General features: G+C 38.7%; 4 protein-coding genes across 7 annotated transcripts in view; all 4 read right to left on the bottom strand.

The window, feature by feature from the left end:
• Positions 1-24,883: 24,883 nt before the first annotated feature.
• Positions 24,884-78,987, bottom strand: LOC113114314 (stonustoxin subunit beta-like). The gene is made up of 4 exons (XM_026281259.1): positions 78,931-78,987; positions 68,567-68,740; positions 65,164-65,210; positions 24,884-25,551 (listed from the first exon to the last, which is right to left on the bottom strand). The coding sequence occupies exons 2-4, from the start codon at positions 68,725-68,727 to the stop codon at positions 24,989-24,991; spliced, it is 771 nt and encodes a 256-aa protein (XP_026137044.1). The 5' UTR covers positions 68,728-68,740; positions 78,931-78,987; the 3' UTR covers positions 24,884-24,988.
• Positions 38,897-42,193, bottom strand: LOC113114244 (NLR family CARD domain-containing protein 3-like). Its single transcript, XM_026281150.1, has 4 exons — positions 42,115-42,193; positions 41,305-41,439; positions 41,063-41,089; positions 38,897-40,784 (listed from the first exon to the last, which is right to left on the bottom strand). Exons 2-4 carry the CDS (start codon positions 41,424-41,426, stop codon positions 38,897-38,899), a joined length of 2,037 nt encoding a protein of 678 aa, XP_026136935.1. The 5' UTR covers positions 41,427-41,439; positions 42,115-42,193.
• Positions 78,988-79,277: 290 nt separating the features above from the next.
• Positions 79,278-100,703, bottom strand: LOC113114182 (NLR family CARD domain-containing protein 3-like). Its single transcript, XM_026281021.1, has 4 exons — positions 100,232-100,703; positions 88,859-88,995; positions 85,895-86,044; positions 79,278-82,300 (listed from the first exon to the last, which is right to left on the bottom strand). Exons 2-4 carry the CDS (start codon positions 88,972-88,974, stop codon positions 80,449-80,451), a joined length of 2,118 nt encoding a protein of 705 aa, XP_026136806.1. The 5' UTR covers positions 88,975-88,995; positions 100,232-100,703; the 3' UTR covers positions 79,278-80,448.
• Positions 100,704-109,716: 9,013 nt separating this feature from the next.
• The window catches only part of LOC113113943 (protein NLRC3-like), a 21,999-nt gene continuing 15,779 nt past the window's right edge, over positions 109,717-115,936 (bottom strand). For all 4 annotated transcript variants that reach the window (XM_026280565.1, XM_026280654.1, XM_026280740.1 and 1 more), the window contains 2 exons: positions 112,485-112,531; positions 109,717-110,513 (listed from right to left, as the gene is read on the bottom strand). In XM_026280565.1, coding sequence (XP_026136350.1) covers positions 109,951-110,513; positions 112,485-112,531 — 610 coding nt within the window. In that variant the 3' untranslated portion in view covers positions 109,717-109,950. The remainder of the gene's footprint in view (positions 110,514-112,484; positions 112,532-115,936) is intronic.

Below are 115,936 nucleotides of genomic sequence, written 5' to 3'. Positions count from 1 at the left end.
CAATTCACCAATTAGAGCACACCAAGAGCTAAATTAAGATGTTTTTGAACTGTTTGTGTGAAAATGAAATATTCGCGGCCTGCCTATATGAAATCACTGCCTCCGATCAGCGCGCACAGTGTCACAAGTTCAAAACAAACGAATTTATTCTTGTTTAAGAGCTTTTCAAAATAAATTATTGCCATAAATGCACACAATACATCCATTATAACACTACACGAGCTAAATGCAGGTGTTTGTGACCTGTTTAAGTGTGCAAGACTATTTGAAAGCGCGACTGGCAGAATAACATTTCTCTCTCGAGCTGCAGGATTCTGCCTTTCGTCGTAAGAAACGAACACATCACGGACAAGATTATTTCAAAATACATAATAGCTTGGCGAATATAAACGAAAACAGCCACGTGAACATAAACTGTTGAGAAATATATCTGAAGTGGATCTACTGGATTTTAATATTAAGTGACCGCATATACCAGCTGCTTCTGTCTTCAATTTTAATCTATATAAAAAATTAAACTCATTCATCTTGGCTGCTTTTTTAATGTGTGTACGTATTTATTTATTATTTTGCTCTAACAAGACTTAATCTATATTTAATTAAATCAATTACATTTGATTTTACATTTGATTTGTCCATTTCTGCATCTAAACGCCTAAAAACCTAAAACATGCTCTATTATACTATTGTTAGCAATTTCTTTATCGTCCAATTTATCTGGTGTACACACTTTATTTTCATAATAAACTCGTTTGTTAGATTATACACAGTTATAGTGGTCTATAATAAATATTAACAGGTTTTATTCAAGCTGTTTAGAATGATTGCCATAGGCTAATTTTTAAAAATGTAAATCCCAAAAAAAAAAAAAAAAAATGTAAATAAATAAAAAACATTGGAAAAGAATAACTTGTACTTTTTTATACATTTTGTATAGTTTCATAGTTTATGCATTATAGTTATAAAAACAAACAAATTTAGCCACTCACATAGAAATCTTAGGCCTTATCCTTTTCTGACAGTTTTAGGGATTTTTAAAAATCCTAAAAAACCTTATTTGTGCTGCAAATAATAATTTCAAACTAATTTGATACTGACCTCTGACATCCTGTGACATGATATTTATTTGAACTTACATAATCTCATGGATGTAACAGTAAATCTGTTCAGCTCACAGATCAAGACTAAGCTGTAATGCAAGCAGAACTTTCACAAATGCTTTTAGGTCAATAAAATCATTACAAAACACTTACAAATCATTTAAGGGATTTGATAACACTGTAAAATAATGTCTAATTTGTTAACATTAGCAAATGCATTGATAACACTTTATAATAACTGCACTCATTAGTAAATAGTCAGTTCATGCTTCATAAAGCCTTGTCCCAATATTAATAGTCAGTAGTAAGCAGTTTATAAATACAGCTATAAATAGCTCATTTATTAAAAAGGAGAGTAAAGGGTCAGTTATCTTCCTATGAAAAATAAAAAAATAAAAATAAACAAACAACAACACAGATTGATACAGAACTCAGAAATGTTATTGTGGATTTATGATAAACTCAGCCTGTAAATGAATTCATTCTCCTCCAAGAAGACACAAGTAGTTCACACCGAACTTTTTTAACATGAAGCCATATACTGAAGATGTTAAATTGCGAATGGGTTTAGGATACCTTAAATGGTGTGGCCATAGCGATTTATTAAAGTAACATAAAAAAATACCATAGTTATTTTACTATATCTTTAAAATTTTTAATTCCAACTCTTCATAATTTTTTATATACCTAGAAGTCATCATTTGAAGGAAGCACAGTAAGTTTCATAGCTTTATCATTTTCAAGAGCCAGCATAAAATTAAAACTATCATAACATATAAATCAAGCTGGCAATTCTTAGTACCAATAATGGCCACCAGATGGAGATATAGGATCACTTTTAAATAATTATTGTAGAAACAAGTATGATTTAAATCATTTATAGAAATCTTTCAAAGAAAAATAATATGAATTTTATGTATTTTACTGATAAAATGACCCTCACTAAATTAGAACAACATGCTGAAGTATTGTGAACTGTATATTAAGAATAATTCTTTATAGGCTTTATGGACAGATAAGTTTTGAGTGACTCTTGAAGGTTCAGCACCACATCCTCTTTTACCACTGTTTAAAGAATGTATCTTACAGTACAGGTGCGGATGAATTTTGAATGGCTTGAATGGTTTTGTCGTGGTGATTTTTTGAAATAACAGTAAAAAAGTAACCAGTAAATGTCTTTTATTTTTTTAAGTGCAGCTTCTAAACACTTCAAAAAAATGTACACATAGAAGACAAGTCATTCTGAGGAAATATGCATAGTTTCATGACTATACAACACTATATGGATGATAGAAAATTAAAAAACTATCATACATCTGATGTCACTCTGTCCCTCTGTCACTGTGGGTAATGTGTGTGTGTGTGTATGTGGATGTGTGTGTGTGTGTGTGTGTGTTAAGTGAATTAGGTGTGAAACTATCAGGGAGCATTTAGTCTCCAGTGCCAACATTTTACAGAACTGCCACTTTCCTGGAGTCTCAGAATTACAATGTGTCAGGTTCTGAGAGATCTAAGATTCCAAAAAATGATTTAATTAGAATACCATGAAGTATTGTGAAATACTATATATAAAGACTTTATATATAGGCTTTATGAACAGATTAGAGTGACTCGTGAAGGACCAGCACCACCTCCTCTTGTCCGATGGTTTGAGGAATATTTTCCTGAATCCGGGATTAAGATTTAGGAGCTCATTTTTATTCCACCTCCTTTCCTGAAAGTCTGTCTTGCAGAATTGACTAAAAATTAATCTTCACATTAATTCCTAATTATTTTGCAATTATTTTTGTCAGTTCTTCTTGACCTGTTTTTTTCTTCTTCTTCTTTTCTGACCTCATGACCCAGTCAGCATTTTTGTACAATGGTCAAGTCTCAACTTATCCATTTCTGTATTGCATTTGTGTTTGATATTTCTCATGGGTATTTCATAATTTTCGACTTTGAGTTAAAACAGTTTGAGTTAAAACTCTTTTTTATAGCGCATTTCATCTGTAAAAGAAAACATGCCTAATGATTCTGCACACATGAATATAAGGAGTTTTTATCTTCCAGCTTTCCTGGACTATTGTATAGCACTCATAAATGATTAAATAAAAAATAATGGTAGTTATTAAGATTGATATGGTTTGGAATTGGTAAAATGTGCTTGGAAAAAAACCACAATAAAACAATGTTTTAATGTTTAAGTTTGGAATATTAACTGACATGAATGAATGCTATATAAATATTGTTCATGTTAACATAATGTTTATAATTGAAATCTTATTGTAAAGTGTTACTAAATATATATATATATATATATATATATATATATATATATATATATATATATATATATATATATATATATATATATATTGTTCTGTGAATGTGATTTTAAAGTCTAGATGATTTGGATTAACCCTTTAACCGCCATATCCTTTAAAACCTCACTGCCAGAGGGATATTGTGAATGCATGTGCCCGCTGGACACAGTTTACCTGATGCCACCGGGGTGGTGATGGCATTGGTGGCTTGAGCCCGCCATCGCTGCTTGCAGCTATATTTAGGGCCCGAGCACCGATGGTGTGAGGACCCTCTTGGAATTGCTCCGTTTATTATTATTATTATTATTATTATTATTATTATTATTATTATTATTATTATTATTATTATTATTATTATTCTTCTCCAAAATGAATCGCATTTTTGAGGGCCTAAACATGCTCGAAAAGTCATGAAACTTTGCACACACCTCAGAACTGGCGAAAATTTACGTCTGATATGGGTTTCAGAAGTGGGTGTGGTAAAATGGCTCAACAGCGCCACCTATACACGTTCAACGGTGTGCGCCTCGAGCTACGTTTCATGTACATGTATGAAAATCGGTATACACATGTAACACACCAATACCTACAAAAAAGTCTCTTGGAGCAAAATCCGAAACCCAACAGGAAGTCGGTTATTACTAATATTATGAGCAAATTTTGTGTCATTTTTGTCATTTCCATGCGTTGTATTTTAACGAACTCCTCCTAGAGATTCATTCAGATCAACACCAAATTTGGTATGCCTAATCTGAAGGCCTTTGCGATGTTAAATTGCGAAGCTTTTGAGTTTTCGTTAATGGGCGTGTCCGTGGCGGCCTGGCGAATTTCGATGATTCGCCATGAAACAGGAAGTTGCTATAACTCAGACATACAATGACCAATCTGCCCCAAACTTCACATGTTTGATAAGACTCCTGACCTGAACAGATTGACATGCCCATATTCAGTTATAGTCATAGCGCCACCTATTGGCAACAGGAAGTGACATATTTTACACTGCGATGAACTACTCCTAGAAATTTTATGACATCAATGTATTTTTTGTGGTCAGTCTAATCTAAAGGCCTGTGCGATGTTAAGTTGTGAAGATCTTGAGTTTTCGTTAAAAGGCGTGTCCATGGCGCCGTCACGAAGTTCGATGTCTCGCCATGGGAATAAAATATGTTATAACTCAGGCATAAAATGTCCGATCTTCCCCAAACTGCACATGTGTGATAAGAGTCCTGGCCTGAACACATCTGAAGGCCAAAATTCCATCAGGTGTGGCAAAATGGCTCGATAGCGCCACCTATACACTTTCAACAGAGTGCGCCTCGAGCTATGTTTCACGTACATGTACAAAAATCGGTATACACATGTAACACAGCAATACCTACAAAAAAGTCTCTTGGTATGAAATCCGAATCCCAACAGGAAGTCGGTTATTTAGAATTTTCTCTGCAAAATTGGCGTTTTTTTGGCCATTTTCAGGGGTTGTACTTTAACGAACTCCTCCTAGAGATTTATTCAGATCAACACCAAACCTTGTCAGTGTAATCTTAAGCCCTTTGCGATGTTAAATTGCGAAGATCTTTAGATTTCGTTAAAGGGTGTGTCCATGGCGGCCTGACAAATTTCGATGTTTCGCCATGAAAAAGGAAGTTGCTGTAACTCAGACATACAATGTCCAATCTGCCCCAAACTTCACATGTTAGATAAAACTTCTGCCCTTAACAGATCTCCATGCCCACATTCAGTTATAGTCATAGCGCCACCTATTGGCAACAGGAAGTGACATGTTTTACGCTGCGACAAACTACTCATATAATTTTTTTGAGATTAACATATATTTTGTGGTCAGTCTAATCTAAAGGCCTGTGCAATGTTAACTTTTGGAGATGTTGAGTTTTTGTTAAAGGGCGTTTCCATGGCGCCATGACAAAATTTGATGTCTTGTCCACAGCAAGAGAAGTTGTTGTAACTCAAGCATAAAATGTTCAATCTTCCCCAAACTTCACATGTTTGATAAGAGTCCTGGCCTGAACACATCTGAAGGCCAATATTCCATTATAATGATAGCGCCACCTGCTGGCAACGGTAAGATTGGCACATATATGGGATATACTTTGATATATTCCACTTATATTTAGGACATTAAATGCATATTTCTCAACGTTCACCTTTTTACTAAAGCCACACGATGGCGGTGAGCCCGGGTGCGAGGGCCCGTTCATCGCTGCTTGCAGCTTTAATTAGGGCCCGAGCACCGAGGTGCGAGGACCCTCTTGTATCTGCTTTGTTTTTTATTATTATTATTATTATTCTTCTTCTTCTTCTCCCGAATGAATCGCATTTTTGAGGGCTTTAACATGCTCAAAAAGTCATGAAACTTTGCACACGCGTCAAACCTGGTGAAAATTTTCGTCTGATATAGGATTCAGAAGAGGGTGTGGCAAAATGGCTCGACAGCGCCACCTATACCAAGAAAATCAACAGCCTTCCAGCTATGTTTCACGTACATGCACGAAAATTGGCACACATATGTAACACACCAATACCTACAAAAAAGACTCTTGGAGCGAAATTCTAAACCCAACAGGAAGTCGGTTATTTTTAATATTATGAGCATATTTTGTGTAATTTTGGTCATTTCCATGTGTTGTATTTTAACGAACTCCTCCTAGAGAGTTCTTCAAATCAACACCAAATTTGGTATGCCTAATCTAAAGGCCTTTGCGATGTTAAATTGCGAAGATCTTGAGTTTTCGTTGAAGGGCGTGTCCGTGGCGGCCTGGCGAATTTCGATGATTCGCCATGAAAAATGAAGTTGCTATAACTCACACATACAATGTCCAATCTGCCCCAAACTTCACATGTTTGATGAGATTCCGAACCTGAACAGATTGACATGCCCATATTCAGTTATAGTCATAGCGCCACCTATTGGCAACAGGAAGTGACATATTTTACGCTGCGACGAACTACTCCTAGAAATTTTATGACATCAGTGTCTTTTTTGTGGTCAGTCTAATCTAAAGGCCTGTGCGATGTTCAGTCGTGAAGATTTTGAGTTTTCGTTAAAAGGCTTGTTCATGGCGCCGCGACGAAGTTCGATGTCTCGCCATGGGAATAAAAGATGTTATAACTCAGGCATAAAATGTCCGATCTTCCCCAAACTTCACATGTGTGATAAGAGTCCTGACCTGAACAGATCTGCAGGCCAATATTCCACCGGGTGTGGCAGAATGGCTCTATAGCGCCACCTATACACTTTCAACGGAGTGCGCCTCGAGCTATGTTTCACGTACATGTACAAAAATTGGTACACACATGTAACGCACCAATACCTACAAAAAAGTCTCTTGGTACGAAATCCGGATCCCAACAGGAAGTCGGTTATTTTGAATTTTCCCTTCAAAATTGGTATTGTTTTTGCCATTTTCAGGGGTTGTACTTTAACGAACTCCTCCTAGAGATTTATTCAGATCAACACCAAACTTGGTCAGTGTAATCTAAAGCCCTTTGCGATAATAAATTGCGAAGGACTTGAGGTTTCGTTAAAGGGCGGGTCCATGGCGGCCTGACAAATTTCGATGTTTCGCCATGAAAAAGGAAGTTGCTGTAACTCAGACATACAATGTCCAATCTGCCCCAAACTTCACATGTTGGATAAGACTCTTGACCTGAACAGATCTACATGCCAATATTCAGTTATAGTCATAGCGCCACCTATTGGCAACAGGAAGTTACATATTTTACGCTGCGACAAACTACTCCTATAATTTTTTTGAGATTAACATATATTTTGTGGTCAGTCTAATCTAAAGGCCTGTGCAATGTTAACTTTTGAAGATCTTGAGTTTTTGTTAAAGGGCGTTTTCATGGCGCCATGACAAAATTTGATGTCTTGCCACAGCAAGAGAAGTTGTTGTAACTCAAGCATAAAATGTTCAATCTTCCCCAAACTTCACTTGTTTGATAAGAGTCCTGGCCTGAACACATCTGAAGGCCAATATTCCATTATAATGATAGCGCCACCTGCTGGCAACGGTAAGATTGGCACATATATGGGATATACTTTGATATATTCCACTTATATTTAGGACATTAAATGCATATTTCTCAACGTTCACCTTTTTACTAAAGCCACACGATGGCGGTGAGCCCGGGTGCGAGGGCCCGTTCATCGCTGCTTGCAGCTTTAATTATTTATTTATAATTTATTATTATTATTGTTGTTAAGTTAGTGTTCATAAACGAGTTATGCATGGTCTTTTAAGAATTTCAAGTTAATAATAACAATTTACGAAAAATATTTTTAAAGCTTGTGTCATGTGGTGCCCCCCTAGTTGTCGTGAATGGTTGGTGCCCCTGGGCACTGGCCCAAGTGCCCTTATGGATAATCAGAACGCCGACCCCGGTCTCCTTCCTCTTTGATCCTCTGAACATTACTACAGATATAAACCCCTAAAGATAGAAACTTTATATCATCATTACACTATATATATATCATCATTTTACTCTAGTATATTTTACTCTAATATCTACTGGATTAAAAACACATGTTGGGACTCCTTTAAGATTCTGGCCTGTTATTCAGGAGAAAATTTCTCATTCAGGAACATTTATTTTAGAGGAGTCAGATTCATTATTAAATATGATCCTTTAGTTGATGATGAAACACTCACAGAGCTTTTCTGCAGTTGATCACAGCTGGTATCAGTCTTCTTCTCCCCTCAGCTGATGTGTTGTATTTCATGGTGTTCAGTTCATCCAGTGTCTCCTCTGAAATCTGAAGCATGTAGGAGATTGTTGAACACTGAGCAGCAGAGAGTATATCCACTGCTCAGCAGAGAGTGTTTGTCTGATTTCACAAACTCCTGAATCTCTCTGAACAGAGTCTGATCTTTCACTTCCAGCAGACAGAGGAACAGATTGATCGACTGATCAGCTGAGAGAGGATTACTTCTCTTGACCATCGTCCATCTAATGTTATCATCTTCATCATCTTTGATCTTCTGTTTAATGTACTGTGTGGTTCTGCTGATGGTCTCTGAGCTGTTCTCTGTGTGTGTCAGTAGATCCTGTAAGAGTCTCTGATTGGACTCCAGTGAGACGCCCAGCAGGAACCGCAGGAACAGATCCAGACGTCCATTCTCACTCTCAAGAGATTTATCTACTGCTGAAGTTAGTAGATCATACAGAGAGACTTCATCAGAGTATATCTTTAATCTGTAAAAACTGAATTCCTGCAGTGTTTTCTTGTTCTTTGTTAAATAGCAGTAAAGCAGATAGAAAGCAGCGAGAAACTCCTGAACGCTCAGATGAATGAAGCTGTAGACTTTCCTCTGATGAATCACAGATTCCTGCTTAAAGATCTCAGTGCAAATCCCAGAATACACCGAGGCGTCAGTGACGTCTATGCTGCTCTCAATCAGGTCCTCCTCATAGAACATCACATTGCCCTTCATCAGCTGTTTGAAAGCCACTTCAGCAAGTTTCACAATCACTTCTCTGTCGGACGGCAGGAGTTTCTCTGGATCTCTCTCTTCATACTTCTGCTTCCTCATGTTGATTTGAATCAGCAGGAAGTGGATGTACATTTCAGTCAGAGTTTGAGGGATTTCTGCTCTCAGATCTTCTTCCAGGAGCTTCTGAAGCACAGTGGATGAGATCCAGCAGAAGACGGGGATGTGGCACATGATGTGGAGGCTTCTTGCTCTTCTGATGTGTGAGATGATTCTGCTGGCTTGATGCTCATCACTGATTCTCTTCCTGAAATATTCCTCCTTCTGAGGCTCAGTGAATCCTTGAATTTCTGTCAGACGGTGGATGTATTTGGAGGGGATCTGATTGGCTGCTGCTGGTCTGGAGGTGATCCAGATGAGAGCAGAGGGAAGCAGCTCTCCTTTCATCAGCTTTGACATCAACACAGCCACTGATGAAGTCTCAGTCACATCACAAATTTTCTGAGCGTCTGAAAACATCAGTGTGATTCTGCTTTTATTTGAATTAATTGAATTTAGGACAATCACCCATGGACCAGTCACTCTTCAGAGACACACAGCTGTGATCTGGAGATGAAGATCTCTGACTCTCTCTGTTCTCCATAATAACTTCAGACCTGCTTATAGAAACACAAGAGACAAATGACACACAACACTGTGATTATTATTCCAGAGATAGCAGTGAAACACAGTTTAACACCGCACACACAATCAGATTCAAGAGAATGAGGATCTGCAGCAGAATCTCACCTCTGACCTTACGACCATCGACAGATTCTGACCTCTGACCTCACGACCATCGGCAGAATCTGACCTCTGACCTCACGACCATCGGCAGAATCTGACCTCTGACCATCGACAGAATCTGACCTCTGACCTCACGACCATCGACCATTACTTGTATATATATATATACACAGTACAGACCAAAAGTTTTTGGACACACCTTCTCTCTCATTCAAAGAGTTTTCTTTATTTTCATGACTAACTGGTCTCCGGTCCTGTGATTCAACCATAACAGATATTGATTTCAGATCAACATGTCTTTTACAGGATGACTTCTACCTTTTTCATTACAGAATGATCTACAAAAATCTCTTTCAGTCTTTCTGACCTCCACAGCTTGAGCCTCTTTACGATTGATTACAGTTTCTTTTCAGTTTCCTAAACGCTTTTCTTTTATTTCTTATAGCTTCATTGCGATCTTCATCCCAAAACGGAAACATTTTCTTCTTCCTGATTGTCTTCACATCATTTTAATCTGTCACAAAAACTCCCTAAAATCTCCGTTAAAGTGTGAAGAGTTTAACACGAGAGCGACATTCTACAATAATACATGATATTAGAAGCTGACAACTCAACTTACTGTAAGAGTTAAAATTAAACCATTTTATTTTTGTGTTAGAAATGCCCCATGTTAAAGTACCTGTTGTTATGAGGACTTTTATTCTGACGGGGCGGAAGGCGGAAAAGAGAGAGGAGTGAGGAGTTTGGTAAACCAGAGAATAAAGTGAGGAAAAAGAGCTCGTCAGTATTCGAGGGTTTTATTCCTATAAACATTCAATTAAAGCCCCGAAAACACCCACAAGCGCTGAAGCAAGCGTTACATTACCGTCAACTCTGAGATCAGAACAGAAGGAGTTTAACTCTTCAGAACACGTGTTTTCTCTCCAGTTTACTTTCGGTTTCAATACTCATTCATCTTCTTCTTCTTCTTCTTCTTTTAGAGTTTAACTGGCGGTTGGCAAACCAACTTAAGGTGCATTTACCGCCATCTACCAGACAGGAGTGTGGTCGTCGAGAATAGTCAGAGGGAATTTTTCACCTATGCGCATACTTATTATATAAATATGTACATATTAAATACGGTAGAACAACCCCGTATATTAATATTCTTCTTTCTTCTTCTTCTTCTTTTATAAGGTGCTGGTGCATACCGCCGCCTACTGTACTGGAGTATGTATAATCATGTAATTTTACAATTTCATATTCTATTCCACAACCCGAGTCTTTTAAAAATGTAAATAGTTCCTTCCTGGTGATTCTTGTTTCGTCTCTCTCTCATTCTAGTCCCAGTATCCCTACTAGATTCCACTCCTGCCCTGTCTCTTGAACCTTATCTTTAAACACCCGTCTTTCCACCTCATTCAATTTACAGTACAATATTACGTGTTCAACATTTTCTTTAACCCCACAGTTTTCACAGCTCTCTCTATTCCTTTTCCCCATTAAAAAATAGTTTGCCATTCAGCCCTTTGTGATCCACTCTTAATCATGTCATTACAATTTCCTCTCTCCTGGTCTTTTCCATGTAATTCTTTATACTGACAGTTTTTTTGTATTTTATAATATCTCCTACCTTTCCTGTCTTCCTCACACCATTTCTTATATATTTCAAGTCCTTTCTTCTTAACCAATGCTTTACCTTCACCTTTTCCTAGTGGAATTGTAATTATTATTTCCTATAGCAGCCCCTCTTTAGCCAGTTTATCTGCTTTCTCGTTCCCTTTAACCCCATCATGTGCTGGCACCCAGCAAAACTGTACTTCTATGCCACCCTGATGTATATACAGAAAATCGACCAGACAGTCTTTTGGAGAGATTTATTTTAAATTCTGGGATATGTATTCCAACTCCCACACAATCCTGTTTGTTCTTGGATCCGTCCGTGTAATTTTTTTTTTAATAATTATAATAACTGTTTTTTTATGTAAATGCTTGTTTTAATTCCCACTTCCTCCATTCTCCATTCTCTTTTCTCTTCCAATATATTAATATCAACCTTTACTTCTGGGAACAGCCATGGTGGAATGATACTCACTGAATTGACCATGGTGAAATCTAAGGTTTCCATTTCATATTCCCTCACTCTCATTTCCCTCGTCCATCCAAACCCAAGCCCCTGAAACTTGGAATACTCCCAACATTCCTGTATCGTTTCTTTTGCTGGGTTTTCTTTCCCACTTCCTTTTAATCAGATCCAATACACCATTGTCAGTTTCTCTCTTCTTAACTCCAGTGGCATCTCTCCTGCTTCTATGAGTATAGCATTAATGAGGGTTGTCTTAACAGCTTCGATGCATACACGTAATGCTCTATATTGTAATCTATAAATTTTTCCCAATATTGTTTTTGACGCTGCTCCATGAACTACACAACCATAGTCTATTGATGACCTCATGCAAGCCCTATAGATATTAATTAATGACTGCTTGTCTGCACCCCAGTCACATCCAGCCACAGCTCTCAGGAGGTTTAAAGCTTTTTTGCTTTTAGTTTCCAAGTGCTTTATATGTGTTTTCCATGGAGACCTACTATCAAACAATAGTTCCAAGTACTTAAATTCATTTACGTTCACCATTGGCTGCTCATATAATGTTAACCTTTCATCATGGCACTTGCGCTTCTTTGTAAACATCATATAACAAGATTTTCTTGTCGACATCTTGAATCCCCACTTATATGACCACATTTCTACTTCCCTAATTGCTTTCCTTATATTACCTAATACATATGACACATTCCTTCCATCATCGGCATATAGTGCTGATCTGATGCATCCATTTATCATTATGTTAAATAGTATCGGGCTAATTACACTCCCCTGGGGAATACCGTTGTCTACATCAAATTTTATAGACACCTCTGATCCAACCTTAACTTGATTTTTCCTACCTGTTAAGAAATCCATGATCCAATTATATAGCCTTCCTCCAATACCCATACTACTTAGTTTAATAAGCAGTCCTTCCCTCCACATGGTATCATATGCCTTTTCTATATCAAAATATACTATTGTCATTAGTTCTTTCATTCTCAGTGCCTTATCCACATCATTACTTACTCTAACTAGAGCATCTGTTGTGGAGCGTCCTTTTCGAAATCCACTTTGTATGTTGGTCAGTATTCCTCTCGGTTCCAATATATGTGATAATCTGCGAACTATTATCCTCTCCATCCATTTGCATAAGTGAGATGTCAAAGCTATGGGCCTATAGTTATCAGGATTAGCTGGATTCTTACCAGGCTTGTTAAATGGTAATATTACTGCACTTTTCCAACTTTACGGTACTATTCCATCCCTCCAGATTTTATTAAAGAGTCTTTATACTAACTCTAATGATTCTACTGGTAACTGTCAGAACATAATTGATCTTGCCCAGGTGCTGTATACCCAGTGCTTAGCAGAGCTATGTTGAGCTCTGACATTGTAAAATCCACATCTAGAGTTGACATACCATCCTCCCTTTTCAACTTCACTTCCTTTCTCTCTGAGCGCAAGTTCTTTCTGCTGCTTATGGATGTCACTAAGGTGTTCACAACTGTGTCTCTTCTTCTTTTTCTTCTTCTTCTTCTTCTTCTTCTTCTTCTTTCAAAGGCAGTTACAAACTCATTTAAAGGTGTATTTGCACCTCCTGCTGGACTGGAGTGTGGAGCGTGACGGATATTAATAAACAAACAAACAAACAAAATGATACAATTATTCTGTACACTTCATTACGTGATCTTAAATCCTATTTATTAAACCTATTGTTTTCCAATAACTTATAATAGTATAATATGCTTTATACTGTGCTGAGCATTCTTTAGTGTTGTCTTAACTGTTATATTTTCAATATTCAGAATACTTAATTCTTCTAATAATCTTATTCTTTCTCTTTCATGTGCTTCTCAGTTTAATAGTATATGTTCACAGTCTCTGGTAGACCACATTTATTGTAATTACCTCATTCATGTTTATCAATAATAAATAGTGATTGATTAAGAGCTGTGTGATCAATACAGAGTCTAGATATTATTGTGTCCTCCTTCCAAAGTTTCTCCTTCATCTAAACATGTGCCGGTACCCATAACATTATATACTTCATCTATATTGGTGAATTTGAAACATGCTCTGTATCATATAATATGTCTTGTCTAGATGTAGACTTGGCACTTAATAAACATATTAAGACAGAATATGAGTCTGAGCAAATAAGTGTCAATAATTCTTAATGGCTGTATTTCCTGGAGCCAGTTAAGAGCCGTCAGAACGGATCTCATTTCTGCTGAGTAAACTGATCAATCATTACTAGTCCTTTTACCAATTCTGGCCTTAAAATGAGGAATGCAGAGAAGCTGCTGTATTTCCTGAAACATCTTGTTACAAAGTGTTCATAGAGTAACACTGACTCAAGAGTTAAACATTTCATTATTACCTATCATTCATTATTCACACACTTTATATACACACAATACGCTCTGTTCTAATCATACATTATAAAACAATTCAAAACTCATTCTATAGGTCTGAAGAGACTCATGAAATCAGACGAAAGAGAAATCAGTCAGTTGAGTTTGTTGCTAAATATTTCACAATGCTTGAGTATTGTCTGTTATTGCATATTATAATTCATACTCAGAAAGCAGAACTGAGATGGCATTTATTTATTGCAAGATTTAAAATGTTTTTCATCAGTTAAGATTTCTTAAAATAGTGTCAAAATCTTGTTTCCTCAAATTCTTGCACTGTAAAAAGTTTAACTATTATTTACTCAATTTTTTTGGTGAAACATTTTTACACTCAAAAAAATTGAGTAAGTTTTAAAGCTGTGAAATCAATGGAATATACTATTTAAATTGAGTAATTGTCAGTAAAAAGTAGATATAATTGAAATATTGGGTGAAATTTAACCAAACAAATGTGCTATGTTTACTACATGTAAAAGTGAATTTAACTTGATATTGGACTATAAATTATCAAAATGTTGCATTCACTTTTTTATTACACTATTTACCCTTTATAATTAATATAATAAAACCAAATAAAGAAAGAAACACATTTTTTTATTGACAATTTATTTGTCAATTAAACATAAGACAAAGTCTAAAATCAACCTTTGAAACATTTTAACCATTTTAATATTCCAGTAGATTGCAAAAATTAAAAACTGTTAAGTAGCCATAAGGGACATGATTAAACCTTATGAAACATTTCATCCATCTTAGTATTCAAGTAGATTACATGTAAAATACGATAGCCGTAAGAGAAATGACATCTTACTTTGTTCCTGGTGCATACCAGCCATTTGCAGTCACACTCAACATTAAACCATAAAAAAAATAAAAGCAACACTTACATCAATATTAAAGGGATAGTTCACCCAAAAAGATGATGTTGTCATAATTTACTTGCGCTCAAGTTGTCCCAAATCTGTACGAGTTTCTTTCTTCTGTTGAACACAAAATATATTTTAATGAATGTTGGTTAACAGATAGTTGAAAGTTGCCATCGACTTCCATGGTAGGAAAAAAAAAGTATACTATGCAAAGTCAATGGCAACCTTTAACTGTGTTAACAAACACTCTTTAATACTTGGCTGAATGTCACGTCACTTCACTTAAAATATCTTTTGTGTTCAACAGAAGAAAGAAACTCGTACAGGTTTGGGACAAATTGAGGGAGAGTACATTATGACAACATCAACTTTTTGGGTGAACTATCCCTTCAACAGAATTAATCTGATAACAGAAACACTTCCATCAGGAATACCCATTCTGTGGGATGATCATGAACCACTACTATGCAAGAAGATAATTTTTTAACCTCTGAACATTGGAGTTTTGGAGGATCCAGCTCAAGAAACAGTTTTTGGAACAACTCAAGTGAGTACAGGTCCTTCTCAAAAAAATTAGCATATTGTGATGAAGTTCATTATTTTCCATAATGTAATGATACAAATTTAACTTTCATATATTTTAGATTCATTGCACACCAACTGAAATATTTCAGGTCTTTTATTGTTTTAATACTGATGATTTTGGCATACAGCTCATGAAAACCCCAAATTCCTATCTCAAAAAACTAGCATATCATGAAAAGGTTCTCTAAACGAGCTATTAACCCAATCATCTGAATCAACTAATTAACTCTAAACACCTGCAAAAGATTCCTGAGGCTTTTAAAAACTCCCAGCCTGGTTCATTATTCAAAACCGCAATCATGGGTAAGACTGCCGAACAGACTGCTGTACAGAAGGCCATCATTGACACCCTCAAGCGAGAGGGTAAGACACAGAAAGAAATTTCTGAACGAATAGGCTGTTCCCAGAGTGCTGTATCAAGGCACCTCAGTGGGAAGTCTGTGGGAAGGGAAAAGTGTGGCAAAAAACGCTGCACAACGAGAAGAGGTGACCGTACCCTGAGGAAGATTGTGGAGAAGGACCGATTCCAGACCTTGGGGGACCTGCGGAAGCAGTGGACTGAGTCTGGAGTAGAAACATCCAGAGCCACCGTGCACAGGCGTGTGCAGGAAATGGGCTACAGAGAAGCAGCACTGGACTGTTGCTCAGTGCTCCAAAGTACTTTTTTCGGATGAAAGCAAATGTTGCATGTCATTCGGAAATCAAGGTGCCAGAGTCTGGAGGAAGACTGGGGAGAAGGAAATGCCAAAATGCCCGAAGTCCAGTGTCAAGTACCCACAGTAAGTGATGGTCTGGGGTGCCATGTCAGCTGCTGGTGTTGGTCCACTGTGTTTTATCAAGGGCAGGGTCAATGCAGCTAGTTATCAGGAGATTTTGGAGCACTTCATGCTTCCATCTGCTGAAAAGCTTTATGGAGATGAAGATTTCGTTTTTCAGCATGACCTGGCACCTGCTCACAGTGCCAAAACCACTGGTAAATGGTTTACTGACCATGGTATTACTGTGCTCAATTGGCCTGCCAACTCTCCTGACCTGAACCCCATAGAGAATCTGTGGGATATTGTAAAGAGAAAGTTGAGAGACTCAAGACCCAACACTCTGGATGAGCTTAAGGCCATGCCACGCCGCATTGAAGCAGTCATTTCTGCAAAAGGATTCCCGACCAAGTATTGAGTGCATAACTGAATATAACTATTTGAAGGTTGACTTTTTTTTTTTTTTTGCATTAAAAACAGTTTTCTTTTATTGGTCTGATGAAATATGCTAAATTTTGAGATAGGATTTTTGGGTTTTCATGATCTGTATGCCAAAATCATCAGTATTAAAACAATAAAATACCTGAAATATTTCAGTTGGTGTGCAATTAATCTAAAATATATGAAAGTTTAATTTTTATCATTACATTATGGAAAATAATTAACTTTATCACAATATGCTAATTTTTTTAGAAGGACCTGTATATGAGTAAAAATACTTTAAAATCAATCCTAAATGTAACTGGGAGCCAGTGCAAGGACCTGAGGACTGGTGTGATATGCTCAGATTTTCTGGTTCTAGTCAGAATCCTGGCAGCAGTGTTCTGGATGAGCTGCAGCTGTCTAATGGTCTTTTTGGGAAGGCCGGTGAGGAGCCCATAACAATAGTCCACCCTGCTGGTGATGAAGGCATGAACTAGTTTCTCCAAGTCTTGACTGGAAACAAAACATCTAATTCTTGCAATGTTTTTTAAATGACAGTATGCTGATTTAGTTACTGCTTTGACATGACTACTGAAACTAAGGTCTGTCTCCAGAATCACACCAAGATTCCTGACTTGATTTTTAGTTGTTTGACCCCTAGAGTCAAGGTATGCATTCACCTTGAGAACTTCATATTTTTTTCCAAATGCAATGACTTCAGTTTTTTCCTTGTTTAACTGAAGAAATCTCTGGCACATCCAACTATTAATTTGTATCAATGCACTGGCAGAGGGAGTCAATGGGGCTGTAGTCATTTGGAGATAAGGCTAGGTAAATCTGGGTATCATCAGCATAGCTGTGATAGGCAATTTGGTTCTTTCTCATTATTTGACTTAGTGGAAGCATATACAGGCTAAACAAGAGCGGTGCAAGAATTGAGCCTTGTGGGACTCCAGAGCATTTCACTGGAAATTTTTCAGTCTCTCAACAGTGGCAAAAAGAGTACGAGTGTTATTTACGTTACTGTTTATAAGGTTTGAGAAGAAATTCTTTCTATCTGTGGCTAGTTTCGCATTAAAAGCATGAAGGCTGTCTAGATGCTATAGTGAATTTCAAGTTTCGTCTTCCGCCACATCCGCTCGGCTTTTCTGCATTGTCTTTTCACAGTCTGAACTTCTGTTGATCTTCTCCAAATTGATTTCTGTCTGTTTGTTTTCTTGCTGACTATTATTGGAGCGATATCATCAGTAACATTCTTAACTTTTGAGTTGAAGGAATCAAGGAGAATATCAACAGAGTCTGCAGAAATGCTTGGTGTTAAAGATATAGCCTGCATAAACAGTACACTTGTGTTCTCGTTAATGCATCTCCTTCTGACAGAGACCGATCTAGATTCAGTGGTAGCAGAGATCAATATATAAATAAATATAGAAAATACAGAAGTGATCAGATAGTGCTACGTCCTTAGTAACAATGGATGAAATATTTAGACCCCTACTGATGATTAAGTCTAGAGTCTGTCCACCTTTGTGTGTGGGTCCATGCACATGCTGAATCAGGTCAAAAGTGTTTAGAACCGTTATCATTTCTTTTGTAGTTTTGTTTTCTGCATTATCTATGTGAATATTAAAATCCCCTTCAATAGCAAAACAGTCAAACTCTGGGGAAATCATTGATAACATTTCTGTGACCTCTTCAACAACGGCTGGAGAGTATTTTGGAGGCCTGTAAATAATAATAAACAGAATGTGTGGAGCACCTTTCAGCACAATCCCTAGATATTCAAAAGACAGGTACTGACCAAATGACACTTGCTTGCATTGATAGACATCTTTAAATATAGCAGCTACACCGCCAAGGGGGACGTCTGGCTGACTTAGGTGAACAAACATGCAGTGGTGTATGGGAGCTGAACACGCAGCAACATCACTGTGTGGAGGTAAACTGCTAGCTGTCTAACATGACTAATTCAATTCACAGGTTAACAGCTAGAGAAGTAAATGCCAATGATGATTGGGAATGGAATTTGTTTAAGGGTTTAAGGCAGAAAGAAGAATACATTGGGTTAATTGCCATCTCAGCACTGGCCATGAATTTATTTTTGCTGTGTATGTGGCCTTGTGTAGTGGGAATGATTAGAGGAGCTGTAAATTCAATCATTAAATCTTTAGTAGTTTATCAGATGTTAATGTACAATGTCTTGTGTGAAAGTAAGAATAATGTGAGTACTTCTGATGAAAATGATGAAGACAATGAGATGCTAAAATCTGACATCTGCAGCAGCTCTGCAGAAGAAGAGTAGTCACTGTGGGACAGTGTTTTCTCTACTTCCTGCTGGCCTTCTGTAGCAAATCGTACCTCCGTGTAGCTGTTTTTATTTTTTATTTTTGCTCTAGAATCTCTATCTTACTATCACTCTCTGTTTTTTAAAGTGTATTTCACAAGTTCATCAAACAACCGCAGTAAGAATATTTCATCAAGCACGGTGAGTAATGGCTTCTCCTGCTATTGTTATTTGAACCTCTTGCCACATGTACAGTTTATCTATCTCTGTCGCTGATGAGGGATTCACATGTGATAAATGCAGGGAAATAGTTACGCTGACAGAGAAGATTTCAGAATTAGAGACACGCATCCAAACTTTAATTGAGGACAGTAAGAATGTTAGGGCTCTAAATACGGCTTTGGATGAGTCTAGCTCAGGGATTCCTGTACATTGTTCGGTTCCGCAAACAGAGCCCCTTCAGCAGGGCAACTGGGTGACGGTGAGGCAGCGTAGTCATGGGTCAAAACACCGCTCTTCTGTTCCGATCAAAACATTAAACAGGTTCTCCCCACTCAGTGATGCACCCACTGAGAAACCTGATGAAAGTACTCTAGTTATTGGTGATTCTATTGTACAGAACGTGTATATAGAGACACCAGCCATCATAGTCAAATGTTTACCGGGAGCCAGAGAGTCCGACATTTTGGCAAATTTACAAGTGCTGGCTAATGCTAAACATAAATACAGTAAGATTGTTACTCATGCCGGCGCTAATGATGCTAGACTTCGCCAGTCGGAGATCACTGAAGTCTGGAGTCTAAGGGTATTTTTGGGGCCTTGAGAAGTTTTGTCATGCCCTGACATTTGTGCTTTTTTCAGTTTCTTATAAATATCTAAATGGGTAAAGTCTAATCTCACTGTAACCAGCACAAACTGGGCTATAATAATATGTCAAATGCATGCATGTACATTATTGTATTTTTGAGAAAAAAAAATGTTATGCATGGTTAGTGAAAAACTAAAAATGTTAAATCACTTGAATAAGGCCATAAAACACATACATAAAATTGGTTGCCGGAAAAGTTGAGAACTGGAGCTTGTAGCCTAGAATTTTTCTTTCGGAATGATGTGAAAATCATCTTGTTTACTCACTCACAGAAAACAATATATTGATTTAAATTTTCTAAAACACTTTTTGTTGGTAAAAGTCATATGCGAGTAGGCGTCAACTATCATGAATATCATTGTGATTTACACCTGAGAAGACAAAGGCCTGCATAATGAGCTGCATAATGAGCCTCTCATTCAACTGTGCCACTGAGGGAAAACTTACAAGAAAGAATGTGAGAACAAAATAAAAGTATATAATTTTATGTTTGTAGTTTATTAAGAATATATTTAATTATCCCACAACATAATTTAATATCCACTTGGGGGAGCAGTTAAACAGTTTATTAGGAACAATCAAAGCTGACTTTCAAATTTTTTGGCATCCTTTCTCTAGTCACACAATCCTTCAGAAATCCTTTTAACAATCTTATTTTCTACCAAATAAACCCCATTTATTATCATCATCATTATTATTATTATTATTAATGTTGAAAAGAGCTGATAATATTTTTCAGGTTTTTTTAGGGGGAATAAATCGAAAGAATTGCATTGTTTTTACATTTGTTAGAGTTATCTCTATTTGTCACATTTATATTATATACATCAAGCTTTTGAATGGTATAGTATTGTATATTGTTATTGAAACTTCATAATGTTTCACTTGATTATACATTAAGTCAGGAATTATAGTTTGGAAAAAGTATTTGGAAAAAGTCTAACTAGTAAAATGTTTACACGTTATGTGAAAACTAGTACAAATAAATAAAAAGAGACTTACTCATGTTTATGATCTCTGCTGAATAAAGTGCTTCATTCTTTTTTCTGAGGAAATCCATTTCTCAAATCCTCAACCACATCACATCTTTTTGGGGCGAATTATGTCTTAGTCCTCTCATCGCGAAGCAAACAGTAAAATAAAATAAAAACTTGAAGAATAGTCTCGCTGCTTTTTCTTCTGTGTGGGCGTATTCAAGCCGCGCGCTTCAGTTTGAATCTGAATAGCGCGTTCAGCGCGGGGGCGTGGTCACATTAGATATAATGAGCGGAGATATGAAAAACATACATCGCGTTGTTTTCATGTGGATTACTTTATCTCAGAATATTTGTTTTCGGCAGCACTTGTTTAGTTTAAAAGTAGACATGTCAAGCTTTCTATAGATATCTCTCTCATGTCTCTTCGTTGAGTATTCACGGAGTTACAGTTCATTTTAATGAAATGTTTGTACATGACGATCAGCGGAGACAAAGACTGTAGACAGCGCACCTTGTTTGTTATCTTTATTTTATAAGTGCACAAAGGTTTTTTGTTATTATGTCTGTATCCAAAAAAAACTAGACCCTTTACAGATTCGATTGATGTATTGCTCTTATCTGTACGATTAAAACTGAGAGTGTAATTTAAGTTCTTTTCGGGGTTATCAGGTGAAAATGACTCAAAACGCATATATGCGTTAATCGACTCGAAAGGGTTAATACTGTCACATGGAATTGATGTTGATAGTCTTGAAATTATTCAGCCAAGTGATGATATCTCAGATCATTATTTAGTTCTGTGCAAACTTCATATAGCCAAAATTGTAAATTCTACTTCTTGTTACAAGTATGGAAGAACCATCACTTCTACCACAAAAGACTGCTTTTTAAGTTTTCTTCCTGATGTATCCAAATTCCTTAGCATATCCAAAACCTCAGAACAAGTTGATGATGTAACAGAAACTATGGACTCTCTCTTTTCTAGCACTTTAAATACAGTTGCTCCTTTACGCTTAAGGAAGGTTAAGGAAACCAGTATGACACCATGGTATAATGAGCATACTCGCACCCTAAAGAGAGCAGCCCCGAAAAATGGAGCGCAGCTGGAGGAAAACAAAACTAGAGGTATTTCGTATTGCTTGGCTGAAAAGTAACATATCCTAAAGAAAAGCATTAAAAACTGCTAGATCCGATTACTTTTCTTCTCTTTTAGAAGAAAACAAACATAACGCCAGGTATTTATTCAATACAGTGGCCAAATTAACGAAAAATAAAGCCTCAACAAGTGTTGACATTTCCCAACACCACAGCAGTAATGACTTTATGAACTACTTTACTTCTAAAATCGATACTATTAGAGATAAAATTGCAACCATTCAGCCATCAGCGACAGTATCACGTCAGACAGTGCACTATAGACCCCCTGAGGAACAGTTCCACTCATTCTCTACTATAGGAGAGGAAGAATTGTATAAACTTGTTAAATCATCTAAACCAACAACATGTATGTTAGACCCTATACCATATAAGCTCCTAAAAGAGGTGCTTCCAGAAGTCATAGATCCTCTTCTGACTATTATTAATTCCTCATTGTCATTAGGATATGTCCCCAAAACCTTCAAACTGGCTGTTATTATGCCTCTCATCAAAAAAACACAACTTGACCCCAAAGAACTAGTTAATTATAGACCAATCTCGAATCTCCCTTTTCTGTCCAAGATACTAGAAAAGGTGGTATCCTCACAATTATATTCCTTCTTAGAGAAAAATGGTATATGTGAGGATTTCCAGTCAGGATTTAGACCGTATCATAGTACTGAGACTGCTCTCCTTAGAGTTACAAATTATCTGCTCTTATCATCTGATTGTGGGTGTATCTCTCTATTGGTTTTATTGGATCTTAGTGCTGCGTTTGACACAATTGACCACAACATTCTTTTGCATAGACTTGAAAACTTTGTTGGCATCAGTGGAAGTGCATTAGCATGGTTTAAATCGTACTTCTATGCCATCAGTTCGTATCAGTGAATGAAGATGTATCATATCGATCACAAGTGCAGTATGGAGTACCTCAAGGCTCAGTACTAGGGCCGCTACTCTTCACGCTTTATATGTTACCCTTGGGAGGTATCATCAGGAAACATGGTGTTAGCTTTCACTGTTATGCTGATGATACTCAGCTCTATATTTCTTCGCGGCCCGGTGAAACACACCAATTTGAAAAACTAATGGAATGCATAGTCGATATAAAAAACTGGATGACGAGTAATTTCTTACTGCTAAATTCTGAAAAAAAACCAGACGTGTTAATTATAGGACCTAAAAACTCCACTTGTAATAACCTAGAACACTGTCTAAGACTTGATGGTTGCTCTGTCAATTCTTCGTCATCAGTTAGGAACCTAGGTGTGCTATTTGATCGCAATCTTTCCTTCTCAAAAATATATCTAATTACGGCCTATGCTCTCAATGTCAAATGACCTCAAGGTTAGATTATTGTAATGCTTTATTGGGTGGTTGTTCTGCATGCTTAGTAAACAAACTACAGCTAGTCCAAAATGCAGCAGCAAGAGTTCTTACTAGAACCAGGAAGTATGACCATATTAGCCCGGTCCTGTCAATGCTGCACTGGCTCCCTATCAAATATTGTATAGATTTTAAAATATTGCTCATTACTTATAAAGCCATGAATGGTTTAGCACCTCAGTATTTGATTGAGCTCCTTTTACATTATACTCCTCTACGTCCGCTACGTTCTCAAAACTCAGGCAATTTGATAATACCTAGAATATCAAAATCATCTGCGGGCGGCAGATCCTTTTCCTATTTGGCGCCTAAACTCTGGAATAACCTACCTAACATTGTTCGGGAGGCAGACACACTCTTGCAGTTTAAATCTTGATTAAAGACCCATCTCTTTAACCTGGCATAAACATAACATACTAATATGCTTTTAATATCCAAATCCGTTAAAGGATTTTTAGGCTGCATTAATTAGGTAAACCGGAACCGGAAACACTTCCCATAACACCGTACTTTCTACATCATTAGAAAAATGGCATCTACGATAATATTTGTTTGTTTCTCTCTTGTTCCGAGGTCACCATGGCCACCAGATCCAGTCTGTGTCCAGATCAGAGGGTCACTGCAGTCACCCGGATCCAGTACGTATCCAGACCAGATGGTGGATCAGCACCTAGAAAGGACCTCTATTGCCCTGAAAGACAGCGGAGACCAGGACAACTAGAGCCCAGATACAGATCCCCTGTAAAGACCTTGTCTCAGAGGAGCATCAGGACAAGACCACAGGAAACAGATGATTCTTCTGCACAATCTGACATTGCTGCAGCCTGGAATTGAACTACTGGTTTCGTCTGGTCAGAGGAGAACTGGCCCCCCAAGTGACCCTGGTTTCTCCCAAGGTTTTTTTCTCCATTCTGTCACCGATGGAGTTTCGGTTCCTTGCCGCTGTCGCCTCTGGCTTGCATAGTTGGGGTCACTTCATCTACAGCGATCTCATTGACTTGATTGCAAATAAATGCACAGACACTATTTAAACTGAACAGAGATGACATCACTGAATTCAGTGATGAACTGCCTTTAACTATCATTTTGCATTATTGACACACTGTTTTCCTAATGAATGTTGTTCAGTTGCTTTGACGCAATGTTTTTTTTTTTTTACGCTATATAAATAAAGGTGACTTTGACTTTGAGTAGTAGTGAGCATTACATGCTGTAGACTAAAGAGGGTCTGAAACAGGTCCTTGTCCGTGTTACGAGATGGTTTGGTTTTAAAGCAGGTCATTATCCGTGTTACGAGATGGTCTGTCTGGTTTGGTTCAGCAACAAAATCAGACATCAGAAGACTACAGAGAACTGTTTGGACTGCCAAGAGGATTATTGGTGCTCCCCTGCCCACCCCTTCAAGAACTGTATACATCCAGAGTGAGGAAAAGGGCTCAGAAAATCACTCTGTTTGGTTTTTCATTCTCAGTCTCTACAAATTGTTATTGAATAAGAATTTCCACAACAAACAGAAATGTAGTGATGTGAGATTTGATGAGTTTGTGTGCATGTGAACTTCAGAAAGAGTCTCTCTATCATCTAATATCACACAGAGACACTGAGCAACCAGGATAAACCCTAAATCCAGCACAGAGGGGTTCAGTGAATGTGGTGTTGAATGTGTGTAAGTGTGTGAGTGTGTGTGTGTGTAAGTGTGTGAGTGTGTGTGTTTGAGAGATGCTGTAGAAGGACAGAGAGCCGTCAGACACGTCCACATACACTCCTGCTCTCTTACAGGATGAAGGGACAGCAGATAGATCAGTTCTGTTATTATTGTGACAGACAGTGAATCTGTTAGCATAGCAGAACAGACTCCAGGATTTGTCATTGTATCCAAACAAACAGTCTCTCCCTCTTCCTTTCCTGCTGATTCCTTTATATGTCACTGATATTTCAGCACTATATCCGCTCCATTCAGTCTCCCAGTAACAGCGTCCAGTCAGACTCTCAACACTCAGAACCTGAAGATCATCATCAAATCTCTCTGGATGATCAGGATATGACTGATGATCTTTCACACCTGTGATCTTCTTGTTCTCATCAGACAGAACGAGTCGAGTATGTGCTGTGTTTGGATCCAGTGTGAGATCACAGGCATCTGAACACAAGAAGAGAGAAACATCAAGAACAACACAACACTGAAGATGTCTGTGTGTTTACAGCTTTGACTAGAGCTGTGTCTGAAAGCGCTCCCTATACACTATATAGTGCACTAGATCAGCTGTCACACATTCTGTAGTGATGTCTGAATTCTGAGTGAACGACCGTTATCTTATCTGAGCTCAAAACGCTGCTCACGAGAGGATCAAGATGTCTTTACTGTCACCTTTGATCTATTTCATTTGTTCTTAGTGAACAGTATTATTGTTATTATTATTATTATTATTAATATTATATTTTTAAAAAAAATCATTGTATTTTGAATGGTAATATATCATGGTTTCCAAAAAAAAAAAAAAGAAAAAAAAAAGAAAAATCGAAGCAGCACAACTGTTTTCTATATTGATAATAATAAATGTTTCTTGAGCAGTAAATCATCACACTCACAATAGTGATTTAAGAACAAAAACCAGACGAATCCCTTTAAATAAATCATCTGATCGACGTCTTGAGGTGTGGTAACTGTAGTATAAGTGGAATAAATGACTCCTCTCCACGTCGTGATCGTATCAAAGCTGTTAGCGACAGACTGAGAATTGTTTGAAGGATTTGTCTGAAGCCTCTTTTTTTAATCCAGGCAGCAAATGCTTTAAAAACTGCTTTAAAATTACTTGATTGCATTCCAGATGCTTTTAAAGTACTTTTCACTATAAAGTTTGAATGTAAAACATTGTCATGAATTTGTTGTATTCCCATTTGTAAAATACCCAACACATTAATTGTTGTAGACGATTAGATATTTATATTCAGAGATTGACTTGGTCATGTAAAAGAGTGATAAAGTGATAATTAATGTGATGACTGGTTCAGTGACAGAAACACGGGACACACACAGGTCTATAATAACTGCTGAAATGTCTGTGTGTCTCAGGTCTCAGGTCAGTCTGAGCGCTCATGATACACACAGTACAGCTGTACACCTGCAGGAGACACAGATCAACACTGGCTTTCTTTTTCAAGTTTGGATATTTGTCCTTCTGTAGCCTATACTTCATCTTTCAGTTTCTCAAGAGTAATCAGAGATGCGATCGCACAAGATCCTCTTCAGCTGTCACAAGCCGAGGGTGAATCTAAAGGTTTACATGATTAAACTGAATCCACACTCGAGGACATCGCTTCAAATCATCTGTCCAGTTCAGACACAAATGACTCAGTCCACCAGGTTTTTATTAGCGGCTTAGAAACAAAACAATGAATATTTGTTCACTTGCTAAAGCGGGAAAATAACCAAAAGAGAGTCCTCTCACGTCCTCTTGATTTGAGAACCATTCACGATTCGCGAGGATATGAGGCTTAAATAATTAATTTAGCCTAAAACATACTTATTCTAATCACTAAAATAATAAGATAACACAAAGATAATAGAAATAAACTGAGAAAACCCTGTGCACTCAGCAGTGGTTTCTCTCTAAGCAGCAAAGTGTCGAGCTGCTGTGAATAAGAGACTGATTGAGCAGCAGAGACAGATTTTCTGATTGTAACAGGAGTTTTCTCTCAGTCAGTGAGTTTGTGCTGCGACTGAAGTGAACTTAGATCAGCTTCATTCATTACAAACAAACACTTTCTGCTTTACACACACACACTGAGGAATGTTTCATGCTGTAAGAGTTTGCGTGTGTGTGTGTGTGTGTGTGTGTGTGTGTGAGAGAGAGATAGAGAGTGTGTTAGTGTGTTAGTGTGTGTGTGTGTGTGTGTGTGTGTTTGTGTCTGTGTCTCTGTCTGTGTGTGTGTGTTTGTGTGTGTGTGTGTGTCTATGTGTGTGTTTGTGTGTGTGTGTGTCTGTGTGTGTGTTTGTGTCTGTCTGTGTGTGTGTGTGTGTGTGTGTGTGTGTGTCTGTCTATGTGTGTGTGTCTGTGTGTGTGTGTGTGTGTGTGTGTGTGTGGACCTACACTTTCGTGGTCCTGCTCTCATCATCTTCTCTCCTCCATGATCCACACTATAAAACACACAAACACAGGTTCATAAGTTGACACTCATATAATCAGACTGAGTCAATAGTTGTTGACCACACCCACAAGCCACGCCCAGCACTCATTATTAAAATATATAAATAATTACAAATACAAAAAAGTTCTACATTTTAATAAATTATAAAATGTAATGTTATTCCTGTGATGCAAAGCATAATTTTCTTCATCATTACTCCAGTTTTCAGTGTCACATGATCTTTAAGAAACCATTACAATTTATTTGACTCTCAAGAAACATTTCTGATTATTATCAATGTTGAAAACAATTTTACTGCTTTAAAAGTGCATCATTATTACCACACAAAATATAATGAGCAGCATTTATTTGCATTTATCAAATGTATTTATTACATTTGTTAATGCTTTTATTAAATTAAAATCATTTTAAATATCTTAATTTCTATTCAATATCTATTCACTTTTTGTCACTTTCATGCATGATGAATAAAATCACAAATTTCTCTCTCTTTTTTCAATCTTAATGTTAGAGTGGTATCATTGTTTCCACAAAAAATATTAAGCAGAAAAACAGTTTCTAACATTGATAATAATGAGAAATGTTTATTGAGCAGCAATATTAGAATGATTTCTGAAGCATCGTGACACTGAAACTTCATTGTAAACAACAACAGATTTATAAACGTTTCTAATGACAAATGTTGTGTTCCCAAATGTTAAAGTGGAACATCCCATCCATGATGTTTCTTTTCACAGTTTATTTAGGGAACAGCTTGAGGTTATTTGCATGATTTCAATCATCATGCATTAAACAACCTAAATGTGGATTGAAGAACAGAATTGAGAGAGACTGAGAAAGCAGAGTTTGTGGAGGCAGTGTCACACATGGATCGACTCCTTGTGGTTGAGGAGGAACCGAGCGCCAACCTCCCGCTCTCTCTCGTGAAGACAACAAGGAATTGACTAAAACTGTAATTCATTGATGACCACTGTGAGGGGGGTAAATTGTTTTATAACTCATCCATTTAAATTATACAGTGACGCTCTGCCAAGATGGCGACGGCCCGCTCTGCAAACTTTAAGCTTCAAAAAACAGACTTCAGGAGTCTACAGGTGACGTCACGGACACTACGTCCATGTGTTTATACAGTCTATGGGAGGAACACAGAGAGAGGTGAAGAAGAGAATGGAGGAGGAGCATATGCTTGAGCCGCTGGTGGAGGCAGCCTCACGCCAGCATCTGTTACAGGAGCTGCAGGACACAGAAAGATGTAGAGAGAGATGGAGCAAAAGACTGAACAGAGGAGGGAGGAGAAAGAGGTTTTGCAGCGGTGGAATCTGGAGCACGGCTCAGACTCGCTGATGACTCTAATGACTGTTTTGGAGGGTTAGCTGACTGCAATGAGACGTACAAAGAGACGTACATAAGATCCTCCCAAATGTTGTTAATAAATAATTTAATGTAGATCAGCATCATTCACACACATGTTCAGTACGTCAGTATTAGTGTCTGACATACTTGAGTATCTCCAGTTTATAGTTTGGATCCTGCAGTTTGTGTTTGAGCAGCTTGACTCCTGATTCTCCTGGGTGATTGTAGCTCAGATCCAGCTCTCTCAGGTGTGAGTGGTTTGAACTCAGAGCTGAAGACAAATAACCACAGCCTTCCTCTGTCACCATACAGCCAGACAACCTACAGACACACACACACAGAGACAGATCAACTACAGACACACAGAAAGATCAACAACAGACACAGGTTCTTGTTCCTGTCAAAATTTCATTTGTTTACGGATTTCGTTTTTATTCCTTGAACCGGTTCAGAGCCCTGCTGTAATTGATCTCTTATATGTTCTTAATACCTCAGTATCTACAGACACACACACACACACACACACACACTGTGATCAGTTGACTGTAAATGATCTCTTATATGTTCTTAATACCTCAGTATCTGCAGACACACACACACACACTGTGATCAGTTGACTGTAAATGGTCTCTTATATGTTCTTAATACCTCAGTATCTGCAGACACACACACACACACACACACACACACAGTGATCAGTTGACTGTAAATTATCTCTTATATGTTCTTAATACCTCAGTATCTGCAGACACACACACACACACACACACACACAGTGATCAGTTGACTGTAAATTATCTCTTATATGTTCTTAATACCTCAGTATCTGCAGACACACACACACACACACACACACACACAGTGATCAGTTGACTGTAAATTATCTCTTATATGTTCTTAATACCTCAGTATCTGCAGACACACACACACACACACACACACAGTGATCAGTTGACTGTAAATTATCTCTTATATGTTCTTAATACCTCAGTATCTGCAGACACACACACACACACACACACACACACACACTGTGATCAGTTGACTGTAAATGATCTCTTATGTGTTCTTAATACCTCAGTATCTGCAGCTGACAGTTTGGACTCTTCAGTCCATCAGAAATAAACTTTACACCAGAGTCCTGCAGGTCATTGTTCCTCAGATCCAGCTCTCTCAGGACACAGTTTGAGGATTGTAGAGCTGAAGACAATCTCTCACAACACTGAGCAGTGAGATTACAGCCAGCAAGACTGAAAGAGACAAGAACACACACCAACAGTCAGATCATCTACAGACACACACACACATATCATCTACACACACACATTGTGATCAGTTGACTGTAAATCAGGGCTTGAAAATGAAAAGAAAATTCAATCGGTTCACTCTGAGCAGAACCAATATTTTAACGTTTCTGTTCCTCCGTTCCTCTGAATTATTTCCGTTCAGAAACCGGTTCGGCAGGAAAAATACCGGTTAATAACGTTATTTTGTAAAAACAATATTATGTGTCTATAATTTGCCTAATAATAATGTCACGCGCGTCGTTTCTATATGCACGCTTTACAGTTCTTACTCGTTGTCTTTGTTGGAAGGAGGACACCGACAGGGAGCTCAGCAGATCATAACACTTGATTTATTAAACATGAAGAGCTGAACATCAGTAATTAGCCAAATCTGATTACACAGTGTGCAACATCTCTCTCTCTCTCTCTCTCTCTCTTTCTCTCTCACTTCCGGTGTGACGTGTGACTGCTCAGTGTGAGAGGAGCGTTTGTGAGGGTATTGGAGATTGTGCTCGATTGTTTGTTGGGAGCGAGTGCGTTTTCTGTTTCATGCTTTACTTTTTTCTTATTTTTGTTCTTTATTTTTTATTTTTTTTCCTTCGGTATTTGTTTCTAATCTCTTAGGTAGAGGGAAAGGGTAGGGATAGGAAAGTTGCGGCTCTGAAGTCGCGTGCGTTTAGACGACGGTATGGCGTCTGTTCCCTGGTCAGCGCTGACACTCCGGCATGGTTGCAGGTGCGTGCCAGAGCCGGGAGTGACGGTAGAAGATCATCTGCTGGTTATTGGGGAGCAGATCGGGTTTGAGAATATAGCGTCGGCATCACAAAATCAGCAAACACTGACCACTATAATGGTGACACACAAATTGTGATTTTCTGGTTTGGTGATTCTGCTTGTTAACATCAGGTGTCTTCAATAATGGTCAATCATAACTCAGTTAACTTCTTAATTATCTCATTAACTTCAACTCTGCTTCAGTGTTACTTTTAACACTGCTTCAGAGTTTATATTAGTTCACACTCAGAGTGTTAAATTAACACTGGAGATTTTGCTGTGTATAAAAGTAAAAAGAGGCATCAGACAGGGGTGTCCTCTTTCAGGACAATTATACAGTATTGTAATTGAACCTTTGATGTGTAAACTGAGGAGAGGGCTAATGGGTCTACAGGTTAATACCCTACACTCCAATATTAAACTGCCTGCATACGCTGATGATGTCACAGTCATAATTCGGGAACAAAATGACATTCAGGTGCTAAAGGAGGCTTTACATTGTTATGGTAAAGCCTCTTCAGCTGTTGTTAACTGGGGTAAATGTGATGCTTTGTGATGTGGAAGAGATTTTAAAGGTCCAGTACTTCCTGGTGGTTTAAAGTGGGGATGAGTAGGTTTTAAATATTTAGGGGTATTTATAGGGACAGAAGAGTACCAAAGAAAAAACTGGGAGGGCCTTGTGGAGAAAGTGTGTGCTTGGTTGTCTAAATGGAAGTGGTTGCTACCCCAGTTATCCTACAGGGCGAGGGTTCTAGTTTGTAATAATTTGGTTGCTTCTTCTTTATGGCACAAAATGACAATAATTGAGCCTCCTGTTGACTGGGTGAGCGAGATCCAGCAGCGACTAGTGGATTTTTTCTGGTCAGGCCATCATTGGTTAAAGGCGGCGGTGTTGTATTTGCCTGTACTGGAAGGAGGCCAGGGGCTGATCGATGTAGCATCAAGAATAAAGGCCTTCAGAACCCAGACAACATGAAGATTGCTTTATGAGGAGGATGTAAGTTGGGCAGGAATTGCTTGTGCTCTACTGAGGAGAGCGGGAAACATGGGCCTAGATCTTCATCTCTTCCTTATGGATATTAACAAGCTGAACTGTTAGTTTAGTTTTGATTTAGTCCAAGTCACTCCACTCTACACGGCTTCTTCTAAAATTACGATTTCAAATGTGCCTCCATTCATAACTAATGAAGTATTGGAGCGCAAGTTAGTTTGTTTCGGGAAAATTGTTAGTCCGTTTAAAACGATCTCTCAGGGGATGTAAACACCCAGTCTAGATTTAGTAGTGCAGAGTGTGTGGTGGTGGAGAAACAGCAGCACACGGAGTTGACATGCAATAAAGAATGTAATGAGGGTGGCATGGATGAAACCCAGTCAGATGAGACTGTATCTATGCATGATTTTGATTCATGCTCACAGGGAGATTCACTGTGCAGTGGTGAGGCGAACTCACAAGAGTTTTCACGAGATGATTCCTCATTGTATACTTTAGAAGAGATCAATGCTTTTCTAGATGACACGTTTGGAAAGCAAGTCAATGTGATAGATTTTTTTTCATATATTGGGAAGTTCGAGAAGTCTGTTTCAATACATCAAAAGAATGTGGGATTTGATATCTTAAGTGAAAAGAAAACGTTTCGTTTAAAGAAACATATAACAGCAATTAGAAAGTATAGAAAGGTAGAAAAAAGGAGAACGTTAAAAGTTTTGACTTAGCTGACCAATTTCATGCATCACGGGGTGTCTCTTTTTGCAATGCTCTTTTTCTCTGTTTTTCATTTTTCCCTCTTAAAAGTGCACATGGAAGTTTTAAGAGTAGGTTCTCTTAACATAAATGGGGGGAGGGATATGCACAAACGTGCATTAGTATCTGAAATAATAGAACAGAGAAAATTGCATGTTATTTATCTTCAAGAAACACATAGTGATGTAGGAAATGAAATCGATTGGGGATTGTGGTGGAAAGGGCAGTATTTTTTAAGTCATAAAACTAATTTGAGCGCAGGAGTAGGAATTTTTTTTTCACCTGAATTAAGGGTCACTGGTTTGAGTACAGAAGAAACAATAAATGGTCGTCTCTTGGTAGTTAAAGCTGACATAGATGGGGACATTTATTATTTCATCAATGTGTATGCACCAAATGTAGGTTTTGAAAGATTATTGTTTTTTGGTGTGTTAAGTAGTGTGTTTAAAAAATGTTTTAATGATTGGAATGTTATAGTAGGAGGGGATTGGAACTGTACAGAAAATTTCACAGTTGATCGAAATACAGAAGAACCGCATATTCAGTCATCATCATGTTTATCCAAGTTAATAAGGGCAACTGATCTTTTGGACATATGGAGAATTAAACACCCTGATGTGAGGCAATATACATGGGTGAAGGTTAACAATAATAGGGTTACTGCTGCTCGTCTGGATAGAATCTATGTGTCTAAACAGATGAGTAGTCAAATTATTGATTGCTCTATTAATCCGATGGGTTTTACAGATCACAATCTGGTGTCGGTTGTAATAAGTAAGTCTTATAGTTCAAAAAAGTCCTCTTTTTGGCATTTTAACATTAGATTGCTTCAAGATAAAGAGTTTTGTAGATTTTTTGAAATTCAGAAACAGATGGTCTGCTTACGCCTTCCTGATGGGAAGTTGACGTATGATATGAGAGAAATGCGTCGTCATGCAGTGGATTTTTATTCAAATCTTTATACTGCTGGGCATTGTGATGAAAATTGTTCTGCACAACTTTTTCATGATTAACCTCAAATAGACTTGGACTCAAAGACTGCTTTGGATATAGATATATCCTACCATGAACTAATTGCTGCATTGGGTCAACTGAATTCAGGAAAATCTCCAGGCATTGATGGTCTGCAACCTGAATTCTACAAACATTTTTGGCACTGTATTGGAAAGGACCTTTGTGAGGTTTTTTGTGAATGCAGCAAAGATGGTATGCTGCCTGTGTCCTGTAAACGAGCTGTTCTGTCTTTGTTGCCTAAAAAGGGGGACTTGTCTTTTTTGAAAAACTGGAGACCAGTTGCGTTGTTGACTACTGATTATAAAATTCTGTCAAAATGCCTTGCTAACAGGTTAAAAAATTACCTTCATTTAATAGTACACCGTGATCAAAAATATTGTGTTCCAGAAAGAACGATATCAGATAATTTAATTTTGATACGGGATGTTTTAGATATTTGCAAAGTTTTTAAAAGAAAAATTGGTCTGATCTCCTTAGATCAAGAAAAGGCGTTTGATCGTGTAGATCACAAATATCTTTTCAATGTGTTGGAAGCTTTTGGTTTAGGGCAAGGTTTTTTAAAATTGGTGAAACTGTTTTATGCAGATGCCTCTTGTATTGTCAAGGTGGGATGTGGTTTAAGCCGTCCTATCCCTGTAACAAGGGGTATAAGACAGGGGTGTCCTTTATCAGGGCAACTATATAGTATAGCGATGGAACCTTTCTTTACTTTGTAAATTACGTGAAAAAATCTCTGGTTTTATTACTTCTGGTATTATTGAGAACTCAAGAACAGTTTTAAGTGCTTATGCAGATGACATTACTGTATTTGTTAATAATACACAAGATGTTAATGTTTTAACTGATGTTCTAGATGTGTATGAGAAGGCTTCATCTGCCAGGGTAAATTGGGATAAAAGTGAAACTCTCTGGGCAGGTCGTGATTTCTCAGAGAATCCTCCACATTTGCCTGGGAATCTTAAATGGAGTTTTGAAGGTTTTAAGATACTAGGTATTTATTTTGGTACAACTGATTTTCAGAAATTAAATTGGGAGGGCGTAGAGGATAAAGTATGCACCTGATTGTCTAGATGGAAATGGTTGCTACCCCAGTTGTCCTACAGGGGAAGAGTTCTGGTGGCCAACAATTTGGTGTCATCCACTCTGTGGCACAAATCCAACGTTTAATTCAAGCAATTCAAAGGCACTTGGTGACTTTTTTTTTGGTCCGGATACCATTGGGTTCGATCTGCCGTACTGTATCTTCCTATACAAGAAGGGGGACAAGGCCTGGTGGATATAAAGGCAAGAATAATGACTTTTCGTCTACAGACAGCTCAAAGATTGCTTTACAACAGTAATTTTGCTTGGATGAACACAGCAACAGTCCTTTTGCGGAAGACAGGGGGAATGTGATTTGATAAACATCTATTTCTTATGTATTTACAAGAGTCTGATTTGGTAGACTTTACTCCCTATTATAAATCTATGCTTGAGGCTTGGAAGGTTTTCACTGTGTCAAGATCATCCGATGTATCAACTGGGACTTGGCTGTTGGAAGAACCTTTGTTTTTTAACCCTCTGTTCCCTTCAAGACTTTTATCATCTGCGTGTTTACGCTCACGGCTGCTGGCTGCTGGGTATACAAAGTTGGGTCATGTACTGAACAGCAGCGTGGAAGTTATAACCCAAAGAACTAAGGTGAAATCTGCAAGAATGATACAGCAGCTGGTTGCAGAAGTACACGGGATGTTAAGAAAGGAACATGGAGAACTTGTGGACAATACAGAAATGATTCATGAGTGGAAAGAGGGATTTGATTATGTTTTTCCTTCACTCATTGTTAGAGCTTCTGTGGAGATTTGGGAAGAAGATGATCATTGTTTGTTGACATTTAAAACCCCAGTTTTGGAATGTTTTGAGTCAGCTGGGAAGAAGGCCTTGTACTTGATTTGTGTTAAAGTATCAAATGCAAGGTTGTTGACTGGTGTTTTTTCAACAAAATTGATAGACTGTTTTGGACTTGAATCTTCCCCTAAAGGCTGCTGCTACAAATACCCAATCAATAAGCGGACAGGTGACTTGCAGTGGAGAATTGTACATGGAGCAGTAGCTACGAACAGACATGTGGTGCATCTTAATCCTAGTGTTGGGGTGGGTTGTCCTTTTTGTTCGGTGGTATAATCTTTGTTTCATTTATTTGTGCAGTGTTCTCGTTTAGGGGATCTGTTTCCCTTTTAAGTAATTGGTTTTCATCTTTGGGGGAGGTATTTCTTGCAAATTATTTATTTATGGACCCAGGTATTCAGTTCAAAGGAAAAGGACTTTGGTTATAATTAATTTTTTATCTGGCACTGCAAAATTAGTAATTTGGAAAACAAGGAAAAACAAACTCCTAGGGCAGGATGTTTTAAGTGTGGTTCCTATGTTTTTAGGTTTTGTGGCAGCTAGATTAAAAGTAGAGTTTGCTTATTATAAATTGGTGGACCGTATACCAAAGTTTATAGAAATCTGGGGTGTTAATGAGGTATTGTGTACTGTATGTGAGAACAATGAGATGTTGTTGACTTTTTAAACATGTATGTGAAAAAGAATGAAATTAATGTGCATTTCTGAATTAAGTGTGAATAATTGTGTATTTTAAGAGAAAGTTGTTATAATAAAGATGTATTTAAAATTCAAAAATTCTCTCTCTACCTCTCTCTCTCTCTCTCTCTCTCTCTCTCTCTCGGTCTCTCTCTACCTCTCTCTCTCTGTCTCTCTCTACCTCGCTTTCTCTCTTTCTCTCTCTCTCTCAAAAAAAGGATGAAAGATTGCGTTTTGAAAGTAAAAAAAAAAAAATCTAAAGTTGCGTCCTTGCATTTTATTAGTCCTATTACTTTATGAAATAATGAAGGCTAAAATGCCTGTAGTCTAAAGCATGTTTACAAAGATTATAAAAACAGCTATTAGTTTCTCTCGAAAACAAAACAAGTTTAGACTATAAAAACGTCAACCCAAAAACAAATTAATTTAAGCTGAAGCTGATGCCTGCATCTCTCATCCGGCACGAATCCAGATTTTCCATGTTCCCGAAGTATCTGGATGCTAAAATAGTATTTATTATATAGTGTTTGTACTTCTACATAAAACATCATCCTTCACATCAGCTTTATCAGCACAGTGAGGCGCGGTCACTCTGAACACAACATGTACAACGGAGCAGTCTAACTTTTTATTTGTTTCTTTAACTCTATTTTATTTTGTTAATGTATAGGTTTTAATAAAGCAAAATGATGTTGTGTCAGTGGGATGGTCATACCAAAGCTGATTGGTTATATAGAAGCAAGACATTATTCAAAACTGTCAGCTTTTGGAAAATAATTAAAACTGTAAAGCTTTTGCAAAATAAAGAAAACTTCTCTTTGCAGTTTCGTATTCCTTTCCGAAAACTTTGCAACATGTCACAATGAACGGTAATTTAGCACAGTTTTTCTTTCGTTTCGTTAATCTGTAAATATGATTTAATTGAAATGTATTTAGTGTATATGCCTATATTTCTCTTTATGTAAGTCTATAGGGGTTTGTTTTTCTGTTTTCTCTATTCAGAGAAGCACTGCAGGTGTGTTATCTGTTGAATTCATCTCGCACTATCCTCAGATTAACTCTAAGTGCGGTGCGTTGTCATTGAGACTGATCTATGATGAGTTCAGACCTGAGCGACATTTCACTCCTGGCTTCAGCGTCACATTTGCATATGCCGTAATTCTGGAATTCATGATTCATTGACAGCAAATTTCAAATATTAAATGGAACGATAAAATAACATTATTAACCGGTTAATGGCCATTTAGAATTTTAGATTCTGTTCGGAACTATAACATTTGATTTCCTTTCTGTTTCTGTTCCTGTCAAAATTTCATTCGTCAACGGTTTTCATCTTAATTCCTTGAACCGGTTCAGAGCCCTCAGTATCCTCAGACCTCAGTATCTGCAGACACACACACACACACACACACACTTCTATGTTCTTAATACCTCAGTATCTGCAGCTGACAGTTTGGACTCTTCAGTCCATCAGAAATAAACTTTACACCAGAGTCCTGCAGGTCATTGTTCCTCAGATCCAGCTCTCTCAGGACACAGTTTGAGGATTGTAGAGCTGATGACACAATTTCACAATGCTGTTCTGAGAGACCACAGCCAGAAAATCTAGAAGAGATTAAATATAATTATTACTATTATTATTATTATTAAAGGATTAAATCCTTCCTGCTGTATTGTTAATTTGGTCATTATTTGTAGTTCCTCTTTATTAGCTGGATTTGTGTTTATTATAGTCTTCAGATCCTGATCTGATATATAGACCCTCTTTTATTTCTGTGTTTGGACACTAATGTTGTGAATCAGAGCTTGTTCTGTAGTCCTTCACAGAAATGCGTCACATCTGAGTTTGTAAAAGTCATTTTCACAAAAGACTGACATGTAAATGGATATTTAACACAGATCTCATTAAATGACAAACTCTTCGCTTGTTTTGTGTGAATAATTCATGTACGTGTGTGAGCTGCTGAAATGTAAATTTTAATCTTTTATTTGTGACATTAATGTGGTCACAATGCTGACAGAGTAAATATGTGTTAGAAAACTAGACCTATATCACTCATAATATTACCATTCACACTCATCCACCTTTTCTATGGTTTGATTTATTTTATGTCATAATGCAGATCTCTTTAAATGTATAATAATGTAAAATAGTGTCTAGTGCTGTACAGTAAAGAGTAAGCAGACGTCAAGCTCTGTCTTCACTGTAATAGTTCACTGTAACAGCAGTCAAACAGCTACAACATTCAGCATTTATGATCAATAATTACTGCAGATTAAATGTTATTATAGTTATTAATATTAGCAGTAGTTGATATCATGATTGTGTCTTGATTGAGAGTGAAATGTGTGAATGTCAGCTTTACTGATCAATGTGTGGAGCGTCTCTTTGCTGCAGCTGCTGCTGATTTAATGAACCAGTTTCTCATGTGACGGGGTTGTTTTTACCTTTTACTCTAATATCTACTGGATTAAAAACACATGTTGGGACTCCTTTAAGATTCCGGCCTGTTATTCAGGAGAAAATCTCTCATTCAGGAACGTTTATTTTAAAGGAGTCAGATTCATTATTACATATGATCCTTTAGTTGATGATGAAACACTCACAGAGCTTTTCTGCACTTGATCACAGCTGGTATCAGTCTTCTTCTCCCCTCAGCTGATGTGTTGTATTTCATGGTGTTCAGTTCATCCAGTGTCTCCTCTGACATCTGAAGCATGTAGGAGATTGTTGAGCAGTGAGCAGCAGAGAGTTTCTTCTCTGAGTGTTTGTCTGATTTCACAAACTCCTGAATCTCTCTGAACAGAGTCTGATCTTTCACTTCCAGCAGACAGAGGAACAGATTGATGGACTGATCAGCTGAGAGAGGATTACTTCTCTTGACCATCAGTCCATCATCTTCATCTTTGATCCTCTCTTTAATATACTGTGTGGTTCTGCTGATGGTCTCTGAGCTGTTCTCTGTGTGTTTCAGTAGATCCTGTAAGAGTCTCTGATTGGACTCCAGTGAGACGCCCAGCAGGAACCGCAGGAACAGATCCAGACGTCCATTCTCACTCTCAAGAGCTTTATCTACTGCTGAAGTTAGTAGATCATACAGAGAGACTTTATCAGAGTAATATCTGTTAGATCTGAATTCATGCAGTGTTTTCTTGTTCTTTGTTAAACAGCAGTAAAGCAGATAGAAAGCAGCGAGAAACTCCTGAACGCTCAGATGAATGAAGCTGTAGACTTTCCTCTGATGAATCACAGATTCCTGCTTAAAGATCTCAGTGCAAATCCCAGAATACACCGAGGCGTCAGTGACGTCTATGCTGCTCTCAATCAGGTCCTCCTCATAGAACATCACATTGCCCTTCATCAGCTGTTTGAAAGCCACTTCAGCAAGTTTCACAATCACTTCTCTGTTGGACGGCAGGAGTTTCTCTGGATCTCTCTCTTCATACTTCTGCTTCCTCATGTTGATCTGAATCAGCAGGAAGTGGATGTACATTTCAGTCAGAGTTTGAGGGATTTCTGCACTCAGATCTTCTTCCAGGAGCTTCTGAAGCACAGTGGATGAGATCCAGCAGAAGACGGGGATGTGGCACATGATGTGGAGGCTTCTTGCTCTTCTGATGTGTGAGATGATTCTGCTGGCTTGATGCTCATCACTGATTCTCTTCCTGAAATATTCCTCCTTCTGAGGCTCAGTGAATCCCTGAATCTCTGTCAGACGGTGGATGTATTTGGAGGGGATCTGATTGGCTGCTGCTGGTCTGGAGGTGATCCAGATGAGAGCAGAGGGAAGCAGCTCTCCTTTCATCAGCTTTGACATCAACACAGCCACTGATGAAGTCTCAGTCACATCACAAACTTTCTGAGCGTCTGAAAACATCAGTGTGATTCTGCTTTCATCCAGACCATCAAAGATGAACACAACTTTACACTCCTCATAAATCTGTGAGTCCAGATCTTGAAGTTCAGGATGAAAGTCCAGCAGAAGTCTGTGAAGACTGTACTGATGATCTCTGATCAAGTTCAGCTCTCGAAATGGAAGCACAAACATGAAATCTACATCCTGATTAGCTTTTCCCTCGGCCCAGTCCAGAATGAACTTCTGCACAGAGACGGTTTTTCCGATTCCAGCGATGCCTTTAGTAAGAACAGTCTTGATCTGCTCTTTCTCCTCAGATCCTGCTTCAGCGGAGGCTTTAAAGATGTGATTGCAGTAGATTGGAGTGTCTTGTGAGGGTTGTGTTCTGGCTGTTTTCTCCATCTGTAAAACCTCATGTTCTTCATTCACTCCTTCTCTCTCTCCCTCTATGATGTAGAGCTGTGTGTAGATGCTGTTCAGGAGGCTTTCATTCTCCTGGAGTTTCAGTCCCTCAAATAATCTCTCATACTTGTTCTTCATGCTGGTTTTGTGCTGCTCTTTGACTCTCTGTAGTTCATCATTCACTGCTTGAGGAGGATCCTGGGCTCGTATCTGATCGTCTCTATACACACGGCTGAAACAACAGAGAACAGGTTTTTACAAATAGCTTTATATAAAAACTCAAAGCTAAATCTGTTTGACAGTGAACTTCTTTTATCTGGACATTGAGATCAAATTCATTTTCCAGCACTGAACTTTTGTCCACAGATTTGAGGTGAAATCAGGAATAAAATCATCTCTCATCTAAAACTCATCTCTCTGTCAGGACTCAGAGCGAGCATTTTACTCTCATCTGCAGCAAACACTAGATGTGTGTGAACAGTGAAGTGTGCACTAGACGTTTATCCTCACCTGGGGTCAGAGGTCACTGGATCAGCACTGAGTTCAGGAGGAATTCCCATGGATGCATCACTCTTCAGAGACACACAGCTGTGATCTGGAGATGAAGATCTCTTCCTCTTCCTCCTGCTGACTCTAAAATATAATTATTCATATACATCTTCACACAGTAATTAACACAACACAATTAGTTCAGATGATGTATGATGTTGTAGGAGTCAGTCTATAGTGTCCAGTACAGGACAGTGTCTCACCTGGGGTCAGAGGTCACTGGATCAGCACTGAATTTAGGACAATCACCCATGGACCAGTCACTCTTCAGAGACACACAGCTGTGATCTGGAGATGAAGATCTCTGACTCTCTCTGTTCTCCATAATAACTTCAGACCTGCTTATAGAAACACAAGAGACAAATGACACACAACACTGTGTTTATTATTCCAGAGATTGCAGTGAAACACAGTTTAACACCGCACACACAATCAGATTCAAGAGAATGAGGATCTGCAGCAGATTCTGACCTCTGACCTTAAGACCATCGACAGAATCTGACCTCTGACCTCACGACCATCGGCAGAATCTGACCTCACGACCATCGACAGAATCTGACATCTGACCTCTGACCAAAAGTTTTTGGACACACCTTCTCTCTCATTCAAAGAGTTTTCTTTATTTTCATGACTAACTGGTCTCCGGTCCTGCGATTCAACCATAACAGATATTGATTTCAGATCAACATGTCTTTTACAGGAGGACTTCTACCTTTTTCATTACAGAATGATCTCCAAACATTTCTTTCAGTCTTTCTGACCTCCACAGCTTGAGCCTCTTTACGATTGATTACAGTTTCTTTTCAGTTCCCTAAACGCTTTTCTTTTATTTCTTATAGCTTCATTGCGATCTTCATCCCAACACAGAAACATTTTCTTCTTCCTGATTGTCTTCACATCATTTTAAACTGTTACAAAAACTCCCTCAAATCTCTGTTAAAGTGTGAAGAGTTTAACACGAGAGCGACATTCTACAATAATACATGATATTAGAAGCTGACAACTCAACTTACCGTCAACTCTGAGATCTGAACAGAAGGAGTTTAACTCTTCAGAACACGTGTTTTCTCTCCAGTTTACTTTCGGTTTCAATACTCATTCATCTTCTTCTTCTTCTTTCTTCTTCTTCTTCTTTTATAAGGTGCATACCGCCGCCTACTGTACTGGAGTATGTATAATCATGTAATTTTACAATTTCATATTCTATTCCACAACCCCGAGTCTTTTAAAAATGTAATTAGTTCCTTCCTGGTGATTCTTGTTTCGTCTCCCTCTCATTCTAGTCCCAGTATCCCTACTAGATTCCACTCCTGCCCTGTCTCTTGAACCTTATCTTTAAACACCCGTCTTTCCACCTCATTCAATTTACAGTACAATATTACGTGTTCAACATTTTCTTTAACCCCACAGTTTTCACAGCTCTCTCTATTCCTTTTCCCCATTAAAAAATAATGTGCCATTCAGCCCTTTGTGATCCACTCTTAATCTTGTCATTACAATTTCCTCTCTCCTGGTCTTTTCCATGTAATTCTTTATACTGACAGTTTTTTGTATTTTATAATATCTCCTACCTTTCCTGTCTTCCTCACACCATTTCTTATATATTTCAAGTCCTTTCTTCTTAACCAATGCTTTACCTTCACCTTTTCCTAGTGGAATTGTAATTATTATTTCCTATAGCAGCCCCTCTTTAGCCAGTTTATCTGCTTTCTCGTTCCCTTTAACCCCATCATGTGCTGGCACCCAGCAAAACTGTACTTCTATGCCACCCTGATGTATATACAGAAAATCGACCAGACAGTCTTTTGGAGAGATTTATTTTAAATTCTGGGATATGTATTCCAACTCCCACACAATCCTGTTTGTTCTTGGATCCGTCCGTGTATATTTTTTTTTTATAATTATAATAACTGTTTCTTATGTAAATGCTTGTTTTAATTCCCACTTCCTCCATTCTCTTTTCTCTTCCAATATATTAATATCAACCTTTACTTCTGGGAACAGCCATGGTGGAATACTACTCACTGAATTGACCATGGTGAAATCTAAGGTTTCCATTTCATATTCCCTCACTCTCATTTCCCTCGTCCATCCAAACCCAAGCCCCTGAAACTTGGAATACTCACAACATTCCTGTATCGTTTCTTTTGCTGGGTTTTCTTTCCCACTTCCTTTTAATCTGATCCAATATGCCATTGTCAGTTTCTCTCTTCTTAACTCCAGTGGCATCTCTCCTGCTTCTATGAGTATAGCATTAATGAGGGTTGTCTTAACAGCTTTGATGCATACACGTAATGCTCTATATTGTAATCTATAAATTTTTCCCAATATTGTTTTTGACGCTGCTCCATAAACTACACAACCATAGTCTATTGATGACCTCATGCAAGCCCTATAGATATTAATTAATGACTGCTTGTCTGCACCCCAGTCACATCCAGCCACAGCTCTCAGGAGGTTTAAAGCTTTTTTGCTTTTAGTTTCCAAGTGCTTTATATGTGTTTTCCATGGAGACCTACTATCAAACAATAGTTCCAAGTACTTAAATTCATTTACGTTCACCATTGGCTGCTCATATAATGTTAACCTTTCATCATGGCACTTGCGCTTCTTTGTAAACATCATATAACAAGATTTTCTTGTCGACATCTTGAATCCCCACTTATATGACCACATTTCTACTTCCCTAATTGCTTTCCTTATATTACCTAATACATATGACACATTCCTTCCATCATCGGCATATAGTGCTGATCTGATGCATCCATTTATCATTATGTTAAATAGTATCGGGCTAATTACACTCCCCTGGGGAATACCGTTGTCTACATCAAATTTTATAGACACCTCTGATCCAACCTTAACTTGAATTTTCCTACCTGTTAAGAAATCCATGATCCAATTATATAACCTTCCTCCAATACCCATACTACTTAGTTTAATAAGCAGTCCTTCCCTCCACATGGTATCATATGCCTTTTCTATATCAAAATATACTATTGTCATTAGTTCTTTCATTCTCAGTGCCTTATCCACATCATTACTTACTCTAACTAGAGCATCTGTTGTGGAGCGTCCTTTTCGAAATCCACTTTGTATGTTGGTCAGTATTCCTCTCGGTTCCAATATATGTGATAATCTGCGAACTATTATCCTCTCCATCCATTTGCATAAGTGAGATGTCAAAGCTATGGGCCTATAGTTATCAGGATTAGCTGGATTCTTACCAGGCTTGTTAAATGGTAATATTACTGCACTTTTCCAACTTTAAGGTACTATTCCATCCCTCCAGATTTTATTAAAGAGTCTTTATACTAACTCTAATGATTCTACTGGTAACTGTCAGAACATAATTGATCTTGCCCAGGTGCTGTATACCCAGTGCTTAGCAGAGCTATGTTGAGCTCTGACATTGTAAAATCCACATCTAGAGTTGACATACCATCCTCCCTTTTCAACTTCACTTCCTTTTTCTCTGAGCGCAAGTTCTTTCTGCTGCTTATGGATGTCACTAAGGTGTTCACAACTGTGTCTCTTCTCGTCCCCTCACTGACCCTGTCCTTATCACAAAGAGACTGAAATACTGACCAGCTGGACATTACTGAAGGTAGGAGGCTCTTATCAATATGAACATGTGCAATGCTGTTTAATAATGGTTTAAATTACAGATGTAAGTATAGTTAACAATAGGATTCATGCTGTCACTCATATATGTTTTCTTCAGATTACTGAAATACACTCAAGATGTTGAATCATTGGTTTCAGAGAGATTTCTGACTCAAAGACAGAGTTGTGTTCACTAAAGCTGAAGATATCTCTCGATTATCGTCTGCTCAATCCATCTCTGTTCACAAACAAACCTGGAAACTACATTCTGTGGAGAAATAACATTCATTATATTAAAACATCAGTCTTTCTAAACTCATACCACCAAGACGCTCTAAACTGAGTTGAGTTTAGCTCTAAACAGTAACTTTAAAATAAATTGGTTAAGACAATATCTTCACAATTCTTCATCTGTCTGAATATAATTCCGGGGTTTATTTTCTCTAAATTGGGTGTCTTATAATTTCTCTTGATGTGTAATTATAAAACTGAAAAACTTCCGATCAAACTTTCTAAATTTGACCAACAAGTTCTTGCTCCTGGAGTCTTACACAGAAACACAGTTTTCTGATCTGGAATAAAGCCAATATTAGTGTAGAAATAAGTCTTTATTTTGTCAGCGTTGGTTTAGTAATGGGTTGTTCTCAGTGAGTCAGTGATTGAATAATGATGGGACTTTATTAGGGTTTCCAGACTTTCTCTGAAGATCCAGAATTGCTCTTCCATTAAAAGAGTTGAAGGCTCTTACTATAGGGCCGTTCCTCAGGTGTGCATGTGCTGTTCACAAGCAGTGTTTCTACATCCACACTTTCTGTCTGTCTCTAACCTCAACATACCTCTGTCAGCTTTAAAGCCTGACAACTATATCATTAGATCCTGCTTTTTACAACACAATATCTTCTTGTTGGAAGCTTGTTGGATAACTCTGCTGTCAAACTGTTGTTAATAAGTGTCTCAGTTTGATCATAAATCCTCAGTAATGTGTGAATGGTGTTCTGATGTCACAGAGACTGATGAACACACACTTGTTCTCATCCACTGATGAAGACTTCTTCACTCAAATCATCATGCTGCAATCAAAGAAGAATAGAAATCAACATTCATCTGAACTACACACACTCTTCACATCTATTCATGTTAGGATCTTCACTCATTTCTTCTAATATTAATGTCCAGGTATTTCCAGTAGCTCTTCTGTCAGTTGTTCACTGATATATGTGTATGTTGATGTGTCAGTCTTCCAGAAGCTGAAACAATAGCACTAGGAGAAGATGAAGTGATCTGAGTCTGAAGCGGTTCAGTTGTCTACAGATAATCCTGCTCTTGAAGAGCTGCACACTGTTGTCTGCTGTGACACATCTCTCCTGTGCTGACTTCTGTGTTTCTAGAGGATCATCCTCATCATCCTCCACAACTTCTGGATCAACAATGTCCTCATTCAGAAGAGCAACATCTGCACAAAGACAGGACTCAAATCCAGGAGCTTGAAGTGAAGTGAAGTGAAGTGACATTCAGCCCAGTATGGTGACCCATACTCAGAATTTGTGCTCTGCATTTAACCCATCCGAAATGCACACACACAGAGCAGTGAACACACACTGTGAGCACACACCCGGAGCAGTGGGCAGCCATTTATGCTGCGGCGCCCGGGGAGCAGTTGGGGGTTCGATGCCTTGCTCAAGGGCACCTAAGTCGTGGTATTGAAGGTGGAGAGAGAACTGTACATGCACTCCCCCCACCCACAATTCCGTCCGGCCCGAGACTAGAACCCACAACCCTTTGATTGGGAGTCCAACCCTTTAACCATTAGGCCACGACTTCCCCAAAGAAGAAGAAGAAGAAGAAGAAGAAGAAGAAGAAGAAGAAGAAGAAGAAGAAGAAGAAGAAGAAGAAGAAGAAGAAGAACAACAACAACAAGAAGAAGAACAAGAACAAGAAGAAGATGGAGCACAGCTGCTCTTCATCATCTGAAGGCTCTCTCAACAATGTTCTGTGTGTGAGCATCACTGTTGTTCAATCAGAGCTGTGCAGGATTCTCTTCATTACTAATGATAATAATATTAATATGAATGTAATGTAATGTTTTCACAGTAACAGATTTTCACATCAAGAAACCAAAGTCCTCTAATGAAGAACACAAAAATCTTGCTTTGGGACTTTTTTCGTTCCTTTTAACGTCTACAAATACATCACAAACTCCTCTTTAAACAACTATTCATGGAGGAGTTATGAAAAACATATATTTATCACAAAGGCTATGGTTTTATCCTTAAATGACAAAGCAATCGTAACTCTTTCCCATGAGAGGATCAGTCTTACAGATCATCTTTGTGTATCAACAGATCATCATTCCTGAAGATTTGAGCCAAATTACTCTGAAAACACAGCTCTTCAACTCTTTCTATCTCCAAACCGCATTAAATGTGACTCTTAACAATTCTTTTGCAGGATAAACATGATTCATAATTTACTTTACATTTAGGCTTGACAGGCTCTCTTTTGAATCGTAATGAGAAACTATATAAGATCTCTTTACTGGTCCTGGAAAACAACATTATAATAGACAACTCCTCAAAAATATGTTAAAACACTTTATATCAGCAAAGATAACTGTTACATCCATAAATTCCTGTGAGTGCCTGCTCTCTCTCTCGCTCTTTCCCTCCTTGGCTGTCAATCTCTTAGGCGCCTCCCTTGTCTGCTGATTGGCTCTGGAAGCTGTCCGTCTTCATTAATCAATGTGACACCGACCTATCCAGTGCCAGTAAAAGTTTCCACCATCAGATAACAGGACGTGCAAGGAAGTGAACTGGAGACCTTTTTGCTTTCCTGATGTTTTGCTGTTATGTTACTTGTTTCTTGATTTGATTTTTGTTTCTTTGTTTATGCCAAATTTCACTTAGTTTGTTTTAACCATTTATCTTTTGAACATTGTCTCTTTTTGATTTGCCATTTTGTTTGTTTTTGTCACCTTGTGACTTGGATGGCGTTGCTCTTTGAGCTTTGCTGAGCTTAGGCTCTAAGACGTTTACTCCTTACCCAAGAGGAAGTTGGATAGGAAAGCTGTCGTGCGACTTCCATTGAGCAACATTTAGGTAACTCAATCTGTTTAGACACCCTAGGTAAGAGGTGAATGCCACCCTCTGTATGTTTGGTTTTTTATTAGTTGAGAATAGGGAAGTTTATGGCGCCTGGCACTGAAGATTTGCTTTCTTTTTCTTTAGTTAGGTTAGAGGTTTAAAATAAGTTAGAAGTGATTTTGTTTTGTTTCTTTCTTTCTTTTGGTGTCACTAGCGTCCTCTTTCTCTTGGGTTGATTTGTGTTTTTGTTTGTTTTCTGAGTTGTAAATATTTGTATATATTGGTTGTCTCTTTAATGATTTATATTCTTTTTGGTAGTTATTTGGATTTTCACATTGTACAATAAATCACATTTGTTGGCAACCAGTGTATCTGCATTGTCTCTTGCTGCCTCCACCAGTTTTACAAGTTTACCACAAAATTTTTGAATGTTACTCCTTTTACCCCTAGACCATTTTAAGAGGGTCGTAACATTTAATGGGGGCTCATCCAGGATCAATTAATCCCAAAAGAGTATGTTAATTGTGGTAACTTTGTAAATGTGTTGGTGGCAAAGAAATGGACATTGCATTGTTTGTACTGTGACCGTATAGGATTTTCTCATGTGGTGTAGTAGTGTAATTCTTATTGGTTGGTTATTAATTATGGAAGTGTTTAAGTTGCAAGATTTTGTTATCAGTCCATCTGTACAGCAAATTAACTCATGCAGGAAGCAGGATTTATTGCAGATTGCAGACCATTTTCAGATTGTCGTAAGTAAACAGTCTCTTAAAGAATAAATAAAACAAACACTGATCTTGTGTTTGAATGAGTTGCAGGTGTTGCCTATGTCAAACGTTGGGGGCAGTGAAACGGGGGGAGATGTTAACGTGGATTGCGTGGCTCTGGCGCAATTCAGTTCTGGGGAGGAGGACGAGCGTAGTGGTGGAGCTGATGCTGACGTGGAGGTAGAGGTCAAAGCCAAGGCCGGCTTACCACCGTTTGAGCCGTTTTCACCCAGTTCTGTTGATTCACGGGATGGATCGCGACTGAAGGTCCGCCTTGCCCGTTTGAATTATGAAGCGCAAGAGAGCCCAGGTACGCCAAGCAGAACTGAATTTGCAGTTGGAAGTGCGCAAGCTGGAAATTGAGGCTGAGACGCAGGTGAAGCTGAGGCAGCTTGAGCTAGGTGCATCAAATGTTGCTACCGGCTCAGCTGTACAGCCAGTCCCCGCTCAAGTCTCTTCTACTCCTCCGCGGGTTTGTTTAGCCCCAGATGCTTTTGATGTGGGTAAACACATTGCACTTGTTCCTCAATTTAGAGAAACAGAGGTAGATACTTCAGTGCATTTGAACGCATCACAATTTCTCTTCATTGGCCTAAGGAGGTTTGGTCTCTGCTTTTACAATGTAGATTGTTTGGTAAAGCGAAAGAGGTTTGTTATACATTATCGTTAGAAGAGAGTCTGAAATATGAGTCTGTGAAGTTTGCTATCCTGCGAGCATATGAGTTGGTTCCGGAAGCTTATTGTTGTAGCCAATTCTGATGTGTTATGTTTTTTGTTGGTGGTAAGTTGCATGGGGGTGACGTTCTTCCACCTGCACACTAGGGGGCATAGGCATGGCATTATGCTAGTTGTGGAGGCTATATGATTAAGACACAGGTGAGCCAGAGGAATGACGATCAGGAGAAGCCACATAGTTTTTCAACCGTGCATGCGTGCAGGTGTGGTTTGATCATGTTCAGCTATTGGCACTATGTTTAATGTTGTATATGGATGAGCTCAATTGACATCAGTAATGCAAGCAGCAGTGTTTGTAAGTAATTATATTCTTCATTGAATAAAGTTTTAATCGAGTGCCATGGGAGACCTGATTTCTTGCACCATTACGCGTTGGAGACGACTTCAAATTCCCTCAAATGTTTTTTTTTTGTGGTACGATCGCCATTACACTTATAGTCAACGTTTTAGGAAACACAAAAAGAGTCCTCCACAAACATTTGTGGAATTTGCTAGGGAGAAGGGAGTGTTGTTTGATAAATGGTGCGCTGCCAGTAAAGTGAGTGATTTTGACTCCTTAAGAGAGTTGACATTGCTAGAGGAATTTAAGGGATGCTTATCTGAACGCATAGTAGTATACCTTAGTGAACAGAAGGTGACTACTTTGTCACACGCAGCGGTACTTGCAGATGAGTTTATTTTAACCCACAAGAATGTATTTGCCTCTGCACGTCCTGAAAAGTTACAGATTGACAGTTCGCAATCTCAAGCATCACGTTCCAGATTTAGTCCCCCTCATAATAAAGAGCGTGAATGTTTTTACTGTCACAAAAAAGGGCACGTGATCGCAGATTGCTTGGCATTGAAGCACAAGCAGCAACCACAACCAAAGAGCGTGGGGTTTGTGAAAGCTCTTAAATATGTAGTCGCTGTGCATTCTGAGGAAAGAATTGATGAGTTATCGGCCCTTTGTGTCAAAAGGGTTAATATCACTGAGTGGGATAAGAGAGGACCAGAAAGAAGTAAGAATACTCAGGGACACTGGTGCCATGCAATCATTTATTTTGGAAGGTAAATTACAGCTGTCTGACAACACTTTTTGTGGTTCTAGCGTGATTGTTCAGGGCATTGAGATAGGTTGTGTGAAATTCCCGCTTCATCGTTTGCACTTACAAAGCGAGTTGTGTACTGTTTTCGTAAGAGTTGCTGTGTGTCCTTCACTTCCTGTGAAGGGTGTTGAGTTTATCCTTGGAAATGACCTGGCAGGAGGAAAAGTAATGCCTGTTATTGAAGTTGTTGATTAACCAAATGTATTTTGTGAGTTCGAGGTACTGCCTGAAACTTACCCTGTTTTTCCAGCCTGTGCTGTCACACGTGCTCAGTCGCGCAGAGTAGGTGATGTAGTTGATCTGTCTAATTCCTTCATGTTTCCACTGTTGTCAGGTGACTCATCACTGGATATGAATCTTGAAAAGAAAAATGGTTCAAAGACTGAGAATAAAGGTGTAGTTGTGTCTGACGCAGATTTACTCAAATTACCAGTGTCACGTGAGAGAATTATTGCTGTGCAGAAGGAGGATAAAACTCTTGTGACTTCTTTTAATTCTGCTCTCTCCCTTGATGGAGCTAAGGAAAATAAATTTGCTTATTTTATTGACAATGACTTATTGATGAGAAAATGGTGTTCTCATGTTGACAATAATTCAGACTGGAATGTTGTTTATCAAATTGTTGTCCCCTTTTCCTATCGTCAACATGTCTTGTGCTTGGCTCATGATCACCAGCTTGCTGGTCATTTAGGAGTTACGAAGACCTATAATAGGATTTTGAGCCATTTCTTTTGGCCAGGATTAAAAAAAGATGTCACTCATTATTGCCGTACTTGTCATACCTGTCAGATTGTCGGGAAACGGAATCAGAGAATTCCACCTGCTCCTTTGTGTCCTATACCTGCGATTGGAGAACCGTTTGAACATGTGATGGTAGACTGCGTTGGTCCATTCCTCTCTCACAGAGTCTCAAGTGTATACCATCCGCAGAGTCAGGGTGCACTTGAGCGTTTTCACCAAACTCTTAAATCAATGCTTAAGAAATATTGCCAGGGCACTGGAAAAGACTGGGATGAGGGGGTTCCCTTAGTTTTATTTGCTGTCAGAGAGACCAGTCAAGAATCTCTTGGTTTTAGCCCAGCCGAACTTGTGTTCGGGCACCAAGTTAGAGGTCCACTCAAAATTCTTAAAGAACATATTTTAGAGCCCAAGTTGAGTTCAAACACTAATGTGTTGGATTTTGAATGCACGTTTCGAGAGTCTTCATACTGCTTGGTCACTAGCTAGAGAATCGCTTGCTAATGCTCAGAAAGACATGAAGAGTAAATACGATAAGCAAGCGGTAGTGCGATCATTTCAACCGGGTGATAAAGTGCTTGTGCTGTTACCTGTCCCAGGATCATCTTTGTCTGCTCGCTTCTTTGGTCCTTATGTTGTGAAAAAGAGAATGAGTGAAACTGATTACATGTTGTACACACCTGATCGAAAACGAAAAACGATTTAGCCAAGCCCAGTTGCAGTCCCTGGAGCTCTCTGTGCCTGCTTGTTCCCAAACCTGATGGCACCTTCAGATTCTGCACTGATTACCGTAAGGTAAATGCTGTGACTGTGCCAGACAGTTACCCGTTACCTCGAATGGAGGATTGTATAGATAACATCGGTTCTGCATGTTTCGTTACAAAGCTTGATATGCTGAAAGGATATTGGCAAGTTCCACTCACCCAACAAGCTTCAGAGATTTCAGCCTTTGTAACCCCAGATAACTTCCTTCAGTATACAGCGATGGCTTTCGGGCTTAGAAATGCCCCAGCAACATTCCAGCGCCTCGTTGATATAGTTTTACGTGATGTACCAAATTGCAATGCGTATCTTGATGATCTGGTGCTGTATTCGTTGAGTTGGACCGAACATATTGGACTGTTAAGAACAGTATTTGAATGATTGGTTAAAGCAAATTTAACTCTTAACCTAGCAAAATGTGAATTTGGCAAAGCAACAGTCACTTACCTGTAAGGAGGTTGGTCAAGGCCAAGTACGACCAGTAGAGGCCAAGGTCACGGCAATAATGGAATTTCCGGTTCCTACTACCAGTAGAGAGTTGCGGCGGTTCTTGGGTATGGCAGGCTATTATCGTAGCTTCTGCAAGAATTTCTCTACGATCGTGAGTCCTCTTACTTCACTACTCAGCCCTTCTAAAACTTATGAGTGGTCTGCTGAGAGTCAGCATGCTTTTGATTCAGTCAAAATTTTGATGTGTAATGCACCTGTTTTAATGACACCTGATTGTACTTGTGTTTTTAAATTGGAGGTTGATGCGAGCGCCGTGGGTGCTGGTGCCGTTCTTATTCAGGAGGATGAGAATGGGATAGAACATCCTATTAGTTATTATTCTCGTAAGTTTAATAAACATCAGCTGAATTACTCCACAATTGAAAAAGAAGCTCTTGCTTTATTGTTTGCGTTACAACACTTTGAAGTCTACCTTGGTTTCAATAGTCTTCCGATTGTGGTTTATACAGATCACAATCCTCTTGTGTTTTTAACTCGAATGTGCAACCACAATCAGCGTTTAATGCGCTGGGCTCTTATTGTCCAGAGCTACAATTTAGAAATCAGACATAAGAAGGGTTCAGAGAATGTCTTAGCTGATGCTCTCTCAAGAGCATAGTTTGGTTTGGTGTTTTATTTTTTTTACAAACGAGTTTGTTCTTAACAGAGTATGTGAGCGGAGTGGAGTGGCAACAATTTCCCCTCTGCGCTCAGAGCATTTAATAATCACTCCACTCCAGCTCCGCTCCGGGTTCACAATTTCCCGCTCCCGCTCCACTCCGCGCTCAGTGATACCAGAAACACCGCTCCGCCTTTGCTCCATGGCTAAAGTATTTCAGTATGTTTGAAATGTTATGTTCATAACGTAGCCTATATTAAAAATAAAAAATAAAAAAATAACAGGAGAGTTTCAAAGTGGCTTAGGCTATTGTGTGCAAACTTTTTTTTTTTTTTTTCTACCACATGCCAAACTAATAACATGGATGTCAGAATTTTATATAATTACTGTATTCTGCTGTGCAAATTTTGTTTGTGATGAAAATAACAGTACATTATTTTATCTACAGATCAATGCATTTCTTACAGATTTCTGCTCATTCAAAATCAGATGCAGATGAATTATCACTGTAAGATTACATTTCTTTGAATGCATTATTGCGAAAGCGATTGCGTGTGAATGTGCTGTAATGGTTTAAATCATGCTTCAACCCGAAAATATTCAGTAAAAGGAACAGACAAACTCCTTCAGAGCTAACCTATAACTTCCCGCTCGGCTATTGTCGTCATTGTAACCTTCTGATTTGAGAGATCCATCTGTATCAAGCTATAGTTAAATATGTTTAACGTGAATACTTGCAGAATATATTGCAGTTATATATGCAGTTATATTACGGACCGTTGGCATGAACTTTTAAAAAATCCGCTCCTCGCTCCTGTCAAAATCAGACCGCTCCACTCCACGCTCCGCTCCGCTCACATACTCTGGTTCTTAAGAGTGGGAGTGTTACATCCATAAATTCCTGTGAGTGCCTGCTCTCTCTCTCGCTCTTTCCCTCCTTGGCTGTCAATCTCTTAGGCGCCTCCCTTGTCTGCTGATTGGCTCTGGAAGCTGTCCGTTTTCATTAATCAATGTGACACCGACCTATCCAGTGCCAGTAAAAGTTTCCACCATCAGATAAAAGGACGTGCAAGGAAGTGAACTGGAGACCTTTTTGCTTTCCTGGGGTTTTGCTGTTATGTTACTTGTTTCTTGATTTGATTTTTTGTTTCTTTGTTTATGCCAAATTTCACTTAGTTTTTTTTAACCATATATCTTTTGAACATTGTCTCTTTTTGATTTGCCATTTTGTTTGTTTTTGTCACCTTGTGACTTGGATGGCGTTGCTCTTTGAGCTTTGCTGAGCTTAGGCTCTAAGACGTTTACTCCTTACCCAAGAAGAAGGTGGATAGGAAAGCTGTCGTGCGACTTCCATTGTGCAACATTTAGGTAACTCAATCTGTTTAGACACCCTAGGTAAGAGGTGAACGCCCTCTGTATGTTTGGTTTTTTATTAGTTGAGAATAGGGAAGTTTATGGCGCCTGGCGCTGAAGATTTGCTTTCTTTTTCTTTAGTTAGGTTAGAGGTTTAAAATAAGTTAGAAGTGATTTTTGTTTTGTTTCTTTCTTTCTTTTGGCGTCACTAGCGTCCTCTTTCTCTTGGGTTGATTTGTGTTTTTTTGTTTGTTTTCTGAGTTGTAAATATTTGTATATATTGGTTGTCTCTTTAATGATTTATATTCTTTTTGGTAGTTATTTGGATTTTCACGTTGTACAATAAATCACATTTGTTGGCAACCAGTGTCTCTGCATTGTCTCTTGCTGCCTCCATCAGTTTTACAGGTTTACCACAAAAATTTTGAATGTTACTCCTTTTACCCCTAGACCATTTTAAGAGGGTCGTAACAATAACATTTCTATCATCAGATCAGGTATTTGTGGAAGTATGGTTGAATATTCGACTTGTTCCTTGACTAATTTAATCATTTAGAGGAGCTACTCACATTATATTTATCACTAATCTCATCATAACTCAATATATTCCTGAGTGGTCATAACATGTGAGTGTGTCTATCTTCCAGCACTCATCGATGAACAGAGTTTCTATTCACCAAAATATATCCGTTATTCCAGATAGATGTTATGTGTGCTAAAATTATCTTTAAAAATCAGTTTCCAATATAATGGTACTTGATGAAAAGTAGAAAGTTTTATGAGGAGTTTAGACAATTCAAAATCACATTGGAATAAAAAACTAATAGCAGCACATTTGATGAATGTAGCTGTAGAAATCTCAAACCAAAATGAAGATTCATTATTTATGAAAGACTGGAAACACTTAAGATTGATGATCCATTCATTATATCAAAATCAACTGTTTTAACACCACCCGCTTCATAATTTTTAATCATTTCACTCTTCCATATATAATGAAATCAACATTTAACTTATTTATCACCTTTATCTTTTTAATAGACACTGATCTTAAGAAGAACATGGATAGATGAATCTAGAAATGACGTTAATAAGATTCTACCAAAGATCATTTTTTGGTAACAGAATGATAAGACCTTGTTTCATAGTTGGTGAAAGTTGGTTATTCTTTATACACTTTATACACAAAGCTTCCAACAAAATAGATGTTAGTTCATCCCAATTAATTCCATCCCAATAAAAGTGTAAAGATGTGGTGAAAACATCAGGGCCTGGTGATTTACCAGGTTTACTCTGTTTAACAGCTGCTTCAAGTTCTTGCAAGGTTATGTCTGATTCACAAGCTTCTTTAATACACTCTCAGTCGACGGATATCATTTTTATCATCAGAAGAAAAGAACTAGAGTAACTCCAATGTCTGCATCTAAGAAACACAAATCGATCTTTTCTCAAATGATTTATTCCTAAATTCATTCCCTCTCTCCCTGGTCTCCTACAATAAGAGCTGATTGAGGATTGGTAGAAGATCTTTCTAGTAGGACTTCTCCAACAGTGACTGAATAGAGGCGAGTTCCTGAAGCTGTATCTGTAGAGTCTGTCCTCGTCTTCAAGACTAAAGCTCTCATCAACTGAACTGAATCACTGCAGCTCCTCCTAAAAGAGTCCCAACACAAAACTAGACACATTACACTCGTCTGCTAGAGTTTGGGGTCAATCTAGTTTACCTCTGTCAATGTTAGTGAGCATGGTGTACAGCTGCTGAAACACACTTTGATTTGATTATTTAACAGCTTTGACGAATGCAACACTCTCACCATCAGCATCAAGATGACACAGGAATTCCCTGAACACTGTTGAGGAAAACTCTGGGAAAGGAAATGTGCATTAAAAACAACCGCTGGCTTGTTTAAACACATATACATACATATCCTCAACCATTTAGCATCATCTCAACCCCGAAATTACTTTAATTCACTTTTTAAAACCAAGCATTGATCATTATGGTTTGAGACTTTATGACTTTTGTCAGACTTGAATTGGAAACACGCTCACAAAAAATTGAGTGGAAAGTTTCTGTGGTTGTAATAAAAATAAATCAAATATATATGATGTTGTATGTTTTTGTCAGATAAAACAAATCCACATCTGTGTCGCTGCAGCACAGAAGCAGTCTTCAGTAGCACAGGAATATTTGTAGAAATAGACAACAGTACATTGTATGGGTCACAATACATTTCTCTTTTATGACAAGAATCATTAGGATATTAAATAAAGATCATGTTCCATGAACAGTTTTTTTAAAATCTCCTACCGTAAATATATCACAGCTCAAGGTCTCTTCCTGTTTCAGTCCAGGATCTTTGGTCAATGAAGGTTCAATGTGTCTGTCATTCCAAAGAAAACACAAAACACATAATGTGTAATTACATGATCAGTTCTGTAGCTGAGAACCAGACTCTGATGAACTTGAAGTCTGAGAACAAGGCTCCTTCTGGAAATTATAACCAAATATCACGTCTGGAACAAGGCCAGTAAATTAATTTCCTTTGGTCTCAACCTAAATATGGTTCTGTAGATCTCATCTCCAAAACCATCGGGGCCAATAGAATCAAGAAAAAGTATTTCCCTCTACAAACAAAACCTGCAATCAATGGGTTTGTTAATATCCACGGAAATCAAACTCACTAACCCTACCTGTTGAATTTGGAAATATTAGAACTAGAAAGATGAACAGAAACTGAACACAGAGCAGATGGTGATCAGATTCATCCTCCTGCTGCTCCAAGCTGGAAACAGTACCATATCCTCGACGCTCACGCTTCACTAATAGTATTGTGACAAAATAATATGCAAAAAAATAACATACTTCTGTGTCTACAATGTACATTTTTGTCTTTCCAGCTGGGAACAGTATAGAGGTCCACAATGTTAATATTTGTCCCTTACGGAGAGAACATAAGCTATTAAACATGCATACATCCAAAAGAAAACTTCTAGAAGAATATATAATAGTATATAAAGCAGCTTCTTCCACAATCTTGAGGCAGAAATGAATTACAGAACGATCACATCCCTGTCCAAGCTGCTGTGTGTAACATTATGCATTATCTAGGAATGAGTTTTTTTGTGCAGTAAATGAAGACACATTAGATCCATGCACTGTCTTAAACCCAGGCTCCAGAAGTCTTCTCTTGTCAGGTCAATTTGGCCTTTCTTTATGATCAGTTCTTCTGATGGCCGACTCTTGTCCAACACATACTTTAACTAAAACTAAAGATGGTTTGACAGATGAAGTAATGGTTGACTAAATAAACCCAGTACTAAGCAGTTGATCTTGATTAGGCTCCCAGTCCTTCTCCCAGCTCGCACCTGAACAAGCAGATGATGCTCTACCTGCGTCTGAATGAAGTAGCAGTGTCCTGGAGAAACATCCTCTCTGTTGGTCCATCTGATGATATACAAACACCTGACCATGGACTACATGCACACAGCCTTCTTTAGAGCTTCTGTATAAAGAGAAGCCAGCTCCAAAACTTCTGCTGAAACCTTGTGCTATATATGTGGACCCTCTTGAGACCCTCACAGAAACCTCTCCTGCCTCGTTCTTATCAGAAACTGAGAAATAAAAGAACTGCAATCACCATAAATAATGACAGCAGCATTCTCTTACAGCTTCATTATATTTAATAACACTTAACAACATCATTTTATATGCTGATCCTGTAATCCCAGAAGTCTCTAGACATGTAATTATACATTTAAACACTAAGTACACACTATCATGCTAACGATCGACGGCTAGCTAGTGATGCTAGCTCATAAACAACCTATTGACCATTTATCATCTGTAAATACTGTTATGTAAGCGCTAGATGCTGTTTAGCTCTTTATATCAACATCTAAAAGGAAGGGAAGTTGTGGCCTAATGGTTAGAGCGTCGGACTCCCAATCGAAGGGTTGTGAGTTCTAGTCTCGGGCCGGACGGAATTGTGGGTGGGGGTAGTGCATGAACAGCTCTCTCTCCACCTTCAATACCACGACTTAGGTGCTCTTGAGCAAGGCATCGAACCCCCAACTGCTCCCCGGGCGCCGCAGCATAAATGATGACCACTGCTCCGGGTGTGTGCTCACAGTGTGTGTGTGTTCACTGCTCTGTGTGTGTGCATTTCGGATGGGTTAAATGCAGAGCACAAATTCTGAGTATGGGTCACCATACTTGGCTGAATGTCACTTCACTAAACATGGCTGTGTGTTCACACATAATTAGTTACTTTAATTTGGATAGAATTTATTCATCATTAAAGACATTTTTTATCAAAGTTGTATTATTTTATTTTGATTTGAAGTGTAAGTTGAAGTGTAAGATTTAGTCAAATCTGGACATAGAGAAATAATTGTGTAAAAAAGGCCACCCCTTGAAAGTGAACTCTTACGAACCCTCCCGCCTGTGTTCGTGATTTGGACTGTTCCTAATCTTTCCGCGGAGTGAGAACCAAGACATTATAGAGGCTGGATGTGTTGATGTGTTTATAGTTAATATTTTATAGTTAAATTAGTTAGAAGTGGCCCGTTTAAGGATTGTGTGGATATATGTGTGCGTGCAACTAATCGTAAGTACATTTACATAATTAAACGTATGATAAGTTCACAAGCGAGATTAATGACCGCTGCCGCGGCATTCCGCCTAAATGTTTACATTGTTTATTATATTTGCACATTTTCTTGTTGACAAAATGTTATATTTTGCCTGTGTTTTTTGTTTGATAGAATATTTAATGTTATTGCCTATTAGGCTATTTATAAAAATAACTTAAGACGCATCTCAGGGAACATGTTCGGGCTTGTTCACCGGACGAGCTAGGCACGTGAGCTAGACGCACAGTGCAGTAGTGCGATCATTTAATAGAACTTTGAGTCATATTTGTATATATTATATTTAGATAATTTACAATGCTGTTACTTATGAGTATTTAAGTACTGCTGTAAAGATCTGTTAATGTGTATTTATTAATTTATTCATATTTGTATACTGTTTTATATTTACAGAACCACACACATCTTTGCACAATAAATCACCCTGAAGTACATTCCTGGTGTGAGACCTAATGTTCTGACCGGACACCCTGTAGCCGTTCTATAAATCCGAACCTGAGTTAGACAAGAGTAGTCAGCAGTTTTTTCAAATTGTGTTGCTCATACTTGTTTCCTATAATAGCTCGATCAGTCACATGAAAGTAATTATTATCAACATTTCTAAATTATAGAATTGAGTGTTAAATACCGTAAACAGAGACACGGTCTGAAAAACTGACACATTCAGATTTATGTAGCTTTATTGGTTTAATAAAAAGGTTTTATAAAGTATATCACTGATACTTTATTGCTGAGCATTGTCACATAACATCATTTTTACTAATGTTTAACAGCTCAATGGTGTTTGCAGATTATATGAACATTCAATGTCAAGCCAAACCAATCCGATAATGTTAACACCAACTCACAATTCAGTGTGAACACATGGGAGTCTATCCTAATGGTACACAACTTATAAAGCATCATGTTTTAATTCATTTGTTATATATTTATGTGTACATTGAAAGTACCAGTTACCAGTTCAGACAGGGTAAATATTAAAACATCAAATGTCACGAGATGTTGCTTATTACTCTCACATTACTATCATATTGAGCGTTTATTAGCACTTATAAAGCACATATTAAAGCCTGATTCTGCATGATCATATTCTACATCAGCATCAGCAGCTGAATCTGAAGCTCCTGAAAGACTGAATTAGAGCCAGATCAACTGTGTTCAGCAGCGATACTGTGAGTGTTTGGACACAATTCATTTAGTGAATCGAGTGTTAAATCAGCGCAGACAGAAAAATAAAGCAGACGATCAGGAGACGGATTCATTCAGAGTCAATTCAGCCTCTGATCTCAATCACATTCATGATTATTCATACTGTCATCAGTTCACATCAGGATTCAGAAACCAGTTCAGGATCAAATGAGTCACTCATGGACTTTTATTACATTTGATGAGCAGTTTACAATAGAAATATTAAAGCACACATATTACTCTGTTTATTAAAGATTCGGAACAGTATGAGAGTCTGATCTAGATTCATAACTTCTGTATGACGATGAAAAACTAATTAAAAATGAATAGAAATGTAGTGATGTGAGATTTGATGAGTTTGTGTGCATGTGAACATCAGAAAGAGTCTCTCTATCATTAAATATCACACAGAGACACGGAGGAACCAGGATAAACCCTAAATCCAGGGTAGAGGGGTTCAGTGAATGTGGTGTTGAATGTGTGTAAGTGTGTGAGTGTGTGTGTGTCAGAGACGCTGTAGAAGGACAGAGAGCCGGCCGACACGTCCACACACACTCCTACTCTCTTACAGGATGAACGGACAGCAGGAATAACAGTTTCATTATTATTGTGAAGGACAAAGAATCTGTTATCAGAGCAGATCAGACTCCAGGATTTGTCATTGTATCCAAACTCACAGTCATCACTCCCTCCTTTCCTGTTGATTCCTTTATATGACACTGATATTACAGCATCATATCCGCTCCATTCAGTCTCCCAGTAACAGCGTCCAGTCAGACTCTCAACACTCAGAACCTGAGGATACTCATCAAATCTCTCTGGATGATCAGGAAACGGCTGATGATCTCTCACACCTGTGATCTTCTTGTTGTCATCAGACAGAACGAGTCGAGTGTGTGCTGTGTTTGGATCCAGTGTGAGAACACAGGCATCTGAACACAAGAAGAGAGAAACATCAAGAACAACACAACACTGAAGATGTCTGTGTGTTTACAGCTTTGACTAGAGCTTTGTCTGAAACCGCTCCCTCTAGTGCACTCAACTGTCACACACTATATAGGGACTAGTGAACGAGTGAACGAGTGAGTGATTTCAGACTCAGCTTATATTTGTAAAGTCCAGAATCTCCTCACTATTCACAGATGTCTTCACTAATATAGTGAAAGCTGTGTTTCAGTGTTAAAGTGGAATAATAGCAGGCTTTCTGCAGCAGCGGGAAAATGTGTAAGCATTTTTAAATATTTATCTGAATGTGCAAATTAACATTTATATTTAAATCATTATTAGAATATGACAACATAATATCATGCTCTACAATATTTCTATGAGTTAATCTCTGACAGACTATCAGCCAATCACTGTGTGCATAGTTAATGAGCATGCTGACATCATCCCTAGCCCCGCCCCCTTCCTCTGAGCTCAAGACTTCTCTCTGTTCCTCAGTAAAAGTTTGTCTCAGCAGCTTTGTGAACAGCTTTTGGTTCCTTGCCGCTGTCGCCTCTGGTTTGCTTAGTTGGGGTGACTTCATCTACAGCGATATCATTGACTTGATTGCAAATAAATGCACAGACACTATTTAACTGAACAGAGATGACATCACTGAATTCAATGATGAACTGCCTTTAACTATCATTTTGCATTATTGACGCACTGTTTTCCAAATGAATGTTGTTCAGTGCTTTGACGCAATGTATTTTGTTTAAAGCGCTATATAAATAAAGGTGATTGATTGATTGTTACATGCATGTATATTTATGTATTTGCCTGCCCTCTAGGGGCAGGAAAAGCGTGATTTACCGTTGTTCTGATTTAGCAGATCCTCTACACCTGTGGACTATTTACGTGAGCTTAAAGGAAGTCAAGTTCCCACACTTCGGGGGTGGAACTTGAGCGGCCGTCCCGAGTCGGAGCTGGGCTCTCTTTTGTGTTTATCCCTCTTATTTTTCCTGTCTAATTTCTCCCACTTGTTGTTATATTCCGTTTTATTAATAAATTCCCCTTTTTGATCGAGCCGTTGTGTCATCCCTCTTTTGTGATATAGCAGTGGCTGTAACATAATTGGGGGCTCGTCCGTCGTTTTTCTTTTTTTTCTTTTCTCAGCTGTTTAGTGTGGGAGGAAAGAAAATGTGTATGGCCGTGTTTTCGTCGTGTTTGTTTGATTTACTTTTCGGTTGTCAGTAACTACGAGCGTCCCAGGTGATTATTTGCCCTTTTTATTCAGTAGTCGTCAGGTAGGTTTGAACCTGCCACTTTGTTATTTTGCCTTTTTTATTTTTAGTGGTTATTCGGAGTGGAGGCACGCTTCAGTTCACCGGCAGCTGATCTTGTTAATGGGATCGGTGTGCAGGTGTTCATGATTTTAGCGTTTAAAGTGGCCTCGAGCCCCTAACGCCACTGAAGACTAGGGAATTAATTTAATGTTAAATGGGGTAAATACGTGTGTGTTGTGAGATCGCTTTTGGTTATTCACTTTGTAAATTTAAATCGGTAAGTGAAGTTTATTCTTAATTCGTATCATGCGTGGTAATTTCATGTAGCGGCCAAAATCACTTTGTTTTTTTCTTTAGTTTTGACAGGTAAAGTTTAGGATTTGTGAAAACGATTTTGTGGTTTCATTTATGAGTATTTTTCTGAATTGTGTTGAAACCATTATTTTCGTTATTTTTGGTGAATAGCCTAAGTGTGTCGAAATGACTTCGGTAGTTGAAATATTTCGGGAGTCTCCTTCTGAAGAACTGCTTTTATCGTGCACAAAAGAGCAGTTATTGCAAATTGCAGAGTCTTATAAAGTCGAAATCGCTCCTAGGTATAAGACTTTGAAGGAAACTTTGTGAAACGTCCTTAAAGGCTGTCTGGTGGAGATAGGCGTTTTACAAATGCCATTAGAAAACGTTAGTGTTGTGGAGGAAGTGGCTGATCCTTCGGTAAGTGAGAATGCTATTCGATTGAGAGAGTTGGCAGTTAAAGAAAAAGAATTGGAGTTAGAGAATGCCAAATTAGAGCTGCGAAAGCGTGAACTTGATCATCAGTTTGCTTTGAAACGAATGGAGTTAGAGATGAGCTCTAAGGCTGCTCACGCTGCCTCTGATGATTTTGATGCCGGCCGAAATCGGAGGATGGTCCCTCCTTTTTGTGAGAAGGACGTTGAGAAGTTTTTTTGTCATTTCGAGGGGGTTGCAGCTTCATTAAAGTGGCCTGAAAATGTTTGGTCTTTGCTCTTGTAATGCGTGATAACCGTTAAGGCGCAGGAGGTTTATGCTTCGTTGTCCATTGAAGAATCTGCTGATTATACGATTGTTAAAGCTGCTATATTAAAAGCCTTCGAGTTAGTCCCGGAAGCATATAGACAGCGATTTAGACAATACACAAAACTTTCAAATCAGACTTATGTTGAGTTTGCACGTGAAAAGGAAATTTTGTTTGATCGTTGGTGCGCGTCTCAAAAAGCCGAGAGTAGAGAGCAGGTTAGACAGTTAATCCTTATAGAGGAATTTAAGAGTTGTTTACCTGTCGTCCTTGCTACTTATGTAAACAAACAAAAAGTAGACACGCTCTACAAGGCTGCTACTCTGGCCGTTTTCTAAAAAGTTTAATACTGCACAGTTAAAGTATTCTACTATTGAAAAGGAGGCATTAGCATTAGTTCTTGCGATTCAACATTTCGAGGTGTATTTGTCCCGCTGTTATTCGATCCTTGTGTATTGTGATCATAATCCGCTTATCTTTTTGAACTCCATGCACAATTTTAATCAGCGACTTATGCGCTGGAGGTTTATACTTGCAGCCATACGACCTTGACATTAAACATGTCAGAGGTCGGGACAACGTGGTCACTGACGCCCTATCCCGGTTTGGATAGGCCTGTGGGTAACGTATGTTTTTGAGAAAGGTGTCTTTTAGTAGATGCGTTGTGGTGACGGTTCACTTTTGGGGGATGAAGGTGTTACATGCATGTATATTTATGTATTTGCCTGCCCTCTAGGGGCAGGAAAAGCGTGATTTACCATTGTTCTGATTTAGCAGATCCTCTACACCTGTAGACTATTTACGTGAGCTTAAAGGAAGTCAAATTCCCACCCTTCGGGGGCGGAACTTGAGCGGCCGTCCCGAGTCGGAGCTGGGCTCTCTTTTGTGTTTATCCCTCTTATTTTTCCTGTCTATTAATAAATTCCCCTTTTTGATCGAGCCGTTGTGTCATCCCTCTTTTGTGTTATAGCAGTGGCTGTAACACTGATTGATTGAGAAAACTTTTACTGCTATTTAGGAGAACTCTTAGTGCTAAGATCAAGTGTTTTGTGAATATGAGCCCTGCTCAAAGATTTATAATATCTGAAACAAGTCTCTTCTGCTCAACAAGTAATAGTAATATTGAGAAATATTATTTTGATAAAAAAAAAGTTTCATATGTTAATACATTTTTAAAATCTAATTTATTTCTTATTCCAGTCTTCAGTGTCACATGATCTTCATAAATCAGAATAATATGATGATTTACTGCTCTGTTATGATAATTAACGCTCAATCATTAATATTGGTTCTTATTAATATTGAAAAAAAAAAAAATTCTGCTTCATATTTTTTTGGAAATCGTGATACATTTTATTTTTCAGGATTCTTTGTTGAACAGAAACTTTAAAAGAACAGCATTTATTTTAGATCAAATCTTCTGTAACATTATAAACCTCTTTAGTGTCACTTTTGATTTTTTTTTTTATAATTGTATTTTAAATTGTAATATATTATGGTTTCCACAAAATAATATGAAGCAGCACAACTGTTTTCTATATTGATAATAATAAAAAATTTCAAATTTCTTGAGCAGTAAATCATCATATTAGAGAGATTTCACTGAAGACTGGAGAAATGATGAACAACATTCAAACTGAATCACAGGAATATATATATATATATAAGTGTATTCACATAAAAAACAGATATACAATGATGTGTGCATGTGTGTGTGTGTGTGTGTGTGTAGACCTACACTTTCGTGGTCCTGCTCTCATCCTCTTCTCTCCTCCATGATCCACACTATAAACACACAAACACAGGTTCATAAGTCAATAGTCAATAGTGTGTATATTTGGTGTATATCTGTCCGAGCTCAGAATACAGCCAGAAAATTCCCTTATATCCCACGCTGGGACAGGAACAGGGTTTGATGGGCTTTTTAATCTGAAATCGATTGGATCTTCTGCAGCTTTTGAAAGCGTCTGATGAGCATCGAGCGAGGGCTTGGATCTGCTGCTGAGAGAGAGACCCTTCTGAGCAGCTGTGCTTGCTGTCTGATGAGAAAAGAATGGCTGAAAAACTGTCTCCTGGTTTGCCTGATTGAACCAGAACCAATGTGAGCTGATTTTGGGATCAGAGACGAGTGACGGAGCGATTAGAGTCTCCTACAAATAGAGGATCCTAAAGGGATTTAGCTGGAAGATCCTGAACTGACTCTAATAAAACACTGTCATATTGACAAACCAGTGTCTCCTGCAGCTGTACGACTGAACACACTGTGTGTGTGTGTGTGTGTGCGACTGAAACACTTGCTCTGCTAATATTACACCAATTATGTGTATTTCTCTCATGACACTAATTATGAATGAATCATTATTCTGAGTTTTGAGTTCTTTCACTGAACTAAACACATTTGTAATGTTTGTAACACACACAGATATTTCATAATTTTACTGATTTTTGCTGTTTTTGTTCTGTTGTTAAAAGGTTTAAAATGCATGACAGTTTAAAATGCATTAACATATACTGAACTGAACTTTTAATTGCTACTTTTAACAAGGCAAAAAACAAACAAACAAAAAAAACCTTTCTGTGCACACAGATATATCCTGAAAGACAGAAAGTTATCACAGTTATTGTGATAGTTGTTCATGAGTTTCTTGTTTGTCCTGAACAGTTCAACTGTCTGCTGTTCTTCAGAAAAATCATTCAGCTCTCACTAATTCTTTTGTTTTTCAGCATTTTTGTGTATTTGAACCCTTTCCAACAATGACTGTATGATTCTGAGATCCATCTTTTCACACTGAGCACAACTGAGGGACTCATATGAAACTATTACAGAAGCAGGCATGTGATCAGCTAGAGACATCTGTTACAGAGAGAGGTGAAGAAGGGAATGGAGGAGGAGCTGGTGGAGGCAGCCTCACGCCAGCATCTGTTACAGGAGCTGCAGGACACAGAAAGATGTAGAGAGAGATGGAGGAAAAGACTGAACAGAGGAGGGAGGAGAAAGAGGTTTTGCAGCGGTGGAATCTGGAGCACGGCTCAGGCTCGCTGATGAATCTAATGACTGTTTTGGAGGGTTAGCTGACTGCAAAGAGATGTACAAAGAGCAAAGCTGCACTTTGGTTATTAATTGGTGAAACTGTATGTGTGCATTAATCAGCGCTTGTCTCAGCCCTAAAATGTAAACTTTTTGATCGGAGGAATGGTTGCTGTGGCTGAGACAAAAGAGGACGCTAGTGAGTGAGACGGATGTGTTTCTGGCGGGGCAAGCAAACTCGTCATGATAAAAACTTGGGTCTCATCGGCAGGACCTGGTGGAGAAGGAGTAGCATTGGGACCAGTAGCTTGTGATGGGGATCCAAACTCATCATCAGAAGGGAAAATTTTGAATTTCGGATATTTTAGCAACCGGGGCAAAAGCTGTCATGGGAGGGAGTTCAGTTGGCTATATATATATATATATACCCGTATTCGTATTGAACCGTTCGGTACGAGGCTTTCGGTTCGGTACGCGGTACGCATTATGTATACCGAACGGTTCGTTGGACTAATTAATTATATTTAAAAAAAAAAAGAGAGAAATATAATGATATGCGTTCAACAAGGTAGCCCAATAACCTAAAAGACGTAACAGGCAACGCCCCTGACACTCCCGAAGAAGAAAAAACACCAATTTATAGTTATATGTTTATGTAAGGCTACTCAGACAGGCGCTCGCTCACTCAGCACGCGCTGAAGGCTCATTGCAAAATGGCCAATGCGTTTAACAGACCAGAAATAAAAGATCCTCCAATGAACAACAGGTCTGGTGTTTGGGTGCACTTTGGATTCCCTTTAAGCTATAATGGTGATGGCAAGAGAGTGGTGAATAAAGAAACGACGGTATGTCGCATCTGCTACACCAGCGGGAATACAAAAAAAACACACACACAAAAAAAAACACCAGCGGGAATACTTGAAACAAGTCAACTCATTTACGCCGACATCACCTTAGTGTGTCAGTATCTGGGAAAAGATGATGATAGCTTACAGGGAATCCAAAGTGCACCCAAACACCAGACCTGTTCTATTTGGAGGATCTTCTATTTCTGGTCTGTTAAATGCATTAGACATTTTGCAACGAGCGCCTTAGGGGCCGTTCACATATCGTGCCTAAAAACGCGTGGAAAACGCTAGCCGCGCCGCTTTCTCCTCCTTTCCAAAGCGCTCGGGCAGAAGCGCTCATGAGGCGTCTGTCTTTGCTAAGCAACAATGACGTGCTCTCTCCATGAGACGCGGAAATTTCAGCAAAGGACAAATGGATTTGCAGCTCTAAAAAACGCTTGCAGTAGCTCTGCTACTAAATTGATTTCAAAATTGCAATCCATGTACAACTATGATCAGCTGTTCCTTCATCCTGGCTGAGCTTTTCAACGTTGTTACGGGAAAGGATGAAGCTGATTGGTTAGTTCTTGTCACATGACCCGCGGTGCGCTTGCAGCATTCTGAAAAGTTGAGATGTTTTTACATTTTGCTGTATCTAAAACGTACCGAACCGAACCGAGACATCAGTGTATCGTATCGAACCAAACCGTGAATTTTGTGAACCGTTACACCCCTAATATATATATATACAGTACAGACCAAAAGTTTGGAAACACCTTCTCATTCAGAGAGTTTCTTTATTTTCATGACTATGAAAACTGTAGAGTCACACTGAAGGCATCAAGGGCTATTTGACCAAGAAGGAGAGTGATGGGGTGCTGCGCCAGATGACCTGTCCTTCACAGTCACCGGACCTGAACCCAATCCAGATGGTTTAGGGGTGAGTTGGACCGCAGACAGAAGGCAAAAGGGCCAACAAGTGCTAAGCATCTCTCGGGGAACTCCTTCAAGGCTGTTGGAAGACCATTTCAGATGACTACCTCTTGAAGCTCATCAAGAGAATGCCAAGAGTGTGCAAAGCAGTTATCAAAGCAAAAGAAGAACATAGAATATGACATATTTTCAGGTGTTTCAAAAATTAATCATAAGAATGAGTTACACCTGTGCTAAACTGGTTTATCAGTCCGAACAAGCTCCTCTCAAATGTTGTTAATAAAACATAATTTAATGTAGATCAGCATCATTCACACACATGTTCAGTACGTCAGTATTAGTGTTTGACATACTTGAGTATCTGCAGTTTATAGTTTGGATCCTGCAGTTTGTGTTTGAGCAGCTTGACTCCTGATTCTCCTGGGTGATTGTAGCTCAGATCCAGCTCTCTCAGGTGTGAGGGGTTTGAACTCAGAGCTGAAGACAAATAACCACAGCCTTCCTCTGTCACCATACAGCCAGACAACCTACAGACACACACAGACAGAGACAGATCATCTACAGACACACACACAGAGAGACAGATCATCTACAGACACACACACACACACACAGAGACATCAACTACAGACTAACACAGTCAGATCATCTACACACACACACACACACACACATACACAAACACACACAGATCATCTACAGACACACATTTGATTATTTTATTTGGAATGACAAATACTGATTAAAACAACAGCATCCAAATATTCACAAAGTGCCTATTATGTTTCACCTGACAATACAGACAATGCAAGTTGCAACCACATTCAAAAAGTAGGCTATGGATAAAGGTGACATCGTCTTCTCCAAACATGCAGACTGCCTATGATTGCTGACACAGAACAATATCTGGCTGTTTGCTTAGAGGTCTTTTTACTCAGTCCAGCAATCTGCAAGCCTCTGACACATAATCTGTGCACATGTCCAAGCTACCAAAAATAAGAATAATCAGTTTGATGCTGTAACCACACACTGCCAAAGCATTTGTTAATGACTGATACTTTAACATCTTCTCAGAAAAGCACAAATCCATGTAAAGATCAAAACAGCAGCCCACTTCTAGAATCAGAATGTTCTTAGAAAGTTAATTGATGACTACAATGTCTGGAGTGTTTAGGTTTTCCCTGAGAACACTTCTAAGGGAGCTTATATTATTATCATTCAAGTTTAAAAACCAGCTAATTTTAACAGTTTTGTTTGTATGTATTGCACTTTGTCCAGATACTTTGTGCAGTTCTTGAGCTGTTATGTTTACGATGCGATCGTGACGCGCGATGTAAAGTTCTTTAAACGCGGGGCATCCGTTCAGTATGTGTGCTGTGGATTCCATTATCTTATTGCTGTGTAGTAAACAGAATGGTTCGTGGTGTTTTGGGAACCACAAAGAGAGGTTGTATTTGGTCAGGAGAGTTTGCAGACGAGCTTTAATAACAAATTTAAGGATATCTTCGTTGATGGCTGAATTTGCAGGCATGCAAGTTTCCCTTGAAGGCGCAGGTTAACCCAGTAATCACGCTGTTGTGCTTGAAAGTATTGGAGGATTTTATACCTGCACGTCCGGCTGTTTAACCTCTCACTGGTTCCAGTGTGATGTATAGACACCTCAGCATACACATTTGGATACATAATCTGCCCCTGACTGATATTCACCTGCTCCCCGCCAGTGTGTGCCCTGTTCAGCTGTATGTTGTTATTGCTGCACGAATTATTCAGATCGGGCCAATCCGAACGTACTCCGAATCCCATAGCTCTGGTATCCAGCTTTCCACTAGGTTTCTTCCGGAAACTGAGGAAACCTGGTTCTCCATCTGGAGCATAGGGGACCTTGAGTTTGCTCAGATCCAGCAACAGTGAGCGCCGGGCAACTTCACGAACTGTAGGGTCATCATTATTCAACATATGCAGTAGATGCTTTACTCTAGTTGCTGTATAAATCCACTCAATGTTAGGGATCCCCAGTCCCCCTTCAGATTTATTCATAAAGAGAATACTGCTTGTTGTGTGTGTGTTAAGACTTAACCACTTTCTTACAAGCTGCACGGTCTTATTGTTCAGCTCTGTAAGATATTCTTTATCAATGTGGACATTAGCAAACAGATGATGAATCTTGGAAAGAGCTATATCTCGAACGGGCTGGAGTTTCATACAGGTTGGTAGAGGACACTGATCTATCAAGTCTAATCTGCTGGAGTATTCTTTGCAGATATAACTGACTTGTTCGTGCCATTCTCCTGCAACATTAAACATATATGTCCTAAATAATTGTATGATTCATGTCTTGAATAAACTCTGATCGTGCTTCCAGCGATTGTGAATGATGGAGGCTGATCACTCTTGGCCTTATACCATCTATTCCCCCTGCTGTGTCGTTCGTAGAACACCGCACATTTACTATTCTTAACCTAGAGTCCAGAATGAAGTTGAAGTTGAAGTTCACAGCACTCCAGGGACATCCCGTCTTAATCCCAACTTCAAGTTTAACCGGTTTCGTTAGTTGATGTCCGCAAATCACTTGTAAAAACGAATTGTCATATACATTCTTGACTATATGTATGTACTGTTCCGGCAGTCATCATCTAAAGACACACACACACAGAGACATCATCTACAGACACACACACAAACACACACAGAGATCATCTACAGACACACACACACACACACACTTTCTTTCTTGTTCGTCCATCACAGTTGATGATGACCATGGCACGTTATGTCATTTTGTTGGGTTTTGATTAAGCGCAGATGGCTGAAGAGGCCAATCCGAGCCCGGAATTCCCTGTGGCACACTGGAAAGGTCAGGGAGGATATAGAGCTCTGAGGTACAGCCACATGTCCTTCCTTGGTAGATTTGTGCTGCTGCCTCTTCAAGATAGCACAGGAGCTTCTCCTGCTCTCACAGAGGACTGCACCATCCTGGACTTTTCTTCTCCAGGCAGGTCAGTCCTGTGCTAGGGATTCCCAGCTTTTCAGGTCGAGTCCAAAGCTCTTCAAGGAAGCTTTAAGGGTGTCCTTGTAGCGCTTTTTGGGGCCACTTTGTGCTCGCTTGCCATTTTTCAGCTTGCCAAAAAAGACTTGTTTTGGAAGTCTGACGTAGGGCATTCTGGTCACGTGGCCAGTCCATCTAAGCTGTTCCTTCGCAAGCATGGTGTAGATGCTGGGGATATTTGCCTTGCTGAGGACTTCCGTGTCAGGGATTCTGTCTTGCCACTTGATCCTCAGCAGATTCCTCAGACAGCTCAGGTGGATATGATTACATTTTTTGGCATGGCGCTGGTAGACTGTCCAGGCTTCGGACCCATACAGAAGAGTTGGTAAGACAACAGCCGGGTAGACCTTCAGTTTTGTCTCCTGCTTGATACCAGTCCTCTCCCATACAGAGTCACGTAGACGTCCAAAGGCTGCGCTGGCCTTGACAATCCTGATGTTATATTCATCATCTATGTGCACAGCACGAGACAGTGTACTACCAAGGTAAGTAAACTTGTCAACGGCTGAAAGCTTTTGCCCATTCACAAAGATGGTTGGATCAGTGTAGGGTTTCCCAGGAGCAGGTTGGTATAGGACTTCAGTCTTCTTTGTGCTGATTGTTAGAATGAAGTTGTTGCAAGCTGAGGAGAGGTGGTCCATACTGTCCTGTAGGTCTTTATTTGAGCCAGCAACCAGAGCACAGTCATCAGCAAACAAAAGTTCTCGAACAGTGACTTCCTCCACTCTAGTTTTGGCTTGCATCCTGCGCAGATTGAATAGCCACAGTCAAAACGGTAGATGAAGTTAATCCCAGTGTTGTAATTCTGGAATGAGTCTCGCATCATGGCAGAGAAAACCATGATGAAGAGCGTTGGCGCTAAAATGCAGCCTTGCTTCACCCCGTTTGTGATTGGGAACGGATCAGAGAGTTCTTGCTGGTCTCTGACGCTGGCCATCATGCCATCATGGAGATTGCGCACAATGCCAATGAACTTGTCTGGACACCCATACTTAGCCATGATTTTCCATAGGCCCTCCCGGCTGACTGTCTTGAATGCTTTTGTTAGATCATCGAAAGCCATATATAGATCAACATTTTGTTCTTGGCATTTCTCCTGTAACTGCCGAGCAGTAAATTCCATGTCAGTGGTTCCGCGGTCTTTTCTGAAACCACACTGACTCTCAGGTAGCAGACCCTGGTCTAGATGGACAATTAGGCGGTTCAGAAGAATTCTTGCCAAGATTTTGCCAGCGACTTATGTATGGAGATGCCTCTATGGTTGTCACAGTCCTGCTGTTTGCCTTTCCTTTTATATAGATTGATTATAGTAGTATCCTTGAACTCCTTGGGAATGGCTTCAAATTTCCACATAGCCTGGAAGAGCTTGGTCAGTTTCTCGACTAAGCGAGGCCCTCCAGCCTTGTAGATTTCTGCTGGAATGGCATCGGACCCTGGAGCTTTGCCTGATGAGAGAAGTGTTATGGCTTTGCTGATTTCCTCAATGGATGGTAGAACAGCCAAGGACTGGTTTATTTCAACTTGAAGCAATCTCACAATTGCCTCCTCATTTATGCATGAAGGCTGATTGAGGACCACACTGTAGTGTTTGACCCACCTTTCAACTATTTTGTCCTTCTCCGTAAGGAGTGTTGTTCCATCTAAGTTCAGAAGAGCTGAAGTTCCTGAGTGTTGCGGACCATAGACCTGCTTGAGTGCATTATAGAGGCATTTGGTGTTGTTACTGTCAGTCCTACTGTAGGATTGAATCGCCACAGCTTTTGCCCACAGCCAGGCATCTTGCATGACTCTGAGTCTCTGCTGAACAATCCTGCGAATGTTGAGGAAGGCAACTTTCTTTAAACTTGAGCTGCTGTCATTCAGATATGCTTTATTCGGGCGATGTTTTTCGTCAAGGAGTGCTCAGATTTCTGCATCGTTCTCATCAAACCAGTCTTGATGTGTACGTAATGGAACACCAAGTGATTCAAGGGCTGTAGAATGCTGCACGGTCTTGAGAGCAGTCCAGTCTGCCTCAACATCTGTATGCTCAAAGCTTAGAGACTCCAGGTGATGGTCTAAAGCCTCAACAAATGCCAGCCTGGTGTGTGTCCTGTTGTAGGCGAGTGATGTTAAGACGCTTGACACGTCTTTGTCCTTGTGGGCGTCTGCTAGGCTTAATCCAGATGTTAAGTTTGGAGATAATGAGACGATGGTCAGTCCAACATTCAGCACCACACATAGCCTTGGTCACCCTGACATCGTGCCGGTCGCTCCTCTTCATGATGTAGTCAATCAAGTGCCAGTGGTGTGAACGAGGATGCATCCATGAAGTTTTCTTACGCTTAGGTAGTTGGAATATCGTGTTGGTGATGAGTAGGTCAAATTCAGAGCATGTTTGCAGCAGTAGAAGCCCGTTGCTGTTACATTTTCCAATACCATGTGCACCTATGACTCCATAAACATTGAGGATAAGCACCCTGACTCTGTACTACTTGTTATGGGTGACTTTAATGCATGTCATATGAAACATGATCTGCCCAAATATAAACAGCTAGTTAGTTGTCCTACTCGGGGAGGAAATATACTGGATCATTTTTATTCTGTTCACAAAGCAGCATATCGTTCACTTCCCCGTGCCCCTCTTGGGAACTCAGATCATGGTTTAATTCAGATGGTCCCCATCTACAAACAAAAACTAAAACTAGCAAGGGCAGTGCAGTATACATCTAAAAGATGGACGACAGAGGAAATTTGTATGTTACAGGTCTGTTTAGATACCACTGATTGGGAATCCATGCGTGCTTCTTGTGACTCTTTGGACTCATATACTGACACTGTGTGTTCATATATTTCATTCTGTGAGCAAACTTGTATTCCCACCAAAACTGTGGTGAAATATAACAACAACAAACCCTGGTTCACAAAATCCCTTAGGCTACTCAGGGAAACCAAAGAACAAGCCTACAGAGAAGGAAATGGAGATGAGTACAGGTTGGCCAGACAAAAGTTAACTAAAGCGATTAGGAAAGCAAAAAGTGCCTATAAAGTGAATATGGAGGAACAATTTGGCATTAATGACTCTTCTTCAGCTTGGAGGTCGCTGAAGAACTTGACAGGCTATAAAGTAAACAAAAAATAAACAAGTCACAAAATCCCTTAGGCTACTCAGGGAAACCAAAGAACAAGCCTACATAGAAGGAAATGGAGATGAGTACAGGTTGGCCAGACAAAAGTTAAATAAAGCGATTAGGAAAGCAAAAAGTGCCTATAAAGTGAATTTGGAGGAACAATTTGGCATTAATGACTCTTCTTCAGCTTGGAGGTCGCTGAAGAACTTGACAGGCTATAAAGTAAACAAAAAATAAACAAGTCACTCCATCTGCTAAACTAGCCAATGAATTCAATGTTTTTTATACAAGATTTAAGAAATCTCCATGCCCTCACCCTTTTCCTCCCGGGAGTGTTACACTCAGAGAGGGGGAGAATACTGGCCCTCAAGATCAAGTCATCTCTGATATTGACTTTGAAATTGAGGAGAAGGATGTGTATCAGATATTCAGCCGACAAAATGTAAGGAAAGCGAGTGGCCCTGATGGGATTTCACCTGCCACCCTGAAGTACTGTGCTAGTCAGCTAGCCCCAGTTTTTACGGACATTTTTAATAAATCAATTGTTTTATGCAGGGTTCCGAGTTGTTTTAAGTCATCAACCATTATTCCAGCACCAAAGAAAAACAAAGCTGTGGACCTAAACGACTACAGACCGGTGACCCTTACATCAGTGGTCATGAAATGTTTGGAGCGGTTGGTTTTGTCACATCTTAAACCTATTACAGCTCCATATCTTGATCAACTACAGTTTGCTTACAGGGCAAACCGCTCGGTAGATGATGCAGTCAATTTAGGACTGCATTATGCTCTGGAACATTTCGACTCTCCTGGCTCCTATGTAAGGATGTTGTTCATAGATTTCAGTGCAGCCTTTAACACCATTCTACCAGAGCGACTGTGGGAGAAGCTGTCACTGATGGGAGTGGGACCCTCTATCTGCTGCTGGATTATGGATTTTCTTAGTGACAGACAACAGTATGTGTGGCTTGGCAAGCACATGTCTAATCCTCAGACTACTAACATTGGAGCACCTCAGGGGTGCGTGCTGTCACCATTTCTCTACTCACTGTATACCAATGATTGCACTTCCAATAATGGTTCCATAAAGCTGATTAAATTTGCAGACGATATTACATTAGTTGGTCTTATTAAGGGAAACGACGAGTCTGCTTACAGGCAGGAAGTGTCTAAATTGGTTGCGTGGTGTGATGTGAACAACTTGGAGCTTAATCAGCAAAAGACTGTGGAAATGGTGATAGATTTTCATAGAACACCCGCCTCCCTTTCTCCTCTAACTATCAAGAGCTCCGTTGTGAAGAGGGTGGAGTCAATTAAATTTTTAGGAACGGTTATCACAAATGACTTGAAATGGGAGGAAAATAGTTCCTCCATTCTTAAGAGAGCTCATAGTGGAATGTTTTTTTTGAGACAGCTAAATAAATTAAACGTTTCTAGCTCTGTTCGGTCTAGATTTTATAGAGCCACTGTGGAAAGCCTTCTTTCAGCATCCATTACTGTTTGGTTTGCATCCGCATCAGCCCAGGCGAAGGTCAGACTACAGCGTATTGTGCGCACAGCAGAGAGGCTGACTGGACAAAGGCAGCTGTCTCTTAAAGACCTTTATGAGGTCAGAGTCAGGAAGAGGGCGGCTAAAATTGCCTCTGATCAGTCCCATCCAGCAAGTGACATTTTTAGGTTGCTTCCTTCAGGAAGAAGGTACAGAGCAGTGAGGACAAGGACCTCACGCCATCTTAATTGTTTTTTTCCAAGAGCCATTTCCCTTATGAATAGCTGATCTTGCACTATTTTTGGACTATTTTATTATTTGATGGATTGTTTTAGGCATGCTTTTGCAGCTATACGCATATATGTTTGTGTGTTACTGACGGCCATATCAAATTCCTGTGTATCTGCTGATGCATTTGGCGAATAAAGTGTTTCTTATCTTATCTTATCTTATCTTATCTTATCTTATCTTATGTTATTCCATGACTGATGGTCACTTCCAACTCTGGCGTTGAAATCACCCAGTATCAGAAGTTTATCCGAGCTGTCTGTAGCAGCAATAATGACTTCTAAGTCATTATAAAACTTGGTTTTGGTCTAGTCAGAGTTGGTCATGGTAGGGGCATAGGCACTGATAATGGTGGCGCCTTTTTACCAAATAGGTGGAGCTGTAAGGTCATTAAACGGTCGTTTATCCCCTTTGGTTGGCCTGCCAGTTGGTTGACCAGGAGATTTTTTACTGCAAAACCAATACCAGCATCACGCCTCTCCTCCTTGCCTCGTCCGCTCCAGAAGAATGTGTAACCTGCACCCACTTCAGTCACTTGTCCAATATCGCCCAATCGGGTCTCACTAAGGGCAGCAACATCCACATTATATCTGGGTAGCTCTCTGCCCACGAGGGCAGTGCGTCTCTCAGGTCTTTTTGATCCAGATGTTTCCATCAAGGTGCACACATTTCAGGCGCCAACAGTGAGTGGTATTATTTGTTCTTCTTTCTGTTTTTCGACCGCAAGTACGGGATCCCGCCAACTGCGGTAGGTTGTTTTGAAGCAGACAATGTTTAGGGTACCTTTTCTAATCCTTTCCTCACTACGGAGGTGAGCAGTGTGATCCTGAATAGGGCTGCTCAGTCACTCAGGGAGTGAGGGAACGACCAATATCCTGAGCCACCTGCGTGCAGGTTTTGCGGCTACAGCTTCCAGCATATCCGTGCCTGCTGCTTCGTCGCTCACCCATCGCCACAGGATTTGGATAATGACGATGGTAAGAAAAAGTGCCATGACTTGCGCAGAGAACTTGGATTTAAGTGAGGGTGATTTGTGCAGCATTCAACCTCACTCTCTCGACCAGCCACATCTGTACCCAGTGGCAAGACGTAGTCAAGACGACTGGAGATGGTCCTCGTTGCAGTAGAAGGTCCAAAGACCCGTTTAGGTGGAATATCCTCCACCAAGAGCTCCACGCGCCCAAGCTCAGACAAGCTGAGTTTTCCGGGTTAGTTAACCGCCGACTGTACCGACTCACCAGGGATGTTGAGCCTGGTGTGCGCCTACGGTAGCAGCTAGAGGGCTGGGCCAGATGTAACAAGCCTGAGGCAAAACTAGCTGGTCAGACACACACACACACACAGTCAGATCATCTACAGACACACACACACACAGAGACATCATCTACAGACACACACACACACACACACACAGTCAGATCATCTACACACACACACACACACACACACACACACACACACACACACAGAGACATCATCTACAGACACACACACACACAGACATCATCTACAGACACACACACACACACAGACATCATCTACAGACACACAGACACACATAAAGACAGATCATCTACAGACACACACACACACAGAGAGACATCATCTACAGACACGCAGACACGCACACACACACACACACACACACAGTCAGACCATCTACAGACACACACACAAAGAGACATTATCTACAGACACACACACACACACACACACACACACACACACACACACAGAGACATCAACTACAGACATATACAGATCATTTACAAACAAACACACACACACACACACACACACACACACAGATCACCTACAGACACACAGAGACACACACACACACACACACACAGAGAGAGAGAGACAGATCAATTATAGACACACACAGACAGCTCATCTACAGACACACAGATACACACACACACAGTCACACACACACACACACACACACACACGCACGCACGCACACACACACACACACACACACACACACACACACAGTGATCAGTTGACTGTAAATGATCTCTTATATGTTCTTAATACCTCAGTATCTGCAGACACACACACAGACACACACACACACCTCAGTATCTGCAGCTGACAGTTTGGACTCTTCAGTCCATCAGAAATAAACTTTACACCAGAGTCCTGCAGGTCATTGTTCCTCAGATCCAGCTCTCTCAGGACACAGTTTGAGGATTGTAGAGCTGAAGACAATCTCTCACAACACTGAGCAGTGAGATTACAGCCAGCAAGACTGAAAGAGACAAGAACACACACCAACAGTCAGATCATCTACAAACACACACACACACACAGTCAGATCATCTACAGACACACACACACACACACTGTGATCAGTTGACTGTAAATGATCTCTTCTATGTTCTTAATACCTCAGTTAATACCTCTTAATACACACACACGCACACACACACACACACACACACACACACTGTGATCAGTTGTCTGTAAATGATCTCTTCTATGTTCTTAATACCTCAGTTAATACCTCTTAATACACACACACGCACACACACACACACACACACACACACACACACACACACACACACACACACACACACACACACACACACACACTGTGATCAGTTGTCTGTAAATGATCTCTTCTATGTTCTAAATACCTCAGTATCTGCAGACACACACACACACACACACACACACACACACACTTCTATGTTCTTAATACCTCAGTATCTGCACACACACACACACACACACACACACACACACACACACACACTTCTATGTTCTTAATACCTCAGTATCTGCAGCTGACAGTTTGGACTCTTCAGTCCATCAGAAATAAACTTTACACCAGAGTCCTGCAGGTCATTGTTCCTCAGATCCAGCTCTCTCAGGACACAGTTTGAGGATTGTAGAGCTGAAGACAATCTCTCACAACACTGAGCAGTGAGATTACAGCCAGAAAATCTAGAAGAGATTAAATACAATTTATTATTATTATTATTTTTAAAGTATTATATCCTTCCTGCTGTATTGTTAATGTGATCAATATTTGTAGTTTCTCTTTATTTGCTGCTTCAGCTGAATTAGTTTGAGTCAGTGGTGTTCACAGGAACAGTAACTTGCTTTGCTTTATTTGATAAATCTCTGCATTAATTGAAGAAATCAACAGATAAATGAGTAAATGAGAAGAAGGAGCAGGTTTGTTGTAGATCTGAAGCCGTGTCTCTGACATTGTTGAGCAGCGCTCGAGCACTAGACTACTGATGAACTTTTCCTGAAACACACAGAAGAATCTTCTCCAGCAGCGTGTTCACGAGAGAGAAGCTCTTCATTCCTCTCCTTCACAATCATAAAGATCATCAGTGGTGTCCTGCACATCATTGTTTTGAGCTGACTGTGAGATCTGATGCTCTAGAGCTGGATTTGTGTTTATTATAGTCTTCAGATCCTGATCTGATATATAGACCCTCTTTTATTTCTGTGTTTGGACACTAATGTTGTGAATCAGAGCTTGTTCTGTAGTCCTTCACAGAAATGCGTCACATCTGAGTTTGTAAAAGTCATTTTCACAAAAGACTGACATGTAAATGGATATTTAACACAGATCTCATTAAATGACAAACTCTTCGCTTGTTTTGTGTGAATAATTCATGTCCGTGTGTGAGCTGCTGAAATGTAAGTTTTAATCTTTTATTTGTGACATTAATGTGGTCACAATGCTGACAGAGTAAATATGTGTTAGAAAACTAGACCTATATCACTCATAATATTACCATTCACACTCATCCACCTTTTCTATGGTTTGATTTATTTTATGTCATAATGCAGAGCTCTTTAAATGTATAATAATGTAAAATAGTGTCTAGTGCTGTACAGTAAAGAGTAAGCAGACGTCAAGCTCTGTCTTCACTGTAATAGTTCACTGTAACAGCAGTCAAACAGCTGCAACATTCAGCATTTATGATCAATAATTACTGCAGATTAAATGTTATTATAGTTATTAATATTAGCAGTAGTTGATATCATGATTGTGTCTTGATTGAGAGTGAAATGTGTGAATGTCAGCTTTACGGATCAATGTGTGGAGCGTCTCTTTGCTGCAGCTGCTGCTGATTTAATGAACCAGTTTCTCATGTGACGGGGTTGTTTTTACCTTTTACTCTAATATCTACTGGATTAAAAACACATGTTGGGACTCCTTTAAGATTCTGGCCTGTTATTCAGGAGAAAATCTCTCATTCAGGAACATTTATTTTAAAGGAGTCAGGTTCATTATTAAATATGATCCTTTAGTTGATGATGAAACACTCACAGAGCTTTTCTGCAGTTGATCACAGCTGGTATCAGTCTTCTTCTCCCCTCAGCTGATGTGTTGTATTTCATGGTGTTCAGCTCATCCAGTGTCTCCTCTGACATCTGAAGCATGTAGGAGATTGTTGAGCAGTGAGCAGCAGAGAGTTTCTTCTCTGAGTGTTTGTCTGATTTCACAAACTCCTGAATCTCTCTGAACAGAGTCTGATCTTTCACTTCCAGCAGACAGAGGAACAGATTGATCGACTGATTAGCTGAGAGACGATAATGATCATTTGGATCTGTGATCCTCTCTTTAATGTACTGTGTGGTTCTGCTGATGGTCTCTGAGCTGTTCTCTGTGTGTGTCAGTAGATCCTGTAAGAGTCTCTGATTGGACTCCAGTGAGATGCCCAGCAGGAACCGCAGGAACAAATCCAGACGTCCATTCTCACTCTTGAGAGCTTTATATACTGCTGATGTTAGTAGATCATACAGAGAGTCTTTATCAGATCTGTTAGATCTGAATTCATGCAGTGGTTTCTTGTTCTTTGTTAAACAGCAGTAAAGCAGATAGAAAGCAGCGAGAAACTCCTGAACGCTCAGATGAATGAAGCTGTAGACTTTCCTCTGATGAATCACAGATTCCTCCTTAAAGATCTCAGTGCAAATCCCAGAATACACCGAGGCGTCAGTGACGTCTATGCTGCTCTCAATCAGGTCCTCCTCATAGAACATCACATTGCCCTTCATCAGCTGTTTGAAAGCCACTTCAGCAAGTTTCACAATCACTTCTCTGTTGGACGGCAGGAGTTTCTCTGGATCTCTCTCTTCATACTTCTGCTTCCTCATGTTGATCTGAATCAGCAAGAAGTGGATGTACATTTCAGTCAGAGTTTGAGGGATTTCTGCACTCAGATCTTCTTCCAGGAGCTTCTGAAGCACAGTGGATGAGATCCAGCAGAAGACGGGGATGTGGCACATGATGTGGAGGCTTCTTGCTCTTCTGATGTGTGAGATGATTCTGCTGGCTTGATGCTCATCACTGATTCTCTTCCTGAAATATTCCTCCTTCTGAGGCTCAGTGAATCCCTGAATTTCTGTCAGACGGTGGATGTATTTGGAGGGGATCTGATTGGCTGCTGCTGGTCTGGAGGTGATCCAGATGAGAGCAGAGGGAAGCAGCTCTCCTTTCATCAGCTTTGACATCAACACAGCCACTGATGAAGTCTCAGTCACATCACAAACTTTCTGAGCGTCTGAAAACATCAGTGTGATTCTGCTTTCATCCAGACCATCAAAGATGAACACAACTTTACACTCCTCATAAATCTGTGAGTCCAGATCTTGAAGTTCAGGATGAAAGTCCAGCAGAAGTCTGTGAAGACTGTACTGATGATCTCTGATCAAGTTCAGCTCTCGAAATGGAAGCACAAACATGAAATCTACATCCTGATTAGCTTTTCCCTCGGCCCAGTCCAGAATGAACTTCTGCACAGAGACGGTTTTTCCGATTCCAGCGATGCCTTTAGTAAGAACAGTCTTGATCTGCTCTTTCTCCTCACATCCTGCTTCAGCGGAGGCTTTAAAGATGTCATTGCAGTAGATTGGAGTGTCTTGTGAGGGTTGTGTTCTGGCTGTTTTCTCCATCTGTAAAACCTCATGTTCTTCATTCACTCCTTCTCTCTCTCCCTCTATGATGTAGAGCTGTGTGTAGATGCTGTTCAGGAGGCTTTCATTCTCCTGGAGTTTCAGTCCCTCAAATAATCTCTCATACTTGTTCTTCATGCTGGTTTTGTGCTGCTCTTTGACTCTCTGTAGTTCATCATTCACTGCTTGAGGAGGATCCTGGGCTCGTATCTGATCGTCTCTGATTGGTAACAAACATAAAAACATGTTTGTGAATAAAACATGTAAGGAACAGCAACACATTTAAGAGAGAAGTGTCAGTTTAATATTCTCCTGTTATATACACCATATTTACATTAAAGTACAACACATTTTCTAGAATATAGGCTACATTTCATCAACTTTATATTTGCTACACTAGTAGTATTTGCTGTGGTATCAAAACTGAAATTGAGAATCGTAAACTTTAATTGGTATCTAACATGTTGGTATAACCCACTTGAACTCTGCAAAATTAACAGCATGTATGGAGCAAAACTATCACCGAATCTTAAGTCAGAGCTGGGTAGGATGGGACTACTGAGGAAAACGGCATGGCAGTGCAACATACGCCGGCTCAGAGGCAAGAGGAAGCGGTGTGCTCGGAAACAGAAGAGAGGCAAGCGAGCCGGCCTCCTGGCTAAGCTAAAGGCTAACAATAACAGACGGGTGATCCCGTCTCTTTTTTTAGATAATGTTCAGGCGTTGGACAACAAAATGGATTTATTAAGGCTGCAAATTAATATGTACAAGGAGATGAGAAACTGCTGTGTGCTTTTATTGACGGAAACATGGCTTAATGACAACGTACCAGATTCTGGACTCCAGATCAGTGGCATGCTACTCCACCGGGCCGACCGGAGTCAGTTGTCGGGGAAGACTCGAGGAGGTGGACTTTGCGTGTATATCAATGAAGGTTGGTGCACTAACTGTTCCATTATTAGCACTCACTGCTCTGGAAATGTTGAATACATGACCATCAAATGCCGGCCGTATTATCTACCGCGAGAGCTCACAGCGGTGTTCATTATTGTTGTTTATATCCCCATGAGCGCAAAAGCTAATGAGGCGCTAGCAGAACTACATGAAAACATAGTCTCTCTCCAAAACAAGTACCCGGATGCATTTTATGTGATTGCTGGAGATTTTAACCATGTAAATTTGACGGACATTACACCAAGGTTTTATCAACATGTTACTATTGCAACCCGGGGAAATAACACCCTCGATCGTGTGTACACAAAAAGACGCGGAGCCTACAGAGCACTCCCTCTTCCTAACCTTGGACTGTCTGATCATATCTCTGTTATGCTTGTTCCCTCTTACAGCCCTGTTGTGAAGACAATGAAACCAACACAAAAGTCAATTACAGTGTGGCCCAGTAATGCTGCCTCTGTGTTGCAACACTGCTTTGAAAGTACTGACTGGCAGGTCTTCAGGGAGGCAGCAACAGATGCTGGAGAGGTGGATCTGGACGAGTATGCATCCTCTGTCACCTGTTACATAAGTAAGTGTGTGGATGATGTTACTACCACTAGGACAATAACTATCCACCCTAACCAGAAGCCCTGGCTAACTGCTGAGGTCAGATCACTTCTGAGAGCACGAGATTCAGCATTCAGGAAGGGTGACACGGAGGCGCTTCGAGTGGCAAGGAGGAAATTGAATACCGGCATAAAAAGAGCCAAGGCTGATTATGCTCTCAAGATACAGGGTCATTTTTCTACCAACGACCCCCAGAGAATGTGGGCTGGCATAAAGAGCATCACTGATTATAAAAGAGGAGATATTGAAGGCTCCAGAGATCCATCTCTTCCTGATGCTCTAAACACTTTCTATGCTCGTTTTGAGGTCTCTAATAACACTCCTAGCACTAGACTCACTGTACCACCTGGTGAGCAGCCACCCAGTGTTACCACAGAAGATGTCAGGAGGGTCCTTCAGAGAGTCAAACCACGGAAAGCTGCAGGCCCAGATAACATCCCAGGCAGGGTTCTGAAAGACTGCGCATTTCAGCTCTCACAGGTACTGACTGACATTTTTAATATCTCACTGTCAAAAGCAGTTGTACCCTCATGCTTTAAATCTGCTACTATCATTCCTGTTCCTAAGACTAACACCGTGTCATGTTTGAATGACTATCGCCCGGTAGCACTCACCCCAATAGTGATGAAGTGTTTTGAGCGGCTGGTCATGACTCAAATCAGTGAGAAAATTGATGACAGCACTGACCAGAATCAGTACGCTTATCGAAAGAACAGGTCCACTGCAGATGCCGTCTCATCAGTTTTACATCTGGCTCTTACCCATCTGGACAGCAAAGACACCTATGTGAGATTGCTTTTTATGGATTTTAGTTCGGCTTTTAATACAATCATTCCACAGACATTGATACACAAACTGGAAATTTTAGGACTGAGTTACTCATTGTGCAACTAGGTCCATTGTTCTTAACACCGGCTCACCACAGGGATGTGTCCTGAGCCCAATGTTGTACACACTGCTGACATATGATTGTTCAGCCAGACACCCGAGTAATCATGTTGTCAAGTTTGCAGATGATACTGTGGTGATGGGACTCATTTCTCAGAATGACGAGTCAGCCTATAGATCAGAGGTGGAACAAATGGTGGCCTGGTGCAAGGATAACAACCTATGCATTAACGTGGAAAAGACTAAAGAAATTATTGTGGACTTTAGAAAAACCAATAGGAGGCACCCCCCTCCCATTTGTATTGAGGGAGCTGAGGTGAAGATTGTCTCCAGCTACAAATATCTATGAGTACATATCAACGATGATTTAAAGTGGAAATCCAACTGTAATAGTCTGGTAAAAAAGGCTCATCAAAGGCTGTATTTTCTGAGGAGGCTTAAAAAGGCTGGCTTGGGAACTACAGTTCTCACATCTTTCTATAGGTGTGTGGTGGAGAGCATCCTAACATCTTGTATTACAGTGTGGTATGGAAACTGCTCTGTAACAGAGAGGAAGGCCCTACAGCGTGTGGTTAAGACGGCAGAGAAAGTCATCGGTTGTAGTCTCCCTGCAATTGCAGATATATACATCAACAGATGCAAGACTAGGGCTGCAAGTATCATGAAAGACTTCTCTCACCCTGCCAATAAACTATTTGACCCTCTTCTTTCAGGCAGGAGGCTGTGAAGCATCAGAGCTAGGACATCAAGGTTAAAAAACAGTTTCTATCCAGAAACCGTGAGACTTTTTAACATTGACAACTACAGAACTGATGAACTGAACTTGCTGTCCTAAATTAGATTGCACTAACTTTATTACTATGCTGCTAATTTTTAAGGGTTTAGTGTGTGGAGAGACTGTACCCATATATTAATATGGGCTTGTATTATTTGTTATTTTATCTATTGTATTTATTGATGAGTAGTTAGTTATTTATTGTGAATGGTTTTAACCGGGCCTCAGTGTCTAATTTCCTTCCAGCTCATGTACATACTTTGGAATGACAATAAAATCCTTTACCTTTACCTTTAAAATCGTATTTATTAGTATAAAAGATAACCTAGATCAGAAACAATAATAAGAGCAACTATTTTATGTTTGTGTGTCAGGCCCAGTAATAATCTGAACAAGTGGCCCGACCGGGCGAGAAGAAACAATCCTTAGCATTGATCTCTGACAAATAAAGTGATTCTAGTTTCCTCTGAGTGCTCCACGCTCCTTATGTGTGACAATAATACAGAAAATAATGAGAACAGCAGACAGCAGAAGAGTAAGAGCTTTAATAATGTCTCACAGCACCATACCAAGATGATGGAGTCTCACCTGGGGTCAGAGGTCACTGGTTCAGCACTGGGGTCAGAGGTCACTGGTTCAGCACTGAGTTTAGGAGGATTATCCATGGCTCTGTCACTCTTCAGAGACACACAGCTGGGATCTGGAGATGAAGATCTCTTCCTCTTCCTCCTGCTGACTCTAAAATATAATTATTCATACACATCTTCACACAGTAATTAACACAACACAATTAGTTCAGATGATGAATGATGTTGTAGGAGTCAGTCTATTGTAGGGATGGGTACCAAGAACCGGTATTTTTTGGACCGGTACGTAATTGGGTTGATACTGAAGTACCGATAAGCTTCGAGACAAATGATACTTTTATTGATACTTGTGTTGTTTTATCTCTGTATACTTCAATGTTAACGATTTATTAGAAGCTGTCTGAAACTCATGAGACACATTCACATCAAATGTCAATTCAACAGTAGTTACACTCACGAGACTCTGCACTTATTTGCAATCACAAAAGTACACTATTTGCGTGTGCTTTAAAGGCCATGTTGCAGGTTAAACACCACTTTCGATTAATGGGTACATAAATCACTCAAGATATGTATATCATTTTTAAAATGTCTCAAAAATGGGCTCAAATACCTATTTTTTAAGTTTTTGGTATAAACAGTTTTTTTACGCAACTCGGTGATGACGTCATGTTGGGGAGAAGTCGAGGAAAGGTAGCCTCAGTCTAGTATGATGCAGCGTTCCAGGCAACCCGTAACCCGTGTTTTTCCAACCTTAAACCCATGAAAGTGCACTGGAACGGCAATCAAGCCCGTGACTTTCCACCGTGAACTCGTGTCTTGTACTAGATCGATGCACTCCGAGTTCCGAGGTCACACGGCAGGCGAAACAAGGATGACAGCCCATACGAATAATAATGCCTGCTGATGCAGTGTTCATGCAAGTAGTACACGTTGAAAAAACGATTTTAGGTCAATTCAACGTTGCAATAAAATAAATAATCTAGTTACAATTTCTTGCGCTCAGAAAGTTTGGCGTAACTTGCCTGGAACGGTACAAAGTCATTAGTAGTGGTATGAAATAGTGATTACGAGCTCAAAAACCTGCCTGGAACGCAGCATCAGAACTAACGTTATAGCGACTGACTGGGATGAGGAAGAGGTGGCGAAAGCAATGTATGATGACCCGCAGCTGTGTAATTTCGATCGAGCCAGCCGTGAGGGGGCAAATGAGGAATTGCCAAGAACTGATGTCCGTCAAAGCCTATAATGCATGGTCCGAGGAGAATGAGTGGAGAGTTGGTGAAGTGTCCCGGTGAGTTGCTATCATTTAGCATCGCAGCAATGAGCACTGGAGCTAGTCTACAAGCAGCAGTGCACAATAACGACACACACACACACATACATATACATACATTATATATATATATATATATATATATATATATATATATATATATATATATATATATATATATATATATATAATTTATTTTTTACTGTCATTGAATAGCACCGAGTGAAAAAAATCATTATTTTCTTTATATCTAGTGGCAGTGATCATGACGTTAGTTCAGATAAGTACTGGTAACCTTTGTCATAGTGTCGTAGAACTGGTAAACTTTGTATTTGTCATCTAGAAATAAAAGGCATCATGCTAGCTATATGGACATTTCTAAGCGTTTATCTCGTCCTCCGGTGAAAATGTTGTTGCAAACGTAGCCGTGTGTGTGTCGCTGTGTTTGACAGGAGCTTGTGTGGGTGCCGTCCCATGTTAACTGCGGTAGAAAGCTTGTGCTGTAGGGAAGTGAGTGCGTTTGGGTCGCTATCTCTCAATCTATCGGTCTGTCTATATATCTATATACTGTATCTAGTCTATCTATCTATCTATATATATATATTTATCTATTTATCTATAATCTGCGTTCTGCGCTACCTGAATACTCTCGTCTCTCTAGTCACTCTCAATGCTCTCAAGGCGGCTTTGGTAAATTCTCTCCCCAACGTGACGTGATGCGATGCATTGTGGGGGAAAGCAGACCGCTGTAAGATAGTACCTACTTTTTCGTATTGTATTCCGTTTTGTGATACCCAACAACATAAAATACAATGTTTAACAGTTTAAATGTTTATTACCAACAAGCAAATTGCACATATTCAAAAAAAAAATTAACCTTGCAACATGGCCTATAAGTTCTTGCTGGTAAAACGTTTTATTTGTATGACGTGTTTATTCAGAGCACGTTCACCCGAAGCGTCCATACACTAAAATACCAGTCAAACAGCACCAGATTATTTAGTTATATAAGTTATCATGTGATTGTACTAATACTGTCAGAAACATACACGGTTTACATATAATTACAGTTAATTATGTCTTAAATGAAAGTTAACAGGCAAGAGAGAAATGGTGCATGCATCTCTTAAAGAGACAGTACTAAACACCGCAGCTTGTCATTAAAGAGACGGTTCACCCAAAAATTACAATACAAGTCAGTCATGTATAAATCTGTATTTATTCTTGTTCTGAACACAAAATAATATATTTTGAAGAATGTGGGCAAGCAAACAGTTGCTGGTCCACACTGACTTTAATAATAGGAAAAAATATATGAAAATCACTTTGGACTCATGTTCAACAGAAGAAGAAACTCATTCAGGTTTAAAACAACTTGAGAGTAAATGATGACACAATTTTCATCTTTGGGTGAACTATTCCTTTAATGTTAAAAAGAGAAAAATAACTCACTGCTCTTCACTGAAGAACATTAATGATATAATACATATACAATAATAAATATATAATACAATAACAGTTGCTTTAGTTCAGCAGTGATAAAATAACTTGAAATTTTCAACAACTTTGTATCTTCATGCACCAAATAGTATTGATAACAGTATCAGTAAGTTATTCGTATCGGTATCGATAAAATGTAAACAATGCCCATCCCTAGTCTATTGTCTCCAGTACAGGACAGTGTCTCACCTGGGGTCAGAGGTCACTGGTTCAGCACGGAGTTCAGGAGGATTATCCATGGATCTGTCACTCTTCAGAGACACACAGCTGTGATCTGGAAATGAAGATCTCTCACTGATCTCCATGATGAGGAACTGATTTGAGGTCTGTCAATGAAAAAAACCAAAACAAATAACAGAAACACTTAATAGTGAATGTTTTTGTAGCTATGACTCTGCTGTCCACCCATAATAATTTATTTATTTTTTAGTAATAAAGTATATTTCTCATCATGCAGCAGTGTAGTGATTCTATGGTGTGTAGTGGTTCAGAATATATACGAGTGATACCTGACTGACAAATCTTCACTGTTTAGAAAGACCTGTTTTATAGTATCAGACCAGAGTTTACACCCACTGATCTATATATCAGTGATTACACCTGGTTTCTCTGTGTGTGTGTTCACTTTGGATGGGTTAAATGCAGAGCATGAATTCTGCGTATGGGGCACAATACTTGGCTGAATGTCACGTCACTAGTTTTGTAACCCATTCAGTTATACAGTGTCTTGTCCTAATAATCCTTGCTGAATCTGACTTTCCAAAGCGCTGGTAACCTTAAACCAATTCAGTGATCTAAATCCTGCATCCCACGATCATTGCCCTTAACCTTAACTAACACAACAAACTCTTCACTGACCCCAGAGATCCTGATAGAGTTAGAACACACAAAAATCAAGAAATACAATGTTGGACCATAGACTATAGTGTAGGACAGGCAAATCACGTGGTCTCGCGAATCCTGCACTTCTGATCTGCTTCTGGTGTGAGGATGCAACAAAACCTCATCGGAGCAGTAACGCGCCGCTAAAACATTCAGTGGAAATTGGGGCTAAGTGCAACTAAGACAAGCCCGTCAGCACAGCTCTATCAGTATTAACAATTCAATCTTATTGAACATAATTTATTTTCATCATCAATGATCATAGTAGAACAGCTTTCTCAAGCAGTTTGTTATGCATTTTGGAAACAGGAGATGAGCCCCTGGTCTAATGCACCACCTGGCCTGAGAAACCCCTTCTCAAAGACTTTGTCATTATTTGGGCAGCACACACATTTTGAATGCCATCGGCAGAATTCAAATGAGCCATTTTAATCTAGATTAATTCCAAGATTACAGTGAGATTAATCTAGATTAAAAAAAATAATCTATGCTCACCACTATATATATATATATACACACAGTCGTCTTTGTGATGAATCAGTGTAAAATCAGGGTTTCATCCCAATCGTTTTTTAATTTAATATTAAAATCTGAAATATGTCATATTCATTAATCTCATGAATTTACTTCAAACCTGCACTCACTTACTAGAAATAAACCAGAGATGACTCTATCAGTGTCAGAAATGGTCTTTCCTATTAGGGGCGAATTATTTTTATTAACCATTTGAACAGAATGTCGTATTAGGCCTAAATATGTATGTCATCCTTAATGTTAAATTATTAAATGTTAATGTTAAATTAGAATACATGTAATATGACAATAGGCTGTTACCAATTAAATCAGTATTAATCAAGTCTTCAGAGATTCTATATATTTATATTCTAACTACTTGTTTTTTTTTTTTTTTTTGTGTATATGTGTGTGTGTGTGTGTGTGTGTGTATGTCAACATTTCAAGTGGATCAAATCCTTTAATCAAAGTTGTTCTAAATCCAAAATGTGATGTTGTCTTAGAAAAACTTTAATGAACTTCTTGGATCCACTTCAAATGTTGACATGTACAGTATTGTTCAAAATAATAGCAGTACAATGTGACTAACCAGAATAATCAAGGTTTTTCGTATATTTTTTTATTGCTACGTGGCAAACAAGTTACCAGTAGGTTCAGTAGATTCTCAGAAAACAAATGAGACCCAGCATTCATGATATGCACGCTCTTAAGGCTGTGCAATTGGGCAATTAGTTGAATTAGTTGAAAGGGATGTGTTCAAAAAAATAGCAGTGTGGCATTCAATCACTGAGGTCATCAGTTTTGTGAAGAAACAGGTGTGAATCAGGTGGCCCCATTTAAGGATGAAGCCAACACTTGTTGAACATGCATTTGAAGAACAGCGTACTTTGATTAAAAAGTTGATTAGAGAGGGGAAAACCTATAAAGAGGTGCAAAAAATGATAGGCTGTTCAGCTAAAATTATCTCCAATGCCTTAAAATGGAGAGCAAAACCAGAGAGACGTGGAAGAAAACGGAAGACAACCATCAAAATGGATAGAAGAATAACCAGAATGGCAAAGGCTCAGCCAATGATCACCTCCAGGATGATCAAAGACAGTCTGGAGTTACCTGTAAGTACTGTGACAGTTATAAAACGTCTGTGTGAAGCTAATCTATTTTCAAGAATCCCCCGCAAAGTCCCTCTGTTAAAAAAAAGGCATGTGCAGAAGAGGTTACAATTTGCCAAAGAACACATCAACTGGCCTAAAGAGAAATGGAGGAACATTTTGTGGACTGATGAGAGTAAAATTGTTCTTTTTGGGTCCAAGGGCCACAGGCAGTTTGTGAGACGACCCCCAAACTCTGAATTCAAGCCACAGTACACAGTGAAGACAGTGAAGCATGGAGGTGCAAGCATCATGATATGGGCATGTTTCTCCTACTATGGTGTTGGGCCTATTTATCGCATACCAGGGGTCATGGATCAGTTTGCATATGTTAAAATACTTGAAGAGGTCATGTTGCCCTATGCTGAAGAGGACATGGCCTTGAAATGGTTGTTTCAACAAGACAATGACCCAAAACACACTAGTAAACGGGCAAAGTCTTGGTTCCAAACCAACAAAATTAATGTTATGGAGTGGCCAGCCCAATCTCCAGACCTTAATCCAATTGAGAACTTGTGGGGTGATATCAAAAATGCTGTTTCTGAAGCAAAACCAAGAAATGTGAATGAATTGTGGAATGTTGTTAAAGAATCATGGAGTGGAATAACAGCTGAGAGGTGCCACAAGTTGGTTGACTCCATGCCACACAGATGTCAAGCAGTTTTAAAAAACTGTGGTCATACAACTAAATATTAGTTTAGTGATTCACAGGATTGCTAAATCCCAGGAAAAAAAAAATGTTTGTACAAAATAGTTTTGAGCTTGTACAGTCAAAGGTAGACACTGCTATTTTTTTGAACACACCCCTTTCAACTAATTGCCCAATTGCACAGCCTTAGGAGCGTGCATATCATGAATGCTGGGTCTTGTTTGTTTTCTGACAATCTACTGAACCTACTGGTAACTTGTTTGCCACGTAGCAATAAAAAATATACTAAAAACCTTGATTATTCTGGTTAGTCACATTGTACTGCTATTATTTTGAACAATACTGTATGTATTGGGCTAAAAGAGACTTTTGCATCTTTTTGCTCTTTTGCTAGTTTAGACTGCTTGTATTGATCTCAGTAATAAAATTGTCTGCTAAATGTAAAAGTTGTTGTGCAAGTTACTTCCAAACTATAATACATTATAGATTACGTGTTACTGTCATTTAAACGTAATCTCTTTACTGTACAATAATACTGTAGAATTGTAATGCGTTACATGACTCCTGTATTACTTTCAAGTTATTCTACATTTAAGTTACTTTCACCAAAATAACTACTGAAGCAGATCTTTACATTCTGTCAAAATGTACTACAGAGCATTTTACATCCAAAAGAGGGTGATATGGTGTAGCATAATTACTGTGGGATATCCAGGATACTAACAATATACACTCACCTAAAGGATTATTAGGAACTAATACTGTGTCTGACCCTTTCCCCTTCAGAACTGCCTTAATTCTACATGGCATTGATTCAACAAGGTGCTGAAAGAATTCCTTAGAAATGTTGGCCCATATTGATAGGATAGCATCTTGCAGTTGATGGAGATTTGTGGGATGCACATCCAGGACACGAAGCTACCATTCCACCACATCCCAAAGATTGGGTTGAGATCTGGTGACTGTGGGGGCCATTTTAGTACAGTGAACTCATTGTCATGTTCAAGAAACCGGTCAGAAATGATTCAACCTTTGTGACATGGTGCATTATCCTGCTGGAAGTAGCCATCAGAGGATGGGTACATGGTGGTCATTAAGGCATGGACATGGTCAGAAACAATGCTCAGGTAGGCCGTGGCATTTAAACGATGCCCAATTGCACACAAATACACCACCAGCAGCAGCCTGCACAGTGGTAGCAAGGCATGATGGATCCATGTTCTCATTCTGTTTACACCAAATTCTGACTCTACCATCTGAATGTCTCAACAGAAATCCAGACTCATCAGACCAGGCAACATTTTTCCAGTCTTCAACTGTCCAATTTTGGTGAGCTCGTGCACACTGTAGCCTCTTTTTCCTATTTGTAATGGAGATGAGTGGTACCCGGTGGGGTCTTCTGCTGTTGTAGCCCATCCGTCTCAAGGTTGTGTGTGTTGTGGCTTCACAAATGCTTTGCTGCATACCTCGGTTGTAACGAGTGGTTATTTCAGTCAAAGTTGCTCTTCTATCAGCTTGATTCAGTCGAGCCATTCTCCTCTGACCTCTAGCATCAACAAGGCATTTTCTCCCACAGGACTGACACATACTGGATGTTTTTCTCTTTTCACACCATTCTTTGTAAACACTAGAAATGGTTGTGTGTGGAAATCCCAGTAACTGAGCAGATTGTGAAATACTCAGACCGGCCCGTCTGGCACCAACAACCATGCCACGCTCAAAATTGCTTAAATCACCTTTCTTTCCCATTCTGACATTCAGTTTGGAGTTCAGGAGATTGTCTTGACCAGGACCACACCCCTAAATGCATTGAAGCAACTGCCTTGTGATTGGATGATTAGATAATTGCATTAATGAGAAATTGAACAGGTGTTTCTAATAATCCTTCAGGTGAGTGTATACTTGTGTTTTATGTCCATACTTTATCAACAGGTATTCTCTCACCTGGATTTCCTCTAGTTTCTTACTATATCATACGCTTTTTCACAGTCAAAGAACAATCTCTTTATTAAACAATGTTTTTCTAGTGTCTGTCTACTGTTCCTCGTCCCCTAAATCCACTCTGATCTGGTGATAACTTCTTACAAATAACACAATAATCTTTCTGTAATCTTTATTTTCTGTATAGATGGGAAGTGAGTGCTCTTGGTCTTCAGTTTGTTGGATTACTTCCTTCTGGGAATAACTATTGGCTCTTTCCATGTCTTTTGTAAAACCTCTTGGATCCAGATCTTGTCGAATAAAACCCAAAGTCTCTGCACTGAGATGTTTTATCTGACCATAGCTCACTCCGTCGTGTCCAGCTGCTGATTCTTTCACTCTTTTTAATGCTTTCTTAAATTCAGTCATTTCAAATGTCCAGAACTTCCCTTCTGTCTTTTACTGTCAGCTTTATTCTGAACATCTCTTCTCTTCATCTCTTTCTCTCTTCACACAAGTTTCTAGAAGAGTTGTCATTTATAAACTCCTCTGGAAACATTATTGTCTTCTCTTCATCTGTTTCTGCTAACTCTTCTCCAGTGTTAATTTCGTTGACTAAATATTTTCGTCATTATTTTCGTCACGAATATATTTTTGCCGACGAAAACGAAACGAAAACTAAAATAGAAGGCACTGATGGAGACTAAAACTATGACTAAATTGATTGACATTATCGTCAACGAATAAAGGACGAGACGAAAATAGACTGTGACGAAAATCAAATCAGCAGACGGGAGAGATGCGAGGAATGAGCAAAAGAACCGGCAAAACAGAACAGACTGCATGAGAGAAGAGAACCAATCAGAGCCTGACTTATTGAGACGTGAAGCGAAGGTTTTCAGTTTTTATGAGCTCCCGGGAAGTCGGCATTCGAGGTGATAGGGACTTTAAGCAACAGCCTCTGGTGGAACGGCAACGCCATTCTGGCGTTGTATTGCGCCTGCGCGAATTTAACTGCTACTTTGTGACGTTCTAATTTAACGGTCTACTACGGGAGAACAGCTGATTTGCCGGAGTCGCTACAACGTGAGAGGTTAGGTAAATAAATGTTATGTTTTTAGACTTATTTACATCATACAATATTAAAAACTCCTCTTCTGACAAAAGATTGTCATTTAACGCCAAAAGCAATCCTTCTCTTGCTTTTTTAAATTATATATTTTTTTGGATCTCAATAAATGAATTAATGCTGCGTTGCGCTGTTCTGTTTTACTGTTGCTTAGTGACTTTTACGTTCTTGGCTACAGCGGTGTGACGGCAAACTTCCGGTCGCTGTAGCCGTTCCATTCGCAGCTGTTGCTTAAAGTCCCTACTGTCTAAAAGAGCGACAAAATGTCCACAGCTCACTTCACGTTTGACGACGAACAAAACAAAACAAAGTGTAAAGCACGCAGAGTGCTCATTCGTGGCAAGAACACAACCAATTTGAAAAGACATTTACAGACGAGCCACCCGGACATTTTCTCAAATGTAATTTCACAACGATGTTCTTTTGTTTATTGAGCTAAGCAAAATTGGAAGACTGCAGTGCGTAGATGTTGTAGCATTAAATATTACGAACTGAAAAGTACTGTAAAATAGCCCCTTCTTCAAATTAGATGCGAGCACAATACTAATACGTAATATCATGATAAATACATTTGATTAATACTAATGTTTAGTATATTTTATAATGTTCTACTTGTTGACAATATCACAAATATTTCTATATTAGTCATGTGAAACGTGAATGTTCACATCCTATCATTATACATACAAATCTAGCAATATTGTAGTATTTAAAACATACAATATTGCTAGACAAATGAATACCTTATAAAATCTTGTTACTTTTTTTATCCACCCAACTTATTAAATATTTACTTTAAATGTATGCACTTATTGTTCAGCTCAGCTGTAAGCTTTAAGGTCCTGGACCTAATGTTATTTTTCTTTTATTGATGGTCAATTGGCAGCTAGTTATTGTTTACATTATCATGACAGTGTTTGTTGCTGCCTAAAAGCTTTTGAATCAAAATAAAGACACAGTTGTGTTGAAATAAAGTTGAATTTGTGTTTTATATATTTTGGTTAAGTTTGTTTCCTATACCAGCTGTAAAAAATTGTCTAGTAAATCTGTTATTGATTTTAGTCTTATTTTAGTCGACTAAAATACCAAGCAATTTTAGTCGACTAAAATACCAAGCAATTTTAGTCGACTAAAATAAGACTAAAATTAAAACAAATCAGATGACTAAAACTTGACTAAAACTAAAAAGAATTATAGTCAAAAGACTAAGACTAAAACTAAATTAAAATTTCGTGTCAAAATTAACACTGCTCTTCTCCTCTTCTGAGAACAGATCATTCAATCTCTTACCTATTCCTCATATCTTATTCATTATATCTCCAAAAATATGTTTTAGTCTTTCTGACCACCACATCTTGAGCCTCTTTACTTTGGATTACATTTTCTTTTCAGTTTCCTAAACGCTTTTCTTTTATTTCTTATAGCTTCATTGCGATCTTCATCCCAACACGGAAACATTTTCTTCTTCCTGATTGTCTTTCCATCATTTTAAACTGTCACAACAACTCCCTCAAATCTCCGTTAAAGTGTGAAGAGTTTAACACGAGAGCGACATTCTACAATAATACATGATATTAGAAGCTGACAACTCAACTTACCGTCAACTCTGAGACCTGAACAGAAGGATTTAAACTCTTCAGAATACGCCTTTACTCTCGAGTTTACTTTTCGGCTTATTCAAAAAGTGCAAGAAGCTAGCTTAAGCTAACAGTTATGTGGAGAAATTATAAAGGCAGCGAATCATAAGTGACCAACTTATTTTGTAGAAGTGTCAGTGTTTTGTCTGTGTAAGTGACCAACTTATTAAAGACGGTCTATGATACAAGATAAAGATTAAGGTATTTTAGAAATGTTAAAGTTACAGTGCAATAAAAAATGTAAACCTCCAGCAGAATTAAATATATGATTGTAATAAAGCTCCAACAAGATGTGGGGTAGTTTAATTTTACTTTAAACAAATAATTAAGAGTAGAAACATCCACAAACTAAACCTTTCTGCCTTAGAAATCTGTCTCTATCTGTTACTGACAGATCACGCTGTAAACATGAATTTAATTTGTGTCAGACAGAGAGAATAAGAAGTTCAATATTAAGATTTGATCTCTTTTTCTGATCTCTACATATAATTATACCTAGATATTTAACTTCAGATTTGACTGCGACGTCACACATTTTAACATCAGTAGAATCTTTTATAGATAAAAGTTCACATTTATGGATATTAAGACATAAACCAGGAGCAGATGAAAAAAACTAATTGTGTCTAAAGCTACATGAACTTGATCTTTATTTTTTAAGAGTTGTGTCATCAGCTAGTTGTGTTATTAATATCGATCGATTATAGATATATCTCAAATAATGTGGATGACTAAGAGTTGCACAGAAGTGGAAAAGATGAGGTGAGAAAGTGTTAAACCTCTCTCTGTTAAACCTTTGAGTAGCACCATGTTGAGATTTCATTCAAGCATTGACATTATTAGTATACAAAGATTGAACTGCATTAATAAAATCAGGCCAAAACAAAATACTCAAGGACTTAAGAATAAAAGAAAATTTAATGGAATCAAAAGCTTTATAAAATCAAGAAAAAGTCACTGTCATCCAGGATAAAGTCTGATTAATCTAAAATATCAAGAACAAGTCTAATATTGTTTGAAATAAGTCTGTCATAAAGCCCGACTGACATTCATCTATTATATCATCTAGGACACATTTAATCTTTTGAGCAAATATCATGTCTATTATTTTGTAGTCATTATTCAGAAGACTTATTGTCAGCAGTTCTCTGACTGAGAGTCTTTTTGAGGTTTAGGATCACATTTATAACACCCTGAGTCACAGACGGTGGGAGAATACTCTTTTAAAAGCTTTCTAAATAAACACTAAACCTCCTTTAACCACCTCCTTCTTGAGCGAACACAAGCACACTTTACTTTTCTAATACACAAGTTATCAAATTAATTCTGAAGTTGATCTAATTCTGATTTCTGTTCAACAGATAAATCCTCAAAAGGAGATCAGGAGAGGTAGACAAGTCTTTTAACAATATCACGTTCCTCTGCTTTATATCGCTGAGCTTTCTGAGTTCCAGCTTTTTGTGCTTTGGTTCCTTCAATGGTTTCAGGAAGTGGAACGAGTTCACCTGAGTCTGACTCAAAGACATAAAAGTGAAAGATCGTTTCTCCAGAATCTTGCTGAACATTAACTGATGTCATTGTCATTCCTCACAGGCTCTCTGTACTTTAACCTGAGGATAGATCAAACCCTCGACATGTTTCTGTTCTCGTCTCTCCTGTTCTTACTGCACTATGGACTTATCTCTTATCTCTTCATGTAAAGGTCATTCCAGATATTACAGAGATGATATTCTTCACAAGAATCCCGCTCAAGTGCAGAAGAGGTTTAGTTGTGGAAGAAGCAGGAAGAATAAATAAATACTGGACACAGGCAAAGTTTAGAAAGAAATATGGCAGTTTGGGAACTACTAAAGATTGAAATAAGAATATTTAGCATTCAATTTAGAAAAACACGTATTCAAGACATAATCAAAGAGATTTCTAATTAAACTCAATCAGCTACCCATCATCCAACAGTGATGATTAAGAAAATGTACAGAAAGACTGAGACTGTATTTATCAAGAAAAAGCCTCGGAAATATCTGGAAGGAAACGGATGAAGAAGGAGAAAGAAAGATACTTGTTTAGTCTTGAGAAAAGAAACACAGAAATAAACTTAATTAGAAAATAAAAATGAACAGTAGTGTTACTGAGGACCTAGACATGATTTCTGAATCTGTCTCTAAATATTACACAGATATTTATTCTTTAGGAGAAGATCGAGACAATGTGATTCTTTTAAAACGATTATAAAAGTCCAAAAACATTGTCTTTAGAAAGAAAACAGAGAGATCTCAAGACCTTTCTCTAAATGAAACTGAATTCTGTATAAATCTCTTAAAAACAACAAATCCTCTGGAAATGATGGGCCTACATCATAATATTATATAGTTTTTATAAATGATAAATCTGAATTCCTGTTAGCGGTGTGTGAAGAATCCTTACATCACTTAAACAAGGAGTTATCACCTGATCCCTAAACGTCAAAAACATATCCTCTTATTAGAAAATTGGTGAACTATCTCATAACTAAATAATGATTATAAGATAATGGCATAAATTTTTGCGAAACATATGAAAAATGCATTAAATGAGATAATTGATGAAACTCAATGTGGATTCATGAAAGGTCGTCACGTTTCCTCTAATATTCGTTTAGTTACTGATTTAGTGCAGTATAGTAATTTATTAAATGGAGACACTTTAATACTTTTTCTGGATTTTAGAAAAGCTTTTGATACAGTAAGCCATAATTTTATATTTGATTCATTAAAATTATTTGGTTTCTGTCAATATTTCATCAAAAGTGTAAGAATTATGAACTGTGTAGCAATATTTCTATTAAACTTGTCAAAGGAACATCTTCTAGATCTGAAATAAATCGAGGAGTCAGACGAGGTTTTCCAAATCCTGCGTTCTTCTCTTGGTCGAGGCTCAAGTTTTAATAATATGATAAATGTATTGCAGTTCATGAAAGACAGATTAAAATATCATAACTTGCTGATGACGAGACAGTTTTTCTTGGTGATAGTTTTCACAATTCTCTGGATTGAGTTTAAATCTGTCGAAGTGTGAGATCCTACATCTTAAAAATATCAACCTCTCCACTGTCTGTAATATTCCTGTTAGAAGCATGGTGAACTATTTGGGAATCTAAATCTAGAAAAATACTGATGGTCAACTCAAATGTTATACCTGTTATTGATAAGATGCAGAAGAGGTATAATTGATGATTGGTGAGAGATCTTTCTGTTCAAGGAAGAGTTTAATAAAGTAAAGCAGAAGATCTTTGGAGAGCAGCATATCTCTCGTCTTCACTGAGTGTCCCAAAGATTATATGATCACAAATGAATAAATACTCTTTAATTTCATCTGGAGAAACAAGCCTCATAAAATACATAAAGTGTCATCCTGATGGTGGGTTAAATGTTCTTAATTTTACTAAAATAAAATAATAAAACACAGAATACTTGTTTCCCCACCTTTGCTTATTTATTAGTAAAGAATCCGTTAATTTCTCTCAACTAAAACAATCCCTGGAGTTAGATATTATTATAATCCTGAAGATGAACTGATCTTCTGATTTTACAAGCGTCACAACTCACTACAACGGGTTAAAGCTCGAGTTTAGTATGAAAGCGACGCGAAAACGAACACATTCTACAATAATATGAGATGAAATCAGAAGATTATAACTGAACTTACCGTGATGTGGTCTTTATGTCAGTTTGTAACTCTTGGAAATGTGATTATACACTCGATTAGTATTGAGACTCTACTTTCGGTTTCGAAACAAAAGGCGTGTCCTCGTGATGCAGACCGCGCATGCGCAAGAGACCTCAGGTGACAACAACACACAAGCCCCGCCCATTTATCTGCTTTCAGTCTGTTAAATGTGTTCAGCGCCACCTACTGCACTGGAGTGTGACACAACACTTCCTCAGTTACATTCTACTCTTCTAGTTCATATACAGTTCATTTACATCTCTTTACATTCACATATCTCAAATGTGTCTGTGACCTTTTTATTCATAAAAGTCGGTGTATTTAATTGTGTGGCCTATGCATATGTCATAACTCTAGTCTAGTAAATATTTTTTTGATTGATTTAATTATTGTAATATTTTCTTCTGTTTGTCTGTATCCATTATCTCTCTTCTTCCACTTTTGCATTTAAATGGACTGTGGCGAGTGGGGCGGGGCCGAGAGGCGTGGGAACGAGGAGTGAGGCCAGGTGTAGTGATTATAGATGAGCTACACCTGCGCCCCACCGCCGGTATCGAGTCCCACGGAGGAGATGGAAGGATATAAACCTGGAGCGACTATAGTGAAGGACGAGAGAGGACCAGGCCTGGGACATTATTTTATGTTTTGTTTTTTATTTTGTGCGCACCAGTCGTCCGTGAGGGGCTGGTGCGCTGTTTTGTGTTTATTTTTGTCATTAAAGTTCATTTTGATTGTGCGCTGGTTCCCGCCTCCTTCTTCCCGATGATCAGGAAGTTTTAATTCATTACATGGACACTGTGCTTTAGTTTTTGTCCAAGATGAATCTCTGTTTTGATTCCTTGTATATGGTATTATTAGATTAATAATAAGATGAACACAAACACAGCAGCAGGTGTAGAAGAGAGCAGGACACACACTAACTCTTCTGGTCTTCCTCAGTTTGTGTAAATCCACAGTTCAGAGTCATTTACACAGTTTTGACGAGCAGCTGTCGTCAGCGTCTCATGTTTCCAGCAGAACTCACTAGAAATCACATCTGGGACTCATCTAATGTCTCTGTGATGACATCTTCTCGTTCCTCCAGAAATTAATTTGACACACAATGTTTTTAAGTTCACCTACATTCTACTCCCAAACATCATTTATAACCTTAATAACCCTAATAATAAAACATTTATAGTCTTAATACCAATCAAAATATCATCATATGAACTCAAACTGATGTCAGGATTCAATCTTTCTTTGTGAACGTCTAAGAAAGTTTCCTAAACGAGACTCAAACAGCTCAGAGTCAGTGAAGAGCACATTTAAACTCACATTTCTATGATCAGATTTGGGCCAAATAAAACGAACAAACATATACATTAAACAGATGTTTTATATGGAATAATAAGCATATTGTATCTAAATCTGAATGAAAATCTGGTTTTGGTGAGGCACCTTTTGAGCAAGAAGGTGTTGTGTTAACTTGTTGTGAATAGTTGTCTAAATGTCCTAAAGAATATGCTGTAGTTGTGGATGGTGTAAAAACACATGTCCCAATCTTCTCTGCAGTGCTTGGATCCTGCTGACACTGCTGTGGCTCCAGTTTGTTCTCTTCTTCCTCTGTTCAACACAATCATCCACAGCTTCAGCTCTTTTTCAGACGGATGTTGTCTCCAACTTTCTGGAAGAACTGTGTTGATGCTTTGATATGGATCAAATCTGGAAATGAGCTCCTCACAAAGATTTTAGCACAAATAAAGGAGAAGAAATGTCTTTCAAACTCATTTAGAAATATTAGCCCAGTCACTTTTTCCTTGTAAACAGATTTGACTGTGATGTTGAGACACTTTTTTTTTTTTTTGGAGATGTACTTGATCAACTCTGGTTTCACACACAGGGTTTAAACCAAGCGAGGATTACTGAGAACAGAACACAATTCATGCGAGTCTCACACATCCTATTAACCCTTTCAGCAAATGCAGCGCAGAGCTCTGTTTATGTTGGTTTGGAGTTACACTCGGCACAATTCAAGTCCTCTGAAACTGTGTAAAGAAACACATCGAGCGTAAACACACACACACACACACACACCGAGTCAGGACATTAATGTCAGATCTCATCTAGCAAGCAGTGTATGGACAGAACAAGGGGAATATATGCTGTGCTAAATGTTGAAGTGTCACAGTATTGCTCTTCATATTCAGTTCAATACCTGGAGAGAGCAGAAAACATGAAGTGTGAATCAAACCAATGGCAAGTAAACATGAACGCTGCACAGAGGAGTGTGATCTTATCTTCTCAGTGTGAGCACATCAGGTCTGTAAGTTACTGACCATCCTCAGCTGAACCAGTGACCCTAAAAGAAGACATCTGAACACAAATGGAGAAAGCAAGGAGGTTCGGTGAGGAGAAAAACAAGCTCTGTCTTGCTCCTCAGCAGCACACCACTATCTGTGAAACCTGCGTTAACTCCTTCAGACAAACACAATCCTTTCAGTTTCTGAGCCAGATGTGTCATATTAAAGCCGTTCGGAGCGGGTCACACTCATTCAGAGAAGAGCAATGTCTCAGATGACCATCCTTTGTGTCTCTTATCAATATGAACATGTGCAATGCTATCTAATACTGGTTATAAATGTAAGTATAGTTAACAATAGGATTCATGCTGTCTCTCATATATGTTTCTTCAGATTATTGAAAGACACTCGAGGTGTTGAATCATTGGTTTCAGAGAGATTTCTGACTCAAAGACAGAGTTGTGTTCACTAAAGCTGAAGAAATCTCTTGATTATCGTCTGCTCAGTCCATCTCTGTTCACAAACACACCTGGAAACTACATTCTGTGGAGAAATAACATTCATTATATTAAAACATCAGTCTTTCTAAACTCATACCACCAAGACGCTCTAAACTGAGTTGAGTTTAGCTCTAAACAGTAACTTTAAAATAAATTGGTTAAGACAATATCTTCACAATTCTTCATCTGTCTGAATATAATTCCTGGCTTTATTTTCTCTAAATTGGGCGTCTTATAATTTCTCTTGATGTGTAATTATAAAACTGAAAAACTTTCTAAATTTGACCAACAAGTTCTTGCTCCTGGAGTCTTACACAGAAACACAGTTTTCTGATCTGGAATAATCAGGGGCGTGTCTAGAGCATTTTCAGTGGGGGGGCCATGCTGGGGCACTGCCTCCTAATGGGGTGTCCGCCACTGCCCCCCCCCCCCCCCCAAAAAAAAGCGAAATTCTAAAGTGTATTACGTATATGCTATTGATTTTATTATTATTTTTAACTTGAATAAGTTACTTGTAAACAAATGCAGTAATAAAGCACATTTTTGATTACTTTAGTTTTTGTCATCCCTGTATATATCCATTAAGTTACATTTGAGAATACATATATATATATATTTTTTTTCATTGAAAGAAACTCCCTATATCTTTGCTTCTTTTCATGGCTTGCCACTGCTCTCTTCCCTGCCTTCAAAAGAAACACTTATGTGTGTCTGTTTTTCTCAATCTCAAAAAAAAAAATTCAAATTGTAAATGAAATGCACAGAATGCATCCACAACATTTCATGTGTAAATGGCTAAGTTAGGCCTGACAATTTAACTGACTCTCTAACTGACTTACTCTCATGCATTAACAAGTAACGTGTCACCAGACAATTATTATTATGGAACATTCTGTGCATATTGTCATTTGGTGCAATCTTGCTATGTGGTCACTGTTACAAAATAAACTGATACAAAATATGCAAATCAACATGACATATTTATTGTTTGATAACCCCCATCGTATTTTACTTTTATTGTGTTTTATTAAACGTTGACTGAACGTTCGATTGAAATCAACCACGACCAACTCGAGCAGAGCCTGACGGGGTAAAAACATTGATCTGAGAAAACCATACAAACATTTTAAACCATAAATAAGGTTACCTACCAGCTCTTTTGCTTTGTTTGGTGTCTTGTGATGTGTCGTTCTTGAACTACGAATCTTTAATGTGACTAGGGAAGAACAAGTCGTCTCTATGACGGCGACATCACTTTGATTGTTTTTTTTTTTTGGTTTTTTTTTACAGTGGATTCTAATCTTCAAAAATGACCGTGTTGTATGATTTATATCTTTTGAGTTCACCCTTCAGATTAGACTATAGAACTGTAGTGTTACTTGTTTAGGATTCAAAATGCTTTTAATTTATGTCATTATGTCCTTTTTGAGCAAGCATCTTATACATATATTATTAAAAATGGATTAAAAATTAAACTAGGCTATAAATACTTTATTAGATTATTAGATTATTATATAGCCTAGTGTTTATTTACTGATAGACAGTCAAAAAGACAAATTAATCAATATTTTATTTATTAAAAGGTTTTATTTATTTATAAAATAATAACACCACAGATCCTCAAGAAACAGTAACAAAGACACAGTGACAGAAATGTCAGAAATAGCGCATGGGTCTGTCACGTGATTAAGGAATGATTTGAACCCGAAGACTTGTCAGACACGAGGTGAGTTAATCACAGACTGAAGACCCAGGTCAAGAATTAATTAATTAAGTCCAAGATCGCGACGAGCGTTGTTTCTCTGAAGACGCTGCACTTCTTTGAATCCCGAACTTCAGTAGAGTCTATAGACTGATTTGCCATAAAATGAACCAATCACAAGACATCTTATAGGGGGGGCACCTGGGGTGGCCAATCGAATTTCAGGGGGGGCCGGTGCCCCCCCTGGCCACCACGTAGACCCGCCCCTGGGAATAATGCCAATATTAGTGTAGAAATAAGTCTTTATTTAGTCAGCGTTGGTTTAGTAATGGGTTGTTCTCAGTGAGTCAGTGATTGAATAATGATGGGACTTTATTAGGGTTTCCAGACTTTCTCTGAAGATCCAGAATTGCTCTTCCATTAAAAGAGTTGAAGGCTCTTACTATAGGGCCGTTCCTCAGGTGTGCATGTGCTGTTCACAAGCAGTGTTTCTACATCCACACTTTCTGTCTGTCTCTAACCTCAACATACCTCTGTCAGCTTTAAAACCTCACAACTACACTATTAGATCCTGCTTTTTACAACACAATATCTTCTTCAGATGTTACTAGTGTTGATATCTTGCTAAAAGCTTGTTGGATAACTCTGCTGTCAAACTGTTGTTAATAAGTGTCTCAGTTTGATCATAAATCCTCAGTAATGTGTGAATGGTGTTCTGATGTCACAGAGACTGATGAACACACACTTGTTCTCATCCACTGATGAAGACTTCTTCACTCAAACCATCATGCTGCAATCACAGAAGAATAGAAATCAACATTCATCTGAACTACACACACTCTTCACATCTCTTCATGTTAGGATCTTCACTCATTTCTTCTAATATTAATGTCCAGGTATTTCCAGTAGCTCTTCTGTCAGTTGTTCACTGATATATGTGTATGTTGATGTGTCAGTCTTCCAGAAGCTGAAACAATAGCACTAGGAGAAGATGAAGTGATCTGAGTCTGAAGCGGTTCAGTTGTCTACAGATAATCCTGCTCTTGAAGAGCTGCACACTGTTGTCTGCTGTGACACAGCTGTGCTCAGATTGTCCCACACATCTCTCCTGTGCTGACTTCTGTGTTTCTAGAGGATCATCCTCATCATCCTCCACAACTTCTGGATCAACAATGTCCTCATTCAGAAGAGCAACATCTGCACAAAGACAGGACTCACTTCCAGGAGCTTGAAGAAGAAGAAGATGGAGCACAGCTGCTCTTCATCCTCTGAAGGCTCTCTCAACAATGAACTGCTGTTCAATCAGAGCTGTGCAGGATTGTGTTCATTACTAATGATAATAATACTAATACGAATGTAATCTAATGTTTTCATGTGTTGTTAACATTATCCACTTTATTTTTTATTCAATGCTTTGAGCATGAACACAGAAAGACATACATTACAAACACTGACTGAGATTACACTCAGTTTTCATTCACACTCAGTACATCAGAAAACGAGATACATGTAAAATAAAATAAATGAACAACACTGAAGAAAAACTAAATAAAGAAAAAGAAAGAAAGAAAAAGATAAAGTAGGGGAGTAACAGAGTAACAGAGGAGTAAAAGGCTATGGTTTTATCCTTAAATGACAAAGCAATCGTAACTCTTTCCCATGAGAGGATCAGTCTTACAGATCATCTTTGTGTATCAACAGATCATCATTCCTGAAGATTTGAGCCAAACTACTCTGAAAACACAGCTCTTCAACTCTTTCTATCTCCAAACAGCATTAAATCTGACTCTTAACAATTCTTTTGCAGGAGAAACATGATTCATAATTTACTTTACATTTAGGCTTGACAGGAAATGTAAGAAAACTACTTGTTCCTTGACTAATTTAATAATTTAGAGGAGTTACTCACATTATATTTATCACTAATATCATCATAACTCAATATATTCCTGAGTGGTCATAACATGTGAGTGACCATGTGTCTGTCTTCCAGCACTCATCGATGAACAGAGAGTTTCTATTCACCAAAATACATCTGTTATTCCAGATAGATGTTATGTGTGCTAAAATTATCTTTAAAAATCAGTTTCCAATATAATGATACTAGATGATGAAAAGTAGAAAGTTTTATGAGGAGTTTAGACAATTCAAAATCACATTGTAATGAAAAACTAATAGCAGCACATTTGTTGAATATAGCTGTAGAAATCTCAAACCCAAATGAAGATTCATTATTTATGAAAGACTGGAAACACTTAAGATTGATGATCCATTCATTATATCAAAATCAACTGTTTTAACACCACCCGCTTCATAATTTTTAATCATCACTCTTCCATATATAATGAAATAAAAATCTAACTAATTTATTGCTTTTATCTTTTTAATAGACACTGCTCGGGAAGAACATGGATAGATGAATCTAGAAATGACGTTAATAAGATTCTCCCAAAGATCATTTTTTGGTAACAGAATGATAAGGCCTTGTTTCATAGTTGGTATTAGTTGGTTATTCTTTACACACTCCTGTAAAACTTCCAACAAAATAGATGTTAGTTCCTCCCAATAAAAGTGTAAAGATGTGGTGAAAGCGTCAGGGCCTGGTGATTTACCAGGTTTACTCTGTTTAACAGCTGCTTCAAGTTCTTGCAAGGTTATGTCTGATTCACAAACTTCTTTAATACACTCTCAGTCGACGGATATCATTTTTATCATCTGAAGAAAAGAACTAGAGTAACCCGAGGAAAATGATGATGAATAGAGTGTGGAGTAGAATTAAAACGCCTCATTTTCTATTGTGTTATGATCTGAATGTTCTACTTGATTCACTATTAAACAATTAATCACATTTCTTTCCTGACGTCTTTTTTCCAGATTAATCAAATATGATCTATTTTCCCTCATTAGTCATTGTGATTTAGTGAATCTGTGTTATATTTCCAATCAGCTTTAGTTTTAGAAGATGTCTTCTTGTGTTCTCAGATTAAATTGGTTACACTAGGATCTGTTAAGAGACTCCTGAAATACTACATTTAGCTGCAGAACCTGAAAGAGCCTCAGATCCAAGACAACAGTCAATTCTGGATTTTAGTGGCTTTTGTTTTGAACCATGAAAAGTGTCTGGAAGTGGCTTTAATTTTCTCCATGTATCAGTTCATGAATTTGATGAATAATAGAGTTGATATGAGAACTACTCAATTCAGAAGGATGTCTATCCATGAATTGGTCTGGTGTGGTGTTAAAATCCTTCTGTAGGATATCTAGCTCTGAGCTCATTTATAACATCTGTTACCGTCTCCAGAAGACACTTATTATATCCAGACACATGAACTAAGATCAGAAATATTTCATCTCATTTTAACACTACTGCGAGTCAATGACCAAATAGTCCTTTACTAGAGAATCTCTTGATAGAAATACACTTTCTGATCAAATATAGAAACTTACATTATATTGATTCAGTTGAGTATTAGATTATACTAAATCAATTCAGTAAAATAATATTAATAATAGAAAATAATGTACATTTGATACTCTATTTGGGTAATACAGATGTGTATATAAGCGTGTGTTTTACATGTAATTATTAATTCTCTAAAGATCTGTTTGACTTATTTCAGCAAACTTTAACAAATGTCTGCATCTAAGAAACACACAAATCTTTCTATGATCAGTTCTTCTGATGGCCGACTCTTGTCCAACACATACTTTAACTAAAACTAAAGATGGTTTGACAGATGAAGTAATGGTTGACTAAATAAACCCAGTACTAAGCAGTTGATCTTGATTCGGGTCCCAGTCCTTCTCCCAGCTCGCACCTGAACAAGCAGATGATGCTCTACCTGCGTCTGAATGAAGTAGCAGTGTCCTGGAGAAACATCCTCTCTGTTGGTCCATCTGATGATATACAAACACCTGACCATGGACTACATGCACACAGCCTTCTTTAGAGCTTCTGTATAAAGAGAAGCCAGCTCCAAAACTTCTGCTGAAACCTTGTGCTATATATGTGGACCCTCTTGAGACCCTCACAGAAACCTCTCCTGCCTCGTTCTTATCAGAAACTGAGAAATAAAAGAACTGCAATCACCATAAATAATGACAGCAGCATTCTCTTACAGCTTCATTATATTTAATAACACTTAACAACATCATTTTATATGCTGATCCTGTAATCCCAGAAGTCTCTAGACATGTAATTATACATTTAAACACTAAGTACACACTATCATGCTAACGATCGACGGCTAGCTAGTGATGCTAGCTCATAAACAATATTGAAACTGTATTGTTTAAAAACAACAATAACCCAGATTGATTATTAATGTAAATACTAAACTAGTTTAGGACCAATGAATTCAGTTCATTATTAATGGTATAACAATTAAATAAAGTTGTATCTTTAACTGTAGAAGCTGCTCAATATATTAATAATTCCCTCTTCTAGACTGATTTAGTCTGGGCTTATTTAAATGAACACAAAACTTCTGTTCCAGAAATACTGCTTCTCTTTGTAACTCAAAGCTTTCAGAGTAAGATGTTAAGAGACTAGTTTGTGATTGAATATAAAGCACTATATGAATGAAACTCAGCAGACAGTGAGGGGAATGATATTTGAGAGACAGCTGTGTGGCTCCTGTCATATAAAGCTGTTGTGCTGGTGGAGAAATAATAAAGCAGAAAAGAGCATCATTTCAGAAGAAGAGATGCTGATGAAGATGTTCTAGTGATCAAGCAGCAGATTGAAGCTCTGAAGCTCCTGAAAGACTGAATTAGAGCCAGATCAACTGTGTTCAGCAGCGATACTGTGAGTGTTTGGACACAATTCATTTAGTGAATCGAGTGTTAAATCAGCGCAGACAGAAAAATAAAGCAGACGATCAGGAGACGGATTCATTCGGAGTCAATTCAGCCTCTGATCTCAATCACATTCATGATTATTCATACTGTCATCAGTTCACATCAGGATTCAGAAAACAGTTCAGGATCAAATGAGTCACTCATGGACTTTTATTACATTTGATGAGCAGTTTACAATAGAAATATTAAAGCACACATATTACTCTGTTTATTAAAGATTCAGAACAGTATGAGTCTGATCTAGATTCATAACTTCTGTATGATGATGAAAAACTAATTAAAAATGAATAGAAATGTAGTGATGTGAGATTAGATGAGTTTGTGTGCATGTGAACATCAGAAAGAGTCTCTCTATCATTTAATATCACACAGAGACACTGAGGAATAAGAATAAACCCTAAATCCAGCGTAGAGGGGTTCAGTGAATGTGGTGTTGTGTGTGTGTAAGTGTGTGAGTGTGTGTGTGTGTAAGTGTGTGAGTGTGTGTGTGTCAGAGACGCTGTAGAAGGACAGAGAGCCGGCCGACACGTCCAAATACACTCCTACTCTCTTACAGGATGAACGGACAGCAGAGATAACAGTTCTGTTCTTATTGTGATAGACAGAGAAACTGTTATTAGAGCAGAACAGACTCCAGGATTTGTCATTGCATCCAAACACACAGTCACTCTCTCTTCCTTTCCTGTTGATTCCTTTATATGTCACTGATAATTCAGCACTATCTCCGCTCCATTCAGTCTCCCAGTAACAGCGTCCAGTCAGACTCTCAACACTCAGAACCTGATGAACTTGATCAAATCTCTCTGGATGATCAGGATACGGCTGATGATCTTTCACACGTGTGATCTTCTTGTTCTCATCAGACAGAACGAGTCGAGTGTTTGCTGTGTTTGGATCCAGTGTGAGATCACAGGCCCCTGAACACAAGAAGAGAGAAACATCAAGAACAACACAACACTGAAGATGTCTGTGTGTTTACAGCTTTGACTAGAGCTGTGTCTGAAACAATGATTATGAACTTGTGTTAATGTCTGTTTATTATGGTTCTCAGTATTTTAATAGTATTTAATGATTATGAACATAAAAGCATTACAAATCTAATTAATAATACACCATCGATGAAAGCACAAAGCTGACGCGGAGGTGTGTATGATTACAATATAAAGTCATGTTGAGTGTTATTGCTAGTAATATTATTTTCTAAAATAAGGTAGATGTAATATAAAAGATCATATGACAATGTTTCTGTAACAGCTCCAAGTCTCCCGCACAGTGTATACGTCACCGTCCGAATCCGTTCACTTATTTGTTCACTCCTTCCTGATCTAGTGCACTCAACTGTCACACACTATATAGGGACTAGTGAACGAGTGAACGAGTGAGTGATTTCAGACACAGCTTATATTTTCTCCTCACTATTCACAGATGTCTTCACTAATATAGTGAAAGCTGTGTTTCAGTGTTAAAGTGGAATGATAGCAGGCTTTCTGCAGCAGTGGGAAAAATGTGTAAGCATTTTAAAATATTTATCTGAATGTGCAAATTAACATTTATATTTAAACCATTATTTGAATATGACAACATAATATCATGCTCTACAATATTTCTATGAACAAATCTCTGACAGACTATCAGCCAATCACTGTGTGCATAGTTAATGAGCATGCTGACATCATCCCTAGCCCCGCCCCTATTGGAGCTCAATCGTTAATAATCGTTAATTATTGTTTCGTTTGAGCCCTGCTCAAAGATTTATAATATCTGAAACAAGTCTCTTCTGCTGAACAAGTAATAGTCTTGTTGAGAAATATTATTCTGATAAAAAAAGAGTTTCATATGTGAATACATTTTTAAAATCTAATTTATTTCTTATTCCAGTCTTCAGTGTCACATGATCTTCAGAAATCAGAATAATATGATGATTTACTGCTCTGTTATGATTATTGGTGCTCAATCATTAATATTGGTTCTTATCAATATTGCTTCATATTTTTGTGGAAATCATGATACATTTTATTTTCCAGGATTCTTTGTTGAACAGAAACTTTAAAAGAACAGCATTTATTTTAGATCAAATCTTCTAAACCTCTTTACTGTCACTTTTGATTGATTTAGTTTGTTTTTGCCCAATTAAAGTATTATTATTAATTTTATAAAAAAAAAAACTGTTTGTAATTGTATTTTGAATGGTAATATATCATGGTTTCCACAAAATAATATGAAGCAGCACAACTGTTTTCTATATTGATAATAATAAATGTTTCTTGAGCAGTAAATCATTTTCATATTAGAGAGATTTCACTGAAGACTGGAGAAATGATGAACAACATTCAAACTGAATCACAGGAATACATTATATTTAAAATATATTCACATAAAAAAAATCATTTAATAATAATAATAATAATAATATTTATGTTTTATTGTATTTATTTTTAAAAAAGTATGTGTGAGAGAGAGAGAGAGAGTATGTGTGTGTGTGTGTGGGCATGTTTTTGTGACATATCAGGACACAACTCTGTATAATGACATGGGTATGACACAGGTATTACAAGGAGAGGGTGACTTATGACGACATAACCCATGTCCCCATTTTTCAAAACGCTTATAAATCATACAGAATGAGTTTTTTTGAGAAAGAAAAAATGCACAAAGTTTCCTGTGAGGGTTAGGGTTAGGGGTAGGGTTGGTGAAGGGCCATAGAATATACAGTTTCTACATTATAAAAACCATTACGCCTATGGGATGAACACACTTTTCACAAAAACAAACATCTGTGTGCCTGTGTGTGTGTGTGTGTGTGTGTGCGTGTGTGTGTGTGTGTGTGAGTGTTTATGTTTGCGTGTGAGTGTGTGTGTGTGTGTGTGTGTGTGTGTGTGTAGACCTACACTTTCGTGGTCCTGCTCTCATCCTCTTCTCTCCTCCATGATCCACACTATAAACACACAAACACAGGTTCATAAGTTGACACTCATATAATCAGACTGAGTCAATAGTGTGTATATTTGGTGTATATCTGTCCGAGCTCAGAATACAGCCAGAGAACTCCCTCATATCCCACGCTGGGACAGGAACAATCAAAAGGTTGTGAGTTCTAGTCTCGGGCCGGACGGAATTGTGGGTGGGGGGAAGTGCATGAACAGCTCTCTCTCCACCTTCAATACCACGACTTAGGTGCCCTTGAGCAAGGCATCGAACCCCCAACTGCTCCCCGGGCGCCGCAGCATAAATGATAAACACTGCTCCGGGTGAGTGCTCACAATGTGTGTGTGTGTTCACTGCTCTGTGTGTGTGCATTTCGGATGGGTTAAATGCAGAGCACGAATTCTGAGTATGGGTTACCATACTTGGCTGAATGTCACGTTCATCTTCTGCAGCTTTTGAAAGCGTCTGATGAGCAGTGAGCTGCTGCTGAGAGAGAGACCCTTCTGAGCAGCTGTGCTTGCTGTCTGATGAGAAAAGAATGGCTGGAAAACTGTCTGCTGGTTTGCCTGATTGAACCAGAACCAATGTGAGCTGATTTTGGGATCACAGACGAGTGACGGAGCGATTAGAGTCTCCTACAAATAGAGGATCCTAAAGGGATTTAGCTGGAAGATCCTGAACTGACTCTAATAAAACAATGTCATATTGACAAACCAGTGTCCCCAGCTGTACGACTGAACACACTGTGTGTGTGTGTGCATGTGTGTGTGTGTGTGTGGGTGTGTGTGTGTGTGTACGACTGAAACACTTGCTCTGCTAATATTACATCAATTATGTGTATTTCTCTCATGACACTAATTATGAATGAATCATTATTCTGAGTTTTGAGTTCTTTCACCGAACTAAACACATTTGTAAAATGGTCTGGCACCGTCAGTAGCTACTTTAAGTTGTTTTTCAATCTTCATCAGGGCTGTTTTGTTCTCTGTAGTTGTTTTCCTCTGAGCTCATGCCCTTGACGAGTGTATTTTATCATTTTACTGATTTCTGCTGTTTTCGTTCTGTTGTTAAAAGGTTTAAAATGTGTGACAGCTGCGTTCTGCTCAGTGTTGCTGTCACTGATCATTTGGTCCTCAAGTCTTAAAGATGTGTGTAATAGTTACATACTCAAGAAAATATCCAACATTAACATATACTGAACTGAACTTTTAATTCCTGCTTTTGACAAGACAAAAAAAAAAAAAAAAAAACTTTCTGTGCACACAGATATATCCTGAAAGACAGAAAGTTATCACAGTTTTTGTGATAGTTGTTCATGAGTTTCTTGTTTGTCCTGAACAGTTCAACTGTCTGCTGTTCTTCAGAAAAATCCTTCAATTCTCACTAATTCTTTGGTTTTTCAGCATTTTTGTGTATTTGAACCCTTTCCAACAATAACTGTATGATTCTGAAATCCATCTTTTACACTGAGCACAACTGAGGGACTCGTAGCTATTATAGAAGCAGGCATGTGATCAGCTAGAGACATCTGTAACAGAGAGAGGTGAAGAAGGGATGGAGGAGGAGCACAGGCTTGAGCCGCTGGTGGAGGCAGCCTCACGCCAGCATCTGTTACAGGAGCTGCAGGACACAGAAAGATGTAGAGAGAGATGGAGGAAAAGACTGAACAGAGGAGGGAGGAGAAAGAGGTTTTGCAGCGGTGGAATCTGGAGCACGACTCAGACTCGCTGATGACTCTAATGACTGTTTTGGAGGGATAGCTGACTGCAAAGAGACGTAAAAAAAGACGTACAAAAAATAAAGCTGCACTTTGGTTATTAACTGGTAAAACTGTACATGTGCATTAATCAGCGCTTGTCTCAGACCAAAAATGTCCACTTTTTGATTGGAGGAATGTTGCTGTGGCTGAGACAAAAGAGGACGCTAGTGAGTGAGACGGATGTCTTTCTGGCGGGGCAAGCAAACTCGTCATGATAAAAGCTTGGGTCTCATCGGCTGGACCTGATGGAGAAGGAGTAACTTTGGGGCCAGTGGGTCGTGATAGGGATCCAAACTCATCATCAGAAGGGAAAATTTTGAATTTCGGATATTGTAGCAACCGGGGAAAAAGATGTCATGGGACGGAGTTCAGTTGGCTATATATATTTACAATTTACAAATCTACAATTTTCATAGTCATGAAAATACAGGGAGTGCAGAATTATTAGGCAAGTTGTATTTTTGAGGAATAATTTTATTATTGAACAACAACCATGTTCTCAATGATTCCAAAAACTCCAAATATTTTTGGAAGTAGTTTTTAGTTTGTTTTTAGTTGTAGCTATTTTAGGAGGATATCTGTGTGTGCAGGTGACTATTACTGTGCATAATTATTAGGCAACTTAACAAAAAACAAATATATACCCATTTCAATTATTTATTTTCAGCAGTGAAACCAATATAACATCTCAAAATTCACAAATATACATTTCTGACATTCAAAAACAAAACAAAAACAAATCAGTGACCAATATAGCCACCTTTCTTTGCAAGGACACTCAAAAGCCTGCCATCCATGGATTCTGTCAGTGTTTTCATCTGTTCATCATCAACATTGCGTGCAGCAGCAACCACAGCCTCCCAGACACTGTTCAGAGAGGTGTACTGTTTTCCCTCCTTGTAAATCTCACATTTCATGATGGACCACAGGTTCTCTATGGGGTTCAGATCAGGTGAACAAGGAGGCCAAGTCATTAGTTTTTCTTCTTTTAGACCCTTTCTTGCCAGCCACGCTGTGGAGTACTTGGACGCGTGTGATGGAGCATTGTCATGCATGAAAATCGTGTTTTTCTTGAAGGATGCAGACTTCTTCCTGTACCACTGCTTGAAGAAGGTGTCTTCCAGAAACTGGCAGTAGGACTGGGAGTTGAGCTTCACTCCATCCTCAACCCGAAAAGGCCCCACAAGCTCATCTTTGATGATAGCAGCCCAAACCAGTACTCCACCTCCACCTTGCTGGCGTCTGAGTCGGACTGGAGCTCTCTGCCCTTTACCGATCCAGCCACGGGCCCATCAACACTCACTCTCATTTCATCAGTCCATAAAACCTTAGAAAAATCAGTCTTGAGATATTTCTTTGCCCAGCCTTGACGTGTCAGCATGTGTGTCTTGTTCAGTGGTGGTCGTTTTTCAGCCTTTCTTACCTTGGCCATGTCTCTGAGTATTGCACACCTTGTGCTTTTGGGCACTCCAGTGATGTTGCAGCTCTGAAATATGGCAAAACTGGTGGCAAGTGGCATCTTGGCAGCTGTACGCTTGACTTTTCTCAGTTCACGGGCAGTTATTTTGCGCCTTGGTTTTTCCACACACTTCTTGCGACCCTGTTGGCTATTTTGAATGAAACGCTTGATTGTTCGATGATCACGCTTCAGAAGCT

The sequence above is a fragment of the Carassius auratus genome, chromosome 1 (assembly GCF_003368295.1).
Source record: "Carassius auratus strain Wakin chromosome 1, ASM336829v1, whole genome shotgun sequence".
NCBI lineage: Eukaryota > Metazoa > Chordata > Actinopteri > Cypriniformes > Cyprinidae > Carassius > Carassius auratus.
The sequence above is the reverse complement of the archived record's forward strand: the minus strand, read 5'-3'. Positions and strand labels throughout refer to the sequence as shown.

What these genes read in the sequence shown, in the direction of transcription:
- LOC113114182 (XM_026281021.1), bottom strand. Translation starts at nt 88,974, where the DNA reads ATGGAGATCAGTGAGAGATCTTCATTTCCAGATCACAGCTGTGTGTCT. An exon ending in CCAGTGACCTCTGACCCCAG is followed by an intron (nt 86,045 to 88,858) that starts GTGAGACACTGT and finishes ATTATATTTTAG; the next exon opens with AGTCAGCAGGAGGAAGAGGA. An exon ending in CCAGTGACCTCTGACCCCAG is followed by an intron (nt 82,301 to 85,894) that starts GTGAGACTCCAT and finishes GTTACCAATCAG; the next exon opens with AGACGATCAGATACGAGCCC.
- LOC113114314 (XM_026281259.1), bottom strand. Translation starts at nt 68,727, where the DNA reads ATGGTGACAGAGGAAGGCTGTGGTTATTTGTCTTCAGCTCTGAGTTCA. An exon ending in TATAAACTGCAGATACTCAA is followed by an intron (nt 65,211 to 68,566) that starts GTATGTCAAACA and finishes GTGTGTTTATAG; the next exon opens with TGTGGATCATGGAGGAGAGA. An exon ending in GAGAGCAGGACCACGAAAGT is followed by an intron (nt 25,552 to 65,163) that starts GTAGGTCTACAC and finishes TCTTGTGTTCAG; the next exon opens with ATGCCTGTGATCTCACACTG.
- LOC113114244 (XM_026281150.1), bottom strand. Translation starts at nt 41,426, where the DNA reads ATGGAGAACAGAGAGAGTCAGAGATCTTCATCTCCAGATCACAGCTGT. An exon ending in CCAGTGACCTCTGACCCCAG is followed by an intron (nt 41,090 to 41,304) that starts GTGAGACACTGT and finishes TCCTGAACTCAG; the next exon opens with TGCTGATCCAGTGACCTCTG. An exon ending in CCAGTGACCTCTGACCCCAG is followed by an intron (nt 40,785 to 41,062) that starts GTGAGGATAAAC and finishes CTGTTGTTTCAG; the next exon opens with CCGTGTGTATAGAGACGATC.